This window comes from Dipteris shenzhenensis, chromosome 14, assembly GCF_047967505.1.
Source record: "Dipteris shenzhenensis isolate YYH24624 ecotype China chromosome 14, Dip_SZ_1.0, whole genome shotgun sequence".
NCBI lineage: Eukaryota > Viridiplantae > Streptophyta > Polypodiopsida > Gleicheniales > Dipteridaceae > Dipteris > Dipteris shenzhenensis.
The window spans coordinates 10,196,514-10,340,692 of NC_141609.1; the positions used below are offsets into that span (position 1 = coordinate 10,196,514).

At 43.6% G+C, this 144,179-nt stretch overlaps 1 protein-coding gene across 1 annotated transcript; it reads left to right on the forward strand.

Annotated features, from left to right (window-relative positions):
• Nucleotides 1-16,567: 16,567 nt before the first annotated feature.
• Nucleotides 16,568-115,632, forward strand: LOC147894177 (protein ROS1A-like). Its single transcript, XM_087384380.1, has 19 exons — nt 16,568-17,803; nt 18,776-19,766; nt 19,984-21,264; nt 21,819-21,909; nt 22,233-23,748; nt 31,909-31,988; nt 32,091-32,175; nt 32,672-32,763; nt 42,859-42,927; nt 43,140-43,176; nt 69,281-69,363; nt 70,088-70,975; nt 71,118-71,154; nt 71,263-71,320; nt 75,633-75,745; nt 99,963-100,028; nt 109,879-109,993; nt 110,259-110,297; nt 114,978-115,632. The coding sequence occupies exons 1-19, from the start codon at nt 17,792-17,794 to the stop codon at nt 115,097-115,099; spliced, it is 5,775 nt and encodes a 1,924-aa protein (XP_087240506.1). The 5' UTR covers nt 16,568-17,791; the 3' UTR covers nt 115,100-115,632.
• The last annotated feature ends 28,547 nt before the right edge of the window (nt 115,633-144,179 follow it).

Genomic DNA, 144,179 nt, shown 5'->3' on the forward strand with positions numbered 1-144,179 from the left:
CTCAATTGGCCTAAACCTATTCCTAAGTTAGTACTATGATCACTCTTGGTTGAGATACGTGAAACCATGAGAATCCTTCTTATATTTTATTTCATTCAAGTGTTATTTCACTTCTGCAACTCCTTTTCTTCTGCATCTCCTTCTACACCCCCTGCTAGCTCCAATGAAATAGGTTATATTGTATGCTATGAAATATTATATATGTGCATAGAATGCTTACACACCTTAAAATGGCCTTGCACCAAGCTTGATTGCATCAAGTCCTAGTGCCTTGCATATAAATGGGCACCCAATGAGACCACCTTATGCTAGAGGCTTGTTGAAACCAATTCAAGACTTTTTGGATCACTTTATCGAAATTATATTTTTGTTGGAAAAACATAAATAATATGTTAGCTCATCATATATCTTGTGTCCTTTTAAACATGGCTAGGAATAGCTCAATGAGAGGTTTGTGCCTACATTCGTACAATATGATATGTGAGTTCATTCACTCTAGAAATGGGCCAATATTCGTTATGTTTCATAAACTATGGATGACATGTTAGGGCTAAAGTGCCTAACATCTATAAATATAGTTATCAATTGCTCCATAAACCCTTATGAATCTTACACAAAGACTACTAATAGTTTTAAAAGTATTCTTCTCAAAGTAGATACTTTAGGCTATAACTCTGTCATGATATCTACACTAAGAAAGCATTACAAATTCGGAGGCCATCACTTACTTGTTCATGAGTACATCAATATTCATAAGAGAGCACTCATGTTCATCAAAGAACTTGTATCTTTCAATACTTTAGATACACCTTGAGGCATATCTATATCACACCATAAAGATAGTCTTTTTTAAGAAGTACGATGACTTCTAGAGCCATGACTATCATCAATTTGCATCAAGTATTATTGCCCATTATCTTTAAGAAATTTCAAGACACTTCTTAAGTGGGAAAGAAATGATTGAATAGCTTCATTTTGGGGATTGCTCATGAATATCTGAACAATTTTGAGGCCCACCAATGTGGAAACAATAATACCATTTAATGCATTTTAGTTTTCTTACCTTTGTTTCTTCAATTTCTTATATTGTATAAAAGACATAAATATCCACTGAATACTTTGATGCATTATATTTTTGGTAGATTCTTTTATTTTGATCATGATATACAACTGTATACTAGATTCGTTTCTTTTGATCATGATATTAGATTTGCAATCCATGGTATATACAACCATAGATTATTTTCTTTTGATGATGATATTAGATTTGCAATCCATGGTATATACAATTGTACATCTCTAAGCAAGTGGGAAGTTCTTCCATTTGTAAATGGTTGCCGAATATGAGACAAATGTCTCCAAGCAAAATAAAGCTTTTCAATTCTTATCAAACTATCTCGCTTTGTTAAATGGTGTCATTTAAGATACTGAATACCCATTGATGTATTAATCAAACTTACCCATGAAGGATTGTGAAGGTCCCTAGTTAAAAGTGTCATGTTAATCGAGAGTACTTTTGACACGTTGGAAAGGAAATGAGGTTTATCCTTTTTCTTTCACCATCAATACTGACAAGGAGAAAGAGATTCCATGTGTATTAAATTTCCCAATAGCACATCAAACCAACACAAGCTATTACTTTTATCAAGTTGTTTTCCAATAATGAACTAAAATTAAAAAAGGAGTAGAGAAAAGCAATCATAAGAAAAGTAATGCATGTAATTGTATCCCATATTGGTAATTGGATATATTTCATATTATAATAAGAAGATTAAATAGTTTAAACCATAAATATAAGGTACAATGAAAACAATATGGGATATGTTTGAGTCTTGGCTAGTTCTCTTTGAACCCCATGCAATACTTACCCGAGGCACATTGGTGGGTGCTAATTAAATCAATCCATCTATGAAGATATGTGTGAGTAATCCCATAGCCAAAGGGCTCATATTCGAACAAATAGGTTCATAAGCCTATCCTTGTTTGCACAGTGCACACTTTAGATACTATATGTTGGAATAATGAGGAGATCACAACTTAGTCTAGGTCATACCTTTATGAGAGGTTCTTAACCATATGAAAAAAATAATAGGCAACCTTAAAATCAAATTATGGCAATACTATTTTGTGGTCACAAGGTACATTTAAAATCAAATTATGGTAGTACTATTTTGTGGTCACAAGGTACATTTATGCTTTATACTTAGCAAATAATGTGATGTACATGTACATCAAAAAATATCATCTTTATGGCAATCACACCTTCCAATAACCCTAGCTACAATGATCACATTTAAGATACTATAATTTGGGGAATGCCCTTACTTGACATTGCATATTTTTCAATTAAATGTATCTAGCCACATAAATAAATTTTGAAAATATAGGACTCTCATTGCATCTAGGAATAATCTCGGAGTAATGGACCCCTTGTATTGAAATTATTATTAAGGAAGCAAGTAATGACAAATGTATTTCCCATAATAATTTGATAACTGTAATGAAATTGAAGATTGGTAATCGAAGTATTTGAAAGGTTTCTAAGGTTTGATTTTGATTGCAAAGGCAAAGAAAGTCACTATCAAAAGGTGCATACAAAGCTTGTGCTAGCAAAATTCTCCTATCTTTGAGCTTTTGCACTTTTTAACATGATTATTTATCTCGTCCACCTAGTATATGCATGTTTTAAAATTGAAAGCTAAACCCCCCTTTGTACACTTGTAAATAATACACATTGGTAGTTTATTATTTTAAATATCCTCATATACGTAAATGGCATGTGAGTTGCCCAATTAAAGAGGTCTCCTACATTAACTAAGATGCTATGTTATACATTTACTAAGTGACCCTTTGCTAAAGAGACATTGATTGCAAGACCTATCATTCGAGCAAGGGAGAAAGTCAACCTTAGTGATCGGATGGTGACAAGTGGAAGGATCAAGTCCCTCAATACATAGAAGGCACACTAGGGTGGTATGCATGCTTTTCAAGGTGATTTCACCCAAATATACCCAACCTAGGTCTTGCTAGGATGTAATACTAGTACCACATAATAAACATTGGCATTTTTAAATGATCACTTCAAATGATGAATGTAAGAATAAGCATAAAGATAAATGCCTTGGAAATTTATCACCAATATCACCCTTGTTATTACTATTAGTATTACCATCTCTTTTATTTGGGGAGGGATGCATTCATATATGATTCACACAAGGAGAAAGTAATTTGCATCATGCATGGACTACACCCTATCATTAATCTAAGAAGACTTGTTATTACTCATCATCCCTTTTCCCCTCTTGATTCCTTCTACTTTTATGATGCATTTATAGTGAAGAGTGCCCTGTGGGTGTGCACTACTAAGAAACCCTAGGTATCACATGTGTTCAAAGGGTATTAAAAAAACCACATTCCTCTTATGCATGTATCCCTACGAGATCCCTACATCGCTCTTATCCATAATCAGCACCTAGCTCACATTTGTAGGAGTTACCTCTACATTTGCTCTACATTTCTCTTGTCCTCTCTTGATCCTTTTCCCTCTTTAAGTCTTCCCTCTCCCTGTCCCTCTCCATATTCCCTTTTCCCCTCCCATTTTTCTCTCCCTTGCCCTCTACCCTCTCCCCCTCCCATCCCTATCTAATATTACATTTCCCCATCTCACTCTCATTCTTTTCTTTCTTCCTCTAGAATCTCATTTCCCTTTCCCCTTCATATATCTCTTCCCTCTCTCCTCCAATACATCCCTCAAGTTGTGCTTAGGCATAGCTTAGAAACAAGGACTAAGACAAAAAAAACAGTAGTAATGCCATCAAAATCTATTGTTGAATTTTTTAAGAGTTGATATAAGCATCAATAAGAATAGTGGAAATACAACTGTAATACCAAACGTAGCATAATAAAAAAGGACTTCTTAGACTTTTATACATCTTACTACTAGATAAAGAAAGGGTTTGAAGTTGAGGGTCCAGCATGTTTTTTCTCTTACCATGAAGCTTTGTATCAAACCTTATATTTTGTTGATCTATAAGTTTATATGAATAAGGTGGGACTCTTATATTGTTGAATTTGCTTCATCGAGTTTCGACTCTGTAGTTTCTAATGGTTTATCGATTCCCAACCTTGCCATTATTGTTTCCTTCTTGTAGTGACAATTTCTTTTGTTATCATTACCTTTTCTTTCTTGCATCCATCTTAAATGTACTTATTGTCTTTGTTTTAGGGTGGTTGTGATGCCCATTTTAATTTGCATCCAGATCTCATGGAATTAATATTCACATGTACAAATCATGGAGTTAATATTCTTTGGTTAAAATCTTGACTCCTTGGAAAGTTTGGGATTTTTTTCTATGATAAAAGGTACCATATGCTTGGGAGAAAGGTTACAAATGACAATTTTCACAATTTGTAATATCTAATAGTATTGAATGGCCTTGACTTGATTAATTCATGAGAAGATTCATACCAATGCAAGCATGTGCTCACGTAGAGAAAAAAAGTGACTTCCACTCACGCTCTATAGTGAGAACTACACTCTATGCATGGGTATACATAAATTATTAATTATGGAAAAATGCCTAGCTACCTCTAATTGAATTAGGCAAGCAACTTAATAACATAGCTAAGAAGAAGAGTGAAGAAGTGATTATACCACCATAGCATTTGCTAGGTATGTGTGTTAAGGTAGTAGTTAAAAGAATAAGACTAATGCTAATTTAATAACAACACATGAGAATGTCCTATCCTTTTGATTAGAAAACTCATAGAATCTTATTGACATATTAAAATAGGATTTAGGGTTGATAGTTTGCATCCTTCTTTTTTGGATCATTATCTTTACATCTCAAAGAAAACCGGGGATTTTCCCAAGCACGATGGGCACCTCCATGATGCCCAATTTTGTTCCAAATTTGATCTTGGCTGACAATCAGAATTAGGGACAAAATGAATGGTGTAGCTATAATATATGATTTTTCATCACCCTGCCAATGATTTTCTAATAATGTCTTTATATGTAGGTTGATGATGGTTAGGAAATCAATATTTTTTTTTTTTCAATAGAAAAATTTTCTCCAAAGGATCCCTCTTGTCAATCCTTGCTATTTAACATGGTATGCCAATCATGTATGGCATTTTTTCTCCATGCCAATAATTTTCTTGTCATGCTAGGATAATATCAATTTAACATAGACTGCAAAAGGAAGTTTTCTAAAAAACAATTTGTGATAGAAATGATTTCCCCCTTAAACCCATGAAAGGATACTTTTGTGTCATGTACTATTGAAAGAGAACCATATCATGTAATACCATCAATGTTCATTATTTAAAGACATCTAGAAATAAAATACCATTAAGAATCATTTGACATGCTAGCCTTGGCAAGTTCATGTGAGTCCTTGCACTAATGGCAAGAGTTATTCAATTGATAGACTAGCTACATTTGTAATAGAAAATCTCACTCAACTTTTAGCAAATAAATCTAGACAAAAATATAAAGTAGTGCACATTATTTACTTGGCACTACACTATTCTACCACAATATTATCCTTGTACTACATCATTGCTCAAGTTATTAAATTATGTCACATTAGCCTTTGCTTAGCCCTCATAATCAACACTACACATCAAAAGTGCATATAAAATGAACATTCATTGTAGCTTACTAGACGCTACCATTAGAACAAGGGTCATAATATAGATAATGTAGTCCTATACCATTCTCTTGGAAAAAAGTGTGAATATACAAATTATTTAAGCCAATAGATTGTTACAGAATTGCACTGCCGGACGCGGCGGGGCTCCTAGTGGATGCTTTTTGGGGTTTAGTTGGGGATGCCTAACTACCTATGTTTTGCCGGGCTAGATGGTTAGTATTGTCAGTGATTCCATGTTAATACTAATGTCGCTAGTGGTATTGGTGTTATTACAATTGGTCACAAGGTTTGTATTTTGATGTCTATGTATCAAGTGTTTAATTGTGTTGGGATTAGTTGGTGTGATGATTCATCAATTTATTGTAACAACTAACACAATTGGTGGCTTAAGTACAGATGATGAGTTGGATAATGAGAAACAGAGATGGTGAAGGTGATTTGGATTGGTTGAAGTATCAAATGGTTGCGAAAGGCCATGGGCCATATTGTAAAGTAATGAATATTAAGCTATGGGCTAACTTATTTTATTAATTTTGGATGAGGGTGTGTAGCTAAGTTGAGCAAGTAAGGGATGCTTTTGGATGTACTATTATTGGCTCTTTGCTTTTTGGAATTACCATGATAAATACTCTAGATAGGAAGCAAGAGCCACAATCTAAGGGGGCCAGATTGAACTCCATTCAGTGTCGCTCTCTCTTTCTCTTCTCTCCCCCACTTGTTTCCTTGTTCTTGGTTTCTATTGTTTTGGTAAATCATGAATTTGTGAGCATGTCTAATATAAATTTTCATAACAGGGGTATTAGAGCTTGGTACACTCTAACCTAACCGTGGGAGGCAAGCAACATGATTTTCTCCTATCTGATGACACAGTTGTTCTCAAAATGTTCTTCTTGATTGTTTCGACTACTTGATCAAGTTCGTATGCAAAGTTATCAAAGATGCTTTGAAAATCTATGCTACAATTGCCACGCTAGCTTGTTCAAAGGGTATGTGCCAGTTCTTTTGAGTGGTTGGATCACTATATTTTGACTTGAGGTAAGAAATTTATGGTTGTTTCTTTTCACTACTGACCGTCAATGAATTGGTAGAAGCAGCCTTTGGCTTAGGAAGAAGAACAGCCACGCTCATAGATTACTTAATCTTAGGGCATGAGGATAGAAGAGATTCATATTCTTATAGAATGGATGATATTTGAAGTAATAATAGCATCATGTGATTTTAAGAATGGAAGTCGTATGAAAAACGCAACATGGCTGACGCTCTCCTATGTGAAAGACCATGACTATTTAATTTGGAAGAAAGCAATCAGACTAAATAAAAAATTGAGAGCTGCTTGATGAAATAAGGACAAATAGATGCACTATATGCATGCTATTACTTCGACAACAATCAGCAATTTTGCTTGTCAACTTAGTAGACACAATCAAGCATACACACATTGTGTTCGTTTTACTTAATTGTTTTTTTTAAGTTGCATATGATGACGTCATGTGAAAGAGAGGCTCTACAAGGAATCTCTTTTGAACCACAACGTTATCAAACCGATGGTTGGATGAGAAGCAAAAGAAATATGATTGGGGCTCAACCAAGTAAGCAACTTTAGATTTGGAAGGACAAAGGAGATACGTATCTATTCCCATATTTTCATTTTTCTTGGTCTCATAGAAGTACTCGTATAGAGACAAGAAAAGAATGATATGGTGACGGAAGGGAATAATTGAATCAGAAGAAGAGTGATAGATCATATTAAATATCATGAAAAGGAGAATAAAATATGATAGCCTATATAGAATCTAAGATAATCTAGGTGAGCTAAGAGTTTTTTATGATTTATAAATAAGCATGATTATGTGCATTGATAAGGATGAGAAGGCATATATCATGTGGTATGTATGAAATAAGAAATACAATTATATTCTACTAAAGTGAAATGAATTGGAGAAAATTAAAGAGAAGAAAAAGAAAATGACATTTTTGCTAAGCCCAGGAGGATCTACCCAGGGTGTCTAGGACTCCATCCTCTGACATGTCTCACACTGCACATACTCTTGGCAAGCGGAGAGGGAAGACATGATTGTTCACTGGCAAGATTTTAACTCTGGTAATTTCTTTACGAAATTGCTTTTATAGAAAATGAAAAATAGTTTGTATGTCAGCTAATATCTTCTATGTATTTTCTAGCAGCTAAAGAAAATACATTTTGGATCATTACTAGCTACCAAGTTAAATAAAATACCTTGACGTGTGATTAGACAATGACGTACATATACCCTTCTATTGATCACAGAATAGTATATGTCACTTATTGCTACTCATATTATTAAAAACAATAATTATACATTGTATTTGTTATTATTTCCTAAATTTATCATAGTAGTATGGCATGGTACAGATATTGGGGAATATGACAAATATAATGCTTGGACCTGTACCAAAATAACATAAGCAATGAATGGATGTGGTATGGTACTTTCTCTTGGTACAGGATAAGAATAAATTTAATATTTTATAAGTTTTGAATTGGCTAAATTCATTCTCTCTTTGTTAATGAGAGCTTAAGATTTCTTGGAGAATTTTTTTGACCATGTGGCATGATGATACTTGATGAATATCCAGATTCCAAGAGAGTACTCTTCATATCTCCACTCGTTGACTCTAAAAGTCAAATGCACTTTTCAAGTGTGACTATGGCAAAGTATTCCATAGGAGCGGACCAAACACGGTGCGGGTCCTAGTGGATGCTTTTTGGGATTTACTTGGGGACGCCTAACTACCTATGTTTTTCCAGGCTAGATGGTTAGTATTGTGGGTGATTCCATTTTAATACTAATGTCGCTAGTGTTACTGGTGTTATTGCAATTGGTCGCAAGGTTTGTAATTTTATATTTGTCTATCAAGCGTATAGTTATGTTCAAAATAGTTAGTGTGACGATTCATTAATTGATTGTAACAACTAACACAATTGGCGGCTTGAGTACAAATGATGAGTTGGATAATAAGGAACAGAGATGGTGAAGGTGATTTGGATTGATTGAAGTATAGAATGGTTGGCAAAGGACATGGGCCATATTTTAAAGTAATGAATATGAAGCCGTGGGCCACAAGCCATGGGCCAACTTATTTTATTAATAATGGATGTGGGCTTATTAAGCCTTGTGATATTTTAAGCTCATGGAGCTATGTTGAGCAATCCCTCTAATTGCGGACAAGGGATGCTTTTGGATATACTATTATTGGCTCTTTGCTTTTCGAAATTTTACAACTATAAATACTCTAGATGGGAAGCAAGAGCCACCATTTAGGGGGGGCAAATTAGACCCCATGCAGTGTCGCTCTCTCTCTCTTCTCTCTGGCCCCACTTGTTTCCTTCTTCTTGGTTTCTACGGTTTTGGTAGATCATGAATTTGTGAGCATGTCTAAGTTCAATTTTTGTAACATAGATCCTAAAATATGTATATCTTTTTAAGTAGAATTTCACTTCTTGTGCTTGAGAAATTTCTATTGTAACCTCTAGTATATAAAATATGGAATAATTTCTCATAAGTGCCATGCCACATGCAATGGGTATGCAATTGATCTTGTAATATACTTATGATTTTTGAAGACTAGGATAACTGGTTTACCATGTGATATGATAACAAGATAGAAACCAAAACATCTTATATATTTGCTCTTGTGTTCCAACATATTTTCATAATGGTGTGATACATATATGTATGGTCCCATCTGATAATGCCATCTAGGTAGATTGACTATAGTAGCCCATGGGGATATTCCCTCCCCCCGTCCCTCTTATTTTTCTAGGGAATTTTCAAAATATTTATTCTTTTCCTCATGTTTTTTGTAGTGAAACATGGTAGGCTTTGTATTATTTCTTCTTCACTCTCTTACACTACAAAACATCCCTCATGATATTAATTTATGGAAAATTGGCAATCATCTATCCATGGTTCACTGTAGTTTAAATGATTAAGACAATAAATTATGCGGCCTCTTTTATCAATTGTTTGTACTATAGCAAGAATTTTTGGCTCCCATTAAATCCTCTTGGACTTCATAATGTTGAATTATAATATTGGACAGTGCTTTGCTTAGTTATTTTCCTAAGAGCAACTAATGCGTCATATATTTACATGGACTTTATTAGATGATGATGACTAATCCTTATATATATGATGATCAATGAGGAGGAATAACCCTCCTATATATGAATCATGAACAATAAGGAGGACTATTCCTTCTATATATAATGAAAATTTTAAATGAATTTTATGTATAAAATATCCCTAAATCACTTACTATCTCTGATACCCATCCAAATCCTATATATCAAAATTTCATTTCTCTTGCTTCTACCCCCTTTCTACCAACTACTATCCATTACTTTTGGGCCCCACCAATTTTTGGATGGGTACGGGCAATTTAAGCATGTTCTCTTTCCTCCCTCTTTCCTCCAATGTGCTCCAAGCTAGTATTAGGGCTAAGAGATTCCAACTTTCATTTGGTAGTCTATTGTATTATTAACAAACATCAAATTTACTCAATGGGATATTGAGGAATTCTTCTCTAACATTAGGCACATAAATTTGAAAGCTCAAGAAAATATTGAATAAATTATGCTTTTAGAGAAAAGATTGACATCATGGAAACAAATGATATCCTTGTTTCTTATGTTGTAACCCCATTGTAACTACAGTCAATTTTGTGTTTAATAAGATGAGATGATAAGTGCAAGAAAGGTTGGAATACAACTAAAAGATCCATTGACATCATCTTTTGAATGATAGTGAGCTTCAATAACCATCCATGTATATACATTTCATTGCCAGATAGCAATTTCTTAATGGTTTGTAATACATTTTTAGTATATTGCACAAGCATAAGCTCCTAACTTTATTATGATTACGGATCCAAATATTGGATGCATTTGAAGCACATTTAAATGGGTTCAAAAGCATAACACAAAATGTGTATCATTGAATGATGAAACAATTTTACTTTTATAAGCAAGCTAATTGATTGTCTTGATAGATTTACATGGTCCATAAAATGTTAATGTAAGCTACATGTTTCCTTTTCTTGTTTGGTTGCTTTGCATATTGTTAGTAGGCGTGGATGATATGATCTGCCTATGCTTTTTAAAAATGATCTCTAACAAAACCATATGATGATTCTATCTTGTGAGTAACTATAGAATATGTACAGACAATGATTACCATGAACCACTTCAAGAGACCTTGAAGGCATTCCCTTATTATTGCTTATCTTGTTGTAGAATCTTATAAAATATCTTTGTGTGTGTGTGTGCGCGCGCGCGTGCTATGCTATGGGCCATTAATGGGATATATTTTTCCTTCACTGGTGTTTAGGTTTGGGTGCTCAAGAAAAAAAATGTTGATGTTTAAAAAGGGAAGCGTAGAGAGAATGTTCCATGCTATCCTACCCACGTACCAACAATGCTCCATCATGGACTTCCAAAATATAACCACTTAAAGCTAAATGAAGCTAAGGTGTTCAAATGTGTTATTGACATTTTATCCTTAAACCTCTGGAATCATATGCACATTTCTTTGGCAATCTAGAAATATCTCAATTCCACTTACGTTTTTGTTTACAATACCGATCTAGAAATTACAAAAAGATGCAAAACAAAATTTCCCAAGAATTATGGCATTGTTTTGCAAGACGGGGACATGATTTAATAGTTTTTGATGATTTAGTCTCATTGAACAATGAATAACCATAGAGAGCATACTTTCAGACATAAAAGAGAATCCATAAAATCTTCTTACATGGAAATCTATACACGGCATTGTGTGTTTTGTTTTTTAGCATTTGTCCTTATTTATACCATGGAATGTGTATCATATTGTAAAGTGATCATATTTCTTACATGGTTGCAAGGATGTGGACCTTGTACCATATTATAAACTTTCAAATACAAGTGTTTAGCCATAAAAATAGTATGGGTCTTCTTATACATAAGAAATACACCACTTTCATTGAAGTCTAGTCTTATCGGCAAATACAAATTAGATACCACTAACATGCGATTTGTGATGTGTTTTTGGCCATTGGTCTTTGTGTCTTGTCCTATTGTAAACCTTAGATTATGTTGCTAGGTTTCTTTCATGAGAAATGGCATAAAAAGTATTTGAGCTTTTCCTATTGCATTTAGTGATCTTGCTCCCCCTAAGCAATTGCACAATTTAATACTAAATTCAAACTAGGAGGTAGATCTATAAAGGTGGCTTATCTAATAAACGGTTGTTGTCTTAAAAGTTTATTTAAGTAGATGAAATTGTTTACTCCTTTACACTATGCAATGTTAGAACCAACCAAAACTCATATAAAATACATGCCAGGCCATGTATATGTAGGTCAAAACCTCATCATACAAAGTTTGAAAGGAGAAGGTTATGTTATTGGTGATGATATCATGTTTCACTAAGGTTGTATCTCGCATGTTATAGATCCACAAATAAGGACAAACATGAGGACAAAGATGCATACATTCACTTGAAAGTCATTGTTACACCATTTTCATACATTACTAGAGGCTTGCAGTACCTTTCAATGCAAGAAGTTATAAATATGGTCTTTCTATATTGGAGGACTACAAGCATGCCAATTGATTTTGATGATCTACTTTTTGAGCTAATGTTTGAGACAACAAAAAAACATGGCTTTTATAATTTATTTCACCATTTACAAATAAGTTTATACCAATAGGTGACCATGATGTTCTAACATACCAATAGGTGTCCACGATGTTCTAAATTCAACGAATTGGTCTCAGTGAGGCAAGATTGTGTAGAAAAGGGTGCAATTAAGTAAGTCAAAAAAGGGTGCGATTAACTAAGTCAAGTGGCCTTTGGAACCTTCTGGCTTTTGGCTACCTCTAGAACCTTTTGGCAGTCACCACTCTCTCTCACTCTATAAATTAGTCACCCCCTTACTACCTCGCTCACTCTCTCCTGCCCTGCACGTGTATGCTACCTCAATCTCTCTCTCTCTCTCTCTCTCTCTCTCTCCCCCCCTCCCTCTCTCCCTCTTTCCCTCTCCCTCTGCCCCCCCCTCTCTCTCTCTCTCTTTCTCTGTGCGACCGCGATAAAGGAGGGAGGCAAGATGAAGGCTGAGGGCTGAGAAGGACAAATTAATTAAATTTGGCCTTAGGTCAATTTTGAAATAGGAGAGGTGATATAGAGGGCTAATTAATTGAATTTCAATGAGGAGGTGATATGTAGAGTCCACATAAAATCAAAATCTTGTAAAGATAGCATCGCATTATGTTAACATTATTCACAACATTCACGAGAAGATTCCCATATATGCTTCATATCAAAATTACGTGATGATAGACATGTTAAATCATAGTTGAAAGGCAAATCACAAATACCACTAATCATTTTTCAAAAAGTATTTGTTTGCAGGTCATGGACACAAAATTTTGAAATTTTATGCATAGTTAATCCATAAATCAATGTTATCATATGTATGAGAGGTAATAGCCTCGTAAATTGATAGGTTATGGAGATCTAGGTTACCAGCTCGCTTGTAAAATTGAATGAAAGACTAAGTGTGCTTCTTCATCCCTCCAATTCCACTAGGCCTTGGAAGGAGAGTCAAAGCCTTACAGACCTAACATCACAATAGATAGAGTCAAAGCCTTATAGACACGATAGATAAACTTAGGTTAACTCACCATTCGAACCACTTATATAATAAGGTGGGTAGAGAGTGGCCGTGGGGTTGGGACACATTCAGGTATCTTCTACAAACAAGGAGACGACCACGATCAAATTTTTGAACTTGTATGCATCACATGGAGCTTCAAGTTAACTAGGTGACATGGGACTTACACTTAATGTCACGAAGTTGTAAGTGATGAAAGACAACTTGAGGAATGGACATATTGTGACTTTACGCTTGTGAATTTAGACAATTCCCTACTCCTTGATTGGCAACTATGCAACTTGATCTTGCAATCCCAACTTTGAAACCATAATGTCATTCTCATTATCTTTAAAGTAGAAGGAAAATAAAAAGCAATATTATTAATAAAAGATTACATTGTGCTTTAAATAATAGTCTTTGTAAAATCCAATATAACACCAAGGTATACTAGGCTCCAATATTTCCCCCTTAATATACGTCTTGGAATAAATGTTGCTTCTATACTTCAAGTGGCATACACTCCTTGGAATGTCAATAACATGCTTCCATGTACAAGTTGTTTAGAGCATGACGATCCTTACATATGCCAACTTTGAAGGAAACAAAGAGTAAGAAAATGTTTATGTATGATATTTTATTGATAAGCATGATGCGGCCCTCTAAAATATTTTGCAAAATGGTGAAGCTTGGAGTCTTGATAAAGTAGGATGTCATATTCGCAACATTACCACATACATGAACTAAATGCTTTCACTATAATTCTTGACACTTTAGTGTCTTGAGCACACGAATATACATTGGAAACTATGGTGAAATATTTTATTTGAAACCTTCTCTGTCGTATTTAATTATCTTTTTAAGTTTTCAAAATACTTATTTAAGCCAAATACAATGCCTACGTGAGTACATGTTTTACGAGATCTATACGATCATTTATCACATCCCACAAATGCCTCCTACGTGGAATATTCACAAGTAATGATTAGTTGCTCATTAATTAAGAGCGCGATCATGCAAATATGCCATCTTACATGTGCTAGTAGTATAGACTAGGTTCCGTTCATCCCTTTGAGCTTAAAGGAAATTTAGCTCGTGGAACACATGCACAAGGTATACAGGTGCACCTAAGAGCACACCAACTTTTGGGGTGCATGACAAGGGGGCAACATGTGGCATGACGGTGACATTCTCAAGCTGAGGGTATATATTCGAGCCATGGAGAGAGTCAATGCACCATAAGCTAGAATTTTCTAAATTTAGGCGTGCCTATGTGACCAAGGGGGGGGTCAAACTAGCAATAACATACAAAGGCATGGATTTTTATATTTGCAAGTCTTAGGGTGAGTGGGTCCATCTAGACAAGTCAATAGACTTAATTCAATGTCAACTCCGTGGGTTGGCGTGCTTTTAAGGATAGGCCGCTTCCACTATGACATGTTCAACTCCTAAAGGGAGATGAATGGTGGATGATGAATGGTGGCATGTGTGAGCTTCCACGCCCAATTGCAATGAGGATCCTTTCTCGTTACTAAAAGTGACACGACAATCATGTAAGTATGCATGATCCAATTGTTGTGGTGCATTATCCGCACTTTTGGTCGACAAGCTAGCATGTTGCCTTTTTTTGTATTCATGGGTTGAGATTGAGTGGGCCCACTAGTGTTCATTACTTGCTTGTTCTTAGGGGGTGGGGTGGGGGGGGGAGTGTAATGCTTACATATGCAGTGCAACACTCATGCGACAAGTCAAGAGCTCCCAATGAGCCCTCCATGGCCTAAACCTTCAAACTATGTTTTGGCGGCTCATGCGGAATGGCACCCCCTTATATACTTAGTAAATGAGAACAAAGTTCACCAGAGAGGTCCTTTTTCTAGAGTAGAGAGAGAGCTTATAGAGGATCAGGGGGCCATGGAATTTCAGAATCCTAGGTACATAAATGAGGGATCCTGCCAGAGTATCACCTGAAAGGAAAGGCAAAGGATCCTAAGAGAGGCACACATAATGGGAAGAGCTACACTCAAACGAGTGGGAGAGCAAAGTGACAAGGGGCCACATGGAGGGTGGAGCTTGGAGGCACCTGAGGCAAGAATCCTGAGGGCTTAAAAATTGGCAGTGGTGGAAGAGGATCGGGGGTTGGGCAGAGGCAAAGGCGCACTTGGAAAAGTGTATAGTTGAGTGCCAAGTGGCCACTCACTACAAGGGAAAAAGGCTGAAAAAAGTGCACGCTAATTATAGGAAGGGGGCGGGGGACAAAGTAGCTGTTAAAAAGGAGTTTTAGGACGATTAATCGCAGATTAGTTACAAGTGGGACCCACGCGCCAGCGTAACAGGGATCGACAAGAGGCGTTTAGGACCCGTAATCGCGATTATTGATGGGTGGGGCCCACGTGCCAGCGTGGAGGATCACACGGGGCAGGAGGGGAGAAGGCTAAAGAAAGGGGATTGCATGCCGGAAATGAGGAGAGGGGGACACGTGTCGGGAGGGGAACTGCCAATTGGCTGGGGTGTCCGAAGGGGGAGGGGGGGGGAGGGGGAGGGGGTGACAGAAAATGTCAGGAAGAAGGGATTAGCATTAAATGCTGGAAGTCTCCGAGGGGGCGGACATATAGCAGTTATAGTTATTTATGTTATGCAGTCTGCTGTTGTAAGCCTATGGTATACACTCTAAAACAAGACCTCCATGAAGAGAAGACGACGACGACAAAGAAGAAGATAAGGCAAGTCACAAGAAAATAAAGATCGAAGAACTCTCCAAGCTTCCTCCCTTCCTCCTCCTCCTCCATCGCTCTCTGCAAGCTCAAGCTCATCACGCTCGAAATCAGAGTCTCTGCCTCCCCCCCCTCCCCCTCGATCCCAGCTCCCTTCACTCTTTTTCCTCGCCCGCCCCCCCACCCTCCCATGTCGCATTCTCTCGGGCCCTGCACTCCCTCATTTTGTATTCTCGCCTTGCGCGCCTCTAGACGCCTGCCTCCCTCCCTCATGCTGCTCCCGCTGTCGGTCGCCGCTTCCCCCCTTGATGGCGGACCTTGGAGTGGATTAGAGGCTCCCTGATGGCGGCGGCTGCTGCTGCTGGGGTTTGGATTTGGGACATGGGCTGGTGTACCTGTGCGTGACCCGGCCGTGCGTTACCCCCCCCCCCCCCCGCGAGTTATTGAGCTGCCCAAGAGTTTGATGCTTGACGCTGATGATTTGATGGCGCCGGGAGGGCGTGGGTACTGGGCTCGGGGCGAGGCGCGGCGGACGATGGGGGACTGCTGAGGCGAGGAAACTGTGGTGCAAGGCAAAGCGGTAGAGAAAAAGGGGGCAGAGTGCACGGGCAGGAGCTTCTCGTGACAGGCTGGTTGCTGTCGCACGCACACCCATCGGGACCGGGAGAGAGAGAGAGACAGGGGAGGGGGAAAAAATAGAGAGACTCATCAGAGAGAGAGAGAGAGAAGAGGCACCGGAGGCGGCGGTAGACCCGTGAGGCAACGGGATAACGGGAGAGAGAAAGTCGAAGAGGAGAGTCAGGTCCGGCCCCTCGGGGACCCATAATGAGAATCGGCCTTGGAAGGTGGGGGAGGTTGATGAAAGGGAAGGAGCGACAGCATATATTAGTCGCTGCTTAGCAAAAGCACGTTCAGCTTGATTGCAACAATCAGTACAGCATGTCGCTTATGAGGATAGAGCAAGCAGAAAGCAGATTTGCTTTGCACGAATGGAGCAAAACCTCTCTGATAGCTACCTAAGTACACGATTTGGCTAGCTTTGGATGCAACAATTGAAGAGGGAGCAAGCTAGGAGCAGAGAATTGGGAAATGTTCAATTGGGCAAGTAGAGTAATTGTGCTAGCAAACTCAGTACTTAGTACGGGTTTGGAAGAATTGGGCTAGAAAAGCAACCCATTATAACTTACAAGCCAAGCTAGCAGCAGATTGGAAGAATTGGGCTAGTAGCATTGGAGGAATTGGGCTAGAAAACCCAGCTACTACTACTAAACAAGCTGGCAGCAGAATGGAAGAATTGGGCTAGGAGACGGAGTGAAGCTGGAGCGAAATTGATCAGAAGAATTGGGCAAAGCGTTTGCTAGCAAGCTAGCAACAGATTGATTGCAAGAAATAATTGCAAGCAAGCTAGGAGAAGACTGAAGCTTCTGCAAGATATCCAAGCCGCCAAGGAGGAGGGCGATTGAACCAATTTGGGCAAAGCTACTAGATAATAAGGTGGCATAAGATCGAGTGCTGAATCGAGTGCTACTACTATTGAGTCGAGTGCTGCTGCTATTGGAGCAAGCACCATTTTTATAACTTACAAGAGCTCAGAGAGAGAGAGAGACAGAGAGAGAGAGACGACACAGACAGCAGTCGCACCAGTCGAGGTGCAAGAGACCCCACAGGCAGGCACTTCTGCTGACAGAATTGTCGCTATTTGCATCCTCTTGTGGCGTCGGCAGATCAAGGACCTCCCCCTCCATCGCCATGGCCAATTCTGTATGCTCCCTCTCCCTCTCTCTTCTTCTAAATTAGAAGGGATAGAACGAGAGTGTGTATGTGACGAGATCGATGTGTGTCTCTCTCTCTCTTCCCCAGGTGACATATCTCCCTTCCTCTCTATGTACTTTCGTCTATATACTCTCTCTCTCTCCCTCTCTGTCTCTCTCTATCTCCCGTCCTCTCTCTGTGTGCTCTGTTCTAGATACTCTGCCTCTCTCCCTCTCCCTCTTTCTCTCTCTTTCTGTCCCACTCCCTATGACCCACTTCCTTTTTCTCTCTTTCCCCACCCCCCCCTCTCTCTCTTTCTCTCTTCTTGGGCTTCCTCGTGTGCTTTCCCCCCCCCTCCCCCCAAAGGCTAAAACGTCTCCCCCCCCTTCCTGCCTCTCCTAGTGTTGTGACTGCTTGCCAAACCCACCTTTAGAACCTCTCCTTTCCCCTTCCCCCCCTCCTAAAAACCACGGTTTTGCTCCCCTTCCTTTCCTTCCCTCCCTCCCTCCCTCCCTCCCTCCCCTGCCTTGCTGCCTCCTCCCTCACCTTTCTACCCAATCATCTGCAGTCCGTGTCACCTCACATCACAATTTGTGCACGCATGCGCTTCGTTTGCTCTGTGCATTCCCCTCAGGAGTTCCCTCCTAGATCTCTCAATTATGCTCTCCCTTGCTAGATCCTGAAGGTGAGAGCACCTTCCTCTCAATTCTGGGTGCTTGGGCACTCGGTCTGCTGTAGAATTCTAGCTTCTGCCGCAGATCTGCAACCTTCGCTGTTTTGGAGTCGCCCCAGAATTGTTGCATTGCCTTTACCAGAGCCGCCCCTCTGGCTTCCTGACTTTGAGATCTGTAATTTTGAGCTGCAAGATACATTCGTGGAAAACAACCTTTCGGTTTTCCTCGGATCGGCCTGCAAATTTTAGTTTTGGTGGTCTTCTTTGTGATTAATTTGAGGTGTTCGTGTCTCTGTTGTTAATTGTAGAACCAGAATGGGCCTAGACGCTCTCAACGTGTCAAGGAAAAAGGCTGCAGCTTACATTTCGAAAAGACCCGTGAATTTGGTGTGGACGGACTAATTGGCCGCTTGGTAGCTGACTCCGATTCTTCAACCTGCATTGATGTCTCTCAATCTCCACCTAAGAAACCATCAGACAAGTTCTCCACGAAACACTCAGCCAAATGTAAATCGCTTTTAAAGGCGTCTCCTGGTAAATTGGCTGAGAGAAAGGGATTAGAAAATGATGGCGCAATCGATAAGTCAATTGAAAGAAGCTACGAAAATTTACCTCATTGGGGTAAGAAGAAACGGAGACACCTGCATCGTCCGTGTTCCACAAAGTTGAAAGAAACTAACAATGGGAGAATAAGGAGTGATGGACTTGAGCGTAGAGCAAATAAGGGAGTACGAAGTCAAAGACGCAGCCGAGTGAGACCAGCTTCTCTTGCTCAAAAGGGAGCGCAGCCCAAGATGACTGTACTTGAGCCAAAGGACCAAAGGGTGGACGCTTCCACGGGGATGAATGGTTTACATATATGGGACGATGCCTTCACAGGAAAGACCGCTGAAGTTCCTTTCTTGCAGTTACTGGAATTCGTACAAAACAGCCACGGACCTCAAGTGCAGGGATGGCCTTTGACGACCACCATAGAAAGCACAACTTTCGCTCATTCTGCTACTTATGACACTGAACCTGCCTCCCAAGAAGCTCAAGTTCAGAGATGGACTGTGAGAAAGGCAATAACAAGCCCAACTTCCTGTCATTGTGAAATCTGTGACACAGGATATCCCTGCCACGAAGATGAACACAGATGGACTTTGCCAGCTCCCATGAGCGGCCATCTTGAAACAGAAACTGCGTCCCTGGAAGATCAAATACAGGGATTGACCTTGACGAACCCCACAGAAAGCACAACTTTCAGTCATTCCTCTTCTCCTGCGGCAGATAATTGTCAGTGTGTCACCTTGAGTAGAGGTATGTTTGGGGGATCCCTTTCAAGCGTGCATGGGTACCAAGTAATACGATTGTCTCTCACGACTAATGTACTTACATAAAATTACACTTTCCGTGCTATTTAAGTGGAAATTATTAAGATTATTGCTTGGTCTTCTGATGAGCCATAACTTCTTTGTACTGTCATTTACCTTCGAGTCATGAAATGATTTTTTTGGTGGGCTGTTGCTTCTGGCAGACTTGGAAGTGCATCCGAATAATGCAATAGATGCTCTGCCAGCTGCATGTGGTGCTGGCGGTCAGATATCGGAAATTTTGAGAGTTGAGGTTCCTAATAAACGGCTGAGGCTGACTCATCTTCGTTCATGCATAAGGAAAAGGGAGACTCCTGAGGATGAATATGATGAGAACGAGGAGCTTGATCTTAACCAGCTTCCACCAACGAGAACAAAGAGAAAGAAGCATCGTCCTAAGGTAAAGCGAGAGAATGGACCTAGGAGGAAGAGAGGACGCCCGAGTAAGAAAGACAAAGATGCATGCCAAGAAAAGGGGCTGCAAGATTATCACGAACAATTGGTTTGTGAAAATGGGACTGTTGAAGAGCTTCAGGAAGGACACCAGTATTCCCAAACTTCATCAACTTCTGATAAGCATGAGCGTTCTCTTCAATTTGAGCCATGTCAAAAAGGTATCGCAGAGAAGCGTCCTTTCCATATTGGAAGTTCTAACTGTCGCATGTTCCATGACGAGAGCGCAATTCTGAGCAATGACCTGACACTTGCCAACAGAGTGATTTCCTTCAATAGAGAGGACGATGAGTTAAGCACATCTGCATGTTTACATCAAAATGGAATCCTAAGCTTCCCTTGCCATAGACATTTGGACACACAACAGGGTCAAATGAGATTCCATAATACACAATGGAAGTTCGGAACTCATCTCAACTATGATGATGATTGTCCTAATCAGCAAGGAGTAAACAAAGATCTGGTTTTACACAATTTCTTTGCCCCATCTCATCAGAGGGAAAGGGTGTCCACTGGTGCTTGGAATGAACCAATACATGGTAAGGAGCTCACCTTATATCAACCGATGCAAGGAAATGTGCACACCTCCTATGCACAGAGCCTGCAGACTCCTGAAGTTCCAGAGCCGTACTTGCCTCTGTCTCTGGTGCCAGCCAATACATCCTGTAAAGACTCAGCTCAACTTGCTCTGACGCACAGAAACTCTACAGAACTGAGTTTGACACAAGCAAACAGTACACCTGATCAGAACTTACAAATGGTCATTTATGGTAAAAAAGACATCATTTTATCCAAACAAACAAAACGGCCCAAAAAGCCACGGGCAAAAGTGCCAATCGATCCTGAAACTATCAGAGTGTGGGGTCTGCTAGAGAATGGAGCAATGCTACCAGAAGATGAAGATGTTGAAAGAGCAAAGGAATGGGAAAAGGAGAGGGCTGCCATGAAGATGCGCATCGATTCATTTATAGCTAAAATGCACATTGTCCAAGGTTTGTTACTTTTCCTTTTAAGGGTATGGTGTGACAGTGATTTGAACTTTGTGTGACCATGGTGGGTAGTGCATCTTCTCATAAGACGTCCATGCAGCCGACTCACAATGATAACGCCATTAACCTAGACATTCTTTGCTGCTTTAGGACTTGCTGTCAGGGGTAGTGGCTCTGTAATGGAATTTCTACAGATTTCCAAGTTTGGAGCTCTTTCCCAGCTCATTGCTAAGGATGCAAAGCCAGCGCCTTTATATTCCACTACTGCTTGTGACTGTAACAGAGCTAGTGCCATGTTTTCATTTCTATTCATAATTGTGAGCACCAGCTATAGAGGTTTCTAATGGAGTTTCTAGAAATTTCAAAACTTCTCTCTCTTCCCCTGCTTATGGGGACGATACAACACTCACAGCTATATATTCCACTAGTGCTTGTGACCTAAGAGAGCTAGTGTGATGTTTTCATTTCTTTTCATAATGATGTGACCAGCTCCTATATATAAGAGCATCTGAACAAAAAGAAATAAAGATTTGAATTAAAGCATGTGGGGTGCGCAGGTAATCGGCGGTTTTCTCCATGGAAAGGGTCAATTGTGGATTCTGTGGTGGGTGCTTTTCTGACTCAAAATGTCTCAGATCATTTGTCAAGGTAAGCAAAGATGCTTATCTTGCATATTTGAAACCTGCTGAAGCTATCCTATCGCCACACTAAACATGCAGACAGGATATCCTAAATTTAGTAGGATTTTTCCGAATTTCAGAATAATTTTAGGGTCCTTAGAAGAATGGTAGCCTGTAAATGTACTCGTTTTCCCAATGTGGGAAGGCAATTTGGAAGTAGATGGGCACAACAATACAACAATTCTAGCATACGCTAATGTGTGAAGTGGTATACAAGAAGTTTGTACAGTGAGAATACATGGTTTGAGGATGTGTTTGTGAAGTAACTTTTTGTCTAATCATGTTTTGCAGCTCTGCATTTATGTCTGTTGCAGCACGCTTCCCTCCTGATCGAAGGAAGGATGCAGCTAGTGCAAGTGCAGCTGAAACATATGAAAGCCCTTGTGAGCCACGACGTGATTCTGAAGGTCAGCCATTGGTGTTGGAAAGCATTTCATCTGCTTCTCAAGAAGAGCAGCTTTCATGTGCTTCACAAGAAGAGAAACTTTCATCTGTCTTACCTGAAGAGCAGCTCTCATCTATCCCACCAGAAGATCGAATTTTATCTATCTCACCGGCAGAGCAGCCTCCATCTGGATCACCAGGAGAGCAACTCTCATCGGTCTCACCAACAGAAGAGCAACCCCCATTCTTCTCAACAGAAGAGCAAATTCCAGACAAGGGGGATTTCAATGCCAAACATCATCATCAGGATGATGAAAGCACAAATGCTGAAATTGGTCACTGTAATTTTAGTGGTTCCTGTGAACATGGCCATGATGAGAAACGGTCAAACTCACTTTCTTTCAATGGTGAGAGAAACTGTAGCACAGCTAACGAACCTTATCAGAATAGGGGACTGAACTCCCCGGCTTCGGACGATGAGAGGAACTCCAGTAATGGTAGTGAAGATGGCCTTGGTGGTGATACTGCCATAAGGAAACAAGCCTGGGAGGGTCCTGGCCACCGAACTACAGTGTATGCAAGGCAGAGTGTTTGCAGGAAGCTGAACTTTGAGATTAACACTGTTGGTGGGAATCAAGGGAATCAAATGTCTCAAGGCTTTGAATCTGGTGAACAGTCTATTTCTGCTGAGGACTGTGGTGTAGAACTAGGAATAGATGTTTGTAGGGCTCAAGCATCATCCAACACTATTCAGGACGGACAGGATGCTTGCAGTATGCAGAATTTTGGGACTGATGTTGTTGGTAGGAATGAAGGACAGCAGATGCTTCCAGCTTTTGGATCTGGCCAGCATGCATGTTCTGTACTTAGTGATCAAGCATCATCTGACAGTGTTCAGGATGGACAGGATTTTTCCCGGAAGAGGAATTCGGGAACTGAAGCTGTTAGTGGAAATGACATAATTAGTGATCAACAAAGTGAGTCTGGAACTGCAATAGTGCCTTCCAGTATTCTTCAGAGTGGACAAGACTTATCATGTCAACTGAAAACTGTTCAGGAAAGCAGCCAAGAGTTGAATCTCCAAGTCAAAACTTTCCAGGATACAGTGCTGCCGCTTCTTGTCTCAAAGACAAGTAAGAAAAGACGTTTCTCTGTCAGCAGCGTGAGTGGAATAGAAAGAGCCCAATTGGAGGCAAATCAGAAGGGACGGAAAAAAAACCATCATCGAGATTGGGAATACGTGAGAAAGCAGGTAATGGGGATTTCCAGCAACAAGGAAGGGGATTCAGGCAGAGAACAAGGAGGAATCCATAATGAGCAGGATTCAGTGGACTGGCATGCTGTGCGACGTGCTGGTCTAGGAGAGCTAGCAAATACCATTAAGGAACGTGGAATGCACCATGTTCTGAGTGGAAGAATTCAGGTGATTCTCATCCTTTCCCTCCAAATTATTTGATGATCCAAACATCTTCAGGCATTAAATAGGATCCTCAAAAACTTATCTGTAATGTTCTTAACTGCTTTTAATAATTGTACGCCTTTAAATACTGGCTCTTTTCCAATATCAAGCGTTTGATGTGAATGTGTACCAGGTCTGTAAAGGTTATGAACAGCTTATGTATCTGTGTAGTCATGACCACGTCGTATTTGTTTTTTTCCCCAGGTTATCTTATTTTCATTAATGCCAGATCCTTGACAATTCTTTTATTGATTTGCATCAAACAATGCAACCCTATTATGTCTTCTGGAAAAGTATAAGTGTTTTCTTAATGCTTATCAACTTTTGTAGAGGTGCTTGATTGTAAAGTTGTAAGAGGGATGAATCAACAGAATTGACTGCGTAGATTTGAAAGGACAGATTAAAAACGTTAATGCAGGAAGAGATCATGTAGATTGGAAGGATATCAGCGGAAAGAGCTCATCAACATCAGCTGAGTTTCTCCACTTCTTCCTAAAAATCGTTCGACAAACAGGCTGCTGCTCTTTCCTTGGAAATCTGCAAATTGCCATCTTCATAGACAAGAGCTAGGGCCTCCTACATGAAATCAAAATCTGTTTGCATCTTCTGGACCTGTCAAACTGAAATGGGAATCATCTTGCTAATATTTGGACTACCCTTCCCAATAAATACTCCTGATTCAAATCTAAATTTGCTATGGATTCCGAAACTTTGCAATTCAATGTGTGGGATTGTTTTTCATTTCAAGTCCTCAGATATGGTGATGCTTGGATTTCCTTGACTTCATGGGGATGATTGTGGATCTCTTCTCTTGGGATTAATTTCCCATGATTGACATTTAATTTCCCATGATCGCTACGTTCATGTAATGGACTATTTTGGAAATCAGATGGAAAGGTGGTCCCTCTAGCCCTCTTACGTGAGTACAAGGACTGTTTTGCCTAGTAGTACACTGATATGAAAGGTGTACCTCCTGAGGTGGTGTCCCACACAATTCCATTCAAAGAAGGGGCCCAGCCAAGGCAACAACGTTCATACCCCATGAACCCAAAGTACTCCTCTATTGTCAAAGAAGAGCTTCAAAAGCTGATTGATGCTGGATTCATTTACGAAATTGAGCACACCACAATCTATTTTGTGCACCGTGTATTTTTTTCACTGTGGGGAATCCCCTCATTCTAGGGGACGTTTGTATTTATTTGTTTTTGAATTTTTTTTTTTTCTTGCAAGAAAGAGACTTCTATTAAGTATTGTGTTTTTGAAATTGATTGTGTTAAAGTCGTGAATCAATTGTAATCTTTTAGGTTAGTGTTTAAAGTGATCAAGTATGCAGAGGCATTTGACACGCTTAAACTTGCATAGCAATCAAGTTAGACCAAAAGGAAGAGGAAGCCAAAAAGCTAGAAGAGATGAAGCAACAGATGGAGATCTGGGCTAAGGAAATTATATAGTGATTAGAGGGCTGAGGTCATCAGAAAAGAGGGGGATGGGACTTGCACCTTTTTTAGGACAAATGCAGTCGTGCTTTCAAAGACATGAATGCTAAATGTGAGTGGGGCTACAATTGCTACTTCACACCTCCAACACCCTCTTCTTTTGTCTCAAGGACTTTGGGGTTGGGCAAGACAGGCTACCCTTAAAAAGAAAGCAATGACAAGCCACATCAGCGGCATCATAGCTGCCAATAGGATGTGGCATCATAGCTGCCAATAGGCACATCCACAGCATGCCATGTGGGCAGCAAATGAGGCTGCCACATGGCTCTTCTTAAGGGTTGAGGAACTAAGGGTTTAGAGGGAGCATAGGAGTGGGAGAGGAAGAAGATGTAAGAGCATGGGGGGAAAGGAGAGAGAGAAGAAGGAGGGAGGAGGAGGGGGGAGGAGGAGAGGGAGATTCATGGTTGCAAGGTTGGAGGAGAGGGGAGGAGTTATGCCCTACTTTGGCGCTGATCGTGGGTTCTACATTGGTGGGTAATGTCTGAAAAAAGACTTTCAAAAGGGCTGACAGAGGTTACAGCAGCCCAGCATATAGGCTGGCAAATGGGGCTTCATAGACCTTAAGGGCTGGCAGGTCGGCCTGCCTACTGACACTGACCAGCCAGTGTCAGATCAGCCAGAGGAAGAGAGGCGAGCCAGTCACCTCTTAGGGCTCATCCATTGCCTATATAAATGCCCTCGGGGGGGAAGGGGGGGATTTAAAAGTCATGCCAGCAGCTCTTTGGCTGGTGTAGAGCACATTCTGAAGTCTACCTCACAGCAGCAACAAGAGTATGTCTGAGCGCATCAAATCCTTTGGTCTCCCTCTGCCACCGTCCACTGATGCCATATACGAGGTCAACACCAACCAAGGAAGAGTGCTCCATCCTGATGTCGTCGTGCCAAAGTCCCTTGAGTCTATGGAGGTATGTGGCCATTTGAAAGGCTGTGTCAAGTTGTAAGGGAGGTATGTGAACATTTGAAAGGTTGTGAAGATCATAACGTTGGTTTTCCTAAGGTTGAGATCATGTGTCTCATAGAAAGTCTGAAGTGTTCCCAAACATCGCTAGATACCCTTAGTGATGGAGGAGAGTAAGGACATGTCACATACATATAGGAGAACCGAGACCAAGGATCCAGATAAGGTTGAGCCTACCCTGCCTCTAGTCTTGCGATGAATGACTGAAGGTCATCAATGTAGAGCCCAAACAAGGTCGGTGATAAAGGGCAACCTTGTATGACCCCAATCGTGCTCATGATCTCCTTTGTCCACCCAGTCACCATCTGAACCTTGCTTGATACTCCCTCGTAGTGTCATGACTATCTAAATGATCTCCCAATTGTACCCTAAGTCCTATAGATGCTTAGGTATTGAGCTTGTGGAATTGCCTCAAAAGCCTTGTAGAAACTAGAACCAGGTTTGACGCAAAAGAAACCAAAATGGTCTCCAAGACAAAAATACATCGTGCGTAGCAGAGAATCATGAGAGAACTAGGTCTTCTCCTATAGATCACAATAAAATATGAAACACCTAAATATATGTCTCTGCAAAATACTCCATGCATGAGATGAATATGCTCATCCTCTCTCTGGTTGGGACCAACAAACAAGAACTTGGATGAGAGCACTAGGATGGAAGGGACTTTCCATAACCACTGCATCGTGAATGTTGTGACTATCGCTCCTAGTGCAGGAGCCGCTTGCCTCACCCTAGGACCTTAGAAATCGAGATCTAGAGTGTAAGCTCTCCTCATCTATGGAGGTGTATATGACATGGTAAGTGACTAGTCACTATGAACTCCATGGACCAGCCATCTTTGTTGTGGTACGGATCTAAGAAGTATGTGCATGTGGCAAATCATCAAGTATAGCGACCTAGCCAGTCTTCACTATTCTAGACTATGTATAAATTGTGTCAAATGAGTCCTAGGTTGGTGCTAGCATTATATGTAGATGAATCCAGGACACGCCCAAACTCGTCCTCTTAAAACACAACATAGTGCAGTTTCAATCTCATGATAGTCACTCATAAGGTTGAAAACCATAAACTCCATCACGCATAGCAGGGACTAGCTACTATGACATTATTTAATCCTATATAGTTCAAGGGACATTTGAACGTGTATTGTTACGTATGTATTCCCAATCTTTTGCATGTGTCCCGAGTATCATCTAGTTTTAATCCAAAGATTGTGTGAAGAGACCTAAGCTTCCCAAGAGCTATGCATAGAGCATATGATAAGTGGACCTTGAGGTATCCAAGTGTACTAAAATGGAGGCATATCATTTATTATGACAAACATTCAAGGACACCCTCATGGTGGAGTGTACGTACGTAAAGACTTTACTATTAGCCAAAGGAATCTGGCCTCTCAAAGACTGCATCGTCCCTTGTTCGAGATGCTTTGCAAAAAGGTCATGGGCATGATGAGGTATTGAGCTGAAGAGAGGTCATAGTCACTATGAACTCCATGGACCAGCCATATTTGTTGTGGTACGGGTCTAAGAAGTATGTGAATGTGGCAAATCATCAAGTATAGCAACCTAGCCAGTCTTCACTAGTCTAGATGATGTATACCTAGGTTGGTGCTAGCATTATATGTAGATGAATCCAGGACATTCCCAAACTCATCCTCTTAAAACACAACATAGTGTAGTTTCAATCTCATGATAGTCACTCATAAGGTTGAAACCATAAACTCCATTACGCATAGTAAGGACTAGCTACTATGACATTATTTAATCCTATATAGTTCAAGGGACATTTGAACGTGTATTGTTGCGTATGTATCCCCAATCTTTTGCATGTGTCCCCGAGTATCATCTAGTTTTAATCCAAAGATGGTGTGAAGAGACCCTAAGCTTCCCAAGAGCTATGCATAGAGCATTGAGGTATCAAGGTGTACTAAAATGGAGGTATATCATTTATTATGAAACCTAGAGATCCAAACCATGTGATCGCCTATCATACAAACATTCAAGCACACCCTCATGGTGTCCATTTAGTGCCATAGTCAATGGGTACCAGTCAGTATGTACTTGTTCCCTTTCTTGTTTGCTGGGCTGATTGGCCCCACAAAGTCAAGAACCCTAGTTGGGTTTGGGCACCCTCATTACACACATGTGCATGACAGTCCTGGAATAGCTTGGGTCACCAAAAGCATGACCTTTCTAATAGTTGTTTCTGAAGCCATAGGTCCTCCACCCAACCTAGCATGGGCTTCCTCAAGGATTACTATGGTTTCATGTGGAAATACACAATGATGGAGGATGTGATCCTTGCCATGCTTATATAGTCGTTTGACAATGAACTTGAAGGGTGCCACTTAAATGATCCTTTTGCATTTCTCAATAGGTGACAATGCATCTGGAAATTCATTTTGTGGACAAGAGTTGAACTATGTCCTCATACCATGGTGAACAGCAAACAAACATATATCTAGTTCAATAGTACCACTTCAAAGTTTTGGCATCTAGCATCTCATCATTCACACCCGTGCAGCTTCCCCAAAGATATCCTTGAAAAATGATTTGCTGGCTGATGCAAGCATATTGGATGGATCAAAACTTAAAATCAAATTCTTGAAACAAAAGGTCCACCGGCCAATTTGGCCTTCAAGAGTGGGTTTGTTCAATATACCATGACTACTGTGGTGGTGCAATTGCAATCGGCACCATTGAGTTGTCTGCTTGCAAAACAAACAAGCAAATCCATCTTGTAGCCTTCATTTGGTCATGCCTTTACTAATCTTTCCTTCAAGTCATCAAAGGAGTTGTTGAACGTCCACCCATATGAACGGCCACTCCTGTCAAAGTAGCTTTGTGAGTGCAATGGCAACAAAAATGAATGAATTGTCAATAAAATCCGACGTATCACGAGAAGGATTTCATATACGATGACCTCCACTAGCAAGATTAGTGGCCATCCCATTCGTTGAAACAATATATGACTAAAGAGAACTCCTTTTAATGCTAGGAAGAAGAACTTGTCTAGATTCAACCATAAAGGGCTCTTTACATTCATCAAAAACCAACCTCAATTTTTGCGTTTCATTTGTACAGACATGTAGAGACTTGATTCACCCTTGCCATTGAAGGTCGAGAGATTATCGAGGAAGATTTAAATGAATTTTCCCATCTTGTAGGCATAGGTTCCCCATTGGGTCACAAAAGTGGTCTTGGATTGATCTCCTTATCAGACTTCCACGTGGCTGTACCCACTATACCCATTAATGAAAGAGTATAGAGCATATAAAGCCACCATTTCTAGCACCTTACCAATGAAGGGAAGAGGAAACCAATTTTGCCTTGTGCTGCATTTAAATTCTTGTAATCCACATAGAAATAAAGTTTACTTGTCTCCCTTTTGGGAAAATGACAATTCCATTGGGTAGATCAACCGTGCTTGCTCCATCTTCTTAGTATCAGCTTCAACGGCGTTACCATAATTGGGATTCATGTAGTACCATCCTATGATCACTAGGTTGCCATCCAAAAGCTAGTCAAAGCAATGCGGAATGGTCTCTGTAGGAGATCCTTATAGGACCATACAAAAACATCCATGTATTCACATAAGATTGTGAATGTCTTCAAAAGATGATCATGCTCCCAAACCCAGCTGGCCAACCTTACTGGGTTTGGGAGTTATCTTCCCAATGTTGGGATAACGCCAATCTCTTTCTAGATTGATGCTGGATAGCGTGGAACTACCTTTCCCTTCCATGGATTTCAGCTATGCATGTGAGTTCAGAATGGCTTTCAATAGTGCTTAGAGCATAGGGGTGGACCCGAGAAGGTTATTTAGGCAAACTCCATCTCTCTCTCTCTCTCTCTCTCTCTCTCTCTCTCTCTCACTCGCTCTGGTCTACTATGATATCTGAGGATGCTATCATTGCCCCTTCCAGGAGGGACATGGCTTTGGACCTCTCTCCCAAACTAATTCACTTATAGGACCACGTCTACGTTGGGCTCTATATGGATATGCCGCAGGGGACAGGGGTAGACCTAGCCCAGTGACACATCATAGTTTTTTACACATTTGAGTCTGCTGCTCCTGGGCATTCGGGGTAGAGGAGGAGGAGATAGATGACATGAGAGAAGCATGGATCAATGAGACGAGATGACCATGAGGGGGGATGCAGCCAAAGACACAGGAACCACACATGACACAACGATGGACCAAAGCACGCACGATGGAGATTCAGCCCATCATAGCTCTACTCAGTGAAGACCGTCTAATCAAAGGTGCCACTATCAATATGGCCTAGAGGATACAGAGATCTCGGAAACCATGCTCTCAGGCAAACTCAGATACGAGACATTTTTGCAGCTCACAGCAAAGCTACCATGGCACTTGGCCATGTCTTCTGACTCTGACTCTAAGTCAGAGTCTAGCTATCTGTCCCCAGTTTTGGACTTCGAGTTTGCTTTCTTTTTTGTTTTTTTAGAGTCTAGTGCAGTACTCAGCAAAGGGTCTTAGTGAGCCCTTTGCCTTGGCCCATAGCGGCTTGTATGAGCATGTGTCACTTCGATATGTACTTTGTCTCATAGGCCCATGAGGCCTCTTGAAGGTGGTAATCTCCCGGATCAGCGATGCCTAGCCGCTTTCTTACATGAGATGACTCGCCACCGAGATACCTCTCTCCGAGCACAGCGACACGCCTAGCACACATAGCGTGAGGACACTTAGCGGCCCATCACTGATTTCTTCCAATCACAGGATACCTCTCCTCAGTCTAGCCGACGACGCGGATGTGAGCGAGAGCCAGAGCCACGATAGCTGCGCCAGCGAACAGACTCACACATCCGGGTCCATGACATCTCGTCTCTGCTCTCTGCCCGCCCCACTGGGGTTACTGTTGCCCTCATCCACAGGGCCACCCGCCGCCCCCGACGACCGAGCTCGACTAGGCCGCGTGACGTCAGAGGCCAATCATCTATCGCAGGGTTTTTTCCAGCCTCCCATTTGACGGCCCCTCTATGATTGGTCTCTGACGATCACCACCTGCACATATATATTGTATCTCCCCCCTCTGCCCCATTTTTGGTGCCCCCCCCTTCTTTTTTGTATCATCTAGAGGTAGACATATATTTTTTGTATCAGGACTAGACACACCGTTCTTCATAACCTCTTTTTTGTAGAAACGGTTGGCTGGCCCGTTTTGAGACCGCCACTGTTATGCTCATTGTATCAGTTATCTTTAGTCTCATAGACCTTCATGGTCTCCCGAAGACTTTAATAAACTTTCTTTCTTTCTTTCTTTCTTTCTCTCTTCTCCCCCCCGGCCCCCCCCCCCCCCCCTTTTTTCCTCGCCCCCATATGCATAGTGTTTGCCTAAATCTTACCAAATTCACAGGGCAGCTTGGGTACTGCTGAGAAAGCATTCATGTCGATTCACCAAGTAGTTTCCCCCCTTCTCCTCTTCTCCCCCTTTGTTCTCTTCTTTCTTATCTCCTTTTCGGTATAATGTTGATTATGCTCTTATTGTTGAGAAGCTTCCAATTGGATGGCGTTTGTAATTCAAGCTTTAACCAAGCCGGGTGCTTTTGTTGAGTTGAGGTTGAATTTCCAAATAAACCAAGAAGTTTAAAGTTTATTAAAAATTGCGACCATTCTTGTATATCTTGCTCACTTTTCTGTGCCTTGCAGGCTTTCCTGACAACACTCTATGAAGAGCATGGCAGAATCGACCTTGAATGGTTGAGAGATTTATCAACTGAGGATGCCAGGTACATGAGAATGACTGGCTGTTCACATCCTAATCTGGAATTGTAGAGGTTTGCAGAAAGCATGGCTTCTTTTGACCACTGGTTCCTTATGGTTTGATGTAGAGAGTACCTCATGAGCATACATGGCTTGGGAGTCAAAAGTGTGGAGTGCATTCGCCTTCTAACACTTCATCATTTAGCATTTCCGGTCAGTATGCACTGCCTTCTAACAGTTCATCATCTAGCTTCTTTGATCAGTACTTTTAAAACACAATCTTCATCATGTATATGACAAGGAGATGGATTGCTGTTATAGACCTTCCGTGTGCTTAACTTGAACATAAGGGGTTAAAAATGAAGAATGCAAGTATTATCATTAGTGATTTGCAGTTAGCCAATTGCCATGCCAGCTACATCATGCAATAATAAGATTTTTGCAGATGAAAATCATACCTACCAGGAGATCACAAGATTGTGTACAAGATTGGTGCTTTATTAGGTTGTAGTTAAATAAGAACTCTCTGCCATTTATTGACCTGTTTTGCTTGTCTATTGGTCCTTATTAACAGCTGATGAGACTTTTGTTTCCATGATCTCCATGCACGACGTCTTTAAAGTAGGCATGTCGGTAATTTTTTAGGTTAAATGACTTTTTATGAACTGCCAAGTCATTGACCTTTGATTCTGTGTGAGAACTGAACCAGGTGGACACGAATGTGGGGCGTATATGTGTGAGGCTTGGTTGGGTGCCAATCGAACCTTTGCCTGAGGAGCTTCAGCTACATCTTCTGGAGTTGTGAGTTAAATCTGCAAGATTCTGAATTCTTTGGCAAACTGTTGAGATTTTGATCAATGCTTCCAATATCTTCATATTTCACAGTATGTACGAAAAGATCTCAGCTGGGGTGGGGACATAAATAGTATGTAAAAAGCCATCCATAGTGTTGTTCCGATGTAAACGCTAGCAAAAGAAACAGTAGTCATTCTTTGAAAGTCTCTTAATTGTAAGTGACAGCAAGTGCTTTGGTTGTACTTATCAATTTTAGTTGTTTGCATTTGTATGCTATGTTTAATACAGCACATGCATAGCTAGGTTTGAAATAAATAGACTCCCCGCTTTGGGATAGGCTAGGTTCTAGAGGCAGCATTCTACTCGTGAGAACATCGTTCACTCTACAGACCGTCATCGAGGAGGCGAGATTGAGACCCAATAAAGTCTGCCCTTTCTTTGTTAACTTTCGGAAGGTCTTTGACATAGTTCCACAATCCCGCATGATTAGGAGACTTCAGGAGATGCATATTCCAAGAGACATGATCTGGGGGTGATGAGTCCATATCAAACAGTCAACGGGAGAGTACATGCCCTTGGAGACCGAGAGCATGCTTGGAGTGCCCCTCTCACCGACACTTTTTGGGGCTCTACATTGATGAGATCACGACTATCATTCATCGCCTAGGAGGTGAGGGATCATTGCTTGCTGATTTGATGATAAGATACTATTATACACATATGACATAATCCTCATTTCCTTTTCAGCAACAACGGTCCTACAGAGACACTTAGAGGCCCTAGAGGTGTTTTGTAGTGAGAGAGAATTGGTAGTCAACCTTGGTTATGATTTTCAACACCTTGGGCAGTAGTTCCTAGACACAATTTCACTTACCAAGGGGAGCCAGTGGAGATCGTGCATCGTTCACTTATCTAGGGGCAGTCTTTATATAGCCACAGGTCACGGTTTATATGAGGGTAGAGAGCTCTGGACCGGCTAGAGAGACAATGCTTTCGGGCACACTTCTAGGACCCTTGACGAAGGGATATACACTTGTGAGGCTGACAACCATGTATGCAACACCCTTCTAGGGGATTGATCTCTCGACGACTGGTTGGAGATGATTTGAGAAGTTACATGTAATTATGGGGTACTGGATGATTTGGAGTAAGTCCCTTATCAGATCCAGATCTATGCCATCTTCCGGATGGTGACATACCTTCACACATTAGATAGAGTCAGATCGAGTACAACGATGTGTCACAGACTTCTACGCATTTGAGTCACCCCTAGGACATTACGCATTTGAATCAGTCCCAAGACATAGTGGACTAGAAGAGGAGGAGATAGATCATACGAGGGAAGAGTGGATCATGAAAGAGATGGCATAGAGTTGTGGAGCCAGAGACACAGAGACCACACACAATGTAGAGGTTGTTGAGAGCATGCGCGATGGAGGTCCAACCCATCCTGGCTCTACTCAGAGAGGACCATTAGAGCCGAGGTATCACTCTCGATATGGCTCACCGGATACAGGGATCACGGAGACTAGGCCCTCCACTATTGCAAGAGACAACCTGACAAAGGGGGATATATGATATCTTTGCATCAACCTGACAAAGGGGGATATACGATATCTTTGCATCCCATTGGAGAGCTTCCATGGCACCAAGATCATAGATGACAATCAGTCACATTTCTTGTCATCTCAGGATTTCTGTGTTCTTGTGGTTCTTGTGTTTTGAGTACTAGTCTTGAGTTTTTGAGTATACTCAACACCGGCCCTCAGCGAGCCCTTTGCCTCAGCCCATAGTGGCTTGTACGAGTCATTTTTTCTAATTTTATTTTGTTTCATATGCGAGTGAGGCCTCTTGAAGACGTTAATACATCTCTCTCTCTCTCTCTCTCTCTCTCTCTCTCTCTCTCTCTCTCTCTAGCCTACTATGAGATCCGTGGACTATACCATTGCCTTTTTCAGGAGGGAGGGGACACGGATTTGGTCTACTCTCATGGTTGATCCTCTTCCATCACCAAGTCTGCATTGGGCTCTATTTGATTGAGATGCAAGGATATGGAGAGACAGTATTGCAATAGATCAGAGAGCAACAGGAGGGGACCACACCTTAGTAGGTCGAGGTAGACTGAGCATAGCGACATGTCACAAACTTCTATGCATTTGAGTCAGCAGCTCTAGGACATAGTGGGGTGGAGAAGGAAGAGCTTGCTGACATGAAGGTAGTGTGGATCAGTGGTGAGAGACAACATAATGTTGCCGAGTGAGGGACACGAGGACCACACAAGACATGGAGAGTGACCAGAGCACACACGATGGAGGTCCCATCCATCTTAGCTCTACTCAAAGGAGACCGTCAGAGACAAGGCATCACTCTTGACATAGCCCATCGGATACAAAGGTAAAGGAGACCACATCCTCCGCCACAACAAGAGATAGCTTGAGAGACGCAGATCCGAGATATCTTTGCAGCCCACCAGAGAGCTACCATGGCACCGGGTTTCGAATTTTGACCTTTCAATTTTTTAGTCTTTCAGTTCTTCAGTTTTGATTTTTGAGTTAGCTTAGCATAGCACTTAGACAGGGCCCTAGCACGCCCTTTGCTTCAGCCCACAGAGGCTTATATGGGTTTCTTCTTTTGATGTACTTTGTCCCATAGGCCTGCGAGGTCTTTCGAGGACATCAATATTTCTTTCTTTCCGTGCCTATGTGCATGCAACCGCATGCTCATACATCACCAAGATCTCTAGTAGGCTTGATCCCTCCGCTAGCATCCAAAGTACTATTGTACTAGCGCTACTATGTTGCATTTTATGCCTGCTTAGAGTCTCCACCCATTCAATTCATTGTAGAGGTTTTCAAAGACTTTTAGTAGAGGCTGAGGCTGCAGTGGCATAAAGCCTCTGATGGAGCCCTGATGGCTGTCAGTATGTGTGTGGTCCGTTGTGCTCTCCTAGCTATGGCCCTACGGCGAACAAGTGCCACTGTCAATCCCGTCGTCCTGCCCCGATCTCTTAAGTATGGGGGGAGGTCCCCTAGTTTGATCTGTGTCTCAACTCGATGGCAGGTCTACCGTCTCTCCCTTTGGTCTTTGGGGGTTCTTCATCTTCCTGAGCCATGGTGGTCAGTGCTGTTTGGCTGGAAGAACTCAATGATTGCGCTCTGAGTGGAGTCTATCTTACATGCTCTAATCTCACCTATGTGCCATGAGCAAATGCTTTGTGTGTGGGACAGCCTCATGGATGAAAGTCGCCAGCATCTCTGATTTGAGAGAGAGAGAGAGAGAGAGAGAGAGAGAGAGAGAGAGAGAGATTTATGCCTTCAGCAGGCCTCGCGCTCCTATGAGACAAAGTACAATAAAGTAAGTAACTCATACAAGCCACCGTGGGCTGATGCAACGAGCTCGCTAAGGCTCTTATAGAGTGCTATACTAGAAAACTCAACTCAAAAACTCATAAACTCAAATTTAGTACTCAAAAGACTCAAAATGCATAACCAGGTCCCATGGTGGCTCTCTAGTGATGCGAGGATATTTTGTAGCTGCATTTGTCCTATTGTCTCACGCTGTGGTTGGGGCCATGTCGAGAGTATCCCCTCGGCTTCGGTACTTCCCTTAGAGAAAGGTTGAGATCCTAGACCTCCAGAGTGTGTGGTCTCGTCGGTCTGTGTGCCACTCGCTCCATTGCTATGCATTGTCTCCTCCCATTGTCATCTCATCTATCTCTTCCTCCTCCATTCCACTTGTCTCGGGGCTGACTCAATTGCATAGAAATGACATGACACTATGCTCCATCCGGTCCTATCTCATATAGCGCTGTCATTTTAGGCCCATTTTTCTTTTAGTTTCAAAAGAGGGTTTGATTGAGTATGCATGTACTTTCTAAGTTAGGAATGTATTTTTGCATCTTTGTAGAAAGCGGTACATAAGTGTAAGAGGTTCATTTAGTTTTTTAAATAATTCATTCATTCTGTAAATTCTTTCATTCATTCCTACAAGAGAGAGAGAGAGAGATTAACATCTGCGGAAAGCCTCATGGGCCTATGGGACAATGTGCAAAACACACCAAAAAGGGAAAATAACTCATACAAACCACAAAGGGATGAAGCAAAGGGTGCACTAAGGCCCTTGCTGAGTACTATGCAGAAAATAAAATAAAGAAGCTCAATAGCTCAAGCGAAATCAAGTGTAAGATATATCTCGTGCTATCTAAGGTAGGTTGAGACTGGGACTGGAGCTCAAAAACTCAGAATCCGAAACCCGGCACCGTGATGGCACGCCTATGAGCAGTAAAAACGTCTGGGTCTGTCTGGCGGTCTCATGCTATGGTGGCATAGAGGGACGTGGTCTCCTCGATCTCTGAACTCACTGAGCTACGTTCAAAGTGACCTCTCGTAATAGGTCTGACCTCAATAGAGGGTGCTCTGGTCATTCTCCGTGTCGCGAGTGGCCTCTGCAACCGTCTCTCAAAAATCCAGATTGCCCACGTATCGGCTAGCTCCTCCTTCACCCCACTGTGTCATGGGGCTGACTCAAAGGCATAGAAATCTATGACCCACCGCTGTGTCTGATTAGCCGCTATACCCTATGGTCTGGTCGCTCCCTGCTGCTTTCTGATATGTCTTAGTAGGGTGTCCCTATGTCGGCGTATCTCAAGCAGATGGAGCCCAACGTAGACCTAGTCATGGAAGTGGATCAATCGTGATAGTGGATGGAAGCCACTCCCATCCTGATAGAGACAATGGTATCGCCCTCGGATCTTGTAGTAGGCTGGGCAGGCACAGAGAAAGTGCTCCTCTGTCTCAATCACTCCTAGTGTGCTTAGCATGCAAATCCACTGCTCTCTGGGTAAACATGTTGCTCTCTCTGTCTCAATCCTCAGCTGATGGAATGAAATCCGTATCTACCCAATAGCAATCCTCAATGCATGTGAGACTCCTCTGTCCTCGAGATACTGGGGTCTAATGATGAACCGCTTCTCTGAGATGCGTGTTTTGCAAAGAGAGAGAGACCTAACAGTCAACCTTGGAAAGACCAAGGTTATGGTCTTCAACACCTCACATGCAATGCTTCGTCGGCTTAGTTTCACCTATCGAGATGAGCTAGTGGAGATAGTGCAGTCCTACACATAATTGGGAGCAGTCTGCATAGGACCCCGTTTCACTATGACACATGCAGCCCAAGCACGACTCACACGAGGGTGGGGTGCTTTGGCACGATTGGAGAAACTTTCAGGACCCATCGATGAAGTGCTGGCTCTTCGATACACTAGTATGACCGACTACCATGTATGCAGCATCCTTTTGGGGTTGTGATCTACCGATAGCAGAGTGGAGGAGATTTGAGCGGCTACAGGTGACCATGGGATCTAGGATGATTCGGAGCAAGCTCTCAGTCCCTCATGAGATATTACAAGCAAAGTTCGCCATGACACAACTACATACTGATGCCATCTTCTAGACAGTGACATTCATTCACAGAGTTTGGGACATACCCCATTGGAGACTACTGAGGTTGGCCTTGGAGTCATCCAGAAGATTAGCTGAGAGTGGGGTGGACACATGGTATGCGCGTGTATCCACATGGTTTGCCAGACACGGGATTCAAATGGATAAGCTTCCTCCCTTTCAATATAGTATGGATGCACCTTGAGTCGATCCCACAAGATGAGATTGACCGTATCATACAGTTAGATCTCCTCCAGCTCCACACATCTTGGACTTGGGGGGGGGGGGATCAGGAGCTCCCCACCAAGACCCAATTTTTGTTGGAAAGGTCACCTTCCCATCTGTAAGCCCCCAAATGAGCAGAGCGTGGGGGAGGGAGACCTAGGGCAGAAGATGCCCAGAGAAGAGAAAGGGAGGGGGACTGCCACATGGGCAGCACCTCACACAAAGCAAGAAGGGTACCTGGCAAGTCGTGGAGCTCCTGATGTACGGGGCAGACACGTGGACATCAGGGACCTGCAGCAGCCTGATTGCGCAGGGATTTCCAGCAAGGACAGACGGCGCTTCAGTACAGAGAAGGTACGGGATGCATACGTCGCTGTATGGGGCTGGTATAGACCTGGCAGGAGGCAAGGATGCTGCAGCAGAGAGGCGGAACCATGGCACTGCAAACAGGGCAGGCTGGAGCCTGCAGGAAGGCCTGCAATAGGGCACATATGGCCTGGTCCAGTGGCACAGTGCCACGTGGCAAGGCGGGTACAGATGGGCCTGCAAGTGGGCAGACCAGAGTGGCGCAGCAGAGGCGGGACAGACCAGCACGTGGGTCGGCCAGGAGAGAGGCTGGTTGGGCTGCTTTGAGGCAGCCAACCAGGCCTTATATAGGGCTGACCTAGGGGCTGGGCCCTTGCCTAGATTGGAGGGCCAAAAGCCCTAAAAGTATGGGCCATAAAGGCCTAGTTTTGTGAGCCCTTAAAGGGGTGGTTGGGCTGACCCAACCGGTCGGTTGGGCCAGCCAACCTGGTCTGTCCAGTCGGCCCAGATTGGGACAGACTGGTCGGGTTTTTGACAGGTCCCTAGGCCTATAAAAGGAGGGGCTTCGTGCCCCATTATTCATCCAACATCCAGCAGAAAGTAGGACGGGTTGAAACAGACCCTCAGATCATGGTGCCTGGAAGACTCCAGGTTGTTCACTCATTATGACGGGGACAACTGGAGGATCGTGGAGGCTGTGTTGCTCGAATTCGAAGGTAGGAATGTGACAGAAGGGGGTGGTGCCAAGAGGTGCTACCAGAGATGGACCTTGTACCAGGATGGTGTGCGGAAGCGGAACCAGACCTGGTGGAGCAGGAGCCACTAGATGAAAAGCCAGGAAAAGATTTCGACACCCAAAGGTTCCAGAGGACTACGACGAGGGAGTTATTGGAGCATCTTCATCGACGTGTTGTCATTGGGCCGAGATGTGTCGGTGAGAGGGGGTGTTGGAAAGGTCACCTCCCCATCTGGGCAGCACCTCACACAAAGCAAGAAGGGTACCTGGCAAGTCGTGGAGCTCCTGATGTATGGGGCAGACATGTGGACATCAGGGACCTGCAGCAGCCTGATTGCGCAGGGATTTCCAGCAAGGACAGACGGCGCTTCAGTACAGAGAAGGTACGGGATGCATACGTGGCTGTACGCGGCTGGTATAGACCTGGCAAGAGGCAAGGATGCTGCAGCAGAGAGGCGCAACCATGGCGCTGCAAACAGGACAGGCTGGAGCCTGCAGGAAGGCCCACAATAGGGCACATATGGCCTGGGCCAGTGGCGCAGTGCCACGTGGCAAGGTGGGTACAGATGGGCGTGCAAGTGGCCAGATCAGAGTGGCGCAGCAGAGGCGGGACAGACCAGCACATGGGTCGGCCAGGAGAGAGGCTGGTTGGGTTGCTTTGAGGCAGCCAACCAGGCCTTATATAGGGCTGTCCTAGGGGCTGGGCCCTTGCCTAGATTGGAGGGCCAAAAGCCCTAAAAGTATGGGCCATAAAGGCCTAGTTTTGTGAGCCCTTAAAGGGCTTGTTGGGCTGAGCCAACCAGGTCGGTTGAGCCAGTCAACCTGGTCTGTCCAGTCGGCCCAGATTGGGACAGACTGGTCGGGTTTTTGACAGGCCCCTAGGCCTATAAAAGGAGGGGCTTCATGCCCCATTATTCATCCAACATCCAGCAGAAAGTGGAGCAGACAGGAGCAGCCTGAAGGCATTCCCTTTGGCCTCATCTTGGAGGTAAAGGAGAGTTGAAGGAGTGCTGCAGACTGAGTTCCGTAAGGGCTGGGGCCTTGGCTGTCTTCTAGGGCAGCAAGGTGTTGTGATCATCATACCCTTCTGGAGCAGCCATTCACAGGCAGGTTGGAGCAGTGGAACAGGGATCTGTGTGCTGCAGACAAAGCTTGGCAGGGGCTGCCCACCTAGGCTGATTCACAGGCAGTAAGGTGGAGAAGAACACACTGGACGGAAAGTCTACAAACGCTCGAGGTGGAGCACGCGGGCTCGAGTCTAGAGATAGCCAACAGATTGGAGAAGGATCTTGTGGTAAGATCAGAGGACCACACCATTGGTGGGACTCTGGATCTATCTCTCTTGTATTGTGTCCATAGTTTTGGACGAAAATATATATTTTGGTGGTTTCTCTATCTGGCCGGTTCATTGTCTCTTGATGAGTCTGCACATCTATTGAATGCACATAAGTAAAGAAGTTTGTGATTCCACACCCACACCACACTGTGTGAGTTCGTGGGCATTACTATAAGTCTTCTACTGTGTGTACCCTCTGTTGGGTCATTTCTAATAATTTTACCGCGATCACAGGGCCTCCATATGTCTCTGCAGCCCCTTGGCTGAAAATGAGATAAGGACTATGGCATTAGCATATAGTAGTATCGGTATCATAAGATCGGCAGTGGTGATCCTTCGCTTCCTAGGCGGTCTATGAAAGAAGTGATCTCATCAGTGTAGAGCCCAAAAAGGGTCGGTGAGAGGGGACAGCGCTGCTTCACTCCGATCGTACTCTCAACCCAATCCGATAGACCACCTGGGGCACCGACTCTACCTCCGGCTAACTCATATAGACTCATCACTCCCCATATCAGTGTCTTTGGGATCTACATCTCCTGTAATCTCCTGATCATGCGGGATCATGGGACAGTGTCAAATGCCTTTCAAAAGTCTACAAAGCATGTGTAGACCTTCTAGATATTGCCTCCTTGATAATAGCCCTCAAAGTGAAGATGTGATCTAGGGTAGAATGCTGTCTTCGGAATCCTGCCTGTCGTAGTGCCCAGTGCACCCGAGCCTCTGTTTGACTGCTGAGCTCCCTCTCTAGAACTGATCCATAAATCTTGGCCAACGTATAGCCAATCATGAGGGGTAATTCCCAATCTCCAAGGGTCTCCGGCTTTGTGTATCGGCACAGTGGTGGTGGCGCTCCAAGTAGGTGGGAAGCCGTGACATACAGCCCGGTTGAACATCTGTGCTAGGACCTCCTGTCAGTGCTTAGTCCGTAGGCCCTCATAGTCCTACACTCTCTGATTGTGTAGTCAACAAAGCACAGCTCGTACGTTCTGTGTGGTGAACAAGTGACAGGTGCTGGGCCTGGGCATAGAGGACATATTAGGCGGTGTCTGCATCTGGGCATCATAGAGGGAACATGCATGTGTGCCATATATCTGGGTGAGTGATGGGAATAAGTGGTTTCCCTTCCAATAGAAACCTCCATCCAATGGTCGGGTCTCCTCCTTGAAAAGATCTTACAATCTCATCCATCCTATGTGTGAGGAAGGCCCGTCTCTTATGACGTGTCAATTGTCGGAAGATCCTATGCGCGTCAGGTGACGTCAAGTGACCCAAAGCCCGCTCATGTATGAGGTATGCTCTCGCCTCTCTGCACTCGTCATCGAACCAAGGGTTTTGAAGCATCTTCCCATCTCGGAGCCGCATGGATCGGGTAGTGGGGAAGGATCTGGTGGCGCCGTCCTGTACAACTGAGACAAGGGTGTTAGAGGTGCTGGTGAGGTCTGTATCATCTCCAAGTAGGGCTGAGAGCTTCCTAGCTAGGTGACTCACGTACACTGGGTCAAGGGCATGGTCAAAGTGGATCTGAATGCGTGCAGGCGTGGAAGGCGCTTTCTCTGTGGCTGGCATGGTGGCAGAGATCATTTGCATACAGATTTGGGATCTTTTGCTTGCAAAATTGGTTCTTTGTTACTATCTTTGTCCCTCATGAAATAATATTTCCGGTCAATGTGGTTGTTTACTTTTGTTGGTAGAATTTGTGAAAATAAGAGAAACTTTTCTGAGCTGCTGTTATCTTTTGATTCATACTACCATCGGTTCTCTCTCACACACACACACATATATATATTTATGTGTGTGTGTGGTTACGGCAATCTTTGTATGATGCTTGTCATCATGATGACTTGGATGTATCATCTTTAGAGGTGTTTTCCCACTGCTTTTGATTTTTCAGAATAGTCTTTTCTTTAGACTATTCTCACTGTAAAAACATTTCTTGATATAAAATACAGTGGTTTCAGAAAAAAAAGGAAGTGTGTGTGTGTGTTTTAACCATCTATATTTATATTTTAACATAATTACGGGCTTTCTTTATTATCTGATCTTAGTGGTTAAATTGCCAGGTATCCAGTTCAAGAGTCAATTCAAAAATACTTGTGGCCTCGCCTTTGCACTCTTGACCAACGGACACTGTAACTTCCATTTTCCTGTGCCACTTGTGTATCCTATTCTCTTTTGAGACCATGCTTACTTTCTCATTTCCAAAAGCTCATTTTTCTTACTCATATAAATCGATTGTTTATAGGTGCAAGGTATGCTTGTTTGCTGTTTTCTGTGACTTCACAGCTTCATGCACTTGGCATTATGTTTTTCTCATGTTTATGGTTTTTGTGGCGAATTGCAGGTATGAGCTTCACTATCAATTAATAACTTTTGGAAAGGTCTCTCTCTCTCTCTCTCTCTATCTAGTGGTCCCACCCCTTAGCTTTTATTGTATCTAGTTTTTCTCAGTCTAATAGACCCTTCAGTCTTTCGAAGCCATTAATATTTCTTTCTTTCTTTCTCTCAATATTTCTCTCTTTCTTTTTTTCTTTGTGTGTGTGTGTGTGTAAGAGAGAGAGAGAGAGAGAGAGAGAGAGAGAGAGAGAGAGAGATCCACAAGAGTTCATGAAGCTCTTTTGTTCTTTGTTCTCTCTCTTTTCAATATCTCCATACTATTTGTTCTTCTCCATTCTATTTATTCTTTTTTTTGTTACAATGTTCTATGCATGCTTGTGTAGAAATGAGCTTCCATTTAAATTAGGATCAAAGTTCCCTCCTCTACCCAAGTTGATGGCAAGAACAGTCTATCAAATCACCACATCTGTTCTAGACTGATTTGCATGTTTGTGCAGAAATAATATTCCATTCAAATTATGACTGAAGCTCTCTCCTCTTGGCAAACTTCACACGAGGGATGCTATCACATTAGTTCTTGCCTTATGACATTTTGAAAATTATTGACTTTGGGTCTTATTTTAATGAATATGTGCTTGGAGATTGCAGAAATTGCAGCTATGAGAATCACTTAGCCCTTATATATTCTTGCGCTCGTGCAAATTGTTAAATATGTAGAAAAAGAGATAGAAGTATGGCAATGACATTGTACTCCATACTGGTTTCCTGACGCCTAGGTCCCCACCTCCAAGCAGTTTCCTAGATTACCTTGCCAAATAAGTTGAGAGTGGACGGGGCAAAAGAAGAAATGGATTAACTGACCTTACACGGTTCCTTGGCTTGGTTCAATCAAGGAGAGAATCTAAAAGATCCTGTTTGCCTGACCACAATGTGAATTTCAGCTAAGCACCTTGAGGGGGATCCTTTGCCCACATTGATGGTCCAATTTCGCTTATACTAGCACTTCTAGAGTCCTAGAGGAGTTGTATAGCATTTCTTCAATGGTTCTTTTCTCATATATGTGTGTGTGTGCATCTTGCTTTCTTGTCATATAATGAGGTCTTTTGATACTTGTAGCAGATTGTCCCTTTCTTTGGGACTTTTTTTTGTAATATAATGACAACTGGTTTTCACATAAAAATTGTGTGTGTGTGTGTGTGTGTGAAACCCTATAGAAACTGGCCACTTGTTATATTAGCCAATGGCAAAGGATGAGTGCCTAAATCTTGGCAATGCAAAGTCCAATGCATGAGATGATAGGACAGCTCCAATTGTGTTACTGGTAGGAAAGATTGTAGCATCTGAGAAAGAGAATATCAAAACTGTCTGTAAGTCTCAAACCATACTGTATGACCGCCAATGGAAAAGAGATCAATGTACCATCTTGATGTATCACATCACCCACCAACTATATCAAATGAAGTAAGAGCACGTGGATTCTTGGAAAGCAAGGGGAGGATCAAATACCTTTGACCAATGGAGACTTTCAATGTGCAAAGAATTGCCCTCCAAGAAGGTGCGACCTGGGCATTTGAGATGAGCTTTCCAATCTGGAAGCATTGTAGAGGCAAATGGGCAACCCTGAACTTTGCCATCAATGTGTCCCAAAATAAAATCCCATTGATTTGGATGTTAGTGCTCAAAAGCAGAAGTTGTCAACTATGAAATTATATGATGCAGCACGGCAGCCCAAGGCTGATTACATGCAGAAATTCCAGCTTCATCTTTCCCGTATCTGCCAAGTGTGAATGTGAATATTTAAAATATTCAAACCACCATGCATTTTCAGCAAACAGAGGCGCTCCATGGAAAGTAATCTAAGGCTCTTATGGCCATGTCTGGAGTGCCAAAAGGTCTCCATAAGAGTGGACATAAAATATTGATTATTCTTCTTACCAAACATCATTAGAGGCAAGAAGAACTTTATGCAAGCAACTAAAATGGATTGCATAATGCGGAGCCAAACATGTAGTGGCCAAGTGGCTAATTTTCAATATTCCAGCTTCTTTTTAAGATACACACTTTTAAAAAAAAAGTGAAATCCATGTCTTTCTATATTACAAGCAGCAGTCCCCAAAGAGAGAAATGCAATTACAAACATCGGAAGATTTCAATATATAAGAGAGAGACACTTTTTTTTAAAAAGTGAAAATTTCGTTGCTTTATATTACAAGAGAGCTTTCCAAAGTTGGACAATATATCAACAAAAAATCTCAGTATAAGACACACACACTTTTTTTTTTTGGGTAATTCCATGGACTTGTATTATAAGATTAATATTGTACAAAGAGACTCTCCTAAAAGGGGAGAGCCCAAATCAAAAACACAAATACACTATCTCCATGCAGGACCTATGTAGATCTCCTTCCTTACAGGCATCATAAACAGATTGCCTTAAGGAAGCTCTGAAGAATTCATAGGGCTGATGGAAGTGTTTGTGTAAGTATGCCATATTATGTTCAGTCCAGAAGGTCCATAGAGCCCAAAATCTAATCCAGTGAAGGAGTAGAGAATAAGGTCGCAATGGAGTAGGACATCTGCCAAAAAGCCAAAAAATTTTCCAAATCTGGTATTCGGGAATCTAAGACATAAGAACCTTGAAATCTTTGCAGTCAAAAGCCTGGAGCATTGACAAAACCATAATAAGTGTGGTACTGTCTCTGCATGTGCCTGGCATAGTAAACAGGTAGTGGTGGCAGTAGCTATCTTCCTCTTAACCAAAGTAGTTCCAATTGGCAATGTTCTAGTAATGCAACGCCAAAGAAATGGTCTTTGTTTGAGGCATGAGTGTGTATCCACGGCATGGGCTGCAAAAGTCTGTATGTTGTCATAGAGGTGAGTTTGCTGATAGGCACAGGGCGCATATTCAGCCCTTTGGGACATAACTTCCAGTCAGCTAACTTGTTATCATGTGAGAACTGGGGAATAGGCAATAAAGGCTGCAGAAGATCTTTTATTTTCTTCCAGATAGGCCTGTGGTGCATTCCAAGATTGCATTTGGCCATGATCTGAGGAAAAGTAAGATCATCTATCACATTTGCAATGCATCTAACACCCATTTTGCTCAAATTATATGATATGACAGGCTCCTGACAAGCAAGGGGAGGATCAAAAACTGCACTCCAATATATGCTCTCACTCCACAAAGAGTTGTTTGGGGGTTTGCAGGATTGGGGGTTTGCAGGATCCCATTTGATATTAGAGAGGACCTCAAGAATGAGTGCCGAGGCAAAGGGGCAGTTTGGGATTTTCCCCATAAATTTTCCAAGTAAAAGCTCCCAGACATCCACTTCCCATTTACCATAAAAAAGTGTCTGCATAGTCTGACACATATAGGAAAGCATTCTTGTCCATGGTTGTGTTTGCTTAAAGAAGGTGAGCAGCATTGATACCTTTCGTGAGAGTGCATGATAGCGAATATTAAGCACATTCAAACCACCACATTTCCGAGGAGAACAGATAAAGTCCATTTTCAACAAATGGAATGCCTTCTTGGAGGCCTTATTCTTCCATAGCGTGTCCATGGCTTTTGACATATAGGCTGCAATTTCTTGATCTGTCCAATGTAAGAGTGGCAGAAAGAATTGTATGTATGCCATAACAATGGACTGCACAATGCTGAGGCGGACATGAAGTGGCCAAGTGGCAGTTTTCCAATAATTTAGCTTTGCATTTAGCTTATCTAATATCCAATTAAGCTGCTGTTTTCTAGTGACCAGCCAGCCAATAGGATATCCCAGGTGCCTGATCAGAACATGAGGATCTAAAATCTCTCCTGGCCATGTATGGCATGCCAATCTCGACTCTTTAAGGGTATGAGTTTGGATTTCTCAAAATTAACATGCAGTCCCGCTGCCAGTCCAAACAAAGATAAAGCATCCATTAAAGTGTTCAGTTCTTGCTGTGTATTTTGAGGCATAAAAAAGGAGTCATCTGCATATGCATGGGCCACAAAGCTAGATACTCCTGGAAACTGTAAACCTTTTAATTTCCCCTGTGAGGTAAGATGATCCATATAGATTAGCAGGGGGTGAGTGGCAATGGCATAAAGTAGCGCACTAGAGGGCAACCTTGCCTCACTAATGTCCAAGATATAGACAAATGATTGGCCAAAATACATTGGGTTGAAGAGTCTTTATATAGCCAATAGATAACGTGCACCATTTTTGGCCCAAATCCCATCTTGTGCATTGTTTGTGCAATGAAATCCCACTGAACAGTGTCGAAAGCTTTAGCTATGTCTACCTGTAAGATTAAAACATCTTGTTCAATGTATTTGGCATACTCAATGGCAGTCATGGCATTGGCAATGTTATCATATATATGCCTTCTAGGCACAAATCCATATTGAAAAGGATGTAGCCCATCATGCAAAAAGGTATGCACTCTATGCACCAGCATTTTGGTGATGAGCTTATATTGCACTGGCATGAGAGTAATGGGCCTCCAGTCTGATAAAGTTTCAGAAAGATTTTTCTTCAGAATAAGCTTGACCAGCCCATGTTTCCATGAATTAGGCATACAATTGTTGTTCCACGCATCATTAATCATTTGTAGCATGACATCGTTAAGGTCATCCCAGAATGCCAAATAGAATTCGACTGTTAGACCATCCCATCTCGGAGATTTCCCTTTGCCAAGATGGAGCAAGGCATTATGTAATTCTTCTGCTGTGAATGACGGATCTAGGGATAAGGCATCCTGCTGAAGCATGATTGGTTGGACATGTCTCAAAAGAGCTTGCCGTGCATCTATCATTGGCTGAGTGGGAGATGAGGGGCTGCAAATAGCTTCTGAAATTGATCATAACATTCATGATCAAGATCAGAGAGAGAATGAGTCCAGGTGCCATCAATCTTCCTTACTCTTAGACAGGAGCTCTTCCTTCGATGAGAATGTAACCCCTGGAAAAAAGATTTGGAAGAGCATCCTTTATCCATGAATGGTGTCATCCGTGCACGGACTTGCCACTTGTTGAGTTTCCTTTGATTGTTTTCTTGTAACAATGATCGATAATGCAATAAACTCTGTTGTTGGACTGGAGATAAATTCTGAACCTGTGATAACTTTGTGAGGGACTGCACTTGATATTTGGCATCCATTATTTTTTTCCTCCAATCAGCCATATATGATCTGCCATATAGCGTAATAACATGCTGAATATGGTGCACAAAGGAATCCCATGCATAATTCAAGTCATAATGGGCATGTGCCTGCAATGGGGCAATGGCATCTTGTATCATGTTTCTATAAGAGGCATGCTGAAAATATGCTGCATTTACATGTTTGAGCCGGATAGTATGAGCAGGCAAATCATGAGTAGGCATACCAAAATCCAATGTCAACCAAACAGGAGCATGATCTGGTAGAGATAGAGAATGATCCATCGTGATTTGAATGGTGAAATCAGTAAATTGCTGCGTATGTAGCAAGTACCATCTATCTAGCCTTGCCCAGTAATTGTGGATAGCATTATGATGATATGTATATCCAGGCAAATCATGCTGCAAAGTAAGCCAAATGTCTCCTGCTTGTGTATGTGCCATAAGATGATTCCATTTTCTTTGCTCAAGCTGAAGCATGTGTGAGTTTCCTGTAGTGTTATCTCTAGGCCTAGGAGAGTTGTTTAAGTCCCCTCCAAGGAAGGCAACTGATCTCCAGGGATATGAAGCAATAGATGCCCACATGTCAGCCCTGTGGGCAGATACTTGAGAGGCATAAACAGCAGCAATCTCATAAATGTCACCATGGATACATATTTGCATAACCATCCATCTCCCTAGGGAATCATTGTAAGCAACCTGGGGTTGTAAATCATGTTTGACTAGCATAGCAAGGCCTGAATAGTCAGAGTCACCTGAATAAAAATATCATATCCTCCAAAGTAACTAACATCTCTAAAAAAAAAAAGTGTGTGTGTGTGTGTGTAAAATTGTGTGGTGAGGTTCAAGATGACATAGCAAGTCTTTGTGCCATCGTTTCATGTTTCTTCCTCGTCCCCTGCATGTTCTGGTCATCCACCTGTAGCTCTGTTATCTCCTTCGTTTCCCCTATCTCTCGCTCGGCTGTTCCGTCTGTTGCAGCATCTGTTGATCCGTTTATTGTTCCGTGTGATGCTCCGTCGGTTGTTGCTTCTTACACCTTTAAGTCTTCCGCTTCCCTTCTCTCAGCCTCTATAGGGAAAACACTTACGGTTCCATCTGATGTTCCGTCTGCTAGCACTCGTTTTACCTTTCAGTCCACCGCTGCCCTTCTCTCAGCCTCTACGAGGAAAAAACGGGCCCTTGATCTCTTTGATTCTCCTCAGCCTAACAAAATGCTTAAATCTGAATTCTCTTTTTATCCTTCGTCGTTGTTGCGAAGGAATCTTCTATGCCGATTATGTGAGGATTCTGTCTTGGAGGCTCAAGATTCGCTTTTGCTACTGTGTTGGGCTGTCCCTCTGGATTCTTTTCTTGATAGTATCTGTCACGCACAACAACTTGAAGTTTGTCTCTATTTCATGGACAGAGTGATGAATTCGGCTTCCTTACGTGCTTGGTCGACAACAGTTGTTGGGATGGAGAAAATTTCCTCTTTTGTTTTTCTTGGAAAAGGTTTTTATTATGCGAGATGTATTGATGTGGAAACATTATACCAATTGGTCAGTATGGCAGGGGGTGCATGGCGCAAGTTTCTTTGCATATGCTATGCCTTGGGATCCTCTTTTTGACCCAACCAAGAACCTCATGTGTTTTTGTCCTATCTGGGTCACTCTCAAAGCCTTGCCCGTACCTTTACTCCCGCATATCTCCTCTATTGCAACTCTTTTGGGCAGAGTGTTGCATCTTGCCAAGCAGGATTTTTTGGTTTTGAGTAGGGACATCCGTGTTTGTGTCTTGTGGGATATGGATGAGGCCATACCTTCATGTTTAGATCTTGATTTTGGTATGACCCATCGTTTTCGCATTTTGTTAAAATTTTCTTCCTTCCCGAATACGTGTTACCAATGCAAGCAGGTTGGTCATTTTTCTCGGTATTGCCCTACATCCGCAAGTCATTCGAACTGTGTAAAAGGTGCTTTGCCCCTCCCTCAGGTTCCTATTACTCTCCATTACAAAGTTGGAACAGCCCAAGCATAAAAAAGAATGGAGACGGGTGAACACTCAAGGGAAAGCTTTGTTACAGTGTCAAATCCTTTCCAGACTCTTTCTTGCCAGGATACCCTTATGCAAGACTCTCAGTTGCAAAAGTCTCAACTGGCTCCTATTGAGGATTTGAAGGTGGATTTAAAAGAACAGGACACACAGTTGAATCTCTCTCCTTCTGATATAGTTGATAATGATGCAGTGGAAAAGACGGTGGATTTAAGAGTGCAAGATACTCAGGATGCTTCTCTTCCCCCAAAAAGTACTTTTACAATTGAGGATATGCATCCAATGTTGCAATAGGTTTTTGTATGTCAAAAAGAATCACAAAGGTCAAAAGAAATTGCATTTTATTGATGGCACCACTACTTCACTCAATGCTTTTTTGGTACAACAAGGGATCACTTTGGAGGATATTGTCTTTATGTCGCCACTTGGAGGCGTGTAAATTCATATTTTCCTCCTTTTGTTTTTTGGAAAATTCCCTAATGACTTTTCAACTTTTCTAGTTCTCGGTTAACCTCCTGGCTTTTCCCAGGTGCCTTCTTGTAATCTTTTCAATTTTGTACTTTACGGTGGGTTTTCACCTCTTCTGAGGTTTCCCACGGAGAAATATAAGATTTCACTAAAAAAAAAAGAAGTGTGTGTGTGTGTCTGTGGGGTGTGTGAGAGGAGTCGAACAGCTTCCCTGCTTCCGTACAACCTGTTAGCACTTGTACGGCTTCCATACAGCCTGATGTATGGGCTGCTTTCCTTTCGTTGTAGGTCCTCGGCTTCTGTGAAGACTCTAGTTCTTTTCATCGTCTTTTTCTTCTTTCCTATACATCCGTTCTTTTTCCCTGTCTGATATCCATACTCTTTTCCATACTTTTTCTGTACAGTTTCTGTACTTTTCCGAGTACAATATTCCGTACTGTTTTTCCTTACAATATTCGTACTGATAATGATACAGTGGAAAAGACGGTGGATTTAAGAGTGCAAGATACTCAGGATGCTTCTCCTCCCCCAAAAAGTACTTTTACAATTGAGGATATGCATCCAATGTTGCAATAGGTTTTTGTATGTCAAAAAGAATCACAAAGGTCGAAAGAAATTGCATTTTATTGATGGCACCACTACTTCACTCAATGCTTTTTTGGTACAACAGGGGATCAATTTGGAGGATATTGTCTTTATGTCGCCACTTGGAGGCGTGTAAATTCATATTTTCCTCCTTTTGTTTTTTGGAAAATTCCCTAATGACTTTTCAACTTTTCTAGTTCTCGGTTAACCTCCTGGCTTTTCCCAGGTGCCTTCTTGTAATCTTTTCAATTTTGTACTTCACGGTGGGTTTTCACCTCTTCTGAGGTTTCCCACGGAGAAATATAAGATTTCACTAAAAAAAAAGGAAGTGTGTGTGTGTGTCTGTGGGGTGTGTGAGAGGAGTCGAACAGCTTCCCTGCTTCCGTACAACCTGTTAGCACTTGTACGGCTTCCATACAGCCTGATGTATGGGCTGCTTTCCTTTCGTTGTAGGTCCTCGGCTTCTGTGAAGACTCTAGTTCTTTTCATCGTCTTTTTCTTCTTTCCTATACATCCGTTCTTTTTCCCTGTCTGATATCCGTACTCTTTTCCATACTTTTTCTGTACAGTTTCTGTACTTTTCCCAGTACAATATTCCGTACTGTTTTTCCTTACAATATTCGTACTCCTTTTTGTACTTTTGTTGTACAATTTTTGTACTGTTTTTCGTACTTTTTTCCCGTACAATATTCTGTACTTTTTCCCATACAATATTCCATATGTTCTTCTCCTTTTACAAAAGCTCGCTGATTTTGCCCTCTTTTCTTTCTCCCTTTTTTTGTACTTTCTGCTCTCTGCTATCTGTACCTGGTCCTTTCAATTTCTGGGTTCTCTTTTTATGGATGCATATGAATTTGACAAGACTTTTCAAAAGGACAGATCGGGCCATAATAAAAAGCAAAAGTAGGCTGTGGAGATTCAGTCCCTATAGTTGGTCTCATGGTCGAAGTGGATGACATTGTCGATCCTATGTGCGGGACTATGCCAAATATGTCGTCATTATTTTTTTCCTAGGACGTATGCGTGCTGCTGTAGATGTGGGTAATTGGTTGACTCGAACTCTCGGTGGTTCCTTTTTTCGTATAGTCCATTATGCAGCAAGGGGTTTTTTTGAAGTTATAATCACAGATGAAGAACATGAGGAGGTGCTCTTGGAGTATTCTCCCCTTTTCTATGGGCAGCAAATGGTGCATGTGATTCCATGGTCACCAACCAGAGATTACCAAGCCCTCATCTGGCATCATTGTCCAGTTCGGGTTGAGATTGTGGACTTTCCACAATGTTTGGCTTCCCTTTTGCCCACAATTGCAGCCTCTTTGGGCAAAGCAGTTTGCCCTCCACGGCCAAATGGGAATTCCAATCGTTTTTGCATCTTATGGGATACTGATCATCCCACGCCAGATTCTTATCCTGTCATTGTGAATAATGTTGACATGGGAAGTGCTTTTTACAAACTCAAGTGGGGTTTGTTTCCAGGAGCTTGCTTTGATTGCAAAAAATTTGGTCATATGGCTTCCCAATGTCCTTTACGTGCGCAGAAAATGGATCAGGAACCCATGCCTGTGCAGATGTCAGCCAAAGATATTGGATTGTCTTATGTGGTCAAAAATAAAAACAAGAAGCATATTTCTGCAGCACAAGACAAAGGCAAAGTGCCAATTGTTTCAAATGGCTCTACTGTACATGTATCCCCTTCCTTACCTTCACCTTCTCTAGCACAAGTTTGAGGGAGGAAAACTTTGAATGATTCTGGGCAAAATTCTAGGAAAATGATTTTAGCCAGGAGACCTTTGCCTTCTCGCACTTGGAATGGTGCATCATCAAATGGTAATACTCCTGAAGAAAAATCGGGCTTGGCATTACATGGGCTGTGATGATAGCATGTCGCACTCTTTTTCCGGAAGAGGGAGTTGCTACTTTGTTGTCTTCTCCTCAGGCTGTCTCTTCATCTCAGGGAAGAGCTTCAGATCCTGAGATTGACATGGAATCCTGAACCGTTTTTGGTTGCCTTGTATATATTTCTCACTTTCTGTTACATATCTGTAAATATGCTTCAGAATATCAAATGCCTTACTCTCAATGTACAGGGTCTATGTGATAGTAGAAAATGGAAGTTGTTGTGTATGTCACTAAACTCCAGCCTGATATTGTACACTTCAAGAGCATAATCAGCATGTGTATGCAGGCCAGACAGGACACTTTGCTGGCTATGATATTGTTTATGTAGCTCCTGTGAACTCCCTCCCTCCTCCGCTCCCCGTCTACCCCCCCTCGCGTGCTGCGCGGCCCTCCCCTCTACCTCCTTCAGCCGCTGCTGCGCGGCCATCCGCCCTCCTCTCCTCACCCTCCGCCCGTCGTTCCTCTCCTCCCCCCTCGCCACACTCCGCTCACCCCGCCTCCCCGCTCCATTCCCCCTCTCTCCGCCCGTCGCTCCCCCCTCGCTCCGCTCCTCCTTCCCTGCTCCTCTCGCCGCATTCATCCCCCCCCGCCCACCCCACCCCCTCGCATGGCGCTACCAACCCCCTCGCCCCCTCCTGCCCCTCCCCACTACTGCGCCACGCTGCCCCCCTTTTTCCCTCCCCTCCTTACCTCTCCTCCCCACACCCTCGTGCGGCGCTGCCACACCCTCCCTTCCCCTTCCTCTCACCCCCCTGCGTTGCGCTGCCCCCCCCCCCCCCCCCCCCTCTCTTTCTCCTCCTCCTTCCTCCGCCATCCCTTTCGTCACCACCCTCTCCCCCCCCATTTCCCCATACCTCTCCATCCCTCTTTCTTCCTGCCCCTACCTTAATCCCCATCCCTGCCCCTTTCGTTTGCTTCCCCTTCCCCCGCCTCGGAGTGTTCGCAGTTAGTCAATGCGATATGGCGGCCACGTGCCCGGAACCGGTGGCCCAGATGGACCCCCCCCTCCATCAGCCTATCGCGTAACATTGACAGAGCAGCAGGTCTCCTTGGTGAAGCAGGCCGCCACGGACTTCTCCCAGACATCTGTTTATGGGAGAGTCATTGGCTACTCCCCTTCACGAGCAGACATCAGGGACTGGTTGCAGTCCACCCTCTTTACCTCGAGGACAGTCACATCGAGGAGGTTGCACTCATGGGACGTGGCATCTTCTGGCTTAAGCTCTCCTCAGCACAGGCTGCGAGCGACATGGTCAGGCGATCCCCTTCTTCTGTGGGTGGGAAGATCATCCTCATGGTCCCATGGTACAGGGGTTTCAGTGTAGCGGACTTCGATGCCCGCTTTCGCATTCCTCGCCATCCAGTTACCCTTATCTTCCCAGGTCTTGCAACCGAGCTTCGCCCGATCTTTAAGGACCTGGGGACGCACCTTGGCTGGCCTATGCAGGACACCTACGTTGATGCGGCGGCAGCCCAAGGGGTGCCACGTGTCACAGTGGCAGTCCTAGATCCACAGAGCATCCCATCGGAGTTCAAGATAGAGACAGACACAGGTGTGGTAATGCAGCGCATTCTGGTCACTGGTCGCCCAAACCAGTGTCTGAGATGCCATGGCTTCGAGCACTAGGCGCGCTCATGTTCTCGCTTCATGGGTACAGAACCTCAGAAGACCCCCGTTCAGGCAACTCAGGATCCTCCGCACCAGTCAGCGACATCCCCTCCCCAAGGGGAAGATTGGACGGAGGTCAAACAAAAATGGAAAGGAAACAAAGCAGGTCCCAAAAAACCTGCCCATCTACAGCAAGAGCCCCCTCCGATGGTTCCTACTCATCAGCAGCCCGGTAAGGGAAAGGAGAAGGGAAAGGAGAAGGTCAGCCAGCCTCCCCCTCATCCTTCACCCCGCCCTCCTCCCCCTCCCCCCTCCTCCTCGATTCTCCGACCCCCACCCCCTCCAGGATCACCCTCCGCACCGGTGGTTTCCACTCCACTCTCTTCCTCGAGCATGATCCAGAGGGAATCCCCCCCTCCACCTGCGCCACCTGCAGCCCCGAAGCCAGCACAGACCTCACCCGGGCCTATCCCTCCGGGCCCGGCGGAGGGGAGAGGCCCTTCCCCGCAGGTGGCCAGCACCCCTCCCTCTGGTTCAGACTCCTCATCTTCGTCCCCATGCCCAAGGGCTGCTCCTAGAGCTCTTCCATTGGAGTTTTATCGAGCAGGTCCTTGGGATTATTTGGATGCAGCGGGTATTGGCTCCTTCCCCGCATGCCTAGACATCAGCATCTTCTTCCTCCGCAAGGAGGCGGAGGGTAAGGTGTCCGTCCTTGCCGCACACGATGGTCCTAGCTATTCCTTCACTATCTCCAGTGAAGGGAATGAGCAATGGACGAATGAAAATGTTTGGGAGACGATACAAGATCAGTCCCAGGAGCAGGTGCAAGACTAGATTGGTAGCAGAGCAGCGGAGCTTCTTCAGCAGTAGTGGCAGGAGGGTGATGTTCATCTGCGTTGGCGCCACAACGCCAAACGTTTCCGACTCCTGGTCATTATTAGACCACCGTTGGAGTGGGCCTACGCGAAAGGGCTTCGCCCATGGAGGACCTCAGAGGTAGCGGGCTTCTACAGCACTTCCTTGGCAGAGGCGTCGAGCTGGTTAGAGAGAGCCTACCACCACGGGACGAAGGGCCTTTCCCCTCTGCTGAAGGTTTTAGAGGATGGGTCCGATGATCCGGCCTCTCCTTCGAAACCTTCACAGAAGCGCCTTCGTCTCCACACAGGACATCCTCCAACCACTTCGACTTCGACCGCAAGCAGACAGCTGTTTGTGGCCCACCTTCCCTCCTCATGAGTTTACACATTATCTCTTGGAACGTTAACGGGTTCCACTCATTAGGAACCCGTGGCCCCAGGAAGATGGTGCTCAGACAGGAGCTGCAGCCAGCCTTGGTGGGAAAGGTAGATGTGCTCCTACTACAGGAACACAAGCTTTCAGCTTCTCAGACCAGTATTTGTGGGAAAGTCCTCACAGGATGCTCCCACACCTATTGGGAACCTTCGATTGGCGAGCAGGGGAGGAGCGGGGGTGTCTGTACCTCCATCGACGCTTCTCTAGTTCAGCATGTGTGTGGTTTTGGCACTCTGATCCCAGGACGTGTGCTTTGGGTGGGCTTGCATATTGAGGGATCCCGTATCGGCATCCTCAATATCTACGCCCTGACCGATCTCAGACGTAGAGCCATTTTTTGGAGATCCTTGACAGACTTGTTGCCAGAGATGGACTCTTGGATTGTAGGAGGGGACTTCAACAACCTTGAGACCTTAGAGGATCAGCAGGGATGGGGCCCAGAGTTCCTCGGTATAGCTCAGGCAGAGCAGGCAGATTGGGACTCCTTCCTGTTCGTAGTGGGAGGTCGGGACAGTTGGACGGAGCCTTCCTTTCACAGATGGCCCGAGAGTCTGGACTTCTCTTGGGGTTACAGGAGGGAGGGAGGCAGATTTCTGGAGCGGCTGGACCGTTTCTATGTCAGCGATTGGGCGCTTGGCAGAGGAGGAGAGTCAGGAGTGGTTCCAGGGATGACACTCTCAGACCATGCCCCAGTCATCCTAGTCCTGGACTCAGCCTCTCATTCCTCACCTCCACATTCATGCCGGATCCCAGACTCCATCTACTCTAAAGCAGCGGTTCACAGCAGGATAGTGGACCTATGGGAGCAGGATTGGGACCCCACCAGGGATATGGCAGCACAGGTAGCTCAGGCGCTTGTTGAGTCTAGCCTCATCTGCCAGCAAGAGGCGATTCAGGTTAGACAGCAGTGTTGGGCGCGGGAGAGGGGTCTCAAACGTGATCTCGCTTCGATTCAGCGGATGCAGCAGTTTTCTCCAGGCTCTGAGGAGCTCAGACAGCAGGAGGTTCGGGCCCGAGCCATGCTAGAGGAGATCACCCAGCGTCGCTCATAGTTCTCTTTTCATGCTTCCAAGTCCTTCTGGGCCAGGAAAGGCGACAGGATGTGCAGAGAGTTCTTCAGGACTCATGGACAGAGGTCAACAGGGGAACAGCTCCATTCTCTTAGGGCGCAGGATGGTAGTGTCGGGACAGATCCAGACGAGGTCCGGGACTTGGCGACAGATTTCTACAGATCATTGTTCCAGCAGGAGCCCCCAGACCCTTGTGGCCGCATTTGCAGGGAGGAGGTGTGGAGATCTACACCGCGACTCGTGTAGCCTAGCATGAGCGACGCCCTTCTCGCCCCTTTCATTGTGGCGGAGATGCAATATGCGGTGAGCGCTATTGATGGGCATAAATGCCCAGGTGAGGATGGCCTCTCTAGAGCTTTCTTCACCACCTTTTGGGAGCAGATCCACCGGCCCTTGCTCGCAGCCTTCCAGCATATCTTCTCCAGCGGGCAGATGCCAGAGAGCCTTGCGACAGGCCTGATTTGCCTCATCCCCAAAGGGGGGGACCGTCAAGAGATCAGACAGTGGCGCCCAATCACCCTCCTCCCGACCGCCTACAAAATCCTCGCCAAGATGATCAGCAGCTGTATCCGCCCCCTGCTACACGACTTCATTCATGACACCCAGACTGGTTTTGTCCAAGATCACAGCATTTTGGACAACATCTTCACTTTCTCAGAGGCGACGGAATGGGCTTAGCACAGTGGCCAGCACCTTGCCATACTCCTTCTCAACTTTGAGAAGGCGTACGACAGGGTAGACTGGTCCTTCTTGGAAGGCACACTCTCTCGGTTTGGTCTCCCGGACGAGTGGATCAGAGATATTGCTAGCCTTTACAGATCGGCCTCCAATCGGATTATCATTAGCGGCAGGATGGGGGAGAGATTCACACTCTAGCGCTCGGTGCGTCAGGGCTGTCCATTAGCGCCCTACCTCTTCCTATTTTTTGCGGAGGCCATGACCCACTTCCTTCGAGCCTGTACCACTGGTCTTCGCGGGATGCGTCTCCCTATTCGAGGTGATGTAGAGCTTTTGGACTCCGAGTATGCAGACGACACAGCCCTATATGTGCAGGATGATGTCGAGTCACTGGAGCGAGTGAGATTGTCCCTAGAGATCTTTTGCCTTGTGGCTGGGGCGAAAATCAACTGGCATAAGTCAGTTGGTTTTCTTACAGATCCGGGAGCCAGCTCACAATGGGGTATTTTCCTGGGGTTTCGCTGGATCCCTAGAGGACAGATGACACATTACCTGGGATTCCAGGTAGGCCTGGACATCACACCGGCTCAGCAGTTCTTGCCGGTCCTAGCCTCCATACGACGGAAGCTTGCTTTCTGGAGCACGGCTCGGCTTTCCTTGGCAGGCAGGGCCCTTGTGGTCAACCAGGTCCTTCTTGCCACTGCTTGGTATGTGGCCTCTTGCTGGTGTTTCTCGAGATCATGTATAGCCCAGCTGAGGAGACTGGTGCGGAACTTCCTATGGTCTGGTTCAGACAGTTCCGGCACCACCAGAGCTAGGGTCGCCTGGCAGACGGTCATTCTCCCCCAGACAGAGGGTGGCCTCGGCATCATGGATTCAGAACTGCAAAGTCAGGCACTTCTTGGCAAGTTAGTCATCCGCGGTCTGTGACCCTAGGAGGGCAGACGTTGAAGCTCTTGCTACAGCATGGTCTCAGCGCGTGTACTCCCCAGAGAGGGGGTGTTTGGCAGCCTTCTATCCGATGGATCTTCACTTCAGCTCCTTTGACTCAGCCCCGTTCCCCCTTCCTCCGTAGCCTCATCTCAGTCTGGAGGAAGTTGCGACACAGCCTTTCCCAGGTTCCCCCTAGCTACCGAGAGGAGATAGACAGACAACCCCTGATCTGGAGTAGCCAGGTGACAGATGTTACAGGTCGCTAGCTTGGAGAGAGATCCCATATCCCTTGGGCGCTCTGGGCACGTGGACCCACGCGCTCGCTCCGGGTTTGGAGGGACGTCTACAGCCAGCTGAGCCCAGGCGAGCTGGCAGTAGCAGTAGGTACGGCATGTGGGATCCAAGCTCGGCGAGCGGAGATTGATGCTGCCATTTTTGCAGGTTGGAGGATTCCCATAGTCACCGGACAACTCTCCCCGGGAGATTAGAGGTGGCTCGGACAGTTCACTCCACGAGGCATTCCTTTGGTGGTTGCAGGCCTCTTCTCGGACTCCTCGGTACACTTCTTCTCCGTCACTGATGACAGTCGCCTACAGAGTAGAGAGGCCGTGATCGACCCCCAGCTTCCCTGGCAGCGCCTTCGCATTGTAGGGCTGCAAGGGAAGACGTGGCATATAGACCCCCTGATTATGCAGGACCAGGATTGGAGACTCTGGATATGGGAGGGCCGTTCCTTGACAGAGGTGGAGTGGGACCCAGGAGAGTGGCCTTGGCCACCATCGGAGACCTCAGAGAACCATACCCCCTTCTTTTCTTACAGTGCACGCACGGGTCGTCGTGCTCTTGGGGTTCTCCAGCGCGGGCTACCCACACAGGCACATAGGTGGTATGCCCAGGGGATATCTTTGGTCTTTCTTCACACTTTCTGGAAGACTCTTTGGGCTAGCTGGCGAGCGAGGAAGATTTCCTACTTCCTTTGGATGGTGACACACAAGGGGCTTCCTGTTGGCAGCTGGCTGAGGCAGATGGGGCAGGAGGGGCATTGCCAGCTGTGTTTTCAGGAGGAGTCGTCCCTGAAGCACTACCTTTGGAGTTGTTCGCATGCGCAGACGGTTTGGAAGGGAGTCATGGGGATCTTAGCGAGGGCTACACCCGAGCTAGGACCGATCACTTGGGGAGCCGTTTGCTGGTGCAGCACTGAGACGGGACATCACTTGGCCTATGAGTTCTCTAGACAGGATCCCGTCTTTTTCATCACGCAGGCCACCTGGGCATACATGGACAGCTTCCCTTGGCATCTGACAGAGACAGATGCAGGAGCGATGCCTCGGCACCCAGTTTGGGAGATCATAGGGAGCATTGCAGGCTAGCATATCTGGACTTCCAGATGCGCGCAGACTGTAGGAGCTCAGACTACTACTACCCAGACCCTAGCAGACATCTGGAGCACGATCGTTCACACGCTCAAGGGTCAGTGGGATCAGATTCAGGGAGAGTCCCGGGCAGGGAAGGAAAAGAGACGACGTTTCCTTCGCGATTGGGACCACCAGGAGTTGTTCTTCCAGCACTCTACTTAAAGTCTTCAGTGGCATTACGCCCCTCCACTGTGGCTGTTTGTCCACTCTCCGATGATTATGCCCTGAGAGGCTTGTATTTAGCATTTTGACTCCTTGGGCTGAATCCGTTTTGTGATTGCAGCCCGCTGGCCTTTAGGCCTTCTTGTACTCTCGCTTTCAAGTAATATAACTAGCACTACTTTTTGCGCAAAAAAAATGATATTGTTTATGTGGGACAGCTTTCTTTTTCTGGTGTACTCTTTCTTGTCGGGCATGATCTTCAGCCACTTGTTGCACATGGTAGATGGCTTGTGGTGCAGTGTCTCATCTAGGGAGAGGTTTTTGAATTTGCTTCTGTCTATGCGCCTCAATCCTCTCGAAGTAGAGGCTTGAGTTGGGATGCCATGCAATCTTATCCTTGGAGACATTGCTCCACATCAGGGTGACAATACTTCTGGCAATACTCACATGTTGGCCTCTGAAAGGCAGAGTTGGTCTCAGTTTTTACTCCATGTTGGTCTTCTTGAATTTTGGAAAGAATTACAGCCTATGCAGCCTGGTTATACCTTTCAACATAATGCACAATCCTCTTACCAGGCTCGCTTGGATCATTGGTATCGAGTTGATCCACAACATTCTAATAATTTTACTTCAAAATATGGGTTGATTATGCCTTCACATACTCAAATCATGCTCCTCTCTGGCTCAAGATTTCTTTTCATGACATGCCAGATGACAGGCTCTCACAAAAAAGGATGCTCAAAATTAATCATAGGTACTTGGGGCATGATACTTTTAAGGCCATGGTTTTTAATACCTTTCAGCCTCTTTCACGTCAGAGTCTCATTGACGTTGATTATGCTTGGACTGCTTTTGCTAGAATGCAAGCAATTATTCGTGAATATGGGAAATTTTATATGAAAATTTTGAGAGATTCTGTTGCTTAGGCCAGAAGCATTTGTCAATCATTGATTGCAGAGTTCTCTTGCTTGATGGGGTTTGGACTTCTTCTTGAGCACAGCTTGCTGCGCTCGTCTAAAGAGTTCTTTAGGAGTTTACATCACAAGAGACAATCTGAAAATATCTGTGGAGTTCTCTTGCCTGATTGTGTTTGGACTTCTTCTCGAGCACAGCTTGCTTAAGCTTGAGTTGATCATTTTTCTTGACATTTTGGCCATGCAGATTTTTCTACTCATGAGGTTCTTTCACCAAGAGACCTTTTACTGCATCATGTCAATCCAATTATCTCTCCTGTGCAGGCTTTGGAGTTGGAAGTTCCTTTCACTGAAAGAGAATTGTTTGATGTAGTAAAATCATGTGGTAGATGGAAATCACCTAGCTGGGATGGTCTCACTGTGTAATTCTTTCTTGAGTATTGGAATTTTCTTAAGTCTACTCAGCTGTGTATGATTAATTCTGCCTGGCAGAATCAATGCATGCCTGCCTCATGGAAAAAAGAGCTGGTTAAGCTTCTTCCCAAGAAGCAACTTTGTGAATCTCTGACTGATTGGAGGCCTGTCACTCTCATGCCCATTATTTATAAGATCATTGCTAAGATGGTTGTTGGTTGTATCAAAGGATTTTTACATGATGACCTTCATCCGGCACAATATGTTTTCATTCCTTGTGGCTTATTATTGATAACATTGCCAATGCATATGTTGGCATAGAATATACTAGATACACTAAGCATGATGTCTTATTGCTACAGGTTGACATTACTAAAGCATTTGACACTATCCAATGGGATTTTATCTCGCAGATCATGAGAGCATTGGGTTTTGGGCACAAAATGCAGCATGTCATATAGTCAAGTTGCTTGTATCTTGTCGGGGGATATCTCTGAGACTTGGACTCTTCGTAGTTCTGTTCGCCAAGGCTGTCCACTCAGTGCACTATTGTATGCTATTGCCACACACCCGATGCTTCAATACCTGGATCACTCGGTGGCTACTGATATGCTCCATGGTTTGGAAATACAAGGGAGTCGCCCAATGATTGCTCAAGCTTATGATGATGATTCTTTTTTTACCCTGAAGAATACTAAGACAGACCTTTCCTCCCTTATGCATGCTCTCTCTATATGTGGCATGGATGCTGGTCTTCATGTCAATTTTCAGAAATCGAAGCTATTACCATTGCATGCTAAAGACTGGCATAGTCTTTTATGGCCGGGGGAGATTGACCCGCCTACTCAATTAGTTCGTCACTTGGGCTATCCTTTGGGTTGGATGATGACCCGTCGTTAACATATAGACTGGGTTCTTGAAAAATTGAAAAAGAAGCTTGAGTATTAGAAATTGGCGACTTGGCCGTTGCATGTTAGGCTCCAGATAGTGCAATCTATTTTGGTAGGCATACATTCAGTTCTACTAGCCTCTCATCATGTTTGGCGAGACAGATATTGCTTCTTTCATGTCCATCATAAAGGAAACTTTCTGGCATTCCAAACATGCTAAGAAAAGTTTACGCTTACTTTCAATGTCCTTTTTATGTTCACCCAAGATGCATGGGGACTTGAACATTCTGAATATTCATGTTCATATCCTTGCTCATAAAGGGAAATTGATGTGCATGGTGATCAGCCCTGGGCTGCCATGATCCGGTTTTTGCTTTTGCAAATCACAACCCCTACCTTTGGTCATTGGCAGCCCACACAGTGGGACTTTCTCTTTGGTTCTATTGAGGGCAAGGTCAAAGGCTGTCCTCTTGTCTCTCAACTATTATTGGATTGGAAGCACATTCTCTCCCATTTGGAATGGCATGATCATGATCGTGATTCTATGCAAGGCAACTCTTTGAGAGCTGAAAGCATACATTGGTCTAGAGCTTTTGATCCACCTCTTGCGGTGCAGGAGCCTAGACGCTCGTATTTTCTCACTTTCAAATATTTATTTAGTGGCAGACGTCATTCATGATGATGGTACTCCCTTTCTTTTGCTTTGGCAGCTGCAAAATATGGTCTGGGGATGCATTATCTTCCTGTGTGGCATACCATTGATTCTATGCTTCAACCTTTTCTGCCGGTTCCTCCTCGAGATCGAAGACAGGCTTCACGACTTGACTATTCAGCCTTGTGTATTCACATCTCATCCATTGAAACTGTCTTATATTACGGTAACGGCATTATATAAATTTATTTTGCCTTCACCTTGGGCTTTGAACACCGAGCAAATCAGATTTGGCATATGCATCGACATGCAAAGTGGTGGCGGAAGAGACTGCACCATATTTGGGATTCTAAAGTTCCTCTTCGGCAACATATTTTCTTGTGGCTAGTTTTGTTGGGAGTTTTCCCATCTGGGCAGCTTATGGCATGCAGACATATTGCTCCTGCTGTTTGCCGGTGATGTCATGCTCGGCGGAATCTATGCTTCATCTCTTCTAGCTTTGTTCGCATACTCATGATTTTTTGGGTATCATTGGACAGTATATGAGAGCTCGTTTTCCAAATGTTGCTTTTGGAAAATTCTTTTGGCTCTTTGGCATTCGTCCACAGCGATTGGAGTTTGATTTGTTTTTTACTTGGGTTAGATATTGGGCGCTCTGGACTCTATGGATAGATCGCAATCATAGAGTCTTTGGTGATCCTCAGTAATCCTTTTTCTTGTTTTTCGCAGATCTTTGCAGCAATCTCTCTTTGATTGTCTACAAACTCACTTCATAGACTTTGATGTATATCTTTCTTACACTGATATTTTCTGTTGATGTATTGTCCAGCTTTCCCTTTTTGGGAAGCTCTCTTGTAATATAAAGCAACCAAATTTTCACTTTAAAAAGTAGTTGTCTCACTTTGGGGCAGAGCTATGAATGTACATTCTTCTTAATGAAAGTTTCTTTCACCGAAAAAAAAACAAGTGTGTGTATGCACACACATTCTTTGTAAGAAGCACCATTTCATTTAAAAGAATGTACATTCATAGCCGCTCTAGAGTGGAACAGCTACTACTCAAACACTAAAAGCAGTGATAAAACACTTCTAAGTGGGCAAGAGGAAGGTCTTCAAGAGAATGTGCATCTTGAAAGACCGATACAAAGATGGACAGAAGAAGTGACAAACATCTAGCAAGGAATGCTTGTACAGTCGAATGTTACTAGCTCGATACAACGACCACAAAGCCCAATATCCACACCAATAGAAGAACTAAGCAGAGGTTGTTGGCTCAGAGGCGTATCTGCCAAACAACTAAAATTGTTTGCCAAAAGAAATCCCAGGAAAGTGAGCATGGCCTGACAATATGACAAACTAGATTTTTAAGTTTGGAAGACGGACTCCGCACCGAGATGACGAAGGAGATCCAATTGTAGAGACGATGACGGACAACTGGCAGAATCAAAGGAATTGGAAACCAGAATTGCTCGCTTCTTCTTGCCGGGATGTTGCATGTATGTATGTATGAATATATATGTATACAAAGGCGCTAGCGCATATATACACACTTTTTTTTGGGGGTGAAATCCATGTATAGTTATATTACAAAAGTAGTCCCCAAAGAGGAGACATGCAATTAAAATACCATAAGATTTCATTATAAGACAAGTAAACAGAGGCTAACAAATAAGCAATCATAAAGGGATTGCCTCAGCGACATCAGGAAATAGTGAAACATGGAAAAAGTAGAATCTCCAAAGACTCTATGAATTTGTCTTTACATTTATTTCAGAGTGCCCAATATTGAACCCAAATGAAAAAAAAATCAAACTCATGCCTCCGTGTGTGTAAATGCCGAAGAGCGAAAAAAGTTTGCCAAAGCAAGCAGTAGGAAATCGGGCTCAGAGACACTGCTAGAGAAAAAGCAAAAAATCACGAGAATGTCACAAAAGAAGCAGCAAGGATTCCCTTGGAGCCAAACATTTGTGACAGACATAAGGAACAATATGTCTATGTGATAGGAGCTAGCCAAAGGGAATAACGCCAAGCATCACTCGCCATAGGGAACCCTGTTGACGAAGAGGAAGTTTCCAAGACCAAAGCTGCTGCAATCTTGTAGTCACACACACACATACATATACATATATGGGAGCCTATGTTGATGGCATAGTTGTTTGAAATGCTTGTCTTATTGTGCTTTGTACTAGGGGAATCATCTAGGCTGACCCTTGGTTCTTCATAATTTATATATATATATATTGGACCCATAGAACATTTTATTCTTTCAAGTAAGTAAATTTCTTTCTTTTTTGTGCACTCTCTTTTTTAAACTATTGCAGCCCCAGCCCCTTATGAGGCCTCTTCTCTACTTCATCTAGTCTATGTTGATGGTCGATTTGGAGGAAATCTGAAGTTTGTTAGAGCTCATGAAGAATGCCAAATGATTGGTTACAAAGTGCGCCATCGTGAACTTATGGTTCTTATTGGGGTTGAAAAAGAGTCGCAAAAGGAAGACGATAAAACCATTTTAGCATACATATTTGATGACAGGGATATAGTAGAGGGTACATTTGGTGAAAGTCAGGCACTTTATTGTAGTGGATTCTATAACATTTTCATTTTTGATACCTTTGTGGAGCTTTTTGATTATCTTATTAAAGCGAACCTTTGTGGAGGTTGACCATGAATCTCTTTTCCAAAAGAAGTGAAATATGTAACATCTTCAAAACCAAGGCCTAAGGGATGAACAAGCCTCAAAGAGAAACTCAACTCAATCATGTGAATTCAATGGAGTTCATTAGATTGTGAGAAACGGATGGGAAATTCTAATCTTTACCAATACAAGAAATGGCTAATGATTGAGGATAGGAAAGATGACAAATTGATATTGAATACCTCTAGAGAAAGAAAGAAAGTCTATCAACGTCCACGGAAGACCAAGAAGTCTATGGGACAACATGAAAACCAATTAGTAGATCAGCTTATGGAGGGTAGCTCCCAGGGAGTGCGTAAAGCAGCTCCATTTATTTAGAGTACCCACATTATGACTTGGAAAGAAACATAATTGGCCATACATCAGTTTAAGACTGAGAGTCTTTTGGCTTGGATTTAAACTCTTTAATGAGTGCTACGCCCTCACGGTACACTGCCCATTTCCCATCATTCCTTGCAGCCTTGACCTTAGCTAATTCCGCTGCCTTATTTTTCAATTGATCTCGTGTAAGTTCTTCAACTATCCGTATCTTAGTTCCTTTCAGCTTGTAGGATTGTCAGAGAAGCTGACTCGTAGATCCCTTGAGTTAAGCGTAATGATAGCATGACCTTTAGACTGTAAGATACGAGTTGCTCTGGGTTCATCAGCATCATCAAGAGCATCATCCTTATTATCAACTGTCCAATCAATATTAGGCATGGCTGCTTTGACATGTGCTAAGGTGTCATTGAAAGAGTCCTCCTCTTTGTACCATCCTTCGGGGAGTCCTCCTATTCTAATCTTCAAAGCATTATCACACCTAGCTGCATGTTCTTTAATCTCTTCATGAATGTCAGCCTTGTTAACCTTTGCATCAAACTCCACAATCACTTCCTTCTTTGCGGTCTGTACGTCAATGTGAACTAGGTCTTTGACTGTGAAGACTAGCTAGGGGTAGGGGGGAAAGCCTTGTAAGATTTTACAACCTCATCGATGACTGCCTGCTTGCTAGGTCCTTCTAGAACTTGAATTCTAGCTACCGCATCTGCTAGTTGCATCTTTAACTCTCTTATCTGCTCTTGTAGATAAAAAATATGTTCATGGTGCCCAATGATGGGTCGGTCCAAACCTCCTTGTAGGTATGTATGTGCATATGGAGAGGGTGTCATAGCTGCAACGGTGGTGTATCGGAACCTGCTGCCTGAAATGATTGGGGTTGAGGGGGGGACTTTGAGGAGAGGCTCGGCCATTCCTTGCTAGCCATGTCTTCTGCTGCTCCCTACCTAAGCTAACCCCCTAGCTGGGCTAGGGGTTCAGCCCAACTAGGGGTTAACCTTTGGGTTGGGTTAACCTTTGTCGAGGTTCGGTTAGGCAAGAGTTAACCTAGGTTAGGTTAAGTTAGGGTTTTTTGTTTCTGAAGCGGGGCTATTGTCAACGAAGTTGGAAGGGGGGTCGAACCTGCTGGCAGCTGCTGTTGCCTGGAACTGTTGGCGGGTGCTAGCAGTCTTCTAAAGAACCAAAGGAAAAGGAAAGGTTGAGGCTACGGGCGACGGCGACCCACGACGGGTGATGGGAGTTGGCGACTAACGAGGCTGAGGTGACGGCGGGCGACGGGTGCAGAGGTGATGAGGCTGAGGCTGAGGTGACGGGCGACGGGCTAAGAGAGGTTGACAGGTGGCAAGCTGAGAGAGGCTGACGGGCGACGGGCTGAGAGAGAGAGAGAGAGAGAGAGAGAGAGAGAGAGAGAGAGAGAGATTAACGTCCACGGGAGGCCTCACAGGCCTATGGGACAAAGTACATAGAAAAGCGAACAAGCCTCAATGGGCTCAAGCAAAGGGTACGCTAGGACCCTTGCTGAGTACTAATCTATGCTAACAGAATCATAATCATAGAAAAAAAAAGTCAACTACAACTGCAGAGTGGGCCATATCAATCAATCTATCTATCCAGGTGTTGGGATGAAACTGAAGCCTGCTACAGTGATGGCTCTCTGGTGGGCTACGAAGATGTCTCGTATTTGCGTTTGTCAAGCTATCTCGCGCTACGGTGGGGGACCCCTCGTCTCTGTCGGTCTCCCTTGAGGAAAGCTTTGATAGGTCAGACCTCAATAGAGTGTATTCAAGGGGCTCTTTGTCGCACATGTGGCCTCTGCGCCCTCTGTGCCCCTCTCTCGGTGGTACTGTGCCGGCTGCTCATCCAAACTGCTCTCATATCGGCTAGCTCCTCCTCCTCCTCTTCTCCACTGTGTCCGAGGGCTGACTCAAATGTATAGAAGTCTATGACGTGTCGCTGTGCCCGGTCACCCTCTATGTCCTGTTGTGGTCTGACCATCCCCTGCTGCTCTCTGATCTGTCGTAGAGAGAGAGAGAGGAGTTCTTAATGGGTGTGGGGACCTAGGTCTTTAAAGACAAAGGTGGTCATGCATCAGCTGAGTTGCAGCAGAAGGGCCAGTCCTCCTGATGTAAAATTGGAAGCAGACGATGGAACAAAGAAGAAAGGAATCATAAGGCTTGTAAGGTGAGGTCCATGTAATGATTTGTGGTACTTCTTGTGGCCCCTATCTATTTTGAGCAGCCAACTAATTTTGAGCAATTGACGGTGAGCTTGTTGTAGATTTAAAGATAGATATTCGGTGGCATGAATGTTTCTCTTTGATGAGGCATTGATTTTGAGCAGGCAACTAATTTGGAGCTATTGAAGGACATTTCAAGCTATAGAAAGAGACTTATAGAGAGAGCTAGATTAGTGGGTCATTTCTCTTTGGTAATGTATGTTTTGGATTAGCAAGCAAAAGCTGATGGTTTTGGCAGTTGTAACAATCCAAAGAAAAACCTAGTTTTCTGTCCATCCCATTGATCTTTGTGGTTCTTGTGTCAACATTAGTATGATCTTTCTCTGATTTAGGAGAATATAGCAGAGGAGATTTTGAATAATTTTCTGATATATTGACTGTGAAGAGAAATTTGAATATGTGAATGCAATCTGGTACTGTTCTTTCAAAATTTCTAGATCTGGTTGTTTGTTAACCTTTGAACCCTATCCACCAATCAAGACAAACATTACATTTTTCCTTCAAAAAAGGAGATATGAGTTTTTATTTCTATTTTTTTAAGTTACAGCTAACGTTGAAGTATGTTAATAGATGTTTTTCAAGATTGCTGACTTGGTACTAGAAACTGTCTACTTTCTTCTTATTATTATTATTTAAAAGGACTGTTTATTTTCTTGATGCTATCTTGACTTTTCCTTTGAAATTTTTTTTGGGGGGGATGTCAAACAAAGTGACAACAATATCTTTGTTTGAATGGTATGTTCTAGGTCTTTTGCACAAAGAGTAAACCGAACTGCAATGCCTGTCCGATGCGAACAGAATGCAAACATTTTGCAAGTGCCTATGCAAGGTTGGAGACACACCCACTATTTAAAACTCCTTTGAAATATGTGTATGCTTGATAACTGTAGTTTCTTACATTTCATGGATTAGACTCTAAAAGTCGAAAATGAGATATATTTCCAAAATAATTGAGTACTCAAATAACTTTATTCTACGACAAACTGAATTTTTCTCAAACAATTAACCAGTTACTTTGATTTGGGTTACTTCACACATCTGGGTTCATCTTGAGCTATAGAATTGCATGCATAGTGAAGACAAGCTTATATGTAAGCTTAACTAAACTGAAGTGTGAATTTAGGCCTATTAACTAAATTCCAAAGGATGGGGTACTTGATTGAGCAAATTCATGTTTATAGGGAAAAGTGAACTTGTTGGAAAGCAATTGTGTTTTGACAAAATCTAGGATGATACAGGGAGTGAGTGATTTATGCCTTCACCTACAAGCACATGTTGCAGGGTGCTTGTATAAACTCTATGAGAAATATCTCCAAGCCTTTCCTTGAGTGATTGAAGCTTCTGAGACTCTCTGTCAACCCCAGTTTAGATATGACCACTTGTCTGAGTGCACTTCATATTTTTCAGCATTTCTTTGAATTTCAAAAGGAAATAAATTTTATATGTTATTATACGACCCTGTATGGTTTCATGGATGATAAGAAGAACAGAGTGTTTTATGAACATGGTGGTAAACCATCTTGGACTAATTATTGGAAGCCATTCTTTCACAGTGCAAAACCTCTTTTAACTGGGACAGAGGACAGAAAGACTGGGAGGTTAGGTGCAGCTTCTGCTGTTGAAGCACTTCCTGCTGCAGAATTGAATGTAAAAGAAACTCCATTACTTGAATATACGGCAAACAACTTCAAGGAGCTCTCTTTTTCTGCTGAAGCCCTTCCTGCTGCAGGCAGAGATCTTGTAGGGACAGATTTACTTGAATATTCTGCACAGGATTCCAAGGAGCTCTCCTTTTCTGAAGGATCTCCACATGTTGCTGAAGATGTTAGTAAAGCATATGCTCTCAATTGTGGTGATCAAAATTTACAAGCTCATTATCAAATAGGAAATGATTGCAAGTTCTATGTTGAAGAACCTGCATCACCTGAACAAGAACATATAGAGGAGATTATGGACATTGAAGACATGGGGGGAAAGGAGGAGTACATATATGATAGGCCTTCTGACTATTGTGACCAGTTTCTAGCAGATACATTGCCTCTAGTTCAATCAAATATTCCATGCAGACGTTCAGGTGATGAAGAGAGTTCTTCGCACAAAGACATCGAAAGTGGTGACAACCCATTGAGTATTTCTGACAACCCATTGAGTATTTCATTGAGTCCTGGTCTTAGTGGTTCACTTTCCAATACAGAGTACTCTTGCTGTCAGTCTCAATGCAGCAATTTGGGTGACAAACATCTCGGAGAATTGGTAGCAACTTCACCAGCACCTTCATCAGAATACAAATGTGCTCTATCTGAGATTGATAGACCTCCATATCAGTCTGATATTATTGCAGAACAAGCATCAAATGCAATTGTACCGGTGCCTTTTGAAGAAGCGCAAATCCCGGTTCCAAAACTTAAGAATATTGGTCGCCTTCGTACTGTCCATTTTGTGTAAGTCAATTTACAATGTACCATTAAATGTTTGGTATTTTTTAATACCACAGAATTTTCTGTGGTGTTATTTGGTTTCATTTAGTCTCTTTCCATGTTATCATTCAGCAAACATATTGAGATTGTTTTTTCTTACTTGCAGTTACGAGCTTCCAGATAATCACGCATTATTAGCGGAGGTAATCAATGTTTAGCTTGCTTCCTGTTCTGTGGTTCTTAAGCAGAGATATAAAGTGGGGATTTATAGCGCTTTCTAAAACATGTTTTTTCAATACATCTATCAACAGTTGGAAGCCCGTGAAAAAGATGATCCATGTTTCTATCTGCTTGCAATCTGGAGCCCAGGTAGTTCATCTTTTCCATCTTAGTCCTTTTAAAAACAAACAAAAAAGCCTTATTTGTATCATATTTAGGCTAATTCTTGTAGATTTGTAGCTATTAAATGATATGGCAACTCCTAGAAGTTTCTATAAAAGCCTTTATTATTGCCCGTGACAAAGAGGATCCTTGTTTTATCTTGCAATCTGCCCTGGTGGTTCATCTTTTCATCCCTGACTCTTACCAAATATACAATCCAAATGCTTTCTCTCCTAGGTTTAAAGTTACAGAGGATGAACAATCAAACAGCGCAAGCTTGACAGTCCCATCGTCTCCTTAAGACCACAACCATTATCGAGCCAAGATATGTTTGACCGCCCAACCTCAAATAATACCATGGTTGAGAGATCTTTTTGCGTACATTGATGTTCTTTAATTGATTCAAATTGATGTCAGGTAAGGCATTTGTGCTTTTATTTCTTGACATTACCGTCTCAAGTCAAGAAGGACACTTAAGGCAGACCTGATCTAGAAAGTATCACAATTTCCCTTCTATGGAATCGGTTCCACTTAAGAAGCCTTTAATACCTTTTTTAAGTAGCCTTCTATGTTTCAATTGTTTGTAAAAAGCTTCCAAAGAAAGGACCTTTGCTTGAATATGGCCATACGTAGGTTGATTTAGAGCTATCAACTTCACAATCAAACACTTATTGTTAAAAGGAAAAGAAACTATCCGAGGTAATGTTCCCAATCTCTTCCTAGGATCTCTTCCACCTCTCTCCCCTGTTTCCTCCAAAAAAGGGAAAGAGAAGTGAATGTGACTCCCAAAGGAAGACCCACACTTGACTTGGTGCACCTTCAGAACATCCCCCCCCCCCCCCCCCCCCCCCCTTATACGTCGCCGCTCCTCCTTTTGTGGATCACTAATCCGTGATTAGTAGACATTAGAACATTATTATATATATTGTACGTCAATAGTGTAACATGTATTTATATTATGAGGGACACCGGCTGAATTATTATGGCAGTGGATCATCTGAGTAGATAGAGCTAGTCAAGCTAGAGCCACTGCTTCAAACGGCATCAAATTTGGACATGTAACACTTATTCTATTATAAGAATGTGCACACACATGTCTAGTTCCTAGGAGCAATAGGAAGGGAAGTGGGTCATAGGTTAAGGGTAGGTCTAAATGGGAAGATGGAACTTGAGCAATCTCAAGGAACATTAAGGAAAAGGTATCCCCCTTCATTGTGGAGCTTACGTAGCATTCTATCTATTCACCTTGCATTCATCCGCCATCTCTCTCCCACCTTGCATGTAGGTCGAAAAGAGAAACAAGTACTCTCATGAGGGCGCTTTGCACACATTGTAATCTTGCGAAATCTTCTTCACATTTGTATTAGAGCAGTGAAAATCCACGACCGGGACAAAAAGAGAAAGAGGAGGAAAAGAGAGAGCGACAGCACACACGGGACCTCTGCACGGGCAGCCATAGGGACAGGCACCACATGTGCGATGTGGAGGCCTACACAACCACACGGATGAACCAGGAAAGTCCATTCGTCTAAAATTGAAAGTGGGTGCGAGAGGCTGATTTCTGAGTTTTGGATCAGGAGCGTGTCTGGGGATGGGACTTCTGCTCTTCTGCCCTATAAATCCTGAATTTTGGCCGAGGCTGGGATTTCTCCTCTTCTTCCCTGTAAATCCCAAATTTTGGAGGTCTTGAGGTAAGGGCTTTCTCTAAAAATTGTGCTGCTGGACGGGGGGCGGGGTGTCCTAACGAGGTGGCTCCCCCCTAAAACCCTTAAATCATGAGGAAAAGAGACCCCCCCGTTCTCCCCACGGGAAGTCGGTTTGGAACAAGATTTTAAGGGAGATCCACCCACCAAGTACCCCCTATAATGGTGTCTCGAGCTCCAAGCCACTCAAAACAAGTAGCCCAAATGGAGTGTACCAGTTTACAGCATGAAAACAAGGAAGAAAAGCCAAAAGAGAAGGAAGAAGAGCTTATTTCAAGTGGTTTTTCAACAGAATCAAAGTGGGAGTTAAGTACCACAAACTCTATAACACTTGACTTTTGCTGTAAAATAAACCCCTTTTCTGAAATTACAGCAAGTCATTTTCTCTCTTGTATCACTAAAAGGAAAGAATGGAAGGGGAAGGGAGATTTTCTCTCGTCCTTTTTCCTCCATTACTGGAAGGGGATAGGGAGAGAAGACCATCACTTCCTATTGACGAACAGAGTTTAGATGAGAGCTACACACATATTGAGTATGATAACCCACACATAGAAATATCTTCATCTCTCCTTCAAGAACCTCTTGATAGGGAGTTCTCCTTTAAACATGAAGGGAGAAATGAGTCCCTCCAAGAGCAAGGCGCTGAGTTTATGCCTTTAACTCAACATCCCATACACATGGATTATAATCCAAGTGCAAGAGGGAGAGAGGAGTCTCCCGTTGATAAGTTGGTTTCTTAGCTTAGTAATATGATTTTATTTTATTTTTTGGCAAAAAGAGACTTCTATTAAGTATTAAAGAAAACCGTTAGAGCAAGCTCCATACGGGATACACCATGCATTGCATGAAAAGCTCAAAAGCCAAAAAGAAAGGATTGGGGCTGATAGTGCCATCTCAATCATGTAGAACCCTCTGAGAAAAAGGGAGAACCCCTCCAAACTCGTAGTAATATGATTGAATAGTCCATTATGACAAAATTTGAGACTAAGAGAGTGCTGAACTTTGGCCATGAAGATTTAAGCACCCTCTCGAAGAGATCCAAATTCCAACCCCAAGAGAGAATAGAATTCCCAAAATATGTTTTTGATTCGCTATTTTGAGCTTATTTTTCCCACTGATCTTGAGAAGCTTACTCTTGCCATACTGCATCCATAGAAGGATGCTTTGATATGGTGGCCTTATTATAAACGAGAAAAGAGACTATTCTTCAATGGTCCAAGTTTGTAGAGCAATTGAAGGCCACTTTCATGCCTCCAAGGCATGAAGAAGAATTGACCTTCCATTGGAAAAGGTTTAGGCAATTCGATAACAAGAGGAGCTTAAACATTAGGGGTTTAGATATCTTATGGTTTTGGTTCTTTGCTATGGTTTGACAAGTCAGAAGAATCGAACTCAAGGTGGTGACTTGGAGAGAGGAACCTTATTGCTCTACATAGGCCAATGAGATGAAACATCTTAGATATCATTTTTTTGTCTCATGTACATGTCTCTCCTTGGATACTATATCTTACACTTTGGTAGACCTTTTTGAGTTTTTGAAAAAGCCCTCAAACCTTGACTTATATGATCATGGTCATGCCAATATTTTGTGATATGTATATATAAAATCTCTATTGCCTTTGAACATCTTGGTGCCCTTACCTTTTCCCCCTTTTACTTCAAGTACATCTTCATAGAATGGTGCACTCCATGCTAGCTTGGGGGCTAAAATTCAAGCTATGATTAGTGATAGCTAGGCTTCTCTATGTTTGGACTGTCACTTTGGCCCTTACTTAAGAAGAAACATTGTACATGTAGGGTAGGTGGGGAGCACAGTCTAATCTATTGAGCAGTTCTTATGACAGTCCAAGTCTTAGCTTAATGAATTTTGCCTTTGACAAATGCCACAATTTTGATATACGTTTCATAGGAACAAATAGGCCTTTAGATGATCCTTTGAGCTTGAGGGACTCTCCAGTTGGTATATGCGCTTAAGGGGATTTACTTCTTAAACTTGTTAATGGGCTGGTAATTACAGTGGTCACACTAAATAAAAACCAATCAAAGACCATGTTTGCATCTTCTTGATATTATCAACTTTTGTAGAAGGAGAAAATCATTATTTTGGAAAACAAGAAACCTTATTTCGATAGAGGCCCAGGTTTTTCCCTTGGGGTATGTAAGGAGTTTCACATGCTTGCATCTTTTTGATATTATCAATTTCTGTCGATTTCTTCCCTTGGGGTATGCAGGGAGTTTCACATGTTCCATCTTTGTGATATTATTAACTTTTGTAGAAGCAGAAGATCATTGAGAAAATTCATTTCAATAGTCCCGAGTTTTTTTGGGACCAAACTATTCTTTGCATGAAGAGGAAGCTTTTCTTTCCTTGGGTATGTAAAGGAGTTTTGTGATTTGTTTAAGGATCATACTTGCTTCTGTGCAAGTAGGATGTTTTGAGATTTGTCTTTTATTTTTTAATGTTTAGAGAGCATCATCAAAAGCGATGAAAGATCTTTGATTTATCTTTAAAATCTAAATGTAGGTCAATTGTCTCTCTTTTGGGGAAAAAGCAAACAAAACCGTATTGCTAACTCTTTCATGTGTGTCCGTTGCAGGCGAAACTCCAGAGTCACAACAAGAAATTGATGATGTTTGCAAGGAAGACTCTTGCAAGTCATCTGTTGATGATACATTAGGGCAAGATGATACGGTGTCTGGGACTCTTTTGGTAAATGTTTTCTTACAGCATCATATAAAATGTGTACAAAGGTTATTGGTAAACACTTTGCAAGTGTTGGTTTCTTTAGTGTTGCTTCTAAAAATTTCTATATTATTCATATAAAATATGTCTTTCTATAAGAACACAAATCCACAATGTACAATTCCAACTTGGACCTCACAAGCTTGTTCAAACTCTTCTTGCTAATTCAACTTGCATTGAACCATACTTGGGGGGTCACTCATAAATACCTAAGCGTAACATGTGGGTCTAACAAAGGGATTTTAAATCTTTTTTTTGCATTTTTTTGAACATACGTAAGGATACATTTCATTTAGATCATCTTGGTTATGTGATGTTGTTACATGTTTCCAATTCTAGCCTCCACCACCTAATAGGTAAAGTTCATGATGACGTTTTGAGATCTGCCCCTTCTTTGCCATTCCCTGGTGGTCATACTCCCCACCATCCTTCCCTTCTCCTTGGCCTTCCCTTTGCTCTATGTGTGCAACCAGCCCCTATCAGCCCCGCTGCTCCTTCCCCAGCCCACTCTTCCCCCAAGCCTGCTCCTACTCTGTGCCTTCCTCCTTCCTTTCCTTCTCCACCCCTGTCTGAGGGGGGGGTTCCTAACACTTCCAGAAGTATTATCGGAGGCCTAGGGCCACTGGTGCGACAAGCGAGTAAGACATGCCATAAGTGTCACTGATGGTACGTAGGCGAGTGCTAGTCGATGGTGTCAACTATGTGCAAGCGGTACAAGTGCTGAAGTGATGTGAGCAAGAAGACGACCAAAGCGGAACAACATCATAAAAGCCAACCCTCGACATGAACGGCAAAGAACTTCAACCACATGACACAAGTCTGTTGTACCAGGTGAAGGGAGAGGAGGGGAGGAGAACACAACGGAAAGAGATTTTAGAGTAGCGAGCAGAGATGGGGAGTAGCATAATTCATTAGAAAGCAAGATGACTGATACACCCGGAGAATATACACATGAGACGAGCTCTTGACTCTAGCCTCTCACTCCTTCACTCATGCCTCTCGCCCCTGCCAGAATGTCCTTTCCCCTCTCCCCTTTCTCGCTCTTCACCTTCTCCTCCTTTGCTCCACCCCCCGCTGCCAATCTCCTTTCCTTCTTCCTATTGGATGTCTTCTTGCATCCTTAGGCATCCTTAGCCATTCCACCGTTTGTGGGCCGCTCTGCCCTTGATGGCTTCCACAACACTCCAGCCCGCAGTGAATCCCGTGCTCCATGTGTTCTCCTGTCTATTCCATGCGCTCCTGACACTAGTTGGTTGCGAGGGTTGGTGCACCACCTATACCTCTTAACTGTTGGACTGCTTCCCCTGTGCACCAACGAGTACCGCCTGTGCGCCTGTGCACTCTGCTGGACTGCTTCCCATGTGCACCAACAGGTGTACCCCGTGCACCATTGCACCATCTAGACTGCTTCCCATGTGCACCAACATGTATATCCCGTGTACCATTGCGCCAGTACTTCCCTCTGATCAACTTTGACCATGGTGGGTCGAGGTTGAGGTTTGGCACTCTTCAGTCATGTATTGCTTCCGTCATACCCAAGTCATGTCCAGGTCAAGTCATGTCCAAGTCATGTCCATGTCATGTCATGTCCAAGTCATGTCAAGTCATGACACGATGCGACTAGGTAAGGTGACCATGATGTGACCCAGGTGTGACTCTTGGTGGGAGTCCTGGAGACTTTGAGTACAACAGATCCCCCGCCACTATCATTCACCATCCCGGTGAATGACTGAGGGTCCGTGTGAGAGAAAGTTAAGTATAAATTACAAATAAGAAAGTGACCTTGTGGCTGACATCCCGAAACTGAAAAGAAAGGGCTCATGGCCTTACAACTGTAAAACTGAAATAAAACTGGCTCATGGCCATACAACTCCAAAATTCCTTTATTTACATGAGAACTGTAGAATCCAAATGTACAGAGCGTGGGTGTGGTGGGTGTGCTGATGTTGTTGGGCTGGTCTTTGCCTCTTCCTCAACTGTGTCCATGAGGTTGCAGATGTCCTCGTATTTGGATTTATATCTATGGTAGCCAAACGTGTAATGATCACATCGAGATTTGAGAGCAGCATTTTCAGCTTGCAGCCCATGGAACTCGTCCTGCAACTTGGAATGTGAAACTTGGAGACGGTCCTCCTCGAGAATCTGCTTCATCTGACTCTGCACCACCTCCACCTATTGATCCACAGTATGCTTGTCCTCTGCCAGTGAGGTGTATCTGTCCTGTAGGGCTGCAAGCTCCCTCTGGATCTTAGCTGTTGGGCTGAATGATTGTCCTCCAAAACTTTCTTGCTGGCTGTCCATTTTGCCTCCTTCGCCGCAAGACACTGCTGAAACTCGTCTTGTTGAGTTTTCCACACAACTTCCCACTCCGCTTCTTTCACCTGTAATGTTGTATCCCATTCTTTATGCACGCTGGCTACCAGCTTCTCATGTTCCAAGCGGAGGTGTTGCTTCTGTGACAGAAGCTTGCAAACCTAACCCGTAGTATTAAAGAGGGAGGCACCCATCTGAATGAAGCTATCAACTATAATGCACTGAGCCATATGAAGGGATCTTTTAGCCCATGCATACCTGTCCCAATAGGTCATTCGGTCAGCCATGTCAATGAGTTCGCCATATTCCTCGAAGGCTGCTTTCATCCCTTCTTGCTCTGGGTCCTCGAGAGCTGCCACTGGAGCCAGTGTGTCGATGTCTAGGTAACAACTTGGAGTTCGGGATGCTTTCTTGTTGGAAGCGATTGTCTCTTGCAAGGGAAGTGTGAAAATTTGGTCCAGGTCCTCCTTCTCCATGCAAACAGGAGACCGCTTCCGCTTTAATGCATACAGCAGCCGTTTGTGTTCCTGGCTCTGTTCCTCTATCTGGGCCTCATGGGTGAATAGATCTCCTGAGGAGGATGCGAAGTAGATATCCAACATATCATTCTGAGGAAATGGAGGACAATCAGCTTGAAAAGGTATCTTACCCCCAGCAAAAATAACCTCGCCAGGTTGAGTTTCCAGTAGGTCTTGTTCAGCAGCCTCCATACTCGGCCTCTCCACCACGAGATCCCAAGGCAGAGGTCCCTGCTGCCATAACTTCTGTCGATGGATCCCCCTGAGTTGTGGGACCAATGTCCGTATCTTTGCACCCTACTGACCATGATGAGATGATCGGAGGGGGAATGGTCATGACTGCGGGGGAGGTAAGTGGTAATGTCATGCCATGGTGGGTGAGACCTGAGGAGGGGCAGGGGAGTGACTAAAAGAACATCATCAGGGAAATCAAAATCTGCCTCGAAGGGGATGGATGGAGAGGCAACTCCTGCATGAGCAACGGATGACAAAGCTCCAGAGGCTGGTCCAAGAGGGGATGGCTCAGAAACCTGTGCTGCAGATGTGGGTGGAGCAAGAGTGGGTATGGAGACTGGAGAGGAAGCGGGGACAGAGCCTGATGCAGCAGAGGCAGAGGATGCTGGGGCCGCACTAAGAGCCAGTGGAGCTTATCTCAAGTGGGGAACCATAGGGGCGAAAGGTGGACGGTGAGGAGAAGATGAAGTATGTGAAGGTGGAGGAAAAAGTACAGGTGTTGCAGCCCGCCACTGGTGCAAGAGGTAGGTGAGGTGAGGTCCACAAGTACATGTGTGTGTGCCTGTGCGTGTGCGATTTCGAACAGTGGCCCGGAATGTTGAATAGAAGAGGGATGCAAAATCATACTGAGTGATGGTGACGAGAGCATTGAGAGCAGGACGGATACCTTTCGTGATGTAGTAATGCCTAGGTGCTGAATAGAAGCGAGTGAAGAAGTAGCGAGTGATCACTGCTTCTCTGCTTCCACCTTCCAAAACCTTTTTGCAATCATATCTCCTTCTGTTGGGTTTGCACTGTGAAAGAAATGAAAGCAGATGTGGTGAATCGTCAGGAGGAGGCTGAATAGGGAGAGCAGGGAGCCCCATGTACTGTGAGACCAAATTGGGTGTGAGAAGCTGCGTGGAGCCCATGAACTCAAAAGTGTCTATGATAGAGTCATAAGATCTGATGAATTCTGTACACAGTTCCACATCCACAGGAGGGAAGATGACCTTGTCGAACTCAGTTAGACAAAGGGTCTGGATCTCTGAAGATGTCAACACCGAGGATAGTTTGAGGTTTGGATCCAGAAGAGGTTTAAACATAACCCGAATGTGGGAGAGAGGAGGGGTGGTTATCGAAGGGCTCTGTATCTCTGTTGGCCCACCCGACCGTTCTGAATGTGGTCTCTGTGCAGAGGGGGTGTAATCTGAGCCCCCATGGTCGGAAGAAGAGGCACTGGAGCTCTGAGAGTGGGAAAGAACCTCCCGCTACTGTCTTGATTGCGGTGGCTCTCCATCCGAGATGATAGTGATGTCCGGACCAAGATATGGATGCATCACTGATGAAGTCGGCCCTGCTAATGAAGTTGGCCCTACTGATGAAGTTGGCCTTGCTGATGAAGTTAGCTCTGCTGATGAAGTCGGCTTGGCTGATGTAGTCAGCCCTGCTGTAGAGGTTGTAGGCATGGGTGAGGTCATGTGCACTGCAGAGGCTACCTGAGACATCATGGCAATATAGAAAGGGGTGAAGAGCTTATCTCTGGGCAACCGTGGCTTATACTTGGGCTTCTTCTTGAGCATGAAGGAGAAACAAGATGTGAAGTAGGAGAAACAAGATGTGAAGTAGAAGCTAATGACGAAGCAGGAAGCAGAGCTGATGACGAAACAAGAAGGTGAGTGATGACAAAGCAGGAAGGTGAGCTGATGACGAGGCAAGAAGGGAAGCAGGAAAAGGAGGGAAGCTGATGTCGAAGCAGGAGGTGAGCTGATGACAGGAAGGTCAGGAAAGGAAAGGGAACTGATGACGAAGTAGGAAGTGAGATGAGGACAAGAAGGGGAGCTGAAGCAGGAAGGTGAGCTGATGATGAGGCTAGAAAAGAAGCAGGAAAGGAAGGGGAGGTGATGACGAAGTAGAAGTGAGATGATGAGAGGAAGGGGAGCTGAAGCAGGAAGGTGAGCTGAAGCAGGAAGGTGAGCTGACGACGAGGCTAGAAAGGAAGCAGGAAAGGAAGGGGAGCTGATGACGAAGTAGAAGTGAGATGATGACAGGAAGGGAAGCTGAAGCAGGAAGGTGAGCTGATGACGAGGCTAGAAAGGAAGTAGGAAAGGAAGGGGGGCTGATGACCAGGCAAGAAGGAAGTTGGCCAGGTGATAACGAGGAGGGGAGTCGATGACAAGGTCCAAGAAGGAACGTTGGCGAGGTGATAGTGAGGAGGGGAGCTGATGACGAGGTCTGCTGAGAAGGGGATTAGCAACCAGGGTGACTGCAAGGAGATGGAGTCAAGGAGAACGCAAGAGGAGAGAGATGGAGCTGGAAAAGATGGAACACAATGGAGAGGTGGCGCAAAGTGGAACAAGAGAGGTGGCGTAGTGGGTTGGAGATGGCCCAGGGTGGCGCAGAGAGTGGAGATGGCACAGGATGTGGAGGTGGGCAGGGAGCAGGAAGCTGGCACAATTCACTAGAAGAGGGGCTGCCAGGAGGTGGAGATGCGATCCAAGGCAAGATGGTGGAGCAGGGAGAGCTGCGTGCAAGCAAGAGGGCTACTGAGATGGAGTTGCGATCCAAGGCAAGGGCTGCCACGAGGAGAAGATATGTTCCAAGGCAAGATGGTGGAACGGGGTTGCCGAGTGAGATGTGTGCTGAGTGGCTGCTATTGCTGATGGAGGGAGCTGCTGCAGGAGAATTCACTGATGGAGGGGGGGGCTGCTATCGTTGATGGAGGGGCTGCTGCAGGAGAATTCGCTGATGAAGGGGGGGGGGCTCCTATTGTTGATGGAGGGGCTGCTGCCGGAGAATTCGCTGAAGGGGAGGGAGCTGAGAAGAAGTCATGCCAGCAAGAGGGACGATTTGCTTGCTGCGCATGGTTTCGTTGGAGGGGGACAGCCACGAAGACACAACCAAAGAGAGCCAAATTTAGGAAGGTAAGCCAAAAATAGCATGAGTGGGCTGTAAGATGCGATGGATGAGCTAATCCCTAGGATCTATGCTGAGTTTAACCAAGTGCTAAATATAGCACTGGTGGGAATTGGGAGGTGAGATGAAGGACCTACGCTGAATTTGGCGGCTAAATATAGCCCTGGTGGGAGGTGGGAATTGGGAGGTGAGATGAAGGACCTATGCTGAATTTGGCAGCTAAATATAGCCCTGGTGGGAGGTGGGAGGTGAGAGAAAAAGCGATGTGCACAAGTGGTATTATTTGAGTGGATAATTTGAATATTCTACGACTTGAGAGATGGAAGGATGACTATTCTAGAAGGGTCCCATGGTGGATAGGGTTGGACAAGGAATAACCAAGGGTGGGTGAACTTAGTATGAACAAGGGGTGACATTGGTGTGAACAGGGATGACAGAAAAGTGAATATGGGGTCACACAGAGGTGAACATGGGAGGGATGACATAGGAGGGAACATAGGTGAACTAGGGGTGAACTAGGAGTGAACATGGGTGACAAGAGAGGTCAACATGGGGAGGTGACATAGGAGTGAACAGGGGTGACCTAGAGCTGAACAGGGTTGACCTAGAGGTGAACATGGGTGACACAAAGGTGAACATGGGGTGAACATGGTCGACAAAGAGGTGAACATGGGGAGGTGACATAGGAGTGAACAGGGGTGACCTAGAGGTCAATAGGAGTGACCTAGACGTGAACATGGGTGACAGAGAGGTGAACATGGGGAGGTGACATAGGAGTGAACATGGGTCACATAGGAGTGAACAGGGGTGACCTAGAGGTAAACATGGGTGACACAGAGGTGAACATGAGATGAACATGGGTGACAAAGAGGTGAACATGGGGAGGTGACATAGGAGTGAACAGGGGTGACAAAGATGGAAGGATGACTATTCTAGAAGGGTCCCATGGTGGACAGGGTTGGACAAGGAATAACCAAGGGTGGGTGAACTTAGTATGAACAAGGGGTGACATTGTTGTGAACAAGGATGATAGAAAAGTGAATATGGGGTCACACAGAGGTGAACATGGGAGGGATGACATAGGAGGGAACATAGGTGAACTAGGGGTGAACTAGGAGTGAACATGGGTGACAAGAGAGGTCAACATGGGGAGGTGACATAGGAGTGAACAGGGGTGACCTAGAGGTGAACATGGGTGACACAGAGGTGAACATGAGATGAACATGGGTGACAAAGAGGTGAACATGAGATGAACATGGGTGACAAAGAGGTGAACATGGGGAGGTGACATAGGAGTGAACAGGGGTGACCTAGAGGTGAATAGGGGTGACCTAGAGGTGAACATGGGTGACAGAGAGGTGAACATGGGGAGGTGACATAGAAGTAAACAGGGGTGACATAGGAGTGAACAGGTGTGACCTAGAGGTGAACAGGGGTGACCTAGAGGTGAACAGGGGTGACAGAGAGGTGAACATGGGAAGGAGACATAGGAGTGAATAGGGGTGACCTAGGAGTCAACAGAGGTGACTTGGAGGTGAACATGGGTGACCTAGAGGTGAACATGGGGAGGTGACATAGGAGTGAACAAGGGTGACCTAGGAGTGAACATGGGTGACTTGGAGGTGAACATGGGTGACCTAGAGGTGAACATGGGGAGGTGACATAGGAGTGAACAGGGGTGACATAGGAGTGAATAGGTGTGACCTAGAGGTGAATAGGGGTGACCTAGAGGTGAACAAAGATGACACAAAGGTGAACATGGGAAGGTGACATAGGCCTAGGAGTGAACAGGGGTGACTTGGAGGTGAACATGGGTGACCTAGAGGTGAACATGGGGAGGTGACATAGGAGTGAACAGGGGTGACCTAGGAGTGAACAGGGGTGACTTGGAGGTGAACATGGGTGACCTAGAGCTGAACATGGGGAGGTGACATAGGAGTGAACAGGGGTGACCTAGGACTGAACAGGGGTGACTTGGAGGTGAACAGGGTGACCTAGAGGTGAACAGGGGTAATTTAGAGGTGAACATGGGTGACACAGAGGTAAACATGGGGTGAACATAGGTGACAAAGAGGTGAACATGGGGAGGTGACATAGGAGTGAATAGGGGTGACCTAGAGGTGAATAGGGGTGACCTACAGGTGAACAGGGGTGACAGAAAGGTGAACATGGGGAGGTGACATAGGAGTAAACAGGGGTGACATAGGAGTGAACCGGGGTGACCTAGGAGTGAACAGGGGTGACTTGGAGGTGAACAGGGGTGACCTAGAGGTGAACAGGGGTGACATAGAGGTGAACATGAGGAGGTGACATAGGAGTGAACAGGGGTGACATAGGAGTGAAGAGGTGTGACCTAGAGGTGAACAGGGGTGACCTAGAGGTGAACATGGGTGACACAGGGGTGAACATGGGTGACAAAGAGGTGAACATGGGGAGGTGACATAGGAGTGAATAGGGGTGCCCTAGAGGTGAACAAGGGTGACCTAGAGGTGAACAGGGGTGACAGAGAGGTGAACATGGGGAGGTGACATAGGAGTGAACAGGGGTGACATAAGAGTGAACAGGGCTGACCTAGGAGTGAACAGGGGTGACTCGGAGGTGAACAGCGGTGACCTAGAGGTGAACGGGGGTGACCTAGAGGTGAATGGGGGTGACAGAGAGGTGAACATGGGGAGGTGACATAGTAGTGAACAGGGGTGACATAGGGGGTGACCTAGAGGTGAACAGGGGTGACCTAGAGGTGAACATGGGTGACAGAGAGATGAACATGGGGAGGTGACATAGGAGTGAACAGGGGTGACATAGGAGTGAACAGGTGTGACCTAGAGGTAAACAGGGGTGACCTAGAGGTGAACAGGGGTGACACAGAGGTGAAGATGGGAAGGTGACATAGGAGTGAACAGGGTGACCTAGGAGTGAACAGGGTGACCTAGGAGTGAACAGGGGTGACTTGAGGTGAACAGGGGTGACCTAGAGGTGAACATGGGGAGGTGACAGGCGTGAACAGGGGTGACCTAGGAGTGAATAGGGGTGACTTGGAGGTGAACATGGGTGACCTAGAGTTGAACATGGGGAGGTGACATAGGAGTGAACAGGGGTGACCTACGAGTGAACAGGGGTGACTTGGAGGTGAACAGGGGTGACCTAGAGGTGAACAAGGGTGACCTAGAGGTGAACATGGGTGACAGAGAGGTGAACATGGGGTGAACATGGGTGACAAAAAGGTGAACATGGGGAGGTGACATAGGAGTGAACAGGGGTGACCTAGAGGTCAAAAGGGGTGACCTAGAGGTGAACATGGGTGATAGAGAGGTGAACATGGGGAGGTGACATAGGAGTGAACAGGGGTGACATAGGAGTGAACAGGTGTGACCTAGAGGTGAACAGAGGTGAACACGGGTGACACAAAGGTGAACATAGGAAGGTGACATAGGAGTGAACAAGGGTGACCTAGGAGTGAACGGGGTGACCTAGAGGTGAACATAGGTGACAGAGAAGTGGACATGGGGAGGTGACATAGGAGTGAACAGGGGTGACCTAGGAGTCAACAGGGGTGATTTGGTGGTGAACATGTGTGACCTAGAGGTGAACATGGGGAGGTGACATAGGAGTGAACAGGTGTGACCTAGAGGTAAACAGGGGTGAAACAGGGGTGACCTAGAGGTGAACAGGGGTGACACAAAGGTGAACATGGGAAGGTGACATAGGAGTGAACAGGGGTGACCTAGGAGTGAACAGGGGTGACCTAGAGGTGAACAGGGGTGATAGAGAGGTGAACATGGGGAGGTGACATAGGAGTGAACAGGGGTGACCTAGGAGTGAACAGGGGTGATTTGGAGGTGAACATGGGTGACCTAGAGGTGAACATGGGGAGGTGGCATAGGAGTGAACAGGGGTGACCTAGGAGTGAACAGGGGTGACCTAGAGGTGAACATGGGTGACAGAGAGGTGAACATGGGGAGGTGACATAGGAGTGAACAGGGGTGACCTAGGAGTGAACAGGGTGGGGTGACCTAGGAGTGAACAGGGGTGGGGTGACCTAGGAGTGAACAGGGTGACCTGGAGGTGAAGATGGGTGAACAGAGGTTCAACCTAAGTGACAGGGGTGAAGAGAGATTAAGGAGAAGTGTGTGCCAGAGAAGGCAAGGGCTGTTTCCGTCTTGCCAGAGAAGGAGAAACTCAGTTTTTATTGATCTCCCACCAAAGAGCGCAACTGGGCAGACAGTAGAAGCTTGACAGGGTTAGGAAAGGGAATACATTGTTTTTTTTTTTTGAATAAATAAAAATTCAACTAATAGGAATGGAAATCCTTATCCAAAGAGAGAGAGTCAATGTGGATGATACTTCGTTACCCATGAGCCATTTACAGGTGCTGGTAACTTCTTGCCCTCCAAGGTGGCCAAATAAACCCCTCCACTGGGAATAATCCTTGTGATAAAGAAGGGCCCTGTCCAGCCACTGACAAATTTGGGTTTATGCTTCAGGAACTTACTGGAATATAACAAGACCAAGCTGCCAACTTGGAATTCCCTCTTCTTGAGATTTCTGTCATGCCATGCTTTCTGCCTTCTTTGCCAGACTTCCTGACCAAGGATCGCTTCACGACGATGTTCATCCAAGGCTTCAAGATCCCATAATCTCTCAAGTGTACATGCCTCCAAGTTATCATCCACTCTGCCATGACCCTAGTGGTCTTCATGTGGAACTCATAGGGCATAACCGCCTCCAAGCCGTAAACTAGCTGGAATGGTGAATATCTAGTGCTAGCCTTGTATGCTGTTCTGTAAGCAAAAAGAGCGGCTGGTAGTAGAATATCCCAATCTGCCAAGGAATGAAAGCATAACCGAGCCACAATATGAGACATGGTCCGATTGGAGCTCGAGGGTAGTATGAACTAGAGGTCTTGTGAACAATATGCAGTTGGGTGATGAGGTCAGTAATGACATCATTGAGAAAGTGGGTACCTCTGTCACTCATCAATTCCACAGGACATCCAAACCTAGAAATGATTTGATCATACAAGAATGAGGCCACAACTTGAGCAGTGCAGGTCTTCGCGGCCTTAGCCTCCACCCATTTAGTGCCATAATCAGTAGCAATCAGAGCATACTTGTTCCCTCTTCGAGTTGCAGGAGAGATGGGTCCAACAAAATCCAATCCCCATCTATAGAAGGGTGGTACAGGGCTGGATGGCTGAAGGGGAAGGTACTTCCATCAGGTAGGCTTCGGCCCCCCTCTTTGACATGAGTTGCAGCGGCGCACATAAGCATAGCAGTCTTGGAATAGCTTTGGCCACCACAACCCAGAGCGCATTATCTTTCTAGCAGTGGCCTCTGGTGCCATATGACCTCCCCCCATTCCTGAGTGAGCCTCCTAAAGGATGGCTTGTGTTTTATGAGGGAGCACGCACCTCCTTAAAATGTGGTCCTTGCCCAACTTGTACAGCTGACCCGCGATCAGTTTGAAAGGAGCAGCCTGAACAATCTGCCTCCGCTTTTGTGCTGGAGTTAACCCTTTGGGGAACTCCCCTGTAGACAACAAGTGTACACAACAAGTGTACAATGTTTGCATACCATGGGGGAAAGTAGTCCACAGCAAACATGCAATCATCTTTTGGTACTGTGGCACTGACACGGAAGAGGCCGCATCTGGAAGGTCATCATCAACTCCTATGGCTGCTTCATTGAAGAGATCCTTGACAAGTGGTCTGCTGGTTGATGCAATCGGCCTCCTCTCACTAGGATGTCAAAGTCAAACTCTTGAAATAGAAGACTCCACCTGCTCACTCTCCCCCCAAGCGTTGGTTTGTTCAGTAAGTATTTGAGAGCTTGATGATCAGTAATGATGATAAACTTACTGCCCAAGAGATAGTGCCGATACTTTGTCATGGCATAGACCATGCCCAAGCCCTCGCGTTCAGTGGTGCTATAGTTTCTTTCTGCTCCGTTGAGTTGTCTGCTTGCGAAGTACACAGGTAGGTCGAGTTTGTGCTCTTCATCTGGTTGGGCCAAAATCGCCCCAATCGCCAGCCACTTGCATCTACATGCACATGAAAAATGCATCCCATTGAGGTTGCCGCAAGATGGGTGCCTTTACTAGACGATCCTTGAGGTTGTCAAACGCCAGTTGTTGAGGTGCTGACCAGTTGAAGGACTGCTCCTGCCGAAGGAGTTCCATCAACGCCCCTGCTATGTCGACATAGGACCTAATGAATCTTCTATAATAACCCACATGTCCCAAAAAAGACTTGACTTCTCTGGGTGTGCCAGGAATAGGCAAGGTCAATATCACTTCACCTTTGCTGGGTCTGTGGTCATTCCCTTAGCCGAGACGATGTGGCCAAGGAGAACCCCTCGCAAGGCGAGGAAGAAACATTGGTCCGGATTCAAGCACAACCTAGCTTCTCTGCACTTATCAAAAACCCACCTCAACTTACTCATGTGATCAGTCTGAATAGCAGGTTCGAGGTGAGAAGCATTCTTACCATTGAACACAGAGAAGTCATCCAAGAATACCTCAAGAAACTTTCCGATGTTCTCTTGGAAGAGTTTGGTGACAAGACGTTGAAACGTGGCCGGTGCATTGCATAGACCAAAAGGCATGATCCGGTAAGCATAAGTTCCCCATTGGGTGACGAAGGTAGTCTTTAACTAATCTTGCTCTCGCACCCGAACCTGGTTATACCCAGTGTATCCATCCATGAAGGAGTAGAGAGCATGACCAGCTACGGTTTCTAGCACCTCGTCAGTGAAGGGGAAAGGAAACCTATCCCGACGTGTGGCGGTATTCAAACTCCTATAATCAACACAAACTCGGAGTTTGCCAGTCTCTCTTTTGGGCACCACTACAATGCCACTAAGCCATTCGGAGTAGTCAACAGGGTAGATTAACTCTGCTTGCTCCATCTTTTGAATATCAGCATGGACACCCTTGCCATAGTTAGGATTCATGCGATATGGTCCCCTGATCATCGGGTCTGCTTCCGGATATAGATCGATGCGATGCTCCATGAACTCAGTGGGTACTCCCTTTAAATCCTTATAAGACCAGGCAAAGACATCGACATACTCTTGAAAAAAATCAGACAATGCAGCAAGGAGATAGTCATGTTCCCAGACCCGACTGGCTACCTTAAGATGTCGTGGTTGTCCCAATGTTAAGATACCTCCAATCCCTGGCATGGTCAACCTGAGGTATGTTTCCTGATGTGGAGTTGTTCGGTTTTGCTGCTCCCACTGCTGGGTGCGCAGGAGAATCATCGAGAGAAAAACCCCCCACTACTTCATCCAAGAGCTCGGATAGGTTGGTTGGGTGTCTTCTGGAAATGATTGAGATGTAGAGGCAGCACTTGGGCCCATTCTCTTTTTTCCTTTTTGTGCTTGCTTGAGCATTCCTCTGTATGGTAGTCCAACCACCTCGTATGTAGTTTCGGGAACCTTCTGTGTCATTGGGGGGTCAGCTTCTGACATGTATAAGTCGAGTAGAACAAGGTCCGTGACATCTTCTTGTCCCTGTATGCTGTGGGCTTGCCTTGAAGGTCTGAAGTTCCAGACTCCAGTGTGAATGTGGACGGCTCCTTCAAGTTGTCCAGTCTCTTGACCCCTCCTAGGTTGGTCAATGGATTCAATAACCCTTCCAAGAGTCATTTCCGGCACCGCTTGCCTTTGAGTGACAGCAGTAAGTAGGTGGTCATCCTCTTCTTCCGCAGATCCATGAGTCTCTTCTCCAATACCATCATTGTGCTCAGTCAGCCCATCATCTATGTGGTCATCCTCTTCTTCCAGAGATTCATGAGTGTCCTCTTCAGTACCATCATTATGCTCCGCCAGCTCATCATCTTCTTGTATAGCATCCTCTTCCTCCTCTGTTGTGACCCCATGGTCTTTTTCTTGGTGTGAGGCATCCATGTCGTGTGCCTCCATTGCTTCCATTGCTGCTTCATGGTCTTGTCTTTGAATCACCCTTTGGCCTCCCCACCACTTGGTCTGGTACTTGTGGTCATCATTCGCTGATACATGTGGGGATTATTAAGAAGACCAAAAGGCATCCGTTCATACATGAGATCAGCCAAACGAGGTGGTGGAGAGGCTTCTTGGCTCACCTCTTGCGCACTCCGTGAAGTACCAAGATGGGCTTCAGGATCCTCTTCTGGACACAACTCCACCATGTTGATGGCTAAGGATCCCAGGGCCCCCATCCAATCCAAGATGACAGCTTCTTCCTCATCTGGTCCAGCATGTTCCAACAAGTACGTCAAGCTCTCACCATCATCTCGTGCTGCTATTACATAGGTTTCACCTGGGAAGGGTGAGTCCTCCACATAGGCCAGCTCTTCTTTCTGTAGGGGCCAATCCCCAAGTGCCCATCGCTCCTCTTCCACTCCTTCTTCAAAATCCTCTTCCCCAAGTTCCACAAGTCGGTGACGAGCCCTTCTAGTAACCATGTCTATTTCTAAGGATGTGGATCCCAAAGGCAGTCGAACTTCATCACTTGACCAATCTTGAATGGCCTTTGCTGAGCGTAACCGTGGTCTACCGAGAAGTAGAGGATAAGTCTGCTCACCCTCCGTCATATTAAGTATGATAAAATTGGACAGGAATGTAACTCCCCCAATCTTCATGTGTACACCTTTGACAGCCCCCATAGGCTTCACCTTGCGTTGATCCGCCATGCGCACTTGAAAATGTATGTCGGTTGTCAATTTCAAACCCAGTTATTGAAGAGTACCTTTCGGCATGATGTTCACTGCTGCCCCACCATCCAAGAAAACATCTTTCAGCTCCACCCCATTGATCTCCACTGCGAGCTTGGGACTTTGTTCACATGTGAGGGCAGTATAGGCTGAGCAATTGTCTAGTGTTACTCCATCTTGAACTGTTACCGTCTCTGGTGTGGGCCCACCCTGAACAAATCCCCTTTGGTGCCCTCCTAGCATGCGATTCAAGAATGCAATAGTTTGATGCTTGATATGTGGAGACAATTGACAGAGTTGTCGTAAGGTGATATTGGGCCTAAAATCCATCAAGTCATCCATCAAAGAATAAGGCTGGACAGTAACAGTTACCTTTTGTGCCTTCATCCGCCGAGCTTCTGGCCGAGGGTCGAAGCTCACGCGAGGGAGAGGAGGTGCCTCTGGATTCTCAATCAATGTTTCCTATGGTGACTCTCCCATCACCCTTTTCCCCTTTTCTTGGGCACTACTAGGCTTCACCCCTTTTTCCTTTTCTTGCTTCATTGTGCTTCCTGAGTGGAAAGTGGATGGGCTTGCCTGTGACTCCTCACGTTTTTGCCCTAAAGTTGTCACTTACGTTGCAAACCTCACTATTCTGGACTTGCGGGAAGGGAACTGAGGTGTGACGTCTTCATCTTCAGAACGAGATTGAAGATCTTTGGTGACACTCCTGACCACCTCCTGGTACCTTGAAGGCATAGATTGCTCACTTGGAGTTGATGTAGTTTTAGAGCTATTGATAGGTCTTGATGACTGTGGGGCCCTTCGGGTTCTTTCTAATCCAGTTACATGAGAGGATAAGGGTAATGCATTCCTGTGCCCACTGTCCACCTTGGAGGAAGGAGGTGGGGATGCTCCTCTAGTGACTGAGCTGGTATTAGTTGGTGATGAGGCCTCCGAGATTGATGTTGAGTCATCCTTACTACTGTCACCCTTCGTTTGTGACCTAGTCACAGCTCCCAACACTGCATCAATCAAATGGGGTTTGTCACCCTCCCCCCTTTTGCCATTGGGACAATCTCTGGTGTAGTGGTCATTTGTGTTGCACTGTGTACAAGAGGGTCCCCCGAATGGTTGTGTACAATCATCTTGGTAATGGCCGTACTTGCCACATCTAAAGCACTGATGGGCATGTGAAAGTTGGTACCTTTGCCTCCATGTCCACCTCGGAACCCACTCCATCGACCCCGGATATAAGGGGGTCCATATCCACCCCCTGACATAGGTGGTTGATACTGTGCATAGTAGGGCGGAGGATAGAAGTATGGAGCCCCAAATTCACTAGGAGTAGGAGCTTGGAGCAAAGGAGGATTAGGAAGTAGTGGAGGTGGAATGATAGGATGGGTGGGTGGTTCAGGTGCCTTCACAGGGGCTGAAGCTAGGGGTATTGACCCTGAAGTGGTCGGTGCAGCTTTGTTGATTGTAGCCACCAGTGGTTCTCTAATTGGATACTCCGGTAGAAGCTTCTTCAACCCCTTAAGATACCTACACTCGGAGGCATCATGTCCATGAATTTCACAAAATGTGCAAAAGGAGGTCGGGGTGGGTACCTTACGCTTCGATGGACATTCCCAGTAGCCATGGCCAGAACCCTTGCAGCCGGTGCACCAGAAACCACTTCTTATCTGAGCTTCAAAGGGTGACGGTCCATCCACTTTTGTTCTGTCTTTCAGACCTTCTTTGATTTCGTCTAATTCCTTCTTGAGTTGCTGCCATGTCTGTGAGCCCTCTTTTCTCGGAAGTTGGGTGGTCTGGGTGGGTGTTGAGGCGAAACTTAACTGGGACCGTTCCATCTTCACCGCTTCCCTCACGAATTCTTGTAGTGAGGCATGCTCAGGGAGTTTGTCAACCAGCCTTATAGCAATGGTGGAGGGTAAAGCCTTCAAAAACCACCCCTTCATGACGACGTCATTGGGTGGCACCGACATCTTCGCGGCCAAGACCCTCATCCTTGTGTACATCTCTGAGATACTTTCGCCAGGCTTCATGGTATCAGTGGAACTCTTGGACAATCATGTGTTTGAATTTTTCCAACTTGAAAGTGCGTAAGAATTCCTCCCTTAGGTCTGTCCACGTTTGGAAGTGGTCAGGGGGAAATTGACTGTACCATACATCGGCGGCATCCTCCAATGACGAGGGGAAGATTTGAAGGAACGCATGCTCATTCTCCACACCTTTAGCTCTACATGTTGTGAGGAATTTCGTCACATGAGCCTCCGCATCCTCATGGAGGTGGCCTTTGAACTTTTGAGTCTTCACATGGACCTTGTTCAGTAGCTTGAGAAGTCTAGCTCTGTCTGCAGGACTGAGAATGGCCATCCCCACCGGAGAGGCTGAAGCAGATGCAAGAGTTGGAGGGAGTCTTGATGGAGCGGTAATGAGTGTGGGTGCTCCAGAGGAGGAGACTACAGTGACAACACCTCCTGTGGAAGACCACAATGGGGAAGTCACTACTGATGTTGCCATTGAGGAAGTGTACACAGATGGTCTTGTATACGTGGAGGGTCTCGGTGTTGCAGAGGGAAAGGGTGCGAACATAGAAGATGTGGGGGTCAAGGAGGATGAGAGAGCATTTGGGAAAGAGAGGGACGGAGTTGAAGTCATGGATGAGTAGGCAGCAAGGAAGGGGGGTGGTGGTAGAAAAGGCAGTACGGGTGTGGATGGAAAGGGAGATGAAACTATCATGGCAGGTAAAGGTATGGCCGGAGTAAAAGTACCCCCCAGTGGGATAGATGTGAAAGAAGGATTAGCTAGGAGCCCGGAGCTATGCATAATAGATGAGGTAGCAGCTTGTCCAGACGAGGCAGGAGTAGATGGAGTCACCTTTCCGGCAGAAGAGGTGGTTGATGAAGACATTATTACAAGAGAAGGAGAGGTGCTGCCTTGACCTTGATGAGTCCCTGAGGAGCCCTCGTCCTTCGTAACCTCTTCTTTCACCTGTTCTCCGCTTTGCACTTCTTCTCTGGAGTCGGGATCTGACCACCAGGGTTCCTGTTGATCCAAGTCAATGAGAGTGTCGATGAAGTTACTTGCTTTGGCTACTGCTCCAATGGGCTCACTTTGTGCTCGAGTTGAGGACTTCGCAAACTTACGTCGCACGTAATGCTTCTTGTACCGCGTTTGGTCTGCTGGAAGTCTTTTCTCCACTCTCCTCAAGTACCTCCTAGTTCTCTTGCTAGCTCCTTCAAATGTTTCAGAACTACTCGGCATAAGACCTCTCTCTAGGACCCTGGATCACCACTCCACTTGTGCTACTCATCACCAGCAGTGTCCCACCGTGATTGCCATAAACTATTTGAGGGGGGGGTTCCTAACACTTCCGGAAGTATTACCAGAGGCCTAGGGCCACTGGTGCGAGAAGTGAGTAAGACATGCCATAAGTGTCACTGATGGTACGTAGGCGAGTGCTAGTCGATGGTGTCAACTATGTGCAAGAGGTACAAGTGCTGAAGTGATGTGAGCAAGAAGAAGACCAAAGCGGAACAACATCATAAAAGCCAACCCTCGACATGAACGGCAAAGAACTTCAACCACATGACACAGGTCCGTTGTACCAGGTGAAGGGAGAGGAGGGGAGGAGAACACAACGGAAAGAGATTTTAGAGTAGCGAGCAGGATGGGGAGTAGCATAATTCATTAGAAAGCAAGATGACTGATACACCCGGAGAAGATATACACGAGGCGAGCTCTTGACTCTAGCCTCTCACTCCTTCACTCATACCTCCTGCCCCTGCCAGAATGTCCTTTCCCCTCTCCCCTTTCCCCCTCTTCACCTTCTCCTCCTCTACTCCACCCCCCGCTGCCAATATCCTTTCCTTCTTCCTATTGGATGTCTTCTTGCATCCTTAGCCATCCTTAGCCATTCAACCATTTGTGGGCCGCTCTACCCTTGATGGCTTCCGCAACACTCCAGCATGTTCTGGGTTAGTGAATCCCGTGCTCCATGTGTTCTCCTGTCTATTCCATGCGCTCTTGACACTAGTTGGTTGCGAGGGTTGGTGCACCACCTATACCTCTTAACTGTTGGACTGCTTCCCCTGTGCACCAAGTACCGCCTGTGCACCTGTGCACTCTGCTGGACTGCTTCCCATGTGCACCAATAGGTGTACCCCGTGCACCATTGCGCCAGCTAGACTGCTTCCCATGTGCACCAACAGGTGTATCCAGTGTACCATTGCGCCAGTACTTCCCTCTGATCAACTTTGACCATGGTGGATCGAGGTTGAGGTTTGGCACTCTTCAGTCATGTATTGCTTCCGTCATACCCAAGTCATGTCCAGGTCAAGTCATGTCCAAGTCATGTCCATGTCAAGTCATGTCCAAGTCATGTCAAGTCATGACACGATGCGACTAGGTAAGGTGACCATGATGTGACCCAGGTGTGACTCTTAGTGGGAGTCCCGGAGACTTTTAGTACAACCACCCCTCACATACGTATAGTCTCTACAGCACCTATATAGCCTGTATAGATGCCCATACAACCCTCATAAGCAACCTCGCATTCCCCTGCCACCCCCTCCTCTCTTCTCCCCTCCACCTCTCCCTCTCCCACATTTATTCTTTCTCCATGCCTTCCCTCCCTTTACAACCCTTCATTTTTTTAGTTCTAAGCTTCCCTCAGGTCACTCGTTGACAATTTTGTTAAAGGATTCAAGTTGGCCTTCCACGTCAAGCTTAGCAAATGGCTACTCATTCAGCCGGTCCTTCTATCACTTTGGACGTAAGAACATGATCCCGGCCTTCAAGAAGTTAGGCTAGGTATTGGATGATTTTTTCCAGAGGTGCTAACCTCTCCAAGCAATTATTAGGTGAAACTCAATACGAAGACTTTATATAAATGGATGCTTAAGTATGTGTGGGTGTGTGGATTTGTTTGTGTGAGAGTATATGTCTTGAATTTCTAAAGGCGGTACTGGCTGAAAAGGCTGAAGCATCCGAGTAATGACTTGCCATACAAGATGATAATGCATTCCTGAACCATATTTTTCAGCAGCCAAAGGATAGGATAGAATACTGCCATCATCATGAATGACATCTGCCACATAGGAGATCCCTTTTGAATTAACACACACTTTTTTTATATATAGTGAAATCTTTTATTTCTGCGTGGGAAACCTCAAAAGAGGTGAAAACCCACCAATAAGTACAAGGAGAAAATTTACAAGTAAAACCTCAGAGAGAAAAACTCATGAGGCAACCAAGTAAAAATTTTACATATCAGTTGGAGGAGACTCCAACAAAACATCATCCAATTTCAAACTATTGCCCTGTAAAAACTGATGCAAGGGAGTGACAGTGCCATCAATAAAACAGAGTTGCTTTTTGCCCTTGTGATTCTTCTTAAGATAAGCGGGCAGCCGAAACTTCTGAACCACAAGGTCAAAAACCTGCTGCAACCAAGGATGAAAAGACTCCAAGGAAAAAGGAACATCCGGATCCGAGACTGAGAGGCTTTGTAAAGGGGCCGGCATATCAACAGGCTTCTCAGGGGAAGGAACATGAAACTGAATAACAATATTTGCATCCGGAATAACAGTATCTGGAGCTGATGGAGACTGTAGATTCTCTTCCACTTCTTGCATAATAGCAGAATTTTGCAGCAAGGAAGAAGAATCTGTCATAACATCTTCAGACGTCGAAGCAGTAACAAAAAAAAAACCGGATCACAAGAAATCTGACAAGCTACTGTAGAGCAGGAGATGAAGAAGAAGAAGAAGGGCATGCTCCGGCAAAATGGCCAAGTTGGCGACATTTATAACATGCATTGGGAAAGGAGGCAAAACGAAGAGGAATCCGAAGAGGATGCGAAAATCCAAAATCCAATTCCAGGCATGAAGGTACGAGCTGCTCTATATCCCAAAGAACACATACCCGAATATCTCTGCTTGCGACCAGAAAATCCTGCTTCAGAATAAAAAGAACACGGCCAAGTAGAGCTGCAAGAGAAGAGGCATGCTGAAGAAGCAGAATGAGTAAGTCTCTGAGAGTAACCCAAACAAACAGTAGTGGAGGAGGGAGCGCGCTGGATCAAAGATCCCAAGGCATGACAAATGCAAAGTGACGTGCTCCATGAACTCCTCCCAAAGTGAGCAACAATGTGCAAAATAAAAGCCCTTGTCCATGAACACAAAAGAAGTAATCTGTCCAGCACCCACGGCAGTGGAAGACCAGGCTTGCAAAGAAGCCACCGTCATAATTCTTCCCATAAAATAAAGGCAAACACCAAGTTGTTGTTCCTAGCAAATGCTCTGAAGAAAAGGTTCAGGGGAAAGAGTTTTTCGTAAGGAAAATCCAGCAGCAGAAGATGAGGTAACTGAGTCAGCACACAGTTTACGAAAGAGATCTTGTTGAAGCGAAGAAGGAAAGGCAGAAGAATCGAATTTGGCAGCCTTCACCCCTTCCAAAGGGGATGGAGAAAGAGAATCCCTTTTCTTCTTCCGAGCATACTGAAGGATAGGAGAAGGAGAGCTGTAAAGAGAGGGAGAAGAAAAGGAAAGCACAGGGAACGGAGAGGAGACCGGAGCTGTCGGAGTAGAGGCAAAAGGGACTGTCATTGATGGTGTGGTTTCATCACTGCATCAGTTTTTAAGAGCAATAATTTGAAGCTAGAGGATGCTGTGTCTAATCCTCCAGCTTGATATGTAACTTTTTACTTGACTGCTGCCTCATGACTTTTGCTCTGAGGCTTTACTTGTAAATTTTTTCCTTGTACTTATTGGTGGGTTTTTACCTCTTTTGAGGTTTCCCACACAGAAATATAAGATTTCACTAAAAAAAAGGGGGGGGGGGTGTGATGGAGAGCTCTCCACCCTCCCCCTTGCCCGTATAGGCTGTTCTAGATTCCGCACCTGCTCGTAGCCCTTTGCCTCGACTCTGTCATCACCTCTGCCTCTTTCATACCTCCTTGCACCCCCGTCCGTACAAAATTTGCCTTTAGCTGTACGGATTTCAGCATCCATATAGCCTGATTTCTCCACCGTACAGTCCCCATACTATGCCGTACATGTTTCCTCGTTTGCTCAGCCCGGTTTCTCCCCTGTCCACTTTCGGTACTCTGCCGTACAACATCCGTCTGCATTTGTACTACTCCCATCGCCTCTTGATTCCAGTCCTTTGCTGTCCGTACCTGTTTCGCAGCCTCCTGCTGCCCTAATGCTACCTTTTGTACAGCCTCTTTACTCCGACCTGCCTTCTGCCTCTTCTTCGGATTTTCTTTCCCTTGTGATTCTTCTTGATACTGGTACGCGAAATTTCTGAATCACAGGGTCAAAAACCTGTTGTAACATGGGATGAAAAAATTCTAGTAAAAAAGACACTTTTGCATCCGGAACAGAAGAAGACTTTGGCACAGGCATCAGAGGCAAAGGAGCTAGATCAACATCTGTATCCTCCGACGAAAGAGCTGCATCTGATAAAGCAGGACTCAGCATTTCAGCTTCACTTCGAGGATCAACCTGAGAAAGAGCATGTGCAGCATCCTGTATGATCCCCTCTGCAAGGGGCACATCCATATCTAGAGGAGAAGGAGGCTGATGATGCTCAATGGGAGTTGGATCCTGAACTTCTTCAGCAAGAGAAAGATTAACCTGTGATTTTTCTACCTTCCTCTAGTAATGCTTCGGAGCAGTAAAAGAAGGCTTATCGAGTAAAGCCTTAGCGGAAACCGGAGGAGAAGGAAGAGTAAGCTTTACAGTTGAAGGAGGAGCAGGAGGAGTGGTCATGAAAGCCGAAGGGCAAGCACGTGCAAAATGACCAACCTACCGGCACCGATAACATGCTGTTGGAAAAGAGGCAAAATGCAGCCTGATGGGCATCGGATGAGCAAATCCCAAATCAAGATCCAGAGTAGAGGGCACGGGCTGCAATATCACCCGACCATAAAAGAGAATGCCAATCTTTAGAAAGCAGAGGCAAGAGTTGGACTTCTGAAAATTCACATGAAGACTAGCAGCTAAAAGAGAGAGCATGCATTCCGAGGAGTAAAAAAGGAATCATCAGCATATGCCTGAGCAATCATAGTACCACTCCCTGGAATTTCTAATCCATGAAGCATGTCCATGGCAACCAAATGATCCATATATTGCAGCATAGGATGGGTGGCAATGGCATAAAGCAAGGCACTAAGTGGGCAACCCTGCCGAATCGAACACCGAAGAGTCTAAGCTTCAAAAAGATCCCCAGACAGTATACAAGCCACCTGACTGTCACTATAAAGCCAAAAAATCATGTGCTGCAATTTTGTACCAAAACCCAATGCTCGCATAGTCTGAGAAATAAAATCCCATTCGATTGTGTCAAAAGCCTTGGCAATATCAACCTACAGTAATAAAGCATCGTGCTCAGTATATTTGGCATATTCTATGCCAACATATGTATTAGCAATATTATCTATAATATGCCGGCAAGGAACAAAACCATACTGAGCAGGATGAAGGCTATCATGCAGATATCCTTTAATGCGATCAACCACCATTTTAGTGATGATCTTATAAATAACACACACACACACACGCACGCACACATTTTCTTTTTTTGGGGGAAATCCAGTTGAATTGATATTCCAATTTGCAGCCCCCTAAAAGAAGGGAGAAGCAATTACAAGATCAGAAAAGGTCATTATACAACAAATATGTAGGAATGTCAATCTGATGGGCTCGCAAGCAATCAAGGAAAGATTGCCTTAACGATGCCATGAAGAAAGAGAAACTATGAAAGAGAGGGTCTCCAAAAACTCTAATTTTGCAAGCCTTCCATATCGTCCAAAGAACCCAATAGTGAACCCAATAGAAGAAAGTTCATAGCTTGGCCTGATAGGGTGCCGTCCGAAAATCCAGAAAGCCCTACGGAAAGTAGCACTAGGAAAAACAAGCCAATAACAGGTGCCATAAAAAGAAAAAGAAATCGACGCGCATGCACACGCACACACAGAGGCAAGACCTTGATCCCAACAAACCCCCCTAAAGGGATTGCCTAATAATGTGTCAAGGATAGATCTAGGATCATGGTTTCTCATGCGAGTTTTTTTTGTCAAGATAAATCCAAGGCTCTAGTTTCACATGCTACTTATGGATTCCCAAGTGTAGAGACAAACAAGGGACTATGTTCACATGTTAGTTATGGGTTCCTAAGGATGGAGACGAATGAGGGACTAGGTTACACACACATTACATCCATTTCCAGGTTCCTCTTTGGGAAGAGCACCAAATTAAAACACACACAAAAAAAAAAGGACATACAATCTTTAAAAAGACCAATCGTAATCAATGTGGTTTGCTTCTTCTTGGGATAGTTTCTTCTCTTCAAGAATATTAACATCGCCCTTCCTTGAAAAACAATTACTTTCCATGTGATTGTTTCTCGTAAATATTGTATGAATATGAATGTTATTACCTTTGTTGTGTCTGAATATTGTATGGACTCAACATGTCGTTTGTGAGAGTCCTGTGCAGGTAATGTTTGGCCACATTTCTCACATCATGCCTATTGCTTATAGATTCCCTGCCGAACAGCAATGCGAGGGAGCTTTCCTTTGAATGGAACTTACTTTCAAGTCAATGAGGTATGATTTTCATGTGATTTTAAATAAAGAAGTGTGGGTGGATGCTGATTTGATATTGACTGGACTCTCATGCTTTTGCAAGTATTTTGTAATGTGAAAAGAGATCGGCATTTCTTTGAGAAAAGTGGAGAGACACTCTGCTGTCTCTAAAGGTAGCTAGATGAATTGGTAAATCAGGTAATTGAGATGCAAATTGTGGGCTTTCACATTAAGCAATCTGGCAGGATACTGATCTAATAGTCAATGAATACTTTATCAAACAGATTGATTATTTTTTTGAGTGCGCTGTAGCTGTAGACTTTAAAAGATTGCACTCACATCTTTCACTGCGAGGTATCCCTTGGTGGCAAACTGCTCCTGCCACCTCCTGTCCCCCCTCCCCTCGCTTGTCCCACCATGCCTCCTCTCTTCCCTTTGTCCTGCCCATTTACTTTGTCTTCCATCTTTTTGCTGTCCTCTCACTGCCCCATTGTTTCACTTTTATAATTAAATACCTCATTTTCTGTCCTTTTTTCCTTCTATATAATTTTTTTTCCAGCTTCTTGGATTCTGTTTGTCACAATTGCACTGATAAATATGCAAAAGAATAGAAATAAGAGGAAAAGGAGAAATACCAGAGGCTAATGAAATGCCTGCAGGCACCCAATCACACAGACACCCCCATACCAACACACACCCGCAAATGTGCACATGTGCACGGACACAGTGCGTCTCCCTTTTTAATTGTGTTCTTTTACACTTTGTTTCTCTTTTCTCCTTCTCATTCTGCTCTATCATGGTTTGCCTTTTCTTTCGAATTGCGTTGTTTCTTAGTACGTCTTTTTCTTACTCCTATATATGCTCTTACTACCCACCACCTTGCTCTCTGTGCCATCCCCTCTCAAGACTGTATTTTTCATGGTCATTTTTCCCTGCTCTATTCCCCCAAAACCTGAGTGTCAGGCCCTCCACGTGTCTCACTCATTTCACTAACAACTTTTCCTTCTTTCCACTTCATAGCTGATAAGAAGAAAACAGGAGACACTTGTGTGTGTATGCATGCAAGTGCACACACAAGAAAATAAATGCATGTGAAAGGAGTTCGGGTTCACTCCCTTCTCTCTCTCTCTCTCTCTCTCTCTCTCTCTTTTGGCCTAATTGCTCAGTTTAAATGATTTTTCCTCAACCTATTTCTCTTTGTTTCTCTTTCTTCTTTCTTGTGGCATTCTAGGATTTTCTTCTCTATCTGTCATCTTCTTTTTTATGGGGATCATTTTTTAGTACGTGTGTTTCTATCTATCACTAGTGATCTCTTCTTTATAGTCCTTAAGAAGGGCTGTGCATTTAGCCACTCCACCCTCTACACTGAATAGGATGGTTTCTCAAAGGAGAGAGGTCACGTCTAGAGCTGGCTGTGGATTGCATTTGTATCCCTACTAAAGACCCCCTCACATGGGACTTTTCGATTGAATTCAAGCTAGCCTAGCTTTTGAGCCTCATTTTGAGTCTCAATTTTTCTTGCTCTTTCTGCTGTTGGCTGCACTCCGTCACGCTTTGGCTGGCTTCTTCCTCCTTTTCAGCTGCTGTGCACATCCCGAGGCTGCAGGCACGAGTCCCGATGCAGTTGTACGGACAGTCTGTGCAGCTGTACGGACTGTTGGTGCATTTTTCTAGGCAGCTGTAGGATGTTTTGGGGATTTGAGGAGGGCATGCTTCCGAGGAGGTTTTTCCTGGCACAAAGACTTCGGGGCAGATCTGGCAGCCTTTTGTCCTCTACAGCTCTTTTCTCGCCCTCCTTATGCCTTCTATTTGTTCTTCTCTCTTCTCCCTGAGGCTAGAAGACACCTGCACCCTGCTGGGAGCCTGGCTAGGGGATAGGCGTGAGGGCTCAATTAGCCCCTCTGCCACGGACAGTGGGTATTTGGTTATTGTCGATTGTCTTTTCTCATTTTGAAGTTAGCTGCAGTGTATTTCTTGTGTTTGGAGTCCTTTTTGGTCCCCACAGGCTTAAGCAAGCACTCAGAAGCAAAGGGTGTGGCTAGGGAAAGGCCAGAGGGTCAGTGTGTTGCATGAGAAAACCTTGAGGCGGCTTGAGCACAGTTTGCTAGTGGTTTTGATGCTTGGATGCCATTCAATTGGGTCAGGTCAAAAGTGGATGCCGAAGGTTGCCTTGCCAGTTGGATTCTACTGGTGCACTTGGATTGGATGCCTAGAAGATAATCAGAGGATTTGCAGAGAGGAATAGTACAGGGGTGAGCCCTTGGTGTGCCAAGGCATTTGGGGCCAGTGGGTGTACTGTGTACTGTTTTCACTGAGCAAAGGCATTCTAGCCTCCCCATTGTTATTGTTGAAGTTTGTTTCTAAGTATTGTTAAGTGATTGAAGTGACTAAAGCTTGCATTGTGGCTATTTATGAGGTTTATGACTAAGTAGACGAGGATTCTTCCCTTTAGTTTCTTGAAGGTCGCTTACTATGGTTCCATTGCCGGGATCGTCACCATCTTCCTATAGAGGTGAGCCTTGGTAGTGTTGGGTGAAGGAAGCCTTCATTGCAATTTTTTCTATAGCCTTCAATCTCAACAAGCATGTGACATCATGAGAGTTCGTTGACCATTTCCGAGCAGGAGGGGCAAGAGTAAGGCTGGGCATCAGAGAGTTTCGAGGAGGAGCATAGTATCAGTGAGGGTGATGAGGAGCAGGACAGTGGGGAACAGCCTGGAATTGAGGACAGCAAGTCCTCCCTCAGCCCATGATGCATCCAGGATACTTTGGAGGGGGATCAATTTTCTAGGCAATGACGGGACAGCCCACAGAAGGGCCCGGCATGCCAAGCAGCTCTGTGGGCAGCATGCAGCCCATAATGTAGAATTTCCAGCAGCATATGATGGGTGGAATGCCCCTTGCAAATGCCAATATGATGTACTCAAACATTGGGATGCAGACAGTTGTGCCTGGGATGATGGGCAATACTTGGAATACGCTACAGATGCAGGGCGTGGGACGCAGAATGTTTAACCCCACCATGGGTACGGGTGGCATGGCTCATAATGCGGGAGCAATTATGGCTCCGCCCTTCTTACAGCCCCTCATCTATGATAATCTTACACCTAAAGGCAAGCTGAATGATTATAAGGAAGGAGGGGTAGCTGTGAAGTTTGAAACCTTCAATGGGATGCAGGACAAATTGAAGGCTTTGACATTTGTGCAACAATTTGATGCTTCCTATTCAGGTGGACACTTTAGAGAGTCTTTCAAAGTTCGAAAGGCAGCCACCTTCTTGAAGGGCAATGCACTCCATGGTGGACCAATTTACTTTTGCAGGGCAGAGCACCTACTACATGTGTTGAATTCAAACAGGTGTTCTCGGCCACATGGTTAATTACTACTTTGGAAGTGCTACCTGAAAATTGGAGGATACACAATGCCTTTCATGTGAGTTTATTGAAGCCTTTCCATGGTGATGTGCCTGTTGACCTGCTTCATGAGGATCAGCCCGAGGTTGAAGAATTGGATGAAGTCTTGGTCCCGGAACATATTTTGGCACATATGGAAAGAATAGATGTAGAGTTTCCCGTCGCTACCTGGTGAAGTTCAGGAACTATCCTGCACTGGATGCGAAGTGGATGGAGGAGGGTGATTTGGCAGTCACCTCGGATTTTGCACCTCTACCTGGACGCATTTAAGCTTGAGCCGACCGTGGTGCAGGCTCCTACAAGTTCAGCAGAGCAGAGATCTGGAGCATTGCTTGGTGCTCAAGAGGAGGGTAGCACCTCCCCTTGATACAGACTGCTTACATATCTGGAGATCACTTGGTGACACTGATTGTCTCACCCGAGATGCTGCTTGTTGCTGACATTATTTCTGCCGTGAGGTCTCCATGATGGGTGTTCGCGACACTTGACACAGAGGATGCATTGATGTATGAATGGACTCTCGACCTCTCCTAGCATATTATCATTGCAGGTTATATCTTACAGATGATGTATATTCTAGTATGGGCTATTTTTGCCTATTTTCTTTATTTTTTTCCTTGTAAGTTTTCAGCAGCAACATGGGTAGTTGTTGTTTTAAGAGGAGGGTATGTCACGGGGACGTGAAAAGTGATGTAAAGTATTTTGTAACTCAACCCACACTTAATTTGGGGTTAACCGTGGTTAAGTCTAGTAATGGTTTAGCTATGAGGGACTGGCTAGTGGAAGTGCAGACTTCCTAGAAGTCCCTAGGTGCGATTTCTAAGTGTACCCACTAGGTCCTAGGGGCAAGGCAAAGGCATCTTAGAGGAGTTTTAAAGTTGGGCCCAAGGACAACCAACTTTGTCCTTGGTATGATGGTTAGGACTTTAATGAAGGGCCAAGTGGCATGTATGCAAATGTATGTGCTTCCCCCATCCTACCATCTCTCTCCCTCACCCTCCTGAAGCAGTCCAGGGTCTGCAAAAGGAGCCTGGAGTGCACACCCTACTGAGAGCCTGGCTAGGGGATAGGCGCGAGGACTGAGCTCGCCCCTCTGCCACGGACAACATGTATCTTTTCTCAATTTGAAGTTAGCGGCAGAGTATTTTCTTGTGTTTGGAGTCCTTTTTGGTCCCCACAGGCTTAAACAAGCAGTCAGAAGCAAAGGGTGTGCCTAGGGAAAGGCCAGAGGGTGAGTATGTTGCATGTGAAAGCATTGAGGCTGCTTGATCACAGTTTGCTAGTGGTTTGGATGCTTGGATGCCATTCAGTGGGGTCAGGTCAGAAATAGATGCCTAAGATTGCCTTGCCAGTTGGATTCTAGTGGTGCACTTGGATTGGATGCCCAGAAGAAAGTCAGAGGATTTGCAAAGAGGAACAATAAAGGGGTGAGCCCCTGGTATAAAGTATTTCCATTCAGAAGCATTAAATAAATACTGAAACGGGCACCAAGGCATTTGGGACCAATGGGTGTATTGTGTACTATTTTCACCGAGTAGGGGCATTCTAGCCTTCCCATTGTTATTGTTGAAGTTTGTTTCTAAGTATTGTTAAGTGATTGAAGTGGCTGAAGCTTGCATTGTGGCTATTTATGAGTTTTATGACTGAGTAGACGAGGATTACTTCCCTTTAATTTCTTGAAGGCCGGTTACATCGGTTGAGATTGTCTCCTCATATACCTACTGGGGTGTCGTTTTCTCTGGCCCCAATCTTCACGATGAGTCCGGCGATGCATGCCCGTTTGAGGAGGGGCTACGTCTCATTTGTCCGACTAATGAGACAGTGCTTCCGCTCACACTTTCAAGATCCTTAGACCAAGGCTTTTCTATTTGACTCCTTGGTTCGACCAGTAGGGATGTATGGCAGCCCTTGTTGGAGGCCAGGCCTCTCAGACACATAGTGGGCTCAAGGAGAGCGACTGTAGATTCTCTTACTCTCTCAGATGATCCGAGGCAAGCCATCGGTGCCGCATCATTTCATTCTGGCTGAGCTCGACGCTTTCCCATTGTAGTAGATGCAGCCTTCCAGACTATCACCTATCTACACTGAGTCAGACATTATGGATCCTGCACATCAGGGTGACATAGGCTGCCATGGCTGGCTATGGCCACATCCATGGGTCTCGTAGATGGAGGAGACGAGAGAGACTAGTATACATAGACATGTAAGTGAGTCGAGAGATTGAGGCTCCACATTGATTAATTGCCTCCTTTTCAGTACAGCTTAGACACTCCATTGATCCCACTTGGATACCACAAGGTGAACCAAGTCATTTGAGAGGATCTCTTACAGCTACACACTTTCAGGACATGGTTGGAGAGGAGGGAGCTTCTAGTGAAGCTCAGCTTCTAAAGAAACCACTACCTCCTCATCTTAGAGGAGGGTTTCATTATCCTCCCAGAGTACACGTGGATCCACCTACCACACTCATTGAGGATTGCCATTGGGCAGTTTTGAGTGTCATCACATTGACTCCATATCGAGAGCAGATGAGCTGAGGGTATAACGAGAGTGTCGCATATGCACGCTATTTGATCGACAAGAGGTCGAGGCAGAGGAGCACTTCGCATTCAAATGCCCCGTGTACTATGAGATCCGTGGTCAATATCACTCTCTCTTCAGAGACGGTTTTGGGCCCCTCTCTAGGCTTCTTTCATACCCAGACCAGCTGTTAGAATATGAAGCCAAGTTGAGTCAGTTTGGTGTGTCCTAGTGTGTTCTAGTGTGAGTTCTAGTCTAGTGTGTTCTATGGATGCCACGTGTCGACAATATTGGGAGTTATCCCATATGCATAGGTGTTCATATGTGTGTGTGTGCTCTTATATAAGAGTTGTACTTGTCTAGTGTCAAATCAATCAAGTATCAAGCTACAAGCTCTTTGGTCTATATGTGAGTACTCTTATTTTTGTTCATTGCTCTAGTCATTTCATTTCCATTTCATTATGTCTTCTTTTGATTATCACTTCCTCTCTCCCTAGCCTACCCTCTCTCTCTCCCTCTTTCCACCATGTTCCTTCATGTGGTATCAGAGCCTCCCTTCCTACCTTCCCCTTCTTCTTGCACTATCTAGAGGATGAGAGAAGCCCGCAAATGGAAGCTCCCCTCTCCTCTAAGGTAGAGCCTCCCTTCCCTTAGCCTCACCATGATTCCTTGCCATCAAGTACTCCGGTGTCCTAGTGATTGCTCCTGGTCCTCGTTTGTGAGTTCAACTCACTCCTGCATCAGTTCATGGTTCTCCCTTGGCATTGGCAGACATTCCTCGTCAATTGGTGACCGCAGACATTCCTCGTCAGTTGGTCGCCAAAAACTTATTTTGGAGCAGTCCAGCGATTGTTTTTTTGATATTTTGAGGTCCGATTTTGACGTTTTTTGACATTTTGGCACTGCCCAAACATAAACGATCTTGTCCTGCACCATTTCGAGGAATTTTTTTTTCAATTTTTTGTCTGTACGTCCGTACGGACCTGTGTAGGTGGATGTGCGACAATGCTAGGGGTCCATACAACTTGTCAGAAGGCGATTCCGAGCAGTTTTAGGCTACTTTTTGGCATTTTTTGCTCAGATTTGGACTCCCGTGACCTCCACTAGTGATTTGAGCTTCCCGAGCTTACCCACAAGTCATTTCGACTATACCGACACTCTAGTACATTGAGGCTTCCGACAGCGGGGAATACTCTTTTCACACCTCGTCATCTCCTACAGTACATTTTCGCTCATTTTTTTGAGCACTTTCGCTCATTTTCTTGAGCCTCTTCTACGCATTCAGTGACTCTTTGATCGGCGCATTGAGAGCCATGATGTTATTGCCCTTGGTGGCTGCTTCCATGGTCTTCATCGACACATCTTCCGAGGCATCCTGGACATGAGCATCTTCGACACATCATCGACGAGTAGGATGAGCACACTTTTGTGTGGCAACTACTTCGGGCACATGGGTTCTCTACCCTTGCTATGCATAAAATCAATGAAATATATCTTTACTACTTTCTTGTTTGAGTCAATGGTACTCTGCCCTAGGTTGTCCCCCAAAATGAATGCAAATAAATCATGTGTGTTGAGTCAAAGGTTCTCTGCCTTGGATAGTCCTCCTAAAAAGATGTATTTTCCTATTTTGTTTTGGTGTGTGGCTCCATGTCTCTCATTAGCCCCTGGAGCCAGGAGGGGATGTACTGTGGGAGCCCTGTATTGGCTTTGATAGGTTTAGAGGGGGATGTATTGTGGGAGCCATGTATTGGCTTTGATAGGTCTCGTTATTAGGCCTAGCCGAGTTCCAAGATGTCGGTGTATTCCTAGACTTATGAGCTGGTCATGTAGCCATGCTATAACATGAGCCTCTGAGCATGTTGAGTCTCAAGCCATGAGAGTGCTTGGATCAACCTCTGAACAAGCTCAAACTTTAGCCTCTAAGTTACATAGGATGCGTGGTTTGATGACCGTCATTGTCATGTTCTGTTCTTGGTTCCATTCCAATAGTCCTCACCTTAGACCATCATTGTCATGTTTAGTCCTTGGTTCCATTCCAGTATTCTCTCACCTTGCCTTTATGGGGGGATGTTAGAATATGAAGCCAAGTTGAGTCAGTTTGGTGTGTCCTAGTGTGTTCTAGTGTGAGTTCTACTCTAGTGTGTTCTATGGATGCCAAGTGTCATATTGGGAGTTATCCCATATGCATAGGTGTTCATATGTGTGTGTGCGCTCTTATATAAGAGTTGTACTTGTCTAGTGTCAAATCAATCAAGTATCAAGCTACAAGCTCTTTGGTCTACATGTGAGTACTCTCATTTTTGTTCATTGCTCTAGTCATTTCATTTCCATTTCATTATGTCTCCTTTTGAGTATCACTTTCTCTCTCCCTAGCCTACCCTCTCTCTCCCTCTTTCCACCATGTTCCTTCACCAGCTACTTTCCTTCATGAAGCACTTCGGCACAGAGAGCACCTACTCAGGGTGCGGAGATAGGCCTTCGACACACAGTCTGCTTCCTCTAGAGCAAGATTACAAAGTTTTTTAACTCAGACCGTATCAATCACACAGTCCTCGACGAGAGACGCAGCAGAGACCCAGAGTCTGAGACACATCATACTCGACAACGGATAGACACATAGATTACACATGGCAACCTACCAGACCTAGAGCACGGCCTCACAGGAATTATAATAGCTCTAGTTAGGAGCAAGGTCATCGCCAAGAGATCAAGACAAAGTGCACCCATGGACAGCCACCAACGCTCCATCACTAGCTATACATCCGCACAACCTCACCCTCCCCTAGAGCTCCCCCTGACACCTACACCATTATGAGACCGCATTGTACTGATGAGGATGACTACGATGCCACTATTGATAATATATGACTATGCATTTTTTAAAGGACTTAGCACTCAGCATGGGTGATGATGCTTGCTTAGTAGCTCCACCCTTCTGCTTGTTGTATCAGGTTTTTTACTAGTCTCATAGACCCATCGGTCTTTCGTAGACTTTAATAAACTTTATTTCTTTCTCCCACGTCACCTTCGATACCTCAGCCCCCTTTGTTACCAGTATGTAGGTTAACCTCCCTCTTCATCATTGCTTGTTGCTTTGTCTTCACCTATCAACCCCTTTCTTCAGTTCTTGCCGTTTCTCATTCTAAAGGAGAGGAGTAACCATTTGGCCTGGACTCCACTAGGCCTTGTAGTAATCCTGAAAATTAATTTGCACAATTTATAAATCCAAACATAGGGCAAACAATATCAGCTCATGCAAAACTTTCCATCATGAGAGTATTAGAAATCCTCTTGTAAGTGCAATACAAAGAGTATTGAGTTGTTTTAAACCTAATCATTTCAACTCACATATCAAACAGCTTTACATGTTATAATATATTACTTTGAAGGTAAAGTGAGTGAACACCTTTTATACCCTATGAAGGGAGTTGCATGAAAGTACTCAAGGAAAGCTATGCTTTTGGATCAAATTGTATAACAAACAATTTTCCTAATCATAACATTGACATTTTGCTCCTTGTCCGCATCTGCTCCATATTTCAGAGCCTTTGTAAAACCTTCTATCATGCTGCTCCTAACACATATGTACAAAGAAATTGTGCTTGAAACGTGGTTAGGCTGGCTATGTGTGAGGCTGATTCCCTCATAACATGATTGTGGCGGATATGAGTCTGTAAAAGAGGGTCCGTGAAAGCAGCACTGATTAGATAGAAGAAACTACAATAAAATGTATATTTTCCTTGGGCTGTCCCTTGGGATTTACAGAGATAATAAACATAAACTTCAGAAACCAGAATAAGAAGTCAAGTTGTTTACATAATGTATTTTGAATTCTCATTTGTATATACTTAAATCTTCCTTCTAGTTTGACGATGTTTGGGTAGTTTTCATCCGGGTATGTGGTTTGACACTTATAACGATGGCAATTTTTTGCAGGTTTTTGCAGACTTCAAAAGCAGTTTGCAGCCTCTCCAAGTTCCTCGTTCTCTCCTTTGGAATCTGCGGCGTCGTTATGTATATTTTGGCACATCAGTGCCCAACATTTTTAGAGGTCCGCAACACCTTTACTTTGTGTTTGTGACATTTATATGTGTTCAAATTGATAAATGTGAGTATAGAAATAAAGTTTCTGAAGTGAAGGTATGTCTGGCTGATTTCACACCATTTGCAAGCATTCTGAGTGCATACCAAATATCTTCTTTACCATGTTATGTCGTTCTACTTGTATGTATCTTTCTTTACAAAAATTTGTAGTTGTTCTTCCAGTTCACACGATCAGAAAAACTGACCTTTTTTAAATTTCTATCTATGTATAGGTTTGTCGACAGCTGAGATTACAGATTGTTTCTGGCGTGGTGAGTGCTATCAAGATCCAAGTATTGTGTTGCAATGCTGATAGACATAATTATTTTTTGAGTTAGAATATTCCCTTATCCACAAAAGACTTATTTTGCATCTATTTATCAGAGTCCTATTGACTGTCTTTCTGTATATCTAGATCTAAAATATGTAGAGAATTTTTTAATCTAATGATTAAAAGATTGACTTGCTTTTTTTATCCTTCGGAATGAGGATGCCCTAGCTCGGTACACCTTTGACATGCTGGAAAATCGGCTTCAAGCCTGAGTGTGCTGTATAGATCATCTTTATCATGGCATGCCATCTGTATGCAAATGCATTACTCTCTATGAACATGGTCTCTGATTATTACTAAGTACCTGCAGTGGCCTGAGGCACATATTTGGTTGAGTCTCAAATGCTCATACTTTGCAACAGCCCTGGCCTTGTGCCTATTACCCCGAGAAGTCTCTCTATTGATTGCCAATTGACTTGGAGCCTCTCCTTAAAACTTTCCTCAAAGGTACTGTATTGCCAATTGACTTGGAGCCTCTCCTTAAAACTCTCTCTCTATTGCCAATTGACTTCGAGCCTCTCCTTAAAACTTTCGTCAAAGGAGCTACTCTTGCCACAAGCATGTACCATTGTCTTCCATGTTTAGGTCTTTACACAGCATGGAGTAGGGGCATTTATAAAACAAGGAGATACTGTTTTGTATAAGAAAACTCAAAACTATTTTTGACTATATGGTGGGTTCCAAAAAATATTCTCAAAAGCTAATCCTTTTGTAAACAATGTCTCGTCTCTAGCTCTCCGAAACTATTTCATTTTATCCAGCTCTTCTATGCAAGGTGGAAGTCTGTAAATAACCATTTAGCCAAGTTGCTCTCCACTGTTTGGCTTTTTGTACCACAGCTAGATACTTTTTTCTTATTTGCTAGTTCCTTTGACCATCATGATCGGGATCTGTGTGAATATGGAGCGGCTAATTTTTTATTGATTAGATTGGAGTAAATGTAAATATCTGCTTTCAATTATGCTGGTTTATATCAACAAATGTCCAAGTATAGTCACAACTTAGCCAATGTCTTAGCATTATACATGAAGCCTCAACATATGGTTCGTGCTAGAAACGTTGTATTGTCTTTGCAAGTCTAGGTCCCTTTTGAGAGATACTTTCAGAGTCACCAAAACTAAATGAGGACTCTTCAAATGAACCTTTTCTACAATTGAAAACCTTGATAGTGTAATCAAATTTTAACTTGAACATGCAAAATATGATGTCCCTAGAGATACCTTTATTTGACATGCTACCACAGATCATGAGAGAGATATTTTGGCATAGGCTGAAAAAGTGGGTTGTAGTCAGGCTTATCTTCTTTGATTAGATTATCCATTGCCTTTTTAGAGTCAGACAAAATTTACCTGCTGTACATAGAAAATCCCAACTATGCAATGGAAGTTGGACTGAGGTTGAGGATGTAAAAACCAGAGCCACTGCCTCTTATCACACCATGATTGAGGACTTTACTCCACCTACTCTTATTCCATTCCAATTAGTTAGAATATAGCTATGAATGCCAATGCAAGTTGGGCTGAGATTGAGATGTGAAAAGTATAACCGGTGACTAATATCACATCATGATTGAGGACTTTGTGCCACCTACTCCTATTCCATTCCAATTATTAGAATGTAGCTATGAGCAGATAGTATGACTGCCCAATTTGACCAAAGGCTTCATTCTATTATGCCAATGAGCTTTACGTGATGTCTAGCTTATGATCAATTTTCATCGTTCTACTGGTAGGAATGGTAGATAGTCTAACTTCTTTGGAAGCTGGCAGAAGTACCAACGATCCTTGCCATGAACACGATTTAGGCTGCAATAGAAACTCACATATTAAATCAAATTTGAATCATGAAAATTTCAAACTTTATAAAATTCATCTCTTAGTTATAATGGTAAACTTTGAGAGCAAATATCTTCAAAGAGAAGCTTTACAAACCTGATGTGCTACCTTACAATGCGGTATATTATATGACTTTTGACTTTTGTGAGCACACTTTACTAAATTATAGAATTTATTTTGTCACTAGTGATCAAGGATCTACTCCTCTCAACAGCTGCATGGACACCTATCTCACCTCCGACTGGCATTAACCCTTATCCTACAACGAGCATCCATGCTGAATGATCAAACAAAAGAGACCTTGCATACTCCACAGGTGCCATCGAAGTCATCCAAAATTTCATGTGTAACAATGAGCTATCAACCCAACCATCCAGGGAAAGCTAATCTCTAAAGAACCCAGGTGTGAAAGCCACCTCCATATCCTTGGATCCCAGTACCTCTCTAGCTTCTTTCTGAAGCAAGTCTCTCAAATGCTCTCCATGAACAATGAATAGAGGTTCCAAAGGGACAGCCTTCATGACTAGCTGTATTAAGTTGGATATAGGATTCACTGTATGGATGTGTCATTTCTACCTCAATCTATTCCCATTGAAGACATGTTTCCCAGGCAAACCAGGGGGGACACACTTTCAGTTAGTGTTCGAAGTGACTCAATTTCATCCTTTAAACCAAATCTATGGAGTCACAAGTCTATTATGATCCAATGCAAGCACCATCTGTTACAGTGAATCCTTATTGTCTATCTGTGTTGGGAATTCACCTCACAAGTCTCTCAAACATTATAATGATTATATGCATGGGTAAACTTTAGTATTTTGTATTTGGAATTCTTTTCAATGATTCAAAATTGTTTAATGTAGCCAATACTTCCTATCTGAAATCAGTGCTGGCATGGCTCCTGTCGTTTGTCTCTTACAGTATTGGGGGCTACTTCTTTCGTTTGTGGGATATTTACCTTTATAGGGAATGCATATTGCATATCAAATAGAAGTATACCAAGCCTCCAAACCAGAATCATATTTCCAATTTGATAACTCGAGGGAATTCTTATTGCACATCATATTAGAAGTACACTCAACCTTATAAGAAGATTCCTAAATAGAATTGGATAATCCAAGCTTGCTAATCTAAGTAAAACCTAAGAACTTGGTCTTGGGATGCTGGTTATATGCCTCATTCGTTTACAGAGGATCTCATTCATCTTATCCCAAGGAGGGATGCAGAAATTGGATTACTAGTGGAGACCCATTAGGGATCCCCTCTTTCTCCTTGCTTATAGTTATTCGTAGCTGAAGCCATGAGCATCTTTTTGAGATCTCAAGCAGATATCTTTGTGCTAGTACTTCCCCCTCAAATAGGACGAGGAGCTTCTAGATGCAAAAGACATGTTGTATTATGGACCACTCCCCAACTCTCACCTCTTTCTGGATTTGCTTTGTATTATAGTATGTGCACATATTACTTGGAATAAATCCAATGACTTTTGGCTTTGTGAGGAGGACACTCGAGATTGGGGGGATTGATTTTGGTTTCACATGGCCCTAAGTGGACATCTTTGCTAGATATATGGGTTGTTTGATCGATATGGACATCTCTCCCTCCCACAGGCGCTTTGTATGTTGGAGATTATCAAGAGGATACTTCTCTTTTGTAGTTGGGATAAACTTGACTTGGATTTTAGAGTGGTAGTTTGTCAACTGGGACCTGGTTTTTTTGGTTCTTGTTGGTGCCACTGCATGACTCAATCACTCAGCTCAGAGGCTTTGATTCTCCCAACGCAGGAAGGGGGCCTCAATATCATTGATCCAGATCTTCAGTGCAAGGATTTGCTTTGCAAGTTTTTGTATCAAGGGACTTTTGTCAGCATGGAAGTCTTGGAAATATTTCTTCATCGACACATTCGGTTCTGTATCCCCTTTTAAAGTGGTGATTGGATGGCCTTACAGACTTGCACTTGCCTCCGTGGACACATGCTTGGAATCATAGTGAGCACTTCAGCCTGGCATGCCTGGAGATCAAGAGACACACAAGCCTTATCATGCCATGGCCAGTATTTGGATGGACACAATACAGACCTTGATGGCCATTTGGGGCGCTGATGACGTCAGTGGGGATGTCATAGTAGCTAGTCCCTGCTATGCATGATGGAGTTTATGGTTTTCAACCTTGTGAGTGACTATCATGAGATTGAAACTGCACTATGTTGTGTTTTTAGAGGATGAGTTTGGGAATGTTCCTGGATTCATCTAGGTATTTGGTTGAGTATGTAGAGGTCTTCTAGGGCTGCTACTGCCAAGAGGACTTTTCTTAGGGGGCCCCCTTCTTCTTGGAGGTCACTATGCGTTTGACATGGCACTTTCAGCCTCAGCCCTAGATTTTTACCAGGCTTTTTTGTTGAGTAGGGATTGACCCTCTCCCATTTTCTCTCATGCTACACTTGATGTACTTTTGCCCGAGCACTTTGCTCTTGGGGCTTTCTTTATACTTAACAGAAGTATCTTTCATGAATCTTAAAAAGAATAAAAAAGACTTATATCTTAGCTGTCCACCTCATTTCAAATACTATTCTTGCTATGTTTGATGTTCATTTTAGTTTTCGATTGTTTAACCTTTTGTCAAAGTCACAAACTATGGATTTCTTAAGATGCTACTCTCTCATCACTTGTTCCCTTAAAAAAGATTGCTACAGGCATGTTGGAATGCATGAATGATATTTAGACCCTTTGTTTGATTCTTATTGTAGTGTCTTCAAATAAAGTATTTCTTTCCTTGCTGCCTTCCAGGACATGTGTGTGTCAGGGGATTTGACCGTGAAATACGTGCTCCAAAGCCCTTGGTGTGCAGATTGCACTTTCCAATAAGCAAACAGCAGAAAAATAAAAAAACAGCAAAGCCAGAGGTATGAGGCATTTCAACATCTGCAGCTTCACATAATTATGTATACACAGGTAAGAGCCCTTAGGAAGGTCTAATGAGTTTGATGAAAGGTTTGCCTGATCTCCACATCATAAGCTGGACGGCAGACCACTCACTATCCTCTCATTTGAGCAAGGGAGAATATAAAATGGATATTCTACCTGGCAGGGTCATTTCAAAATCATTTGATTCAGTAGAAATTGAACACAATAAGGAGCGTTTTGCTCCATTTTCTCTTGAAATTCCATTGTAGAGGAAAGTAGGAAAGTTTCCTCTCTTCTGTAAAGTGTATAAAGAATTGGAAGACTGACTTTCTGATTCTTGAAGGACAAACATCATCTTTAGGTGGTGGGTGCATTGAGAAAAATTCACTCAAGATGGGTGGTTACTACCCTCCACAGTTTAAATTAGAATCAATGAACGGTTACGAGTCCAGTCTGGCCAATTAATTCTCATCTTTGGTATATATGTGTACAAATCAATTGTCTATAAACAGCAAATTGCATGGGGTAAATGTCTAGTTAGGAGATGAAATCTTTAACATGCAATTTTCTATTTCAATTGCGAGTCAAGCTTTAATTTACAGAAGTGGTATTTGGTTCACTTAAACATGAGATACTGATAGAAACTAATGTACCAATGACTGTAATATATTTTCCGGCGGCCACATGGTACCTTCAGGATGAGTAAGAGATATTTGTAAACCCGTTTTATCATTAATGTGCTGGGGGGCTACATTTTCTCATAGGTGAGTCCTTGTTTGCAATTCCTGCCTTTTCAGAATACGTTTGTAAGCCATGTATGGGTTGTGTTTTGATCATGTGGTGTCTATATGCTTCATTCTGTGTGGAAATTGACAATATATATTTTTTTCTTTTCTATGTGTAGTCATTTCTACATGTGTGCATGTTCAACTAGTACATCTTCCTCCCTCCATCGTAGTCCTCTTCATGTTTTTGGAGCCTTCTTCCTGTGACTTCTGGGTTCTATATGTTTCATTCTGTGTGGAAATTGACAACATTATTTTTGTTGTTTTTTGTGTGCAGTCATTTCTGCATGTGTGCATGTTCAACTAGTACAGCTTCCTCCCTCCATCGTAGTTCTCTTCATGTTCAATTTTCTTTTGGAGCCTTCTTCCTGTGACTTCTCTGTTCTCTTTCTGTACTACTTTTTGGATGTTTCTGATGAATCATCATTTTTCAAATTTTACTTTGCAAGAGTAGTCTCAGTAGCTTTAGATGCTACACCTAAAAAGCCCCTTAGCTTCTAAGTCTTCTCAGTCTCTCCACATTTTTACAAGAAGTACTGCATGGACGTGACTCTTGTTGAGCAACAGTTTAGGGATGGCATGCAGAGTATAAAGGCCCTAAGCAACAACACTTGATAACCATGGCAGATTTACATGCATGATTTGTCAAGTTGTGAGAGGTCATTCGTGCCTTTTGGGCCAAGTAACCTTCCATGGAAGCATTCTAGATTAGGGCGACATCATAAAAGCGTATCATGTCGCAAAATGGAAATGATGATACCTCTATAGCTAGGAGACCGTAGTGGACCACACATATCGATAGCTATCATTTCTCTATCACATGCTTTATGCCAACCGTAGCCTCATACATCGTTGACCCTTCTTAGGCTTGACTTCTCCGCCAGCTTCTAGATGATCATCACAATGTTGCCAGCTCCCATCTTCTCCATGAGCTCATATATTTCTTCATTGTGTATTGTTCTCTTTATGATTATGGCTATTTTGTATTTGTCATGGGTGTTGACACCCACTCAAAGGCTCCACCCTTTTAGCTCATTATATCAGGTTCTCTTGGTCTCATTGACCCTTCGGTCTTTTGAAGACTTTTAATAAACTTCCTTTCTTTTCTTTCTATCTATAATTGTGTGGTAGTCAATCTATGTGGGGATGGAATCTCTAGCTATTAGTTGTATTGCTTGGTGTCATGATGGTCAGTGGGGTTAATGATAGCCTTTATGTGTGTCTTGTGCACTAGCAATGGGTTCGCAATATTGTTGAGAGCTGGGACAACGCAAGGAGGGAGTGGCAGAGAGAAACAAACTCTTTCCATGAAATGCAAATCTTTTGCATGATTTTCCTAGAAAGACTTATCGTTCAAAGCTTTTGGGCAAATGAGGGAGAGGTTTAAGAAAGTGTATGCAGAGATGCAGAAAGAGATATTGCATAGAGGCTGAGAGCTGCGTCTGGCCTTGATCTTGCTTGGCAGAATCTAAAGCCTTCTTAGCAGCTTCCCAATCATTGCTTTGTCTAACGTGTCGTGTTGGTTGTTTTTACATGTAGATGCAATACCCCATCTATTGTCTACATTGCAAGTTGAACAGAGGCTGAGAGATGCTTCTTGACTTGATCATGCCCGCAGAATCTAAAGCCTTCTTAGCAGCCTCCCAATCATTGCTTTGTCTATAGGAAGCTTGTTGGGCTGGTTGTTTTTACATGTAGATGCAATACGCCATCTATTGTCTACATTGCAAGTCGAACAAGCGTAACTGCCTCAATGACTATAGCTCTAGATGTATACAATGAGACATGCTTTTAACCTTGCTTCTTCTCAGAGCCTCCTTAGCAGCCTCCCAATCACCACTTTGTCTACACGGAACATGTGGGGCTGGCTGTTTTGATGCACAGATGCAATAATGCCATTTATTGTCTACGTTGCCACTCAAACAAGCGTAATTGCCTCTATGACTATAGGATCAAATCTCTAGATGTGATAGCCAAAGCCATTTCCGCAATCCTATGGCTAGATAGTGGCTACTTGATGATTTTGGGCACTAATGGAGCATTCAGTAATGATAAATACTTTTTTCAAAGTGTACCCTCGATAAGGTTCTTTGCCAATTTTCGAGATTTCAATGAGCATGGTGCCGATTCTCTAGATGTCAACGAGCTTGGTATACTATTCCTAGAGAACCTAGGGAGCAATGAATAATAGATTTTTTCTTATCTTCACTGATTTTGAAGCAAAGGCTTATGAGTCTTAGTCTTTTAAAAGAAATCCATTAGTTATTAGACTTTCTTGGTAGAGAGCCTAATAAACCAAAATTTTCTTTTTTTCCCCCAAGAGGAAAGAACTTGCTTGACAAATCAACAATCCAAACGCTCTGATCATGGAAAAGGAGAAAAAACACAACCTGTTGTCAGAAAAACCAGCGTGTTTCTAAAGAACCATGCGCACTACCTAGAGAAACTCTAGAACAAGGGCTAACAACCAAGGTGAATGTCTGTACATCTAGCGAATACCTAACATAAAAGATGCCTTCAAGACAAGCCTTAGATTCTGAAGTCCCAAGCTCCCAAATGGCATGTAGGGTGTGAATGGTATCTTGCTCAGTACAAACATAAAAGATGCCTGCAAGCCAAGCCTTGCAGAAATGCTCCTGCCTTTTGGTAGGCACCGTAGATTGTGGAGTCCCGGGCTCCCAAATGGCACATAGGGTGTGAATGGTAATCTTGTTAGATGGCTATCGGGGGAACCTGATGACCCCCCATCACTAGACTGAAGTAATGATGATGGAAACCCAAACACTTTCCTCCGGCGAAGGGAAAGGGCATAGATGGGAAGGAGGTGTGGCATCATGTGCCTTTATCGTGAATACCCAATGGCCGTGTAGGCTAGAGAGACTAGAAGGCACGACCCCTCAATTAGCCACATAGCCATCCCCCAAGTGAAGTCTTGCTACAAGAAATGTCTTGTATGACTAAATCTATGATGAATACCCAAGTCTTGATTCCTTCACTTGTTAAAAGAATTTCTAGCACAAAATCTCTCATCGTGACTTATGGAATTGAATTTCTTATGCTCTTATTGGTCTTTGACCCTATGAGTCATGGAATAAATTTTGTAAAGCGGTCTAGGAACAACCTTGAGCATTCTTTAATCTTATCTTGTTTTTGTGGAAATAGTCATTGAGTCTTGCATCAATTACCATCTTAGACAGTAAGATATAAAAGGCTTGTTTTACCAAGAGGAATTATGAAATATTGTACACACAGAAACTTCAAAAGAATATTTTCTTTTGGTATACATCTTATGTTTTGAATTGCATATAGGCTGATCCAAATTATGGATATAATAGTGGAATGGAGTTATGTAGACAGACAACCTTGTTTCTAAATTATGGATATAATAGTGGAATGGAATTATGTAGACTTACAAAATTTTGTAGATAACGTTTAAGGATGAGAGGTCTTCTTGATCACAAGATACTTCTTGAGGGATGTTCACAATCGATCTTCATATTTCGTAAAGTCCTTAGGCGTGGAGTGACTATAGTGTTGTATATAGAACCTATTGTGTGAACCTAATAAGCCATCTTTGAAATAGATGAATGTTAGGGACCCTACACAAAGGACTTTGGTATGGTAGATTAATTGCTTTGACAAGCATGAGGCTTTAAAATACTCAAAATGATTATGATGATTGAGCATGACCTCTTATAAATACTTTGAAAAGAACTCTAGATCCAAGGTTGAATACCAAGAATCTCAAATGATAAATAGTGTTGACTCTCAATTTTTTTGTTGAGAAGAAACTCAAACTAGAGTGGCTAATGTACATAGAACAATGGTGAAACAAAATAAGGTTTCTCCAAAGTCAGTTTTATTCCGAGATGGAGCCATGCAAGATAAGAGGTCTTTTGGTCACATTAGTTTATACTTCGGTCATTTATTTCAAGATATTCATGTCAGGAGCTCCAATGAAATTTTCAATATTGTTGCGAATGACTTCTAGGAATGGGAAATCATATGCAATCTGGTAAGGATTGATGTTTCTTGAAGCTAGATTTTTCTTAGTAGATCAAAATGGCCTGTGAGATTGAAGATCTTCTATTAATTGTTGTGATCCTTTGAAATAGACTTTTATTGAGTATGAAAGATACAATGGCGAGAAGAAAATCAAAGAATATATACATCAGTGGAGCATGGAAAAATACCACTAGAAAAGTCTGAACAAATGAAAACTCTAATAAGAAATATGGCTGTGGCTGGTAATGTGAGATCAAGCCTATGATGGTCGCAGAAAAAAATATATCTTTATAGATCAGCCTATAATCAGATGTGTCCTCTCTTTATAGATCAAGTTGTCCTCTCTTTACATATCATCCCACAATCAAGTCCCAACTCTAATCCATGAATCAAAATGCAGCAGCATACCCTCTAAATAGCCCCAATAATCTCCTCTATCATAAGCTTTCTCAAAGTCCATGATTAGAATAGCAAGGTCTTGGCCACTCTATCTAGCCTACAAGTCCTTGAATGTTTTTGGTAACAATCCTCATCACTGGGAGAGTGGGAGAAAATAAGCCTAGAGGTACTTCCCAGATCTAGTAAGGAAGCCCTCTCTGAACCTCTCCTGACATACGTGAGGGGCTGGAAGTCAACCAGAGAGAGGATAGTATCATGTTGTCTCATGCCAATGGGAGTTAGTGCCTCTCCAAATGAGCCGGAGTGTCAACAAAATTGGAAAGCACTCATAAAGTCTCCACAGTCAGCCAAAGTAGACATTGCTCTACATGAGCTGAGATGGAGCTTCTCCCCTTACAGTCCCTACTCATTGGGGCAACCAAAGACATAAAAGTGGTCTCCACCCTGGTGGCACTATTTGTAGATGTTGTAGGATCGATGAATAGAAAGAGAGAGAGAGAGATCAAGGTACAAAGAGTCGATAGAGTCTACCGTCACGTCAACTAGGATAATGAAAAATAGGAGTACAAGGTACTTGTACCTAGACCTAGGACTAAGTGTCCTAGGTGTCACATAGGACTAAGTGTCCTATGTGGCCTAAAAGGCACTAACACTACAAGTGCCTACATGTATGCCTACAAGGCACATACCATGGCCTATAGGGCATCACTAGAACCACTAGAAGATGGCCTACAAACCCCCCTCCATGGGATGGTCTGAAGTACTCTGGAAACGTCTCAGAATACCAGGTATCTTCTGGTCATAATGGCACATGTTCATCCAAAAGGATATAGCCACCTATGAATGTACAAGGGATTTTAGATCATGTAACAAAGGGAACCAAGTGCAAAGCCTGTCGGAAGACTTCGAACTTGGGACGAGGAAGTGCCTTTGTAAACATATCTGCTATGTTGTCCTCTGTGGGAAGATAGGACAACTCTATGTCTCCTGCTGACAACTGCTCCCGAACATAATGATAGTGAACTTCAATATGCTTGGTACGTGCATGAAACACTAGGTTACGTGCAATGGCCAAAGCACTTTGGCTGTCAGTGTAGACAATAGTAGAGGATGTCTGGCAAATACCACGATCTGTAAGTAACTGTCGAAGCCAAACACACTCTACTGTAGCGGTGAAAGCTGCCCTGTACTCAGCCTCACAGCTAGACGTGGCAACTGTTGGTTGCTTCTTGCTGAGCCAAGAAATACATGAATTGCCAAGCAAAAAACAATTGCCAGTATGTGACACTCTGGTGTCGGAACATCCTGCCCAATCACTATCCGTGTAAGCATGCATGGTAAGTGAACCCTGATCACCATAGAAGAGGGCTAAATCCTGAGTGCCTCTGAGATATCTAAAGACTCTCTTCACTGCCTGCCAATGCTGTGAACTGGGCATGTGCATGAATCTGTTGAGCTGAGATACTGCATATTGCAAGTCAGGTCTGGTCTGACATAAATAAATAAGGCATCCAACAGCCTGCTGATAAAGAGTGAAATCACATGGTGGGATCCCATCATGAGCTAAGAATTTGAAGCCAGGGTCCACTGGAGTAGAGATTGGCTTGCAATCCTCAAACTGAAAACGATCAAGGAGCTGTCCAATATACTTGGATTGAGACATCATGATACCCCCCTCAACATGAGCAAACTGAATGCCCAAATAATAATGGAGCCGTCCCATGTCTGACATGATGTTGGAGCAGACGTTAGAGGAGCAAATGGTATAGGAGGAGCTAGTGCACGAGGAGAAGATAGAGGATTGTGTAGGTGCATCACATGCTCCAGCTACATCACAGTCCTCCTGAGGAGCGTCCAGGTATAGCAGAACCTGAAAGTCTCCATTGCCGCCAGCAATAGAAATTGCATTTAGAACAAGATCCAAAAAAGCACTAGCCTATGAATGAGGATCAGCCTTCTCTTGCAAATCAAGGGCTCGGAGTGAAGCGCCTTTTCCCCTCATCTCATCCCTTGATCCACTTGCAAATCTAGGGCCAGGAGAAGCTGAATGTTAAGCAAAGATTACATCTCTACTGACAATAATCTTCCCAGTATTTGGTTGATATAACCGATACCCTCTGCTCTCCTGGCTGTAACCAATAAATATGCATTTGATTGCCTTGTCATCAAGCTTATGTCTTAGCTGAGATGGTACATGAACATAGGCAAGAGACCCAAAAACTCTCATGTGTGAAAGTGAAGGCTTCCTGCCTTTCCATGCTTCATAAGGTGTAATAGTCTTCAATGCCCGTGTAGGTGATCTATTCAGCACATAGTTGGCACACATTACTGCATCAAGCCAAAATTTATTGGGCAAAGACTTGGCCTTAAGCATGCATCTGGCCATCTCCATTGTGGATTTGTTTTTCCTTTCAGAAATAGGATTCTGCTGAGGAGTGTAAGGAGTAGTGCATGAGTGAATAATGCCCCGTGAAGACAGAAATGCATCAAACTCCTTTGACATATACTCTCCCCCCCATCTGTGTTGAGGGTGACAAGCTTGCATCCAGATTCATTCTCAACCATATTCAGCCATCTCTGAAAGCATAAGAAAACTTCAGATTTGGCCTGTAAAGGATATACCCAGCAATATCTTGTGAAATCATCAATGAGAGTCATGAAATACTTATACCCCCCAATGGCATTTGTCCTCATTGGGCCACAAACATCACTGTGTACTAGCTGCAATTTCCTTTGTCAGAGTTTTGGACAATTCTTTTGAAAAGGAAATCGATTCATCTTACCCAAAAGACAACCCTCACACACATGTTTGGAAACTGTGTGAGTCTGAGGTACATCATTTGCCATCTGCTGTGAATGTAGCTTTGCAAGAGCTCTATAATTGAGATGGCCCATTCTCTCATGCCAAAGATGACTTTCAGCAAGCTGTGAATCTGAAATAGCCAATGCTTCAATAGAAAGTGCAGCTGAATGATGATCAAGGTGATAAAGCCCTTTTTGCAAAGTGCCAGTGAGAACTATGGCATTGTCATCACGAAGATCATAAACTAGACATCTGTAGCCATCAAAAATCACTCTGAAAACTGAAGTAGCAATTGCTGAAATTGAAATCAAGTTGACTTCAATGCCACGCACAAAAAGAACATTTGTCAGAGTGACAGGATGGCTTGAAATGGATGTGAGCTGCACATCTTCAACTCCTTTTACAGCATATGAAGCATTATTAGCACATGTAACAGTCCCCCCTCGAGGTGCATCAGCTAAAGAATGAAACAACTGTCTGCAAGATGTGACATGCTTGGAAGCACCACTATCAAAGTACCAGGACTGAGCATCATTAGCAGTAAAGAATGCATCAGCTTTGGATGGATCAAATGAGCAATGGACAGTCCATGCCCAATCATCCTGAAGAGCATGTGCATGTGAAGCATCTTTTGGCTCATGGGATTCAATAGCATGAGAGGCATTAACTGTGAATCCTGCTTTCTTTTTCTCCGAAGCAATGCGCTTCCTGCATTCTGAAATGTCATGTCCAAGCTTGCGACAATATTTGCATCTTTTCTTCTTTGACTTATCTGCTGTATTTTTAGATGCATGGGAGGAATTGCAGCTGCTATGCGCAGATTTTGGCTTGCCCATAGGCTTGGAAGCCTTGCCTCTTCCTGTCTGCTGTGAAGCAAATGCATGATCAGGAATAATGGCTTGTCTATTAGCTCTACTTTGCTCTTCTTGCAAAAGCAAAGTAACTAGCTGATCAAAAGAATAGTGGTCTGGATTACCCATGGCCACTAATCGAAGGGTTGTAGCAAACCCTTGATACGTATCTAGCAGTCCATTCAATGTGGTACTAACAAGCTGTGAATTCGGCACCACCTCATCAATGTTGGCAAGCTGTTCCATGAGGTCCTTGACCTTTGTCAAGTATGCATCCATTGACTCACCTTCATTCATACTGACGTCATGTAATTGCCTTCTCAAATATGCAACACGAGCTTCATTGCGAATCTGATAGAGAGAAGCCAATTTATCCCAAGCATCCTTTGCTTTCCTGCAAGACCGGATGTGTGGAATAATGATTCTCTTGCATGATAAAGCAATACATGAATGTGCATTTGCATCTCTTGCATCCCATCTTGACTCTTCTTGAGTTGGAAGAGCAGCAGCAGGAGTGCTAGAGGAAGAGGCATCAGGAGGAGTACCCCCACAGAAGGACCAGCAGTAGAGGCAACCACTGTAGCATTGGCTGGCCTCAGATCAGCCCCAGAAACAATATTCCACAAATTCTTTGCAACAAGAATATGTTTCATGAGATAAGACCACATCGGATAGTTGGTGCCATCCAACTTATCATCTTCACGAAGAACTCCAAATAAATCTTGATTGTTCCAAGCCATAGCAAATGTGATACCCTGAAAAAGACCTGGAAACCCAAAAGCCTCAGGGCTATCACTGCAAAAAGCTGGCTGTCCAAAAATGACAGCAAATATCTGCAAATTTCTGACCCAAATCAAAGGGCAAATGCTGATCTGACCCAAATGTGACTGTGGCAGGCAATGTTCACTGCAAAAACAGCAAATCTAGGAAAAGCCCCAAATTTATTGAGGGCAAATAGGCCAAAAGAGGGCAAATGCAGAAAAGCCCCAAATTTTGCTGAAATTTTTTGCAAATGTGAACCAATGTATGCAAATCTGACTCAATGTCCTGCAAAAGTGACTCAATGTCCTGCAATCTGACCCAATGTATAGCCTCAAGGCTTGAAACTGCAAAAATATGAGTTACTGTCCCAAACACTAGTTGAAATTGAGCTCCCAACACAAAAAGCCCCAAATTTTATTGACCTTAGTGATGACGTGGCACAATGTGACAGTCCTGAACCTGAAATTAACTGAAAACTTGAAATTTTAGAAAGATTTCAGTTGTCAACCTTGTCAAAAGTATTGTATTGACAAGTTGAAGGTCCAGATGTCAAAAGCCCTAAATTTTTCTGTTGAAAATTGGGGTTTGACAGTAAAAACTGTCAAGTAAAAGACTGCAAGAATTTAACACGTCCCAAATGCTGTACCAAATCCGGGAGTAAACACAACTGTACAGATGACAGTACAGAGGCAGTTACTATGCTTGTACGGAGACTGTACGATGCATGTATGGAGGCTGGACGACGCCTGTACGAACGATGTATTGAACGGGTACAGTGTTGCTATGCTATACGAAAACTGTACGACTCAGTACTGTCTGCAAGTACAGACATATGGAAGGTGCAGCGCAAGGGAGTACAGTACGGCGCAGTACTGTATGCAGTACGGACGTACGATGCAGGTACGTTGTGCAACAGCGCGTGAACAATAGGTACGACGCTGATCAGGTACGGTGCATGTACAGCGTAGGATCTCAGGTATGATGCTGAGCAAGTACAGAACCGTATGGGGTGTACGACACAGGTACAACGCAAGTACAGAGAGGAGTACGGATGAGAGGAGCGGGGGCAGGAGACGAATCTAAACGTGGCTCTGATACCACTGTAGGATCGATGAATAGAAAGAGAGAGAGAGCAAGGTACAAAGAGTCGATAGAGTCTGCCGTCACGTCAACTAGGATAATGAAAAATAGGAGTACAAGGTACTTGTACCTAGACCTAGGACTAAGTGTCCTAGGTGTCACATAGGACTAAGTGTCCTATGTGGCCTAAAAGGCACTAACACTACAAGTGCCTACATTTATGCCTACAAGGCACATACCATGGCCTATAGGGCATCACTAGAACCACCAGAAGATGGCCTACAGATGTGTCTAGGTGAGAACCAATCCAAGTACTTCATCAGGGGAAAAACTTACTGAGCTGATGGAGAAAGAGGCTCATCAAGAATCTAAGATGGTATATGATGGACATGAGGAGTTTTGAGTTTTATGGTAGCAAGAAACAACAAGCCTAACATTTGTGGTTATCCTTCATCTTTGATAAGGAGAAGCAGGCACCATAGAAGGATCTTGTCAAGAAGAGGGAGGAGCATTACTTATTATCTTCTTGCACTTCTCATTTTCTTCTTTGGAAAATCCTTGGCAAAATGAGAGTTTGCAAATACGACACTATCCTTAAAACTTACAAGCCCAATGCTCTATCGAAAAAGGAAGCCATCTAGTCGTCTTTGTTGAAGCATGATGTGATCATTATTGATATTAGCGTTTAAAAAATGACCCTAACATGAGGGACTTCATCAATCATGATTGCCTTTGCTGCCAAAGAAGGAATGGAGGAACCTTTGTGACCACTCCAAAAGAAGCTTTGATGATGGGGAGGAGCTTGTGATAAACCTATGTAAGGCCCATACACGTAATGAATAGAGAGGTGATTTGCCTATCTTTTTCTACTAGATAAAAAAGGAGACAAGAACACTATCTTTCTTGTACCACATCTTTTTAGTTGTTGCAACTCGTCTTTTGAGAATCGATCCGTTCTTTCCCTCTTATGACTACCATCCTAAAAGCTTGGGGCAGTTTCAAGAGTTCTCTTCGGAGGATCCCTCCCCTCTCAAGATGAATTGATAGGCAGTTGCAATGTGGAAGGATTTGGTTTTTGATGATCATGGCAGACCCGTAGGTGTTTTTGGTCACACGTAATAGTCTAGTTGGGAGAGAGGCCCCACATCGTTTGTGGGCTTTGGAAGTTTTCCAAAAGACTTTTGGAAGAACATACTTCTCAGATGGCTAGCCACCTTAGAGGAAGCAGGAGGGTTTAGTAGATTGATGCAGCTTTACCCTTTGACTAGGTCCTCATACATAAGAGACGCATGGTGTGTTAGGTGGATGGGGAACTTTTTTGAGCAAAGGCATCCTGCTACTATAGGGCATTGATCTCCGGAGAGAGAGAGTTGAGGATGCCTTGGTCTTTGATGTGCACTATATGGGTAGGCTATCCAAGTCCATGGATGAGGTTATTATCATGGATGCTTGTTTTCAGCCGGTCAGGATTGTGGGGCACGTGGAGCAAATGTTTTTTTTCTTCGGGATGGTATTTGGACCCCTGCCCGAAGGACATAACCTTGGGCTCATGGAGGATTTGTCTTTATGGGGGTATCCCCATAAAGAACTTGCAATACCATAGAGCATGGGAGGATTGATGCATGAAATTATGAGAAGAAATTTCCATTCTTCCACTAGACTGTTAGTAATGCCAGAAGGTCTGAGCTCAATTTTAGGGGTTGCAGAGCCTCTCACTTGAAGGATTTCATATTTCTTCAGATTTCCAAAAATCTTTTTAGAGAAGACTATGGACGTCTCTCAAGAAAAGGAAAATCACTATTTTCTTTTGTCTTTCTATTGATGGAGGTATTGCAATACATCAGTGGAGGTCCAAGGTTGGGGCTCCATCTTCTTGCTCTCACCTTACCTTTCTGGTGGGGAGTCCGTTCAATATTGCCTTTTAGATTGCAAACAAGCCATGTTTGTTTGGAAGGGATTGTGGGACTTTTGAGTACATTTGCTCCTCATCACTTTGGGTCTCATTGGCTTGGCACTCTCTATCAGGGCCTCAAGTGTTTTATGGGATGCATAGCTTCTCTTTGGCTTTGTTCTTCACTTTCTATGTTGTTCCTGGTCTTCTTGCAAACCTGCAAATACCTTAGTGGATACTTATTTTGGGAGATCATAGCAAGCATTTTAGCCTGGCATATGTGGATCTGGCTTTGTGAGCATTTTAGCCTGGCATATCTGGTTCTTTCTTTTTTGGTTCAACATCATTTGGTTAAGTTCTTCTCTCTAGATGTTGTTCCTCCTCTCCAACCTGCAAATTACCTTAGTGGATACTTATTTGGAGATTATAGCGAGCACTTCATCCTGGCATATCTAGAGATCCAGATTCACAAAGGCACTTGATGGTTCCCAGGTCCACCCTTCTAACACAATGACTAGTATTTGGACAGGTATTGTACACACTTTGATGGTCATCTGGTCGAGCATGCATGGATCCTCCTCACTTGCTTTTGCTAGGAGGATTTTTTCCTCAGGGACTGGAGAGGCTGTTCTTTCTTCTCGAAGGTCACTGTAGGTTTGAGGTGGCGTTTTCAATCTCAGCCTTGGATCTTCTCTAGATTTGTTTGTTGAGTAGGGGTTGACCTTCTCCGGTCTTTTCACATGCTACGCATGGTGTATTCTTGCCTTGAGCAATGTGCTCTTGGGGAATGTTCATACTTAATAGAAGTCTTTTTCTTGAGGAAGGGGGGGGGCTAGATACATTCTCATGGCCAGTGTCCATGTAATAGCAAACAACCACAGAGGTCTGGCTGTAGCAAGATGATTTGCGCTAATGCTAAAATTCCATGTAATTGCGGAAACCACACAGAGGGCCTTCTCTTCTTCACCATTACTAAGTGAAGTAGGAAGTTTCAGATTTCTGCCAGAGGTTGGAGACCCTCTAGATCTCATCACTTGGAGATCTTTCAGATTACCTTTGAGATTCAGAGACATTTTCAGAAGAGATTATGGAGTTCCCTTAGGCATAGAAAACTCAATCTCTTTTTTAGCTTTCTATCCATGGAGGATTTGCAATGAAATAGTGGAGGAGCATTGCGGCTAATCCCTCTTGTCCTCTGCGCTCATCGTTAGATGCTGCTACTGAGTCGCATTGCCTCCGGGAGTGCATTTAGGCCACCATCATTTGGACTAGGATTGCAGAACTACTACATTGTGGTTTCATCCACTTTGGCGTTTTTGGAAGGGGACCTTCATAGGTCTGACTCATGGTGTCTTCTATGGCGTTCACACAGACTATGTGGGTGATGTGTGTGCATAAGGGTAGATCAATCAAATGAAAGTATGATACCTAAGGAAATGATTAATCTTTTTCAATCAAAGCACACATGATCAGAAATCAAATAGAATATGGCATGATCCATTACCCTCTGCAAAGTCGTCAAGTTATGATGATGCTCCCCCTTGATCCGGCAGTCAACGGCCCTTCTCTTACTGTGAGAGGATCTCTTGGATATCATAAGCCCTTCTCTCAATCTGAGAGGATAATAGGAGAGATGACAATCGGGCAGCTCTTGATGCTGAGGCTCAAGAGCATGAATCTTCAAAGTCCTATATCAAGGTGCTGTGTGGAATACCAAATCAACCTTCGAATGGAGAAGCTAAGATAGAATGCCTAACAATGAGGCTTTGATGGGCTGTAACTAGTCAAACTGAATGATAGTAATAAGTCTTCTAGTGCCCTTAGTTTCTGGTTCTTGAAAAAAAAAGAACTTTGAGTATCTTTAAGGAAACTCCGTCAAGTTCCTGTTGGAGGTAATGACCTCGCCCTGCGCCTAGTCCAAGTAGGGCCCTGTAAATAGTCCAAATACATGTTGAAATGGCTTCACGAAGGATAGCTTGCACACACTAGACACGTGGCTCTCTCGTGCCCACATACATGTGGTCAGATTACAACCATTGGTATATATTGATTGAGGACCCTCCTTCTCCATATCCCTACACGGACCCTTTGGGAGGAGGAGAAGCTATGTGGTTAGGCGGTCCTTCATGCATATGTAGTCTGTACACGTGGCAGCTTTATGCTGATCCATGATTTTGTCCAAGTCCGTCATCACAAAAAATGTTTTATGTCGATGCTTTATATTTCTGACAAGGCTTTTCCAAGATAACTTTACCAAGCAATCCCAACAATCTTTGAACAAGTTTTGCTCAAATTTGTTTGTTTATTACAGACAACCTTACACATAGAAATTACCCAAAGTCACTGTGGGTTTATCTGAGGTGCCCCATTCCATTGTTGTTATTGTGGCTGTTTGCTGATGCTTTAACGTGACTCTTATACAAAGTTCTATACAAAGCTTCGATTGTCACACTGTTTCATCTACTGTAAATCAAGCTGGTGCTGCTTTAGGTTTGTGTTTTGTATGCCCTTTGTTTTATTTTAAGCATACTGAAGTGCTTCTACTATGGCTATGCCACTGACGCAAGAATGCTAGGAACTACAAATGGGTTGCTGGGAAGACAAACTATACGTTTGATCAATAGATGGATAAGACTGAGGAGCAATCACATGAGATATAGAAGCGGAATAATTTCTTGATCAACCAAGAGTACCGATGAAAATGGACAAGGACATGCTTCAAGTGATTTCTAACAGATTGTGGATTCTTGCCACTCATTGCCTTTGCAGATCTCTGCATGCCCTGATGTTGAATGTGCCTATAGATATTTGTAGGAGTTGGTTCATTGTCTTCTTCCAGGTTCAATTGCATTGGCATTGTTCTATTGTCGCTTTTATCATCACATGCCTGTTTGTGTAATCATTTTCTGATTTTTTCTTGATTGTCTGAAGCTGTGGGCATCTCTGTTGTCGTATGCTAGTGATGTTGATCTACGTCTTTAATTGTGTTAGGAAATGAAGTCAAGATGAGTCAGTTTGGTGTGTTCTATTTTGACTTCTAGTCTAGTGTGTCCTATGGATGCCACATGTCACATTGGGAGTTATCCCATAAGCATTGGTGTTCATATGTGTGTGTGTGCTCTATATAAGAGCTGTACCTGTCTAGTGTCAAATCAATCAAGTATCAAGCCTACAAGCTCTTTGGTGTACATGTGAGTACTTTCATTTGTTCATTGCTTAGTCATTTCATTTCCATTTCATTATGTCTTTCTTTGAGCATCATTATCTCTCTCCCTAGCCTACCCTCTCTCTCTCCCTTCTTCATCATGTGCCTTCATGTGGTATCAGAGCTTCCTTTCCTACCTTCCCCTTGTTCTTGCTCTACCTAGAGGATGAGAGAAGCCCACAAATGGAAGCTCCCCTCTCCTCCAAGGTAGAGTCTCCCTTCCACTGCACCATGGTTCCTTGCCATCAGCTACCCCTTCAGCCTGGACCTATGCCTCACGATCGGCTGCTCTATTAGCCTCACTTGAGTGCCAGTCTCAGGTAAAAGATAATTATTTATAATACAATTAAAATTGCAACACACGACAAAAAAAGACTGCAACACACAACTCTCGCAAGAGAGATGAGTGCCAGCCTGTCTACACACTTAAATACAATACAAAATAAATATTAAACAATTTAAACAGACTGCAACACACAACTCTCCTAAGAGAGATGAGTGCCAGTCTTAAACAAAACAAGAGAGAGAGAAACATTGATTACTAACGAAAGACTATAACGAAAGTAAGGTGCAGTAAGGTACCTATGACAAGAGCTATTAGTTATGGAAGTAAGCAAGAGGTAGCAGGTAGGCAACCAAGAGGTGGTAGGCAGGCAAGCAAGTGGCTCAAGAATACAGCTGGATACCAACCCTCGGGACTGCCGCCAACTACTGCTGCTCCTGCCCGCGTTTTCTACCTGTACAATCTGTCCGTATCAGCCAGATTTTGCCCTCAAAATGCGTGCCTTTGCTGCTCATTATCCCTTCTCCTCCACATGAGCTAGTGAGCTGAGCTATCATCACTTTTTGCTGCTCCATCTCTCTCACGATGATGTCTCTATCCTCCACCTCTTTACTCGTGGAGAAGTTCAAGGGCCAAGGCTTTCCTACTTGACAGATGAAGTTGTAGTTCCTTCTCATGAAGGAAGGAATATGGGACGTCATTGCAACTGATGCCATTTCAACGGATCAACAACAACTCAAACTTTGGAAGCCGCATAATGACAAAGCTATTGCTCTTATTAGGCTATGCTTGGCAGATTCTCTCATTCATCACATTGACTTCAAATCCAAAGCTAAGGAGATCTGGCACAGATTGGAGAGCCTATTTGGTAACAAGGTTGCGAACTCCAAAGTTTTTCTGAAATTGAAGTTTTATGAGATGAAAATGCAAGAAAATGAAGAGCTTGGTGATCACCTCTCCAAATTTCACTCTCTTAAGAGTTCAACAATTGTCAAGTTTGAAGTGCCCTCCAGATGATGAGGACAAGATGGCTGTCCTAATCATAAGTATGCAAGGTATTTCTCGCTTTGAGCAAACCATTGAGGTTCTATGACTTGCAGCTACCACATTTGATGATTTGGTTGCTCTTCTTATTGGGAAAGACTGCCGGAACAAGGAAAAGGAATCTACTCCTACATTCGGCACTGAAGAAGCTCTTATTTCTACAAGCAAATGGCAAGCCAATAAGAATATCATATGCAGATATTGCAAACGGAAGGGTCATATTGAAGCATACTCCTTCAAGAAGAAGGAGAAAGAACAAGAATGACACCATGCTAATCTTGTTTCCCCTGATACACTAGAGGAGGTTGTAGACCTCGACCATGCACTCACTGCCTATGTCACCCTCGTTGAGGATGACAACCCATATGTATTCTGATTTCTCTTATGTAATAAAGGTTCTATGCCTTCAGTAGTCCCTTTAAAACGAATGTTTGAAGAGTGAATAAAGGTGCTCTGCCTTGGATAGTCCTTCTAAAATGATTTATTTCTTTTATATTTATGGTTTGTGGCTCGATGTTTCTAGTTAGTCCCTGGAGTCAAGAGGGGGATGTACTGTGGGAGCCATATATTGGCGTTGATAGGGTCTAGTTATCAGTCCTGGCATATGAGTTCCACGATGTTGGTGCATTGATTTTCTAGACTACTGAGTTGGTCATGCATCCATGTTGAGACATGAGCCTCTGAATCATGTTTTGGACATAAAGCCATGTGAGTGCTCAGTTCGACCTCTGAACCATGCTTAGACTTCATCGTTTGAGTTAGCATGAGAGCCATGTCTAGTTTAGACATTACACAGAGTAGTAGATACCGTCATTGTCATGCTCTGTCCTTCCAGTAGTCACTCACCTTTCCTCCATGGGGGGGTGTTAGGAAATGGAGTCAAGATGAGTGAGTTTGGTGTGTTCTAGTGTGAGTTCTAGTCTAGTGCGTCCTAAGGATGCCACATGTCACATTGGGAGTTATCCCATAAGCATTGGTGTTCATATGTGTGTGTGTGCTCTATATAAGAGCTGTACTTGTCTAGTGTCAAATCAATCAAGTATCAAGCCTACAAGCTTTTTGGTGTACATGTGAGTACTTTCATTTGTTCATTGCTTAGTCATTTCATTTCCATTTCATTATGTCTTTCTTTGAGTATCATTATCTCTCTCCCTAGCCTACCCTCTCTCTCTCCCTTCTCCACCATGTGCCTTCAAATCGGTTTTGCATTGCTTTGGCTAATTGTACTACAACACTCGTGCCTCATCAAGATCAAGAATCTCAGATGCTTGCTCCATCAACTGTCACTGCTTCTGACGGTGATCCATGCTGCTACTGCATGTGTGAGAAGACCATACTGGTAATTAGTTTTGTGTGCCAGGATAAGAAATAAAAGCACAACATGATAGCCTAAGCTCAGCGGGTGTTCGATGTCTCTTTCATTCTTTTTTATGTTCCTTTTTCTCATAAAATTTCTCTTTCATTCTGAATTGCAAGAAGCAGACATAAAGGTTAAATTGGGAGGCACTTTATTTGCTTCACATTGAGGGGGTCTACTATGCTGCCTCATGACATATGGTACTTTTGCTACATGCCAAAGGCATCTCGACGAGGGAGACTTCTACTAGATAATTTCAATGGATAAACCACATCTCAACAGATTACACAGATGCACTTAATACTATGCATGGTCATCATCAGACATTGTTTGCTACCCTTGCATCATTTCGATGAGCTGGTGGAGAGTTGGAACGTGCATGGGTTTCATGACCATGCACATTAGTAGCCACTGCAATTATCGTATGACAAGAGTTGCAAGGAGCCCTTGCTTGGGTGGTCAGTGGATGTTCTGATGCTATGGGGACATATGTTCTCCTTCTCATATATAGCCAACACCTCTCAGGAGGCACCCAGAGATTTGATCCCCAATAGTGGGATGGAGCGAAAGAGTATGCATCTTCATGTGTTTGGCTCTTTCTTACCCATAGATTTTTTACTAGGGAGAGCTCATTATGGGTCGGTAAGTATGGATGGGTTTATGAATTGGGATTCCAAAATCAGCATCTTCAATAAAGCATTTGCATGCCGATAGCAGAGGATGTCATTTTGGCAATAGCTTACAGAGTGTTACCAGGTACGGACTCCACAGTTTTTGGTGCAGACTTAAAAATTTTGGTCTTTGTAGAGGACAATCTATTAGGAGGGTCTTCCTTCTCCACAAGGACTCCTTTTGAGAGTGGGGCACATGGGAACATTTCATTTTCTTCATTAGTGATCGAGATCCATGGTGCAAGACAAAGTTTACCAACATGCAAGGAAGCCTTTTGTATTCATTTTCTTCATCAATGGTCGAGATCCATGGTGTAAGACAAAGTTTACCAACATGCAAGGAAGCCTTTTGTATTCTTTTGGCCAAGGCCACCATGATGGCATCTTGAGGAGACTAAATGGATTTTACATAGGTGATTGGGCGATGCATTAGGGGAGGCTCTGACAGGCACGATGATGTCAGATCATTTTGCATTTGGAAGAACCACGTTAGGGACTCTAGAGCTCCAGCTAGATTCTTCTTGTTAGTCACATGTGTATTTAGTACACATGGCGCTCCTCTCTTGGCCCATTCCAGTTTCTTTTTATGGCTTGAGGTTATTGAGTATAAGGAAAGGGTTGCCACTGATGATAAGCTTATAACAAAGGGGTTGCCACTGATGAGATGTCTCTCGGGTGGCCTCATTTAGGCCAACTCTTGATGAGACATCTAGAGGTATGAGATCAGAAGGGTTGTATGTTGGGGCAGCACATGCATATAAGCTGGGCACAATGGGATATCGGACACGCTAAATCTATTCAGGCATGGAGCCAGCTCCCTCAGCAGCTTGAGGAGCGGACACGAGCCCTGGACATGAGCCCTAGCGCACGCGAGAGACACTAGTAGCAGGATGGTGGAGATTGATGTGGCCATTTTGGAGGCATGCTGAGTGGGGAGCAGCAGTTACATCATGTAGCTACCCCTTTCAATATGTGGCTATCTGGCATCATATAATCTATATCGGGACCTAGCTGTATCCTGGAAGCAGGCACAACAAGGGCTATACAGCTAGGACATTCCTCAATTCGTGAATATGTAAAAGGTACCTGCAGGCCATGCCTTAAAGGAATGTTTCCACCTTTCGGTGGTCTTTCAAGACTCCTGTGTACCCTGCCCCCAAATGTGGGAAGCAGGCTGCAGACCAGCCAGCTTTTCTCTTTTGGTCAGTGCCTCATGGATAGCTGATCTGTATTAATCTTTTTCAAGTTTCTAATAGATGATTCTTTTCTGGAAAAGAAACAAATGCATACTGCCACTGTGATTGATTATTTGATTGATCCATTGGTTCTTGTCCTAAACTTTTTTCAAAATTTCAGTTCCATTCTGTCGTATCTTAAATCCTGCCCTTGCTCCTGTCCAGCATACGAATTTTGAATTTAAAAAAGCTTCACATACGAATTTTGAATTAAAAAAGAAGCTTACAATGGTTTACTTTCATCATAGGTTGCTATCAACCATTGGCCAATAGATGGCAAAGCTAAAACTGCATTCCTGTATATTGACACAGCCTGGCCTTGTTTCCTTCATCCACCCACAGACCTTGCAATAATATAGTTTGACAAATGATTTGGAGGAGGTAATTAGGATGCTGATGTATGCGATGCCCTGGAGGCTGCATGGCTGCATCCCTCAGTACATATTATTTGTAAGATGGAAGAAACGGCGACTTTCTCAATCATGACTCCGCCCGCCTCGTTACATGCATGTAAGAAAATGAAAGCAAAATCTCTCCTACTTACAAACTTGCATGGTGCGCCCGCAAATCATTGCATGTATCCGCATGTGTGGTAAACAATTTGGGTGTGAATTAAATACCAAAGAATAAATAAAAAGATAAAGTTTGAGCTGAAAGCAGCTTAAAATAATTCAGTAATAAAGGAAAAAAACATGAAGTAATTTGTTTCCAATGTGAACGAACTAAACTTAACTTTTCAAAATCAAGCCTAGAAATCACCATATTATCTTCAGTTTTTAGAAAGATTAAGTAGAAAGTCCCAAAACAATCCACTCTTGTAGGTAACAGAGCTAACCTAGCTAACCTAGCTAAATTATTTGAAAACTTCTTACAAGAGCATAGCTTTCAATAGAAGACAATCCATAAAACTAAGTAGCCTGATAGGCTAGTGGACAATCCATAAACTTAATAAGATCTTAAAGGGTTTTATCTTAGCTTTTGCTATTAAAATCCTTATTTATTCAAATTGCCATACCTAATAGGATCTCAAAAGCTTAATAATACGGATCTCCAGGGCTTAATAATAAGGTTAGTAGTCGAAGTAATCGTTACACATCGTCAATCGTTGCATTGTCAATAGTTCAAATAGGAGCACACAAACTCAAGCAAAGGACTAAGAGATCCAACATTTTATCAAAACAAAAACATGAAGCAAAGCAATCTAAAGACAATATAATGCACACAAACGCAAGCAAAGGACTAAGAGATCCAACATTTTATCAAAAACAAAAACATGAAGTGAAGCAATCTAAAGACAATATAATGGAAAATAGTGCTCAATCAAAACAAGCATGCCAAGCACACATTACTAAGGTCAACACATACCAGCCTAACCAAAACAAACCAAGACAAATTACACAAGCATGCCAAGCACACATTACTAAGGTCAACACATACCAACCTACCCAAAACAAACCAAGACAAATTACATACCACCCAAACACTTAAGCAATCATATGCTCTACTTTGGTCACACATACCAACTCTACCCATAACAAACCAAGATAAATTACGTACTACCCAAAAACTAAACCAATCATATGCTCTACTTAAATATAGATGGTTAGATTTGACGACGTTGAGATAAATGACATACTACCAAACACTAAACCAATTATATGCTCTACTTAAATATAGATGGTTAGATTTGACATTGTTGCATTAGAGGCTACATGCATGCTTTCAATACTACCTATGAAAATATATAGGAATGAGCATGTCTTGTGGTCTTTTAAGGTATCCATGCCCATGGTATAAGATAAAGAGTAGGCCCCCAAATCATCGTGCAATCCAAAATGTAAAGTTTCTTGGCCGAGTTTATCTAGCATGCCTTATTTATTAAAGTTCCAACTTTTCAACCTTGGTGGAATTAAAGATAATCTCTCTATGAATAAAGGCTAGAAATAGCTAAGTTGTTAATGCCACCAAACAAGATTGCTCTCCAGAAATAAGCTTGAGCTCCAAACCAATATCCATGAGTCGCACATCCCTACTTAACATGTATCATATGTCTTAATAGGAAGAGGTGTTTAAATGCCAATCCAATCCTTCTTTTATATATAATCGGGCTATCATGTAACATTATGAAATCTTTCCATGCATGAAAGGTAGCATTAAACGGTTGGAAATGCGCTAAAGTGCTCTGATACCATGCAAGTGAATATGGTCTACGCAAGACCTTGCAACCAACTAGCCGTCCCCCAATGAAGCACAATAGAAACTCTTTTGATGGAACACAGGATGAAAGCCTCTCTTTGTTCTATGCCTATGTACTGAATACAATAAAACGATGTAAGCTAACACGTTTTTACCCCAATCTAAATCACAATTGTATGACAATACCCATGAAGTTCATTCTTGTTTGGTTGGCGATTCTATATTTGGTAGTACCCCTCAAAATAAGGAAGCATATGAAGGCAAGCCTTCCAATCTGTCTTCATTGATGCAGATGCAAAATGATAGGGTAGTTCGATAGAGAATGCAATGTCTGGTTAGATATGAGTTGAGTAAATTAAGTCACATCTTTGATGCTCAACTTCACTCTAACTTCCATTGATTAACTACTACCTTGTAATCCTCCATCTGGAATTGCCTCAATATCTTTAGATAGTGTTTCTCTATGAGGAAAATGTGCTAACCTCTTGCTAAACTTTGATGCTAAGAAAATAATGAAGTAGACCAAGATCGTTCATATTGTATATTTAACAGACTCTTTTCGTCAATCTTATCTTTGTGATTACCCTTAAAGTCTAATGGGTTGCTTGACAAGTTTAGGCATGGTTGGTGCCCAAAAAATTTGCACAGATGAAAGGTGTTGACTACAATGATGCATTTGCTCCCATAGCTCAAATGGAGATGAATTGGTGGTAATCATGTTGGCAACCAATTTGTGATGGGTCCATATTTCAAATGGCCGTGAAGCCCACCCAAATTTTCAATCTTGGATGACAAATAGTGCAACCTCCAAAAGCCATGTATAGGTTGAAACAAGCACCACGACTGTGGTACCAGAGGAGTCCCTATGACCTTGCATCTGGCTAGTTTGGGATATCCACTCCCTCTCCATGGATTTCATCACAGTTTCCATTACAAGCTTCCAATCCGAGTTGTCATTTGCCTCTTTGAAAAACCTTCACTCTTTGATTAACTTAACCTGAGCCATCAGATCATAGTTTAGTCTACGTACTTTGTGAATTTGCCTCAATCTCCATACCCTGTCCAAGCGAGTCTCTAAGGTGTCAACATTTCTTAAGTCTTTTAGTGTTGTCACATACTATAACGGGCTCCTCTTGCCTTGTACAGGAATTTCTCTATTCCTAATGTGTGAATCTAGATCATGCTTTCTGTCAATTGATCCTAGATCTGCACTAGAGTGTGATATCCTAGGAGTTGGAAGACCACACCTTGTCTAATCACTGATTTTGTGGAATTGAATTGTACAACCAATAGGCCTTGGATTCTTTCATGTAACCAATGCAGATGCACTTTTGGCTTCTTGAATCCAACTTAGTCCTCATGTTGTTGGTAGCATCTATAATTAAAGCAATACAAAAGGTTAAAAAGGATCCATGTGGATGTTTACCTTGCATCTTTGCATAAACAAGTTGATAATTGGTGGAGAGAAAATAAGAATAGATACATTTTTTTTTTGATCTCTAGGTTGGTTGGTTTGAAAATATGTGAAGAAGTGGAAGTTGATTTTCTTCTTTTTAGACATATACATGAAGATGTAGATCAAATACCCAGTGATCTCTAGAAAGTTGAAGTCAAGGGATGTTTTAACAATGGATGACATGTCACGTTAAATTCGAAAAACAATTAGAAGTTCTCAAAAGGAGGAATCAAAAGTGGCTATCTTTAGGACATCCGACTCCACATTGAATTCTATTTTACATGTATGACAACACTCTAGTGATGACAATGGAAGTACTACTCAGTGGATGGAGATCATTTATGGATTGCAGCATATGTTTTATTAAAATGAATAGCCCCTTTAGAGGAAACTCTACTCTATTCATTATCTCAAAAAAACAAAGCAGTTGACATACATGAAATCAAAGGCTTGCAAGCATTCATTCATTGATCATGTTAGGATTATGATGAAAAAAAACCAAGAGCAGTCTGAGAAAAATATGGAGATAATCACGACAAATGAATCTCTTGTCAAATATCTAAAAGAACAAGAAGATTTATCAAGCATACAATACCCAGATTTATTTTGAGCATAACTTGTATCCCAATGGATATAGTCTAGGACTTAATTACATTTTTGACTGAAATATAAACTAGATATATGCCTAGTTATTGGAGGATGCACAAGTGATATAGATAGAACTAGCAATCTAGAATGAAGAATTAGAAGTGGTGGAATTACCAAAATTCATGGCATGTGTAAAACGGGATAGTGATCCAAAAGAGGCCATAATCGAATGCTATGGTGCCAACTTTAACTAGGACCTAGAAATAAAAGCTAATAATGTCACAATAGAAGGACAAGTACTTGATAATGATCTAGGAATCATTCAAGAATTAATGGCACTAGAGTACCCAAGCTAGACCTCTAGCACTAGCAAATAGTAGACAGTCACAATAATGCCAAAAAGATAAGGTGGAGCACTTTAATGAATATGAAAAAATACAAACTAGGGTGGTGCAATTATATTGAACAAAGCCCACACAAGCACCTAAGATGCCAAAGTTCCAATGGGACCTAAAGGGACTTGAAGGTGCATGCATGATAGAGGAACTACTACTTGGGAGCCAAATGCCCATTGAAAATCCATTACCAGTCTCATAAAGTAAGAAGTTTCAAAATTTGGAATCCAACGTGAGAATCAAGGATGAAATAGAGAATACAAAACAAAAACAAAAGCAAGAGAGCATCAAGGCAATGGATCAAGCATCTTCAACAACAACCAATAAAAATAGTAGTTAAGCAAGTACTCACAATGCTATGAGGGTCTATTTCAAAAGATATACAAGGGGAGATGCAACAATAGCAATGTCCAAACATATAAGGAAGTCAAAACTCTAGGAAATATATTTCCTAGGGGAAACATCAATGTATGAGGGACCTACCAAGATAAGAAAAGTCAATATTGATACCTAGAAGGAGCAAAATAGAAGCCTATGTACATCGATGACTATAGGCTTTTCCCTGTATGTTAGAAGACAAAGATTATTTTGATCCTATAAATATGTGCTATGGTCTTATAAAGAAATGAGAGGGACTTTCCATGAAGCTATAGTACATACCATATCTATTAGGGAAGGTTCCAAACCTAAGGTATGTTGACTATGCAGGACAAATCCAATGTATGTTACCCACGTCTATGAAGAACCTAAAAATTTATTGGATGGCAGCCTCATTTATGAAATTGAGAACAAAAATTGGGTGTCACCAATTGTGATTGTGCCAAAAAATGACAATAAGCTTAGAATGTGTGTCAATCTCAACAATGTCAATGTAGCTACAATCAAATTTCACTAACCCCTACCATTGATGGAAACATGTTTTGAACAAATAGCTTGGTATAAAGTGATATAGCTTCTTGGATGGACACAGCACGAATACAACCAAGTAGAAATTGTTCCCAAAATTCAATAAAATACATTCTATGCCACAAAATGGAGAGTTTTTGGATACAGAGTCATGTAATTTGAATTTTGCAATGCTCCAGCCACTTTTCAAAGGGCCATGTACATTGCCTTCAAGGCACTTCTCAACCAGTTTCTATAAGTATTCATAGATCAATTTAATACATTCAGATAAAAGGGATCAATTGAGATGTCTCAAAGTGGTATTGAAGAAGTTTAGAGACCATGCAAGACAGTATAGAAGATTCATCCTCAAGTATGCAATGATTGCAAGTCCCCTATACAAGCTATTAGTAAAGTTCATTTGGATAGAAGGATGTAAGAAAGTAGTTAAAGTTCTCAAGTGGAGACTGATCACAACTCTTGTATGGATGTCCCATAGAAATTGTTTCAGATTGAGGCACACATTTAATCAATGAGGTAATAAAAAAACTTTTGACTAGCTTCATGGTTATCCAAAGAAGAAGTGCAACCTACTAATGGGTAGGCAGAGTCCACTACCAAAATACTCAATAATGTCCTCACCAAGGTAGTGGAACCAAAGCATTTTGAATGGGTAGAAAAACTAAATGTATCCTTATGGTCGTATATAACTACACTCAAGGTCAATATTAAATCTACACATTTTCAATTGTTGTATAGACTTGAAGCAATAGTTCCACTAGGACTTGTCATACGAAGCTATACATAGTAGTACAAGGATGCACGTGAGACCATGAGTCCCTCCAAGAAAGGTTGTACCAATTGGAAAAACATATAGAGATTTTGAGATTAATAGCCATACCATGCCATGCCAATCGAAAAACAAAAAACAAAGGCTTGGTTTGATAGAAATCTCAAGGATAAATAAATCAACAAAGGTGACCTATTTTTACTCTCCAATGCCAAGGTCCACAAGGTAAAGCAAAAAATCTAGGTAAAGGGCCTTTCAAAGTCAAAAAAATGGGTCATATTGGAGCTATGCTACTAGAAACACTTAATAGAGTCAAGTTGACCTCAACAATCAATGAGAGAAGAATAAAGTGATACTACATCAACATGCAATCTATCCCTAACCAAAATGGAGATTCGGTGTCCCCAACTTCCCTAGTTAGAATGAGATTGTTACATGGACACTCAACTTGCATATGTATGATTAGAGACTATAGGTAGCTAGTCAACCAAATTGAACATGGGACCCTATAGTTTAGATATTGGTTTCCCTATGAACTTCCTTGGACTTGGAGCTGTGTCATGGGTCAGCAAGAAGCAACCCACAGTTGCTCTTTCTTCTACTGAGGCTGAACACAAATCAGCATGTTTTGCCTCTTGTGAGGCAGTGTTATTGAGGAGGATTTTAGGGGACATGGGTGTAGTGCAGAACAAGCCTACGCAGTTATCATGTGACAATCAGAGTTGCATGGCAATTGCAAAGAACAATGTGTTCCATGATCGCATAAAACACATTGAGATTCAATATCACTTTGTACGCGAGCTCATCATGGATGGGGAGGTCAACTTGGTGTACTGTCTGACTACAGAGAATGCTGCGGACATCTTCATGAAGGCTCTTGGAAGAGACGTGCTGGAGAGGCATCTTCATTGACTTGGCATTGGGCCGAAAAAGTAAGTTCACTTGCAGGTGGACATTGAGGGGGGGTATCTCATGTAACTACGTGGGAACCAGCTAACTCTACTTGTAAGCCTCCCATATAAGGAGAAGGCATTCGAGTAGCTCGGTTATCCGGTAGGTCCTAGTTTGGACACCAGATGGGGGCCATGTGTGGCTTGATGGCTAGACAGCTTTAGATAGAGTTGGCGCACTGCCAACTAGGCTACATGCAAGTGTGGAAAGACATCCCATTAGTGACTGCACTGAGGGTAGACAGAGCATTTCATAGGGCAGCCCACTCTCGGGTTGCGGGGCCCGTTTGGAGCCCTAGATGATCTCATATGGCTCTGGGCTAACAGAGACGGTAGGTTAGTTGCTCTATTCTACGCCATGGCTCTAACGTCGTGTGGTCGGTGGCCTATTTCGGGACTGACCTCCAGTCGACCGTTTTGGGCTGACTGGGTCGGTCTCCCAATTGGGTCTAACCGACTACAACTAGTGGCTATATAAGAGTAAGCCCGTGAAGCCCATTATCATTACTAGCTATAGCAACCTTGATTCCTTAGCATCCAGCCTCCATCCTCTACTATTTCTAGCACGCCATCGAAGCTTCTCACACAGGAGCGCACGGCTGGGAGGCAGTGCCATCTATTATATCAGTTTTACAGTAATCAAAATTTTGATTCTCCATACTATCTGCTTTTCTCTCTTGCATACGAGATCCTGTTATCTATTAAGCACAGACATTGTATTGTTTTCTTACATGGTATCAGAGCTTTGGGATACTACTACTGGGGTGGACATGAAGCCGGTTGCGAGACCGGATCTAGAAATGCAAGGCAACAGATAGTACCAACTGCGGATCAGATTCTTGCGTGGACAAGAAGAAATGCAAATGCGTTGTGTTCTATTGTCTGCAGTGTAAGTGATTCTGTCATGGCGTTCATTCAACATGTCACCACAACAGAAGAGGCATGGACGGTCTTGAAAAATCAATACAAGACCACAAATCAGACGTGGGTTCAGAATTTGGAGACTCAACTCACGAAGTTCATTACCAGGGTGAAGAATTTTCGTGATCAGATGACTATGATCGGCATCACCATCACCATCAAGAGTCTAGCACGAAGGTGCATACGGATTCTGCCACCAGAGAATGATGGTCTCGTTATGGTGCTGAAGACGCAGAACAAAAATCCGCCCCTCAACTTTGAGGATTTCAGTGCAATGCTTCTAGAGGACGAGATGCGTCAAAAGATGAGGACTGGAGAAGATTCGGCTTTCTCGACTGGATCAAAGAAAGGTAAGGGTAAGGATTTTGGTAACCCATCTTCTTCTGATGATAAAAAGAGAAAGAAGAAGATCAAGTGCTTCTATTACAACAAGGCAGGGCACAAGCAAAATGAGTGCCGGAAGAAGATTGCAGATGAGAAGAATGGAGTAAAGAAAGAGTCTAGCAACAGCACGTAGGTAGTACCAGTAGAGC

Coding starts and splice junctions, on each gene's coding strand:
- LOC147894177 (XM_087384380.1), top strand. Junction 31,989..32,090: donor TTATCAACTGAGGATGCCAG/GTACATGAGAAT, acceptor GGTTTGATGTAG/AGAGTACCTCATGAGCATAC. Junction 32,764..42,858: donor CAGCTACATCTTCTGGAGTT/GTGAGTTAAATC, acceptor TTAAATTGCCAG/GTATCCAGTTCAAGAGTCAA.